This window comes from Pelobates fuscus, chromosome 11, assembly GCF_036172605.1.
Source record: "Pelobates fuscus isolate aPelFus1 chromosome 11, aPelFus1.pri, whole genome shotgun sequence".
Lineage (NCBI taxonomy): Eukaryota > Metazoa > Chordata > Amphibia > Anura > Pelobatidae > Pelobates > Pelobates fuscus.
The window spans coordinates 43,447,381-43,584,520 of record NC_086327.1 but is presented as its reverse complement, the minus strand read 5'-3'; the positions used below and the strand labels follow the sequence as shown (position 1 = coordinate 43,584,520).

Sequence of the window (137,140 nt, the reverse complement as noted above, 5' to 3'; positions counted from 1 at the left end):
AGAAACTTAGGTGCGAGCGTTTCCCGAACGATTAGGACAATTTAGGCGTAAATGTCCTCTGACTCCACAATACATACATAAACCCTCCCTTCTTCTGTACTGTCTCTCTCTCTCTGTGAGATGAGTACTGCCTATCTGCATAGGTTCAGAAATACGTAAGTCCTCGAACTCAGAATTTTGAAAGGTAGGCGCTAGTTTAAAGGAGGGTCTACGGGTCCTATCTCGAGTGTTCTGCCTCTCTCTTATGCGTTCATCAATACGAGATATAAAAGAAATTAAATCCTCCAAATTCTCAGGGAGTTCTCTAGTAGCGACCTCGTCAAGAATTACATCTGATAACCCATTCAGAAACACATCTATATAAGCCTGTTCGTTCCACTTAACTTCTGCCGCCAAGGACCTGAACTCTAGTGCATAGTCCACAAGTGTTCGATTGTCCTGTCTAAGGCGCAACAGTAATCTAGCTGCATTGACCTTTCTACCAGGAGGGTCAAAAGTTCTTCTAAACGCAGCTACAAAGGCATTATAATTATAGACTAGTGGATTATCATTCTCCCATAAAGGATTGGCCCATCTCAGAGCTTTCTCAATGAGTAAAGTAATAACAAATCCAACCTTCGCTCTATCTGTAGGATAAGAGCGGGGTTGTAATTCGAAATGGATGCTAATCTGGTTCAGAAAACCACGGCACTTCTCCGGTGACCCGCCATAACGTACTGGTGGGGTAATACGGGAAGAAGCACCTACAGTGGCTACCTCTAGACCTGAGACTGCAGGAGAAATAGAAGGAGTACGTGTCTCCTCAGGTGGGTTACTAGCACGAGACAAAAGTGCCTGTAGTGCTAAAGCCATCTGATCCATCCTATGCTCCATGGCGTCAAACCTGGGATCAGAAGAACCAAGCTGACTGTTTGTACCTGCAGGATCCATTGGCCCTGTCGTAATGTCAGGATCGGGACAGGGATCCAACACGCAGAGTACAAAGAGTGGAAAGGTACGTATACCGGGCCTTAGAATGGCCGGACTAACGTACCGAGAGTAATAGAGAATAGTCAGAGACAAGCCGAGGTCGAGGGAACGGGAAGACAGATAAGCGAGAGACAAGCCGGGTCAAGGGAGAACAGAGAAGCAGGGAAGTACAACAAGCCGAGTCAAAACCAAATAGAGCAAACTAGAATACCAGAGCACTGAGTGACTAGACAAGCTAGAACCACGACAGGGCAATGAGCTGAAGAGAGAAGTAAGCTTAAATACCCTGGCTCCGGATGGTAAGCACGCCTCTGACAAGTGCCGATTGGATATCGGACACTTGAGTGACAGGTCGCTCGTGATAGCGTCATGACGTCACGTATTGAGCGTCCTGCTAGAAAAGGACGTGGATTCCTCGCGGCCGGTGTTTAAGTGGCTGGATGAACCGCGAGGAACGGAGGAAACAGCTCGCCTGGACGGATAAACCACCAAGTCTCTACCTCCCTTAGAGGTAGAGGCCTCAGGTACCCTGACACATAGATGGTAGACCTTTACTTGAGCCTGTTATCTCTCGTGAGACCATCCCAGTTAGCTTAACTGTTGGTATCTTACACGAGGAAAACTTATCGCTTATGCTTATTTCATCCCCTTCTGTTCCCATAGTCCTGGGTTACCCATGGTTAAAAAGACATAACCCTATTATTGATTGGGAGTTAGGGGAGATACTCTCATGGGGCCAGGGTTGCCAGGAGAATTGTTTACGGAGGGTTTCCCCTTTGGGTGTAATTAACACACCAGGTAGTTCTACCCATTCTACAGAGATACAGATACCGCCCCTGTACCTAGACTTAAAAGCAGTATTCGACAAAAAGAATGCTGATACTCTACCTCCACACAGGACCTTTGATTGTAAAATTAACTTACTACCTGGTACCATGCCTCCGAGGGGCAATGTATACCCCCTATCCACTAAGGAGAATTCAGTTCTAGAGGAGTATATTCGGGAGAATCTAGACAAGGGATTCATTAGGAGATCTTCTTCTCCTGCCGGGGCTGGTTTTTTTTTTGTTAAAAAGAAGGATGGTTCACTAAGACCTTGCATTGATTACCGAGGTTTGAATAAGATAACCATCAGAAATGCCTATCCGATTCCCTTGATTACCGAGCTGTTTGATCGTCTGAAAGGCTCTAAAATTTTCACCAAGTTGGACCTCAGAGGGGCATATAACTTGGTGAGAATCCAGCAAGGACACGAGTGGATGACAGCGTTCAATACCCGTTATGGGCATTATGAATACACGGTCATGCCTTTTGGTCTTTGTAACGCACCTGAAGTATTTCAGGATTTCATTAATGAGGTTCTTAGGGAATTTCAACATGATTGTGTTATTGTATACCTGGATGACATACTGATACACTCTAGAGAGGTTGAGACCCACCACAGACAGGTCAGAAAGGTATTACACAAACTCCTGCAACATGGCTTATACTGTAAATTGGAGAAATGTAGCTTTGACCAGTCTCAGATAGACTTTCTTGGATACGTGATTTCTGGGGAAGGCTTTAAGATGGACCCTGACAAACTCCAGTCCATTTTAGAGTGGCCTTTGCCTAAGGGACGCAAGGCTATTCAGAGGTTTATTGGTTTCTCCAATTATTATAGGCGCTTCATTAAGGGATACTCTTCTATTATTGCACCTATTACCAATATGACCAGACAGGGGGCTGACACTAAGACTTGGTCTAATGAAGCTCTCGCTGCTTTCAAGACTCTCAAGGATCTTTTTGCTTCTGCTCCAATTCTAGTCCATCCTGATACGACTCTGCCGTTCCTACTCGAGGTCGATGCCTCTGAGACAGGCGTAGGGGCTGTTCTGTCGCAAAGGTTAGGGGTGGATAAACCACTACACCCTTGTGGTTTTTTTTCTAAGAAACTGTCTGGCCCTGAAAGTAGATATGACATTGGCGACAGGGAACTCTTAGCGGTCATTATGGCCTTAAAGGAGTGGAGACATTTATTGGAGGGGACCTTACATCCTGTTACTATTTTAACGGATCACAAGAACTTGTCTTATATTGGGGAAGCTAAGCGACTGTCCGCCAGACAAGCTCGTTGGTCCTTATTCCTGACCCACTTCAATTATGTGCTTACTTATAGACCTGGTTCTAAGAACTCCAAAGCCGATGCTTTGTCTCGCCAATATGAACCTTCTGAAATATATCTGAACCGGTTCTTTCCTCTATAGTTCCGAAATGCAATATTATCGCCAACACGAATCTCAGGATTCACTCTCCGTTACTTGCCGAGATCATTAAACTGCAACATCTAGCTCCTAAACAGACTCCTGAAGGTCGACGTTTCGTTCCTCCTGTTCTACAACTGGAACTGTTGCAATGTTTCCACAACAGCAAGGTGGCTGGACATCCTGGTATTCGCAAGACATGTGCTTTGATCTCTAAGGACTTCTGGTGGCCTGATTTACGGAAGGATATTAAAGATTTCATCGGTGCATGTGAGGTTTGTACTAAGACCAAGCAACCTCATACCCTTCGCTGTGGATTTCTGCACCCCTTAGAGGTTCCAGAGAAGCCATGGTCCTGTTTGGCTATGGACTTTATTGTCGATTTACCTATCTCTAAAAAACAGACTGTTATCCTCACCGTGGTTGACAGATTCACCAAGATGGCTCACTTCGTTCCTCTGCCTAAACTCCCGTCTTCTCCCGACTTGCCGGAGATATTCGCAAGGGAGATTTTTCGATTACATGGGATACCCTCCCAAATTGTATCTGACAGAGGTTCCCAATTTGTTTCCCGTTTTTGGAGGTCCTTCTGCTCTCAACTGGGTATCAAATTGAATTTCTCTTCTGCCTATCATCCTCAGTCTAACGGAGCTGCTGAACGCACCAACCAAAAGATTGAACAATATTTACGTTGTTTTGTTTCCGAACACCAGGACGATTGGGTTGGTTTGATTCCTTGGGCGGAGTTTGCACACAACAATCTCGTTTGTGATTCTACTCGTTCAAGCCCCTTCTTCATGAATTATGGCTTTCATCCATCTATTCTCCCTTCGGCTTCTTCTTCCCAGGGGGTGCCGTCGGTTGATGTTCATGTTGCCAATTTGAGGAAGTTGTGGGATCAGACTCGACAGATTCTTCTGCACAATTCTATACTGGTTAAGAAACACGCTGATAAACGTAGAAGGGCGGCTCCGGTGTTTGTTCCAGGTGATAGAGTATGGTTGAGTACTAGAAACATCCGTTTAAAAGTGCCTTCCATGAAGTTCGCTCCTCGTTATATTGGACCTTACAGGGTGTTAACTTGCATTAACCCAGTTGCGTATCGTCTAGCTCTTCCAACTGCCTTACGCATCCCTAACTCATTTCATGTTTCATTGTTGAAACCACTAGTCTGTAACAGATTTTCCTCCACATCATCCTCTCCTCGCTCTGTTCAGGTGGAGGGTCAGGAGGAGTATGAGGAACTCTATTATCGATTCTCGAATCTCCCGGGGGAGAGTACAATATCTGGTCGATTGGAAGGGATATGGTCCTGAGGAGAGGAGTTGGGTACCTCAGGAGGATGTTCATGCTCCTCGTCTCCGCAGGGCGTTTCACTCCCGCTTCCCATCTCGTCCCGGTTCCTTCCGCCCGGTGGGCGTATCTGAGAGGGGGGGTACTGTCAGGGTACCTGAAGTCTCTACCTCCGAGAGAGGTAGAGACTTAGACGTCCATCCGTCCGGACGGGCTGTTTCCTCTGTTCCTCGCGGTCCACCCGGTCACGTAAACGCCGGCCGCGAGGGACTCACTTCCTTTTCTAGCATGGCATGACGTCCGGAAACCGACGTCATGACGCCAACCCGGAACGATCTGTCACTCAATCCTTCAGAGACTAATCAGGACTCGTCGGAGGCGTGTCTACCCTTCCGAGCCAGGGTATTTGAACTTGCTTCTCCCATTTGCTCATTGCCCTGTCGTGGTTCTAGTCTGCCTAGTCACACAGTGCTCTTGTATTTCTGTTATCCCTTTGGTTCTGACCCGGCTTGTTTGACTTACTCTGTTTATCTCTGTTACCCTTGACCCGGCTTGTTCCTCGCTTACCTGTCTTCTCGTTTCCTCGACCTCGGCTTGTCTTTGACTATTCTCTATATTCTACGTACGTTAGTCCGGCCATTCTAAGGTCCGGTATACGTATCCTGTACATGTTTGTACTCTGCGTGTTGGATCCCTGTCCCGATCCTGACACACACCACGCAGGGGGGTCGCTTGCACGCTCCAGCAGAGCAGCACCTCTGGTAGTTAGGCAGCGGGGGCTAAATTCAATTCAACCCATTAGCACCTCCACACTCCATCAACACCCTATCTCGCAGAGACATACGCTCCCTTCAGCTCAAACGTACCACACCAAGACGCCCAACTCGACAGATGAGACAGGGAAGTCTACACGTAACCCCACGCACGCAATCATAAAACACCATAGGTCCATCGACACAAACCTGACGAAACCACAGAGTCACACCACTGTTGTTACTCACTGTTTATTTTGAGCTCACTTTCACAGTGGGCAAAATGTACTAGCCTGACTATACAGTCACCTTTGTATGCATGCATTTAAGCTAGAATGGTACTGAGCTTTACTGATATATCTTAATCGACTAGTCTCATAACCGGACTGCCTAAAAACATGCCACAACACGCTTGTATAGTACAGTCACACTAACTTAACTAAGCATCGTAGCATCTTGTGTACCTGACTTGATTAGATGTAGGCGGTGTCATTTTAGCTAATCTTACACTACTTAGGTTAAGCTTCTGTTCAAACGCATACTTTTTCTAGTTCTCAAAAAAAATGAGGCATTACCAACCTAGAAATGTGATACATTACTGATGTCTTAAACCCAATGCTGTAAATTATTCGTAAATTTCCCTTGTTTTCTCTTCTGTATCTCATCTCATATGCCTTAAAAAAAACCAGATTGACAAAAAAATAAATTACAAAAAAAGCAAAATAATGGGAAAAAAAATAAAACATTTTTTTCCCACTTTTTGGCAATAATAATGTGTGCATAATATGTCCAGCTTAGGAAAAGTAATTCAAAATCAATTCATTTATGTGTCTTGATTTACAGAGTACATAATATGTGTAGGATTTCAGTTTATTTTGAAAGTTACAGGTCACAAACTACAAGGTCTAAAATAAAATTTTAATGTGAAACTATTTTAGAAGTTAATATGTTTGTCTTGGAAGTTTAATACCCATCACAGAAAACAAAATTTCCACACAAGAGTATATATTTATATAAAGAAGACATCACAGACTATTTACCTAAGGTTATTTTGACCCTTTTTAAATAGCCGTTTCACCACCAATCTCTGCAAAATATTGGAGTAAAATATAACAAGGTTTTTGTAATGTGTATTTTGTAAAGCTGGTGTGTGCTATCCCTGTACATATTGTATCCCATATTGTGTTCAGCTACATCTGCTGAGTACAACGATACCCCCATTGCCACTATTCTGTGAAGCTACAATGCCATATAGGAGACCATGCTATTTCAGTTTCTATAGTTTGAATTTTCATAGATGGTCATTTGTCTGATTTTGTAGCATTATAGCCATTTGACTGTTCAAATAACCCCACAAAGACCTTCCATTTGAGAAAGCAGACACTCCAGGGTATCTTCTTAGGCATATATTATACCTTAACTTGCCACCATTTTTTCACCGATTTATTTCAACTTTTGTGGTAAGAATTTTTTTTTTTAAGTTTTTTACATACATGTTGCATTTTCTCTGGGTATTTCGTACATTTGATAAGTGCTACTATCATAAATTCCCCCTAAGTATGCTGAGTTACCGCTGCTGAGTAAAACAATAAGCCCAATGTATTACCTAGACACTATGTTGTGAAGTTGTAGTGCTGTAAAAGAGATGTGACAAGTTCAGGTTTTTAAGTGTGAATTTTCATGGAGGGTTTACACCCGAGGGTATTTCAAAAGGCAAATTTTGAACCTTTGTGTGGGATCATTTTTCCGCTAGCTTGAATGAAGTGTAGTGGTAATAAGCATTTTTTTCTGCCTTTTTGACACACAGTGAGTTTGTACTGTATATTTTGCAAACCTTGTGTTCTACGGCTTTATAATACTTCTTATGTTGCTCAGCTATGTTGTCTGAGTACAGCAATACCCCCGTATGTACCTTTGCCAGGTATATGTGGACGTTGAAGGGGCACATTTGAGACAAAGCCATTTAAGTTTTTGGGCTGTAGTGTGTATATATGGGTATAAAGTGTGTGTAGTGTGTATTTAAGGGTATAGAGTGCATGTAGTGTGTTTGTGTGTTAGTGCAGGGACTGTAGTGTGTATATATGGGTATAAAGTTTGTGTAGTGTGTATATATGGGTTTAGAGTGTGTAGAGAGTTTGTGTGTTAGTAAGGGATGTGCATGGGGAAAATATTCGGTTCGGCATTCCGATATTCGGAACTTCAGGACTTCAGCACTTCAGTTCGGTTTCGGCACTTCGGAACTTTGCAAACTTCTGAATTTCTGGACTTCAGGACTTCAGATGTTTTCTTGCAGCCGCTTAGTAGATAACTCCCTAATTCCCACGGTACTAGGGAGCTATCTACCAAAAGGCTGAAAGACCTAAATTGTTCTTTCAGCCAAATTTACTAGTACTAAGTAAAGATTACTTAGTATTAGTAAATGCTGCCCCTTACTCGCTGTACTGCCTGTGGCTGCTCACTGTAAAAACAAAACAAAACAAAAAAACCTATTGCCCCGCTCCCCCCCGGCCACCACCCCAGAGCGGCGGGTTGGGGCCCTAAAGTAAAATAAGTGGGGGGGACCTATTGTAGGTGTGTCCCCCCATTTTTATGATTTAGGGCCCTCACCCGCTGCACAGGGGTGGAGGCCGGAGGGGGCAATAGGTCCCCCCTTCAGTTTAAAAGCCCCCACTCGCGCGACACAGGTGGGGGCTCGGGAGGGGAGACACAGTTTTTTTATTTTTTTTATTTTTTTTATTAACAGTGAGCAGCCACAGACTGCTCACTGTTTACTAGACATGCCCCTACTCGCGGTATAGCAAGTAGGGGCAGAATTTACTAATACTAAGTAATCTTTACTTAGTATTAGTAAATTTGTCTGAAAGACCAATTTAGGTCTTTCAGCCTTTTAGTAGATAGCTCCCTAATACCATGGAAATTAGGGAGTTATCTACTTATTCAGTAAGTAACTTACATTTTATATGAATGTGTTACTTGATTGTTGTAAGTGTTGCAAATGCTTACAGCTGAATCCTTGCTATGTTTGTATACTTTTTGTTTAAACTGCTATACAGTGTAACATTCTTCATTCTTCCACTGGGTATATTAGTATTTCGGCAATTCTGTGCTTCGGCACTTCGACACTTTGGAACTTCGGCAACTTCGGAACTTTGGCACTTCAGCGATTTCGGAACTTCTAGAATTCGGAGCTTCGGCATTCAGCTATTCGGACATTTGGAAGTATCCGAATGTCCGAATTGCCCGAAATTTGTCCGAATTCACGTTTGCAGCTAAACAAATTGCAAATTTCTAGTGTTAGTGCATGGGCTGTAGTGTGTATATATGGGTATAAAGTTTGTGTAGTGTGTATATAAGGCTGTTTCTGTGTTAGTGCATGGGCTGTAGTGTGTATATATGGGTTTAGAGTGTGTGTAGGGTGTTTGTGTGTTAGTGCATGGGCTGTAGTGTGTATATAGGGGTATAACGTTTGTGTAGTGTGTATATAGGGGTGTTTGTGTGTTAGATCAAGGACTGTAGTGTGTATATACATATATATATGGGTTTAGGGGTTTCGCTCACGGTCTAATCTCCCCTCCACCGGCCCGTGAGGGGACAGAACTGTCTCTTAAGGCCTGCCGGCCTTGACCCATGGCCATTTGCCCGGTTTGCCCGATGGCCAGTCCGGGCCTGATGTATTCTGTCACAGTTTTGGCACAATGAGGAGGTAAGTGACTTTTATCTCATGTATTTTATCATAGTATGGGCACGTTCAGGAGGACAAGTTCCAGAAGAGCTGCTCTATAGGGAAAGCATTATTTTTGTTTACGTGTTCATGTTGACTCAGTTATTATTTTTAATACTTGCCAATAATGCTGAATTTGGTAGAACAGTCCCAAAATTTTGAACCCTATTCCCCTATTGCTTCTGGTAATAAATCAACATGGTGCTCTGTGTATGGCCATTGCTACTCAGACCACTAGTTTATTAATCGTCTTGGTAGCCTGTCACCCAATAAAACATACAATGTTTAGAACATTGATTGTTACTAGTGACACGAATTGCATCACCAGCCCCACACGCACCTGTTGTTGACAGGTAGGCATAAGCATTAACAATATTTAATTTATGTTAATTAATATTGCTAAATATCATATCTCCCAACATTACAAAAGTACAAAGAGGGTTACTAATTTTATGGGTGTGAGTCTGTGTTTTGGCCAGGGACACGGCTGTTCTGAGAAATTTTAGGTGACTTACTAGTAATAACTAAAATGTAATTTAGAACAAGAACAATGTATCTTATTTACACAGACTAAACACATTTATTTATTTCTAAACACATTTATTGTAGTCTAAAGACACATTACTGTGAGTATTATTAGTGTGGAGCTCTGTAATCGCAAACACACCAACAATATGGAGCTCCTACAAACAAGGGACATTAGGATAGGAAAGGGGGACAGAGCGATTTGGGCCCAAAATAGTAACTGTACCTAAAATAGGGACACTTGGGCTGTATGCAATATAAAGATGTTTTTCTTCATTACAATATATACTTTCATTTCAGCTAGTGTCGATTGTAAATCAAGATTCTAGCTGTTTATAAATTTGCTGGTTATTTACATAGTTTGGGTATTTTCATAATATGCATCAGACTGCGCTTTAACATTGACATAACTCGGAAATAAATTGTGTAAGTTGCAATGCACACAGCAATTTATGGCCTTATTTGTAATGCCTTCTACAGAAGAACATATATCTTCCACAGATACATCCTGGATATGTACGGCACCATTATTTACATGTTGACAGTAAGTTAGCACAGAATTAGACATGACAGTCAATAGATACCGCTCTCAAATGTTGACATTTATTTCAACAGAGATTCCAAGACAGAAATGTACATTAGAGAGAATGGGCCTGTCATCACTTGCTGATGAATTCTTCCATTATATATGTTCCTTTACAAAATATGTGCTTTTTATTGTGTGTAATATTATGTAAAAGCACAGTTCTTTCATATTTGTGATCAGGGCCAGACTGGGAATGAAAAGCAGCCCTGGAAAAACATTATATACCAGCCCCATAATGCATCGAGCCAGCATAGTGTGCAGATATGGAAGCTGGAAAAAAAACCTTAAAACTGAAAACTATCACTCAAATGTGTAAGAAAGCACTCATAGGGCTTCAAAATAAACAAAAAAGCGGATTTGTTTGTAAGCAGACTGCATTTGCATATAATCAATGTTTCAGTACAACTACCTTGACATATTAAGGAAAGTTTTGGACTGAATTTGTGAATATGTTATAGCACAGCAGTAAAAAAAATATATATATATATGACATTATCTTGCTCATTTTGAAGTAACAAGAGTGTGCTCTTCACTTTGGCTGACAACTGGATGATCTCTGTCCACGCCAATTTAATTCCCATAGGAAAGCATTGGGAGGCTATTGTGCATGTGTGGCAAAACGCTGTGCTTCACCGCACCAATCAGCATCTCCTCATAGAGATGCATTGCATCAATGCATCTCTATGTGGAGCATTCAGCGCCTCCATGCAGAGCGTGGAGATGCTCAACATAGGTGCTGCACACTGTGCAGCATTAGACTAGGAAGCAGCTCTAGTGGCTGTCTGAGTGACTGTCACTAGAGATGTTCCTAGGCAGCAATGTAAGCACTGCCTTTTCTCTGAAAAGATTTTTATTTCACACATTAATCACAAATTAATTATAAAAATATAGTTTATTGTGACAATAATAATAAAATTAATATATGTAACATGCGTGACAATAATCAGTAAATATTTAGGAATAACATAAGTATACAATATGGCAGTGGTTTAACATAATATAGACAGCTAAAACAACAGATATATGCACAGTTGTCAACAGTTTAAGATTTACAATAGGATACTCCACTTAGAAACCAAATTCACATAGAAGACAGCAGCACAGCGTAAAGCAATAAAAACTTTGACTGACAGTCAAATCACACTGAATTAACTCTTTCACTGCTAGCTACAATCCTCATAGGCAAGATATCCTATTATATTGCAATTTTACTACAATTTTCTCATATCAGGTCATTTACCGTTCCTAAATCCATCCAATAAGAATAATACTACCAGATTTTATGTTTGCAGAATTTTAACTTTCCTAATTAAGATTCACTATCTTATATGAGGGCAAGTCAATATCTCTGGATAAAAATGTGGTATGCAAACATTTGGCAAATTTACCGTTAATATATCGTTATCTTTATTCCACCTGCAGAAATGGAATTTTTATAACCATATATTCCTTAGCTAATTATGATTTCTAATAATTGAAATCTGACCAATATTTATCCAGATATATATTGCTGCTATTAGTAAAAATGTAATCAATTTAATTACCAGTTATGTTGTGGATTTTCCATCACAGTTGTAATTGTCAGTACAGTAAAACAGCTTGTGAGTAAACAGACTCTATAGGCACCCAGACCATTACATCTAAATTAAGTTGTCTGGGATTTCATATTCCCCTGGTTTAACCTTGCAGCTGCAGGGACATCAATGTTTTCATTACAGGGTTAACCTGCCTCTAGTAGATGTTATGCGGACTCTAGAGAGACCATCTGATTAGGACAGCATGGAGTATTGCCCCAATACTTTTCTATGGGAAACGCATGGAATGCTGAAAGTTCCTTATAAAGATGCATTGATTTAATGCATTTCTATGAGGAGATGCTGATTGGCACATTGCTGTGTTTGGCACACATGCGCAATAGCCTCATAATACTTTCCTATGGGAAAGCGTTGGATTGACTGAGATTATCAAGGTTGATGATCTCAGCCACATAGGTGGAGTCAGAAGGGGCCAGCTGTGGCAAGATCGGCGTGGCGTGAGTAAAATCAACGTTTCAGAATGATCAGAAGGGGGCCGGTAACCTAAACAGCCACACAGTTACTATCGTGTCCAGAATACATGTTTACGAAAAGGTTGAAAAACGTTATAGGTGGTTTTCATTGTATTATTTAATGTTTTTAATTCCCAGAGTTTGACAGTTCACCTATACTATTAATAACAGATCTGGGCAGTCTCAATAATTAGTGATTTACCAAACTCGAATTGTAAAGGGCTTATTACACATTAAACTATATCAAGTGAGCCATTTTTACCTAGTATATTTTCAATTTAGTCATATAGCTTTCTCCATAATTTGTGAGATTGTCCTTGAAACGTGCAGAAATGTATAGCTTCTCTTCATAAGAGAAGCATGCATCTGGAACATCACTGGATGTTTTATTCAGTGACTCCGCCACACAATAGGTGCAATGTAGCATTTTAATTGACGACTCTTGAAATTCCGTATTGTTTACCCCTTAAAGGACCACTCTAGGCACCCAGACCACTTCAGCTTAATGAAGTGGTCTGGGTGTCAGGTCCAGCTAGGGTTAACCCATTTTTTTTATAAACATAGCAGTTTCAGAGAAACTGCTATGTTTATAAATGGGTTAATACAGCCCTCAAAGCCTCTAGTGGCTGTCTCATTGAGAGGCGCTTGCGTGATTCTCACTGTGAAAATCACAGTGAGAGCACGCAAGCGTCCATAGGAAAGCATTGTAAATGCGCATTCAGCCGACGGGGCGGAGAGGAGGAGGAGAGCTCCCCGCCCAGCGCTGGAAAAAGGTAAGTTTTACCCCTTTTCCCCTTTCCAGATCCTGGCGGGAGGGGAACCCTGAGGGTGGGGGCACCCTCAGGGCACTCTAGTGCCAGGAAAACGAGTATGTTTTCCTGGCACTAGAGTGGTCCTTTTAGGACCAAACTTCTGGAATAAAAGGGAATCGTGACATGTCACACATGTCATGTGTCCTTAAGGGGTTAAACAGTGTGACACTGCTTTCAATATTTCACACCACTCATAGCTAAATATGGTACAGTCGAGACTCTACATTATATTCTGATATACATTTCAATGCAGCTTTTATATTGTCTATAACTTTCATTGTGGATGTGCTTTTGATAATTAACCATTTCAGTGTGACACCTCTATAAGGAGATGCTGATTGGCAAGGCTGGTGTTTGGTCCCAACCCCCCACCCCCCCCCCCCCCCCTTCCCTCGCCACATTGATGATATCAGAAAATCCAATTTATAGAAAAGCATTGGATTGGTTGAGGTCATCAGTTCTAAAGATGTCAGCCAAGGAGGCGGATCCTAATGCTATAGTGTCCCTTTCACCCTTTCACCCTAGTGTCCCTAACCCTCCATAAGAAAGCATCAAATCAATGCTTTTCTATATGGATTTTGAAGTTGCTGGACATCCTCATGCAAAGCGTGTAGTTTGTAGAACACTTGCCCTCAAGACAGGAGGTAATCTGGTAGCTTTCTGCTACCCCACACCATCATGCAATTATAAAAGACCACCAGTTATCTGTGCCTTTTCACATACAATATTACTCAGTCAACTACAATGTGCTTTTATTGGTGCATTACATAAGATTATTTTTCCAATCAGCTAGTGGTCTTTGTCAAGCAGGACTCTTTGACAGGGCTTACTGAATAGCTGTTACAATTGTTTGCTCAACCTATGAGCCATAACCAAGAAATCAACCAATTAGTGTGTTCTAACAAAGTCATATACAGTAGTTTGAGAATTTGATCAAGTTAGTTCAATTAGAGGAGAGAAAAAAAACGGTCTGCTCTTGTTCTTGGTATACTATCCATGCTCTGAGCCTTTTTCACCGTAGCTGACTTGCAAAAAAGAGTCTCATAGACAAAGATGAATGCACTTAAGAATGAAAAAATTCACTGTACGTGTTTTATGTGGTGTGTGTGTGTGACTGCCTGCCTGTAACTGTGTGTGTGTGTGTTAGACTGTCTGCCTGTCACCAGGGCCGCCATCAGGGGGTGACAACCATGACGGTTGTCACGGGCCCGGCGGCCCTGAGGGGGCCCAGACTGCTCTGGCAGTCCTGGGCCCCACTTTCCCTCTCTGCACACATAGATAGCGAATATCGCGATCTATGTGTGCAGCCGCGGGCCCCCGGCTCCCTGTTACCGCAGCGGGGGCCCAGGCAGCACACAGCCTCTTCTCCTCTCTGCTAATAACTCTCGCGAGACCCGGTTGCCATGGCAACGCTCCGCGGGTCTCGCGAGAGTTATTGGAGGAGAGAAGAGAAGAGGCTGTGTGCTGCCTGGGCCCCCTCTGCGGTAACAGGGAAGCCAGGGGACCCCCCACCGGACCACCAGGGATGGAATCTCCCCCCTCCCTAGACAAAGGTAAGCAGGGAGGGGGGAGAAACAATTTAATTAATTAAGTTAAAATGCCCCTTTCTCCCCCTCCCCCTCCCTCCAGATTGCACATTTACACACACACTACATACACTGACACAACACACACTACATACACTGACACGACACACACACACTACATATACACTGACACAACACACACACACACTACATGCATTGACACAACACACACACACACTACATACACTAACACAACACACACACTAACACAACACACACACTACATACACTGACACAACACACACACACTGCATACACTGACACAACACACACACACTATATACACTAATACAACACACACACACACACTACATACACTCACACGACACACACACTACATACACTGACACAACACACACACACTGCATACATTGACACAACAAACACACTGCATACACTAACACAACACACACTCTGCATACACTGACACAACACACAAACTGCATACACTAACACAACACACACTCTGCATACACTGACACAACATACACTGCATACACTAATACAACACACACTGCATACACTAACACACACACTGCATACACTAATACAAAACACACTGCATACACTAACACACGCACTGCATACACTAACACAACACACATACTGCATACACTAACACAACACACACACTAATACACTAATACAATACACACACTGCATTCACTAATACAACATGCACTCTGCATACACTACACACTAACACACTCACCACATCCACTATACTGACACACACTCTGCATTCGCTACACATTAACACACTCTGCATTCACTACACTAGCACACACTCTGCATCCGCTACACACTAACACACTCTCTGCATTCACTACACATTAACACTCGGCATTCACTACACTAACACACACTCTGCATCCGCTACACACTAACACACTCTCTGCATTCACTACACATTAACACACTCTCTGCATTCACTACACTAACACACTCTCTGCATTCACTACACATTAACACACACTCTGCATTCACTACAAATTTACACACACACTACATTCATTACACTGACACACTCTGCATTCATTACACCCTAACACACACTCTGCATTTATTACACACTAACACACACTCTGCATTTATTACACACTAACACACACTCTGCATTCACTAAACTATGCACACACTCTGGATTCACTATACTAACACACATTCTGCATTCACTACACTAACATACACTCTGCATCAACTGTACACACAGCATCCACTACACAAACATCCTGTATTCACAGTACACACAGTACATCCACCACAAATTGAAACACTCTGCATTCACTATACACAGACACTGTGTATAATACACACACTACATCCACTACAGACACTGCATCCACTAAACACAATTCTTCTAGTACATACAAACACTACATCCACTACACAAACACACACTACATAACTGTACACACACTACTCAAACACTCTCTGCATTCACTACACATTAACACTCTGCATTCACTACACTAACACACACTCTGCATCCGCTACACACTAACACATTCTCTGCATTCACTACACATTAACACACTGCATTCACTACACTAACACACTCTGCATCCGCTACACACTAACACACTCTCTGCATTCACTACACATTAACACACACTCTGCATTCACTACACATTTACACACACTCTGCATTCACTGCACTAACACACACACTACATTCATTACACTGAAACACTCTGCATTCATTACACACTAACACACACTCTGCATTCATTACACACCAAAACACACTCTGCATTCACTAAACTATGCACACACTCTTCATTCACTAGACTGACACACACTCTGCATTAACTGTACACACAGCATCCACTACACAAACATCCTGTATTCACAGTACACACACTACATCCACCACAAATTGAAACACTCTGCATTCACTATACACAGACACTGCGTCTAATACACACACTGCATCCACTACAGACACTGCATCCACTAAACACATTTCATCTAGTACATACAAACACTACATCCACTACACAAACACACACTACATCACTGTACACACACTACATCCACTACTCAAACACACTCTGCGTTCCCTATACACACTGTATCCGCTACACAAACACACACTCTGCATTCACTGCACAAACAGTATCTAATACACACAAACACTACATCCATTACACACATTCTAATTCACTTCCACTGTACACACCACATTCAGTCCCGCTTCATTGTCAGCGGACTAGGTAGGGCGTGGGCGGGCCCGGGAGGGAGGGGGTGGGGGGGCCCAGACCTTGTGCTTTGTCAGGGGCCCCAAAATTTCTGATGGCAGCCCTGCCTGTCACTGTGTGTGTAAATACCTGTGACTGTGTGTACCTGTCTGCCTGTAACTGTGTGTGTGTGTGTGACTGTCTGCCTGTGACTGTGTGTGTGACAGTCTGGCTACGACTGTGTGTGACTACCTCTAACTGACTGTGTGTGCAACTGTCTGCCTATAACTGTGTGTGACTGTCTGCATGTGACTATGTGTGTGTGACTGTCTGCATGTGACTGTGTGATGTTGCCTGTAACCGTGTGTGTGACTGTCTGTCTGTGACGGTCTGCCTGTGACTGTGTGATGCTGCTGATACCGGAGAAACTGACGGAAGCCAAGCACAGAGAGATGGACACAGGTTTATTCAGGAAGGAAGAGATCTTTATTCGATTCACCGACCGGGACTCAGAGGGACTAATGTCACCAAAAACAGCTACAATCTGAGCCCTGATCGTACAGTGTAGGCACCTTATATAGACATATAGCTCCTCCTATAATCAGTTCCACCTACACGTACTCTTACCCAATCAAAAGAATAGAGACTAAATTCCTGTTTGACCACATGGTTTGCCCAGCACAATGGAGGAGGGGAATACTCGTATATCCTGTATTCCTGCACATGCTCCGTACACTACTGATTGTATCGTTGCCACGTGCAACCAACTGACCGACACATCAGCATATGCACGTCCAGTGGCGTACACACAACCCATGGGGCCCCGGTGCGAAAACTGATCTGTGGGCCCCCCCCCCCGCTTACTCTGCGCGGGCTGGGGCCGCAACACATGGCGGGCGGGCACCTGGTCGCAGGGCTGCGACCCGTGCGACCGCGGTATGTACGCCAGTGCATGCATAAACACATACACTTAAAGGACCACTACAGACACCCAGATCAAATCAGCTCAATGAAGTGGTCTGGGTGCCAGGTCTCTCTAGTTTTAACCCTGCAGCTGAAAACAGCAGTTTCAGAGAAACTGCTATGTTTCACTGAGGGTTAATCCATCTCTAGTGGCTGTCTCATTGACAGCCGCTAGAGGATTTTCTGCGATTCTCACTGTGAAAATCACAGTGAGAAGACGCTGAACGTCCATAGGAAAGCATTGAGTAATGCTTTCCTATATGGGCGGTTTGAATGCGCGCGTGGCTCTTGCCACGCATGTGCATTCGGAGCTGAGAGGCGGATCGGGACGGAGAGATCCCCAGCGCCAAGGGAGCCCGGCGCTGGAGAAAGGTAAGTGCTTTAGACACACACACACACACTCTCATGAACAGACGCACACATTTACTGACAGACACACACTCAGTGACAGACGCACACAAACATACTCAGTAACAGACACACACACTAACACAATCACTCACACTAACACACTCTAAAACTAACACACTCACTAACACAATCACTCACACTAACACACTCACTAACACACTCACTAACACACACTCACTAACACACACTCACTAACTCACACTCACTCACTCACACTCACTCACTAACACACACACAAACTAACACTAACACACTCACTAACACACACTAACACACTCACTAACACTAACACACTCACTAACACACTCACTAACACACTCACTAACACAATCACTCACACACTCACTAACACAATCACTCACACTAACACACTCACTAACACACTCACACTAACACACTCACACTAACACACTCACACTAACACTAACACACTCACACTAACACACTCACACTAACACACACTCACACACACTCACTAACACACTCACTAAACACACACACACGTTTTTTCTGTTTTTTTTTTTAATTTAATCCCCCCAGCCTCCTTACCTGTGTGAGAGCTGGGGGGATTCCCTGGGGTCCAGTGGAGATTGCCACGTGGTATGTGGACGTGCACAGTGGCGTACATACCAGGGTCGCAGGGGTCGCGGCTGCGACCGGGCCCGGCCCACCAGGGGGCCCGGCCGCCCCTGCGACCCGGTATGTACCCACAGGGCCAGCCTCTTCTGCTGGGGGGCCCAGGAGCCGGCCACCTCCGGGCCCCCCGAGGCTGGCCCTGCTGGTCACCCGGCTGGCGGGCGCGCGAGGGAGCACTGTCCCCTGGGTGCTCCCTCTTCAGCTCCCTCGCGCGCCGCGTACTGATACCGGAGCCGGAAGATGACGTCATCTTCCGGCTCCGGTTTCAGGGCGGTGCGTGAGGGAGCTGAAGAGGGAGCACCCAGGGGACAGTGCTCCCTCGCGCGCCCGCCAGCCGGGTGACAGCAGGGCCAGCCTCGGGGGGCCCGGAGGTGGCCGGCTCCTGGGCCCCCCAGCAGAAGAGGCTGGCCCTGTGGGTACATACCGGGTCGCAGGGGCGGCCGGGCCCCCTGGTGGGCCGGGCCCGGTCGCAGCCGCGACCCCTGCGACCCTGGTATGTACGCCACTGTGCACGTCCACATACCACGTGGCAATCTCGGCCTACTAAATTTATTTTTACCGAGATTCCTCCACACTGCCTGTAACTGTGTGTGTGACGGTCTGTCTGTGACCATGTGTGTGTATGTGTGACTGCATATGTGACTGCCTGCCTGTAACTGTGTGTGACTGCTTGTAACTGACTGTGTGTGTAACTATCTGCCTGTGACTGAATGTGTGACTGTCTGCATGTGACTTTGTTTGTGTGACTGTATGCCTGTAACTGTGTGTGTGACTATCTGCCTGTAACTACGTGTGTGGGGTGCAGGGGCTTGTAGGATGGGGGCAGGGGTTTTGTAGAAGGAACTGACAGAGGTTTTACAAATTTGTGCAACACATTAAAAAAAAGAAAAAGAAAAGAAAACATGTAAAAAAAAATGTGTGTTTTTTTAACATTTATTTATTTATTTTGAACTTTTTTTGGAGTTAGTGGGGGTGCCAAACACAGAACCTTCCCCAGGTGCCATATGCTCTAGGTACGCCCCTGCTTATTTTTGGGGGGGCCAAAGCTCTATGAGAAGTATGACTATTACTATGGTGCCTGGAGCATATTTTAAAACTCACTCTGTGGTATACTGGTCTATAATTTGTGAGCTGATATAGAGGCACAGGGGCCGTTCAAAATAGCTATTCTTGCAGTTTGAAGAAAGCTCTTCAACTCAGATCAGGCTAAGCCTCTCTAACCTTTTCAATTTTGTGAGGGATTCTGAAAACAATCTTCTTCAGCAAACACAGGGGAGAGCATATTCTCCAGTGGAAATATTACTAGAGTTCATATCTTAATAAACTTGTGTTTCTAGTATTTTCACTAAGGGAGAGATATATCAAAGTTTGCATTAATGCAGCTTATTTCTCTTACATGCGAGAGAGGTATTAGGTTTTCACAAAATAAACAAGGATCACATGAACAGGTATAAAAAAAATACATTATAATGAATAATTTTCTTTATTGCTAGATAATATAACTATTTAGCAGTAATGAATGTAATGTTGAGGCAATCAACTATAAGGCTACAATAACAAGTTACTGGACACAAAGTCAGGATTTCACAAAAGGTGCCCGACGCATTTGCAGCTATACAGATCCACCAGCTGAAATACACTGTCATGCTTTTCTAAAAAGCTGTTAAGAGTCATTTAAATGTGTTTAGAAATGATGACTGCCTTACATTTTTTTGTTTGTTTCTAAACTTGTCCTAACCTATAAATAAGGGCATAGGGTAATTTATTGGGTACCTAGCTTAAAAGGTACACTAAAGTCGCCAGAACCACTACACCTTTATATACACCCTGTTCCAAATTATTATGCAAATTCTATTTAAGTGTCAAAGATTAAATATTTTGTTTTTCAGTTTAACTCACGGATGGCATTGTGTCTCATGGCTCTTTTGATCACTGAAAACAATCTCGGACACCTGTGATAATTAGATTGCCAGGTGAGAAAACTACTAAAGGAGGGTGTTCCACATTATTAAGCAGAGCACCATTTTCATGCAATATGGCAAAGAAAAAGGATCTCTCTGCTGCCGAAAAGAGTGAAATAGTTCAATGCCTTGGACGAGGTATGAAAACATTAGATATTTCACGAATACTTAAGCATAATCATCGCACTATTAAGAGATTTGTGGCTGATTCAGAGCACAGACGGGTTTGTGCAGATAAAGGCACATTGAGGAAGATTTCTGCCAGATCCATGCATTGGATCAAGAGAGCAGCTGCTAAAATACCATTACATAGCAGCAAACAGATATTTGAAGCTGCTGGTGCCTCTGGAGTCCCACGGACATCAAGGTGTAGAGTCCTCCAGAGTCTTGCAACTGTGCATAAACCTTCTATTCGGCCACCACTAACCAATGCTCACAAGCAGAAATGGCTGCATTGGGCAGAAAAATACATGAAGACTAATTTTCAAACAGTCCTGTTCACTGATGAGTGCCGTGCAACCCTGGATGGTCCAGATGGATGGAGTAGTGGATGGTTGGTGGAAGGCCACCCTGTTACAACAAGGCTGCAACGTCAGCAAGGTGGTGGTGGAGTCATGTTTTGGGCCGGAATTATGGGAAGAGAGCTGGTCGGCTCCTTTAGGGTCCCCGAAGGTGTAAAGATGACCTCTGCAAAGTATGTGGAGTTTCTGACTGACCACTTTCTTCCCTGGTACAGAAGGAAGAACTATGCTTTCCGTAATAAAATCATCTTCATGCTTGACAATGCACCATCTCATACCTCTGCATCAATGGCTGCTATGGGGCTAAAATGAGAGAAAGGCATGGTGTGGCCTCCATCCTCCCCTGACCTCAATCCTATTGAGAACCTTTGGAGCATCCTCAAGCAAAAGATCTATGAGTGTGGGGGGCACTTTACAGCCAAACAGCAGCTCTGGGAGGTTATTCTGACATATTGCAAACAAATTCAAGCAGAAACTGTCCAAAAACTCACAAGTTCAATGGATGCAAGACTTGTGAAGCTGCTATCAAATAAGGGGTTCTATGTTAAAATGTAACGTGACCTGTTAAAATGTTTAAAAAGTTAAAATGTTGTTATAAGTTTGATTGAAATAGCTTTTGATTTCAGTAAATATGCTGCAAACACAACAAATGACAATTTTCAATTCTTTACAACCTATAAAGTGTTTTGAAACTTACTGTGCGTAATAATTTGGAACAGTGCATTGTAAGTTTTTTATGTTTACAAAAATACTGTTATTAGGAGGTTTGTTCAATAACATTTGAATTGTACTCTTAATAATTGATAACATGAGAATTATGCTGACTGTTATTTACATCAATTATTTAAGTAAATGAGAAAAATATAATTTGCATAATAATTTGGAACAGGGTGTAGCATGTCCCTGCAGTTCTAGCACCATAAACACTGTGTTTTTAGATGGCCACTAGAGTGCTTCCTGTGTCAGTGCTGTACAGTGTCGCGCCGGCTGTGTTCCTATGTGGCTGGTCGGAGCCTGAGGGGTGCTGCAGCAGACTCCCTTGCTGTCAGTAGCGCTTGCGTACTGTGCACTTACAGACACCATCCGCAGTGTGGATGAGTCATTTAAAGGTTGCCTCCAATTATGACTTCTATGGCCATTTAAACTTATTTTGGTTCTTCTATGCCATGTCATGGTTTTCCATTGGGTTTATCTGAGAGTACGTATTTTTAAATTGATTTCCCTGTGTATTTGACCTTTGGCTTGTATTTTTGACTATTCTGATTTCTATTGTCCTTGGCCTTTGTGTGTCTCCCTGTTACCCTCTCTCTGTTCTCCTGATCTAGGCTTGTCCTGTTTATTCTCTTAATTACATTAAATCTGGCGATTCTAAGGTCCAGTAATAAGTTTAGGGTTTTCTATTAATTTGCTGGTTACTTAGATTCTGCGTGTTGGGTATCTGTCAATCCTGACACACTGTGTGCAGCACTGGCATTCAGCGTCTCTACGCTCTACATGGATACACTGAATGCTCCCTATAGAGAGGCATTAATTCAGTGCATCTTTATGAGGAGATGCAGATTGGCAAAGCATGGTGTCTTGACGCACATGCGCAATAGCCTCCCAATGCTTTCCTATGGGATTAGCTGAGATCAGCCTACCAATGCTTTCCTATGGATTAGCAGAGATCATCAATATTGATGATCTCAGACATAGAGAGGAGAGGCCAGCCGTGGCAGGACCGGCGTGGCGTGGGAGAAAAGATTAGTAAAATCACCTTTTTACAGTACAGAGAGGGGGCTGGTTACCTACACAGCCACGTCAGCGCTATAACATCAGGAATACGTGTTTTATAGTGTTCATTTAAGACAGTTTCAGACAGCATTTTTACCAGACAAGAATTCTGTACTTTTCAATTTTCATGTGATGTTTACACTATGTATATTTCTTGGTGCAAAGACAACACAAAATAAATAAGGTAATAGGCAAAGAATGTTTGCATTTAATAAGCATGTGTATCCATTCTGGTAAAATATTTTATAAATAAATAAATGCGCACAAGAAACAATAAAACAGGAAAACCATCGAGTTCTAAATCAGACACTGTAACCAAGCAAGACCAATTGAGAGTTCTAGCAAAAGTATCTTGAAATTGGTAATTGGAAAAAAACTGTTACATTTGTATATAAAGAGCTCTTATATGGGTCATTAAAGAGTCTGTATGCATTAAAGGATGCATAACTATTTATTCTGCAAATATCAAATCTGATCTCTGATATAAAGCATTCTTTCACGCTTTACCACAATTAAATGACTTCAGGGTGTTGTCAATAATTAAAATGAAGTGTAATTATTCCACTGTATACTGAATGCAAAAGGCAGTTCATTAGTGATTCTGTACCAGATGTTGAAATGCTTTCCCGTAGTAACGGTGTTGTTGATGTCATAATCAGCTTGCGAAAAGGGACAAGCTGCATGTTTGTTTGCATTATTTTTTATTTATACAGTGCCAGAGGAGTTTTCCTCTGAAATAAAATGATTTATTATGTCCACGTTTAATCAGATTTCACCATTTGCATGTAGGCATGCATCTATTGTTTGTATGGAATTAAATAAAAAGAGATTATTTCATGCAATTAGTATACTAGTCTATCATAAAACATCACTTGTTTATTTTTTTATTTTATTTTTGTGAGCTGTGCATGCATTATCATGTACTAGACTTTTTCAAATAAAATAATTCTGTGTGATCCAATCTTTTAATCCACATGGTGTGTTTACCTAATCTTCCTGTGTCTCTTTTAATAGCTCCAAGCTTTCAGCACTAATCACTTTTGTGACCTATGATGTAAACATAAAATCTCCTTACTGTTAATTTTGGGGGGAAACTAAAAGCCTACTGTAGAGAAGGCCATACATTGTTCTTTAGAACGACTGTAAAAGCCTCTTAAGAAATCAATTTTATATTAAAGTCAGCTCATCGATGCATAACAATTAAGATTCTAAAGATTATATTTGTGACAAGGCCTGAATTGTAGCAGAGAGAATTTGAGCTGGATTAAGATTGCCCCTGGTCATAGGCAGGGTGCCTGTTTCTGTGAGTGGTGTGTGTGTGTGTGTTTACTGAGTGTTGTGTATGTGAGCATGTGGTAGTGGCTGAATATTGTGTGTGTGAGAGTGTGGTAGTGACCGAGTGTTGTGTGTGGAGGAGGGTTAGAGCTGTATATGGGTCAGATGAGTGTGTTGTGTGTGTGTTGGTTGACTGTTGTGTGGGGTTGCTGAATTGTGTGTAGGTAGGTATGATGAACTGTATGTACCCAGAGTGGTACATTTGTCTGAAGATCTTCTGAACTCCCGCAAGACTCTAGTGAATATAGCACTCTCTCTATTGCATACCCAAGTATCAGTCGAGACTTGATAAAGGACTCATTTTTTATGGCCAAGTTGCCTGATATAAACACGACCCCATTCATACATAGTGAAAACCCGCCCAGAGGTCTCTGTGTCTGGGAGATAAGTTAGTTTTCTTTGGCCTTAACTAATTATCTCCCAGGCACTTGAGGTACAACATGAAAACACCCCAAAATACACATAAAATAGATAGGAACCCCCACAAGTGCTATATGCCCAAATCGCCCGGATCTGTGCGTCCAAGTTGTCCAAATAGTGCTCAGATCCATCCAGTGTACAGGAACCACCATCAGTGTAACGTTTGGATCTGCCGCCCAAGTGGATGTTGCCCAAAATAGTTCCAGGAGAAACAAGGTATTGGCCTGTCAACTTTAGGGAGTTCATATGCAAACGTAAATAAAGGCTCCCTATAGCTCTTTGGTAGCGAATGTTCAGTAGAGTCTTTTTTAAAAGGCGCTCTCCTGGCTTCTCTGTGAGAGGAGCAGGCAACGGTACAATTTCCCTTGAATCGCAAGGTAGCATGTCTGAAAATAGTTCCATGCACTCAACGACCAAGGACCGCTGCCTGCGATCGGGAGACAAAATAGACGCCATGTACTAGAGCACATGGTTTGGTTATACGAATGGCGGCTACCCAGAGAGAGCACTTGAGTTAATCACTTATTTGAGGTTAATGAGTCGAGGGGGCGGTTAGTGTTCAGTAGTATGAAAATACCAAACCTGTCACGGCAGAGGTTACCTGCTCCTGGGCACCCGCAGCGTCCTCGCGGCAGAATGGCGGCGTTCGCCGCTCTCAAAGTCCCAAGGAGGTCCGTGGCGAGCATGCCGTTGCGGCAAGATGGCGGCCACCATGTGGACCCAGCGTTCTAGGTGAGGGAAAGAGTTGCGGTTCTGACGAGAGGAGGCAGGTCAGGGACTGTGAGGTAAGCCAAGATGGCGCTGAGTCCCTGACCTCCTTTTATAGCTCCTGTGTGCCCCACCTACTGGTGGGAGGTGGCAGGTCATGTGATCCTGGCTCCCTATTGAAACGAAGCACGCCTTCCAGTCAGTTCTTGGTTATTTTTGTTGCTCTTGTATACTTGCTTATTGCCCTGATCCTTGGCTCCGTTATCGTCTACTGCCTGCTGCCTGACCTGACCCCGGATTGATAGAATAATCTTGCTTGCTACCTGATCTTATTCCGGATTGATTGACTACACCTCGTGCTTCTTCCCCTCTTGGATACCTCGCTTGGCTTCTACCCATTAAAAGCCTCCCTGCCACCACAGACCTTTCAGGACCCTGTACCTACTTCTAGGTGCTCCTGAGGGTCATGATTGTAAAGGAGCGCTGTTCCGCTGCAATTGGGTTCTGTCACCGCTACAAAACCCCAGGTGGGTCTGACATAATAACCAAGTCAACATGGAACCCGCAGGAACAGCTGAAGCTATTACTGCCTTGACCCAACAGATGACGGGTTTGGCCCAAGCAGTGCAGGACCTGCAAGCCAGTAACACTGCGCTACTACAGCATGAACAGAGAAGGGCTCAATCCACACCCCTTCAAGATTCACCTCCAGCTGCTGTCTGTCCATATGTTGCCTACAGAGCCAGCCATTCCCATGCCTGTCAAGTTCATTGCAAAAAAGACTGAACTGCGATCATTCATCACAGCCTGTGAATTGCTCTTCATCTTAAAACCACGCACATACCCCAATGATTATGTGAAGGTTTGCACTACTATTACCCTGCTGTCGGGCCAACCCCAAACCTGGGCACACCAACCGCTGCACTCTAATAGTCCAATACTGGACTCATGGGATTCATTTGTGGCAGCCATGCGCACATGATACGATGACCCACTGAGACCTTCCACTGCTGCACTGCCCTCTGTTCCCTCCGACAGGGAAAGAGACCCATGGAAAACTACACCACAGATTTCTGGGAGTTAGCTTCTGACACAGGTTATAAGGAAACCGTCTTGATAGAACAGTACCGACTGGGTCTATCTGAAGCCTTAAAAGATGAACTAGCCAGAGTTGGGGTACCCACTTCTTTGGAAGATCTGATTCTCCTGGTCACCCAATTAGATCGACGCTTCCGTGAAGGAAGAAATGAAAGACAGACTCCAACTAATCTTCGGCCCTTGGGACTATCTGGCCCTGTGGCTTCTGCCTCATCCTCCACCTCCTCTGCTGAAGAACCCATGCATATAGGCATGGTTCGTCGCCCCCTGACTGAGGAAGAACGCAAGAGACGCCGCTTTCAAGGACTCTCTCTCTACTGTGGGAAAGCCGATCCTTAACTACAGTCATGCCTAGTCTGACCCACCACCTCTCTCGGTAAGGGATCCATAGTTCCTTCTTTTGGACGTCTACTGTTCCATCCTCCTCCTCTTACCTATTTCTCTCTCTATCTCTCCAGTGGGGAAGTGGAAATCATCAAATCACAGCCATCATCAACTCGGGAGCCAGCGGGTGTTTCATAGACCAGACCTTACAAACCTGTCACCTGCCCATGCGACTAAAATCACACCCTTTATCACTGTACGTGGTGGACGGGACTCCAATCAAGACAGGACCTGTACTACATGAAAATTGGCCCCATCTGCTTTCTCCTTGTTCACCACAAAGAGACTATTAATTTAGATATTGTACTCTGACCGATGTTTCCACTCATCCTCGGTCTTCCCTGGCTCCGCACCAACAATCCGGTGATGGACTGGAGCAAAGGCACACTCACATTCTCATCTACCTTTTGCACCAATACTTGCTTAAATGAGACTCCCATGCATCTGCTCACAATGACCCCCGACCCTCCAGTCATCTTGCCAGACAAATGCAAGGAATTCCAAGACATCTTCAACAAAAAGAATGCGGATCAATTACCCCTGAGATGTCCATATGACTGTCCATTCGACCTGACCCCAAGTGCTCCTATTCCCTATGGATGCATATTCCCTCTCTCAGAAGCTGAGCTCAAACACCTCAAGGAGTATATCCCTGACAGCCAAACCAAAGGTTTCATCAGACCTTCCACATCCCCAGCATGAGCAGGTATATTTTTGTTGGTAAGAAATATGGAGGACTGCACCCATGCGTTGACTACTGTGCCCTCAATAACATCACTATCAAGAACCGATATCCTCTACCTCTGATACCCAAGCTCCTAGATAGATTACGGAAAGCAAAAATATTCTTGAAATTAGATATACGTGGTGCATATAACCTGGTCCATACCCATACATATACAGGTATGTGTACCACTCTCATTCCAATCTGAAGAAATGAGCCAGTTCCATGACTCTCTCTCAGCAGACCATGGAGGAATTACCCATCCCTGTGCCTTTCCTGAGCTTCCGTGTCCTAACACAGTGCCTGATGTAGCCTCATGCCTGAACAAACTCAGACAACAAAGACAAATGTTGCAACATACCCTGAAAGTAGCACAACAATGCTACAAAGGATATGCCGACAATAGAAAGTCCTATATGCGTTTGTTCTGCCCCTCACAGAAGTTGGGACCACGCTACATAGGGTCCTTCACTGTAACTGAGGTCTCCTGTAGCTGTCCGACTAGACCTAGCTTCCACTTATCGGTTACACCCGGATGTTCATGTATCCCTCCTAAAACCTTGGAAACCCAACTGATTCCCTTCCCGTATTGTTGCTCCACCCACACCAGTGGTTGTAGATCGCTCTGAGGAATTCAAAGTCCAAGAAATCCTTGACTCCAGATGTCATAGGGGAAACCTGGAGTATCTCATCCACTGGAAGGGGTATGGCCCAGAGGAACGATTCTGGAAGGCAGCCAGGAATGTCCACACATCTGCCAAGGTTAGAGCTTTTCATCGAAGACACCCTGGTCGGCCACCCCTGTTTCGCGCCCTGTGGTCGCATCTAGGAAAGGGGGCTCTGTCACGGCAGAGCTGGTCATTTACCTGCTCCGCTTCCTCGCGGTAGAATGGCGGTGGTCGGCATTCTTCAGGTCCCCTCTTCCGGGGCTTCAGCATCTCCTTCTCCCATTCTCACTGACAAGGTCCGTGGCGCCGCGGCTGCGGCATCTCCTTCTCCCCCTCTCACCGTTGAGGTCTGCGGTAAGCATGCCATCAGGGCAAGATGGCGGCAGTCATTCGGACCCAGCGTTCTAGGCGAGGGGAAGAGTTGTGGTGCTGACAAGAGGAGGCATGCCAGGGACTGTGAGGAAAACCAAGATGGCGCTGAGTCCCTGACCTCCTTTTATAGCTTCTGTGTGCCCCACCTACTGGGGGGAGGTGGCCGGTCATGTGATCCTGGTTCCCTATTTACAACAAGCACGCCTTCCAGTCAGTGGTTGGTTATTTTCCGCAGTTCTTGTCCTCAGTACATGACTCAAAATACTGGGTATTGTCCTCTGAGTCAGTAAGAAGCACTGAAGGACCACAACGGCGCTCTTAAATACTGCAGCGCTTCCTCAGCAGAGTGAGAACCCCTTACACCAGAACACTAGTACCAGACAAGGGCCCACCGGTTATTTGACTCTGTGACCATGTCAGTGACTGAATCAGTGTTACAGCATAACCAAGCATTCTCCGCAACCATTATAGTAAAACTACACGAATGATCAGGGACAGGTAGGTTTGTGCCATGTGACAATCTAGTGGGCGGTGGGGGGTGGACGGTGGGATGAAAGGGGTAAGTCCCCAGCCCCCAGTCATGTTTTAATGTTTAAGGAACATTAGAAAAATATATATTGTTTTAAATAAGTTGGTTATCTTTTTAATTTAGCTTTTAAAACAATTACATTTCAATTTGAAAATGCAAAATTATAAGGGGAAATACATTTATATATATATATATATATTGTGAGAAATTACATATCAGTATGTACATAATAAACAAAATGAAAGGTTGGGTGGTGTATTAAGGTCTATATCTAATTATACAAATAGCCTCCCCAATTATAATGATTAATTTGCCTATAGAAAACACTATCATTTAACGTATGCTCCCTTGGGCGTACATATTTGTTTTGAAAGGCTGTTCCTCACAGAATTTCTTTACTGCCTACACTGATGTACGAGGTGATATATTTTCAGTGGGTGGGAAACTGTAGCTAATTAAACCTTTAACTGATCACACCCTAAATCTTTAACTATATTTTATCGTAAAAAACAGTTGAAAAGTTGTATATCAGGTTTTTGTTTGTAAGGTGTGCTGAGTATAACAAACCGCCACAGCTACAAGCGGCGCTGGCGATATAGAAATTTATGATGGATCAGTCATCAAAGATAGAGATAACCAGAGGCTCCGAATTATTAGGTGTTCGAGAGCGCTCAGGTGAACTGATAATAAAACTACAGCCTTACTCAGTTTGTAGTCCAAAATCGTCTTCTCAATCTTTAATGGGAGAGCATTTTATAAATAAAATGGCAATTAATCTACTGCGCATGTGTGCAAGAAACAATGGCTTACTTGAAACTGTTATCTAAACTATGTAAGGTTAAAGCAAACGTAACATTTCATGAGAAAGAGAACCAGCTGCAGTAACTGCTGACTGAAGCAGAAGAAATTCTCTTTAACTCCTGCAGACGTGGAAGGACTACTAAAGCTAAGACTGTAACCCTTTATGTACGTTTTATCTACGACCTGGTCCAACCCACAACCTACAGGTGAGACCAAGAAATAATCAATGAGTGAGCCTAAAAACGCAAGAAAATGAAATAACCTAAAGAAGATTATGATGCTCGGAGTAACTCTTTCAGTGTTATCTCTACAAAATTAGCAGAGACTAAGTATTTAATCTAAGTATTTGGTGACTTGCAGGAAAGAGTCTAGAAAATGTTTGAAGTCACCAAACATTGTTTGTAGGATTCTAAATTCAATGGAGTACATATTCAGAAATATGGGAAGGAGATGGAAGATATCAATGAAGGGGAGTTCATGGGGCCAAACCTTTGTTGGAATCTTGTTTCAGTAAATAGGTCATTACTTTAGTAAGGATCCCAGTTGTATTCTATGTACTAGATACATATGTAGTAGAGCTAGGACACATTCTTTGACTTGAGCTTTTGAACCATTGTTCCTTTTCCTGCATTTTTTTGTAAACAATACATATATATCTTGATAGGCACACAGACGGATTTGCCGGCATTTGCGCTCACCTTACCCAACCCCCAATAAACACGGACACAGGTTATATTGTTGGAAGTATTAGTCCACAGCTTTATTAAATTATAAATAAAATAATTAAGGAATAACAAATGGGGTCATTGCCAACAGACCTTATTAAAGTTAACATCCCCCATGTACATAACATTCCCCTAGCAATGACCCCCCAATAATAACAATAGATAACAATCCAAATAACGTTAATACAGAAACTGGCCGCCCAATATGGCCACGTTTCCACCCGGTTAAATTGTAGGGGTGTACCGAGACACCGCTACCCAACATATCGATTGTAGGGGTGTACCGAGACACCGCTACCCACCATATCAATTGTAGGGGTGTACCAAGACACCGCTACCCACCATATCAATTGTAGGGGGTGTACCAAGACACTGCTACCCACCATATCAATTGTAGGGGTGTACCAAGACACCGCTACCCACCATATCAATTGTAGGGGTGTACCAAGACACCACCACACCCCCAGGTTCGGAGCCACCGACGAGCTCGAACCTACCAACCATGTGCAACACTGTCCAATCCACACTAAAACCACAGGATGCCCACTTTCTCCTCCATCTGCCCTTTGATTTAACCAGGCCATTCCCCGCCACAGCTCAGGACTTGACACCTAAAGCTCCTGAGCGACCCCCACCACCAAAAGAAGGCCTGTTGAATGCCTTCCGAAAGGCCCAATCTAAACAGATCACCCCTTACAACCGAAATGTACCCCATCCACCTTGGAGTACCCAAGGAGCTTGCTTCCCCATCCGATGTGTCTCCCCGTTACACCGCCCCCCACTTCTAATAAATACCGCCATCAATTGTTATGGATCCGTCTTCGAAAACAACGAGCCACCACGACCGGGACCCTAGTATGTCTCCAATGTAACCGAGGAACCATCTCGGGCCATACTACCACCACAGCTTCCGTAGCCGGTCCACCAGCCCCTGCCTTGACCTTACCAATTCCTTGTCGGGACCATGCCCTTATCCGTCCCACCCTCGCGGAATACCCGATTGCCATGAACCGTACCCTACATCACCTTCCAAAAAATTTTCAACTAATGTCTTGCCACCAACAAACCCCCAAGAAAAACCAACCACTCCAGCTCCACCAGTTCCAGAGGGCAGCTCCGTTGCGCCCCCTGACCTGTGTCACGGCTTTCTTCAGCTCCCTTCAGATGAGCGAATGGTACATCTACCATGCCACCAGAACTAAAGTAATTAGCTATCAAGCTTAGCACACAACCTTTTGTGTCCTAACCTTTAACCACATAGACCGGCCATAAACAGGACTTAATCGCACTGACTCCCACTTGTCTGAACGATTCCCTTGATCCTCCCTTAAAAACCCAGGCGGGACGCCTCTGTCACCGCCATCATCCGATAGGAATGGGCCCCAAAGTGCCCGGGATTCAAAACCCAACGCCAGACCCCTTCGAACAAAACCCCTGCTGGAATCGGACTCTTGACAGCGCCACTCCGTCCCCTTTTACTAGTAAGCCACCAGGGATGTCCGGATGAATCTCCACGTAGTGTGATGCGTTCGAAAAAATGGGCATACCCGTGCCCCGGCAAAGAACATAGCTGCCCCAAACCTCCTTTACCAGCACATCCGTTTCGTACAACCCACCAAATCCATACGTTAACCGACTGAAGTTCGACAACCGAGTGTAGAACCCCCCACCACCAACCCAAAGGGCCCACACCAACTCCCTGACCCTAATTGCCCCAAGCCCATGAGAAGGCTTCCGCACGCTCACCCAGCGTTATATTCCGAAGGAAAACCAGTCGCCCGGCACCGACCCATGCACAACCCTTCACATGCCCAGCTATCCCTGACGTACGTGACAACTGTCCCACACTTCTTCCTAATCGTTCCGTTCAAACCTTGACGCCAAAGCCGCCTTGTTCCTGTCCGTTGCCGATGTGGCTAACGCTGAACGTACCAGCGGCTCTGGAACCACCGCAAGGTAACCCTTCTCCCCACCTTTGACTGGGACCCACCAGTGACAACCAACCACCTCATCTCCTAGACCAAGCCTTCCCATGGCTGGTGCCATAGGATACAGTACCGACCCTCCAAGCCTGGCTTCCCGAGCTGCCACATTGCCTCCCAACTGGCCTGCCCTTCCTCCCGCGCCCCCGGGGGCCGCCATTCGCAGCTAGTCCACTTGTACACAAACCCAGGAGTCCGCCCCTACCTTCCGCCAACCAGGCATGTGGTGTGCCCGCAACCGATAGGAAAACGACCTGCACAGTGATATAAAGTGCCACAATCGTCGTACCTCCAGACCCAAGGACTCGGCTCGATGGTTCACTGCATGACCTCCCGTATTGTCTGTGCAGTACGACTTTCCACCCTTCACACTTTTATCAATAACTCAAAAGATGCCAGCTTCAAATGGTATGACTTACCTTCCCTGCATCCCGCTACCGCACCGCGCACCACCTGTCGTCCAGGTATGCCCCGGAACCCATGTTCCCCAGTGATAACCGTGACCAACTCAATGCCTCCCGTAAAGGCTCCACAAGTAGCAGACGGCGAAAAACCCACCCCTGTGACTAACCCGACATGTGGATTTGAGCCTGCCTTATGCGCCTCCGCAATTCCTCAGCGTGACCTCCTGGAACCTGTGAACCTTCGCCCTGCCTCTCGTAGCGCCTTCAACCGCCCTTAGGCAATCAACACTCCCTTACCACCAAAACAGTTACTCACCCCGCAAAGATGTGCAGTAGGATTCCCGTGACCGTAATATAAGTCCACCATGGCCAGGCCCAGCCGAGCCCCACAGTAAGCTAGCTCCCGGACACTGTACTAATGAACCCTCTCCGGAATCCTCTTTCACCCCCCCATGCCCAACGGAACCCACTTCCAACATAGGAACATGACATGGAACCTCCCCTAGGCAAGTAGAGTTCACCAATAGGCACCTGTACACATGCTACCCAAAAGATGGAAGGGTCGCCAATAACCAAACGCGTCCCGCTCCTCCGAACCAACTTGACAGCAAGGCCGAATGATGCCTGACATACAGAACCGGGCCGCGTCGATGCCTGCTTCCCCCATGCCCCTTTCGGGTGCAATAAGTTGTGTAGCAACAGAATATGCCCGCCCCTATCTAGGGAACCACCCCCGATGGAGACACCCCCGATCCACAACTGGCGGGGCGAAACGGGCTCGCCCCCATCCCCAATTGGGCTTCCAAGCATGACTGCTCGCAAATCAATCCCAGCTGTTTTCCAATCCCTCATTTTGAATAGAATAGACAAAACCCCCCCAACAATCCCATCCATCAAATTAGTGTCTATCTAATGGGCGTATTGCCTTAGCCAGCGGCATCGACGTCCGGATCGTCACCGGTGTCGCTCTGATCCGCAAACGCAGGGGCTGAAGCCCCAGTGAGTACTCTACATGCCATAGGTGTTCTTTTCTTGAAGCTCCCAATGACACCCTCACGCTCCCATATCCGGAACACTCCTCTCTTCATTAGGAATCGGGCACCATTCCAAATATTGACCCGTCCCTTGACCCGTCCGCCGTCTACGTTACTGGCGTAACTTCCTCCGTTTCACCGCCCCTTCCCTGCGTGTTGTCGCCCCCTCTGACCCGTTCTCTATCTCCCTTCCACCGATGGGAAACAATACCCTTCGGAACCGCTGTGATGAAACCCCTTCTCCTGCCATGGCTTTAAAATTGATGTTAATCAACCCGGTGAATCCCCAGTGTGTGATGCAATTCTTGACTCACCGCCGGGTCCCCCAGCCTCGGAAGGCCATGGAGTGCTGTCTTTCCGTCCGCCTTGTCAGTCTCCGGAGACTCCAGTTGACACCAACTCCTGCCCGCCTGGCCCCGCCTCGCGGCCACAGCTGAAACACGTGACCTGCCGGGAGATGATAACCTGGGTAGTCTGTCCGCTTGGTGCCTTACCCGCCCTTCATCTCTTATGCTATCCCTTTCTCTGCGCTGCCTCGTTGCCTGTTGTCCCGTCCCCAAGTATCCCTTCGCCGACCTCTTGAACTCCTGTGGGTTGGAACCGAAGCGCTGCATTGATACCACCTCTCCCTGACTCTGGAACTAGGTTGGCTCCTCTCTGCTTCTCCAGCCCACCGCAAACTTCCTTGGATGCTGCACCTTTCAGCTTTCACTGCACTGCTCACTCCTCTCTTCCCGCCACCTGTCATTGCTCCAGTCCTGCAGACCCTGGAAGCGCACCCCAGGGGGCTCCCACTCTCCTTTGTCTCCATGCCTTGCTCTCCCTCTATGGTCCCTGGTAGCTGCTCCTTGCTCATTGTCCTCATCCTCATACTATCTGCCTAGACTTCCCCTGAGACACTCTATCCCTCCTGGGGGGGGGGCTTGGATCACCTCCCCCGCCATTCTGCTAGGCCTGGAAAAACCCTGCACCTGCAGCGCCATCCGTCCCCCTCCATGCCTCTGCTCTGGGCCTATTCCCCTCCAGGGGCAGACCCCTGCATGTCCGGACCCCCCCCTGCCATTGGAGGGGGTCGCTTGCCCGAGCTGCTTCCCGGTATTCCACCCCCCTGCCCCTCAGTATCGCCACTAGGAGCGGACTCGCCGGGACGACAAGTCAGCTGCTGCTCTGCCTTCCTGCTCGCCCGCCGTCCTGCCAAGCCGCACGCAGCCGCTCGCTGTGCCTTCCCGCCCACAGCCATGTGGTGGGGCGCATTCTTTGTGTTGGGCCTCAGCGCCCGACTGGCGCCAGCCGCGCTCCCACCTCCAAGGCCCGTCCGTCTGCCTGGGCCGTCATTCGTCTGCTGCGAGACGACAGACTTGCTCGCCACCTTCCCACCGTCGCCGCTCCCGGGCTGATACGTTGGGGCGGTCGCGCCCTCCTTCTCCGCCTGCACTCTATCACCACTGGGGGAGTGGGGGGAGAGCAGACGTGCTCGAACCCCCAACTGATTCTGCATCCATGCCGTCCTCTGCTCCTTCCCAAAGCTCACCAGCCTGCCTGGATCACTTCAGCTGACGCCACCTGCAAGAAAACACAGAAACACACCAACCTGCACAATTGACAGGTAGGCTTAATTTCTTTTACAATGGCCACTTCATAAAATGTCCAGTATAAATACACCCATTATGGTTCTGCCCCACCCAGCATGCTAAGTGACGCTAACTTCCTGTGGCTGCTATGCCTACCTCCTGGCTCTGTCAAGGCCTATTCCTCTTAGCTGCGCTGATCCATGGGCTACATTCTCATCTTCTTAATCTCTATTCTGCTTTCATTTCCATTCTTGGTTTATGTATCGCAATCAGAACCTCATTTAGGACCAATGTAGGCCACAACCTCCTGCCCAGTTGAAGTGTCCTGGCATTGCACAAACTGAGAACCTTATTTACTAAAGTGATAATTCCAAGTTAAATATGAGGCCAGAAATGGTTTCCTGTACTGTCTGTTTTAACTGTTTTCCTATGCCAAATTCCTTCTAACGAAAAATCTACAGAAAGAGGGATTCTCAAAAAAATACAATTTGAATAGAAGTGTGATTATCTCTTTAGTAAAGCTTCAAGGTAATTAAATGTTTAAGGGCTGTCGATGACTGTAAAAAACAAACAATACGTGTGCTCTGGACATTTTTCTCTGTACTTTGGTCCAAACACATTTGGAACCACTGCTCTATGTGATAGTTGTAAATGTATGTAGTAAATAGAAAATAGTTGAGGCGTACATCATTGTTTGGTATTGAGTTATTACATTAATGACTGCATGTGATAAAAGAGTGTTGTGATGGGAATATGCAGCATTATTATTATTTTAGTGTAAGATTCTCCGAACTCTGGTCCTCCAGATGTTGCTGAACTACAACTCCCATGATGCTTTGAATGAAATAGACAGTCAGAGAATTATGGTAGTTGTAGTTCAACAACACCTGGAGGGACAGAATTTGGAGATTCCTGCGTGGATAGTACAAGAATTTATTGCACTGTAAAGTACAGCACCCCCTGCAGGTGACCCTTATCACACACTGATATAGCTTTCTGACACAATAATTTCCACTCTCTCTCTCTTGCTTGACAGACGACTGACCCATACATTTTAAAATAAATAACGATCAGTAGACTTACGTTGAAGTACAGAATTTCCTAACCTAAGCCAACTGTTCTTTTTGGCATCAAGCTGAAAAAGCTTCTGTCTGAAAAGAGCACGATTGGAGTGGTTTCCATTAGAAGAGAATCTGAACAGATATGAAACACAACACTTAACGGTAAGTAAAAGTAAAGGTTGGACATCAGACACCAACAACTGGTTATTTTCTGTGAAGAAAAGAGACCTCAGCTAACCTTTTCTTCTATGTTTTGTGTTTAATTCCCCTTTTTCTGCCAACAGTAGCTTATCCGTTCGGCAGTTTGCATCACCGAACCACGACCTCCCTCCTTGCTTGTTGTGATCTGAGCACCGACAATTAAGTATTCCCTGGGTGGCCGTTGTTTGTATAGCCGCACGCCACGAGGAAAAGAAAACGGCGGCCATCTTGTCCGCACGAGGCGAGTCAGCGGGACTTGGTCGTCGAGTGTCTGGAACTAAAATCGGACACTCCACCGTGCGAAGTACCGCTGAAAACTACCGGACGGCCGGTTCTCCCACTTGCCGAACACCCAGAAGAGCGGCATTCGGTAGTTATATCCGTATGGACCAGGGGAACAATCGCTCCTATGAGCCAGGAGGGTATTTTCGGGACTTTTGACAGTTTTCGCCCTTTTCCCCAATTGACCGACCCCACACACTGAATTCGTGGAACTGTTTTGGGCAGGAGCCTCGTGTGTGGTCGGTAAACTAAGACTTCCACACTTTTTAAGAACCCCTGAACCGATCTGGGTGAAATTTGGATATGTTTGCCTCCCAGATCGGGGCTATCAGGGGATATGTATTTTGTGGGGATACCTTGTGGGGAAAGGGGTGTTCCAATGTTTGGGTAAAATGTGTGCCCTCTGCCTGGAGATAATTGATTTAACCTTTAACTTATCTCACTATCTTCCAGGCAGAGGAAGGGGCGTGTAGTAAGAAAATACTGTACAGTGATTGGTAATATGTTTGTTTGTTTTGGGAGGTCCTCTTGCATGAGGACCCCCATAAAAGCCAGCCTGTTTCAATAAAGCTTTAGTTCTGTTACACCCTTCATGAAGTCTTGGCTCATGTTTGGGGAAAGGATACTCTAACTACTGGGAAGGATTGTCGTGAAGCTGTATTCATCTCTACCCCCTGCTGGAGCTATGGTCACTTATACTCAGTGTGGCGAAACCGACCTCGCCACGTGTCCTTGGAGGGGGCTGATTGCCCGCCTCTTGCCTTTGGACTATGGACCAGACTTTATGGGAATGTGATACCCCAGATAGCCATACCATGGAGCCTATTCATATAATGAAAGACTATGGGAAAGACTTTAGCTCCATGGCAATTGTACTGTGTGAGTAGGATCTGCGCGCTATTCGGTAGTTTTGTGCGTGCAGATCCCAGCTATCTGGGGATAGGTGAAATGTCTGTGTGTTATGTGTAAATGTGACTTTATGTATTTTAAAGTGTTTTATGTTGTTTTGCAACCATGTGGTTAATGGAGTCTGCCTTTAGTCCTGGGTAATTGGATTACTTCTCCAATTAACTCCAGGGCAGAAGGGAGGAAACCAGGGTGCATTGTGGGGATGTTTTTCTGCCAGCCAGAAAGGAACAAAAGATACTTTTAGTAACTTTTTAACCCCTGGTCGGATTCATGCCATTTTTTAATATGTTGTTCCCCTGAATGGATTGATTGTGGATATGTATTTTTATGTGAATGTGATGTATGGTTTTAAAGTTATGAAAGTTGTGTAAAAGTATATGTTACACTGTATGCATAATGGGATTATGTGTCACACTAAGGGGAGGGGATGTGTGGGAGGTAACATCTATGTCATTGGTTCTTTTATGCCTCCCCCTGGGTGTGGCCTGTATGTGTGAGTTGGAAATAAAAGCCAGGCTGGATGAGCCAGTCCAGAGTTCCTGTTTTACCCTCAAAGTGATGTGTCGTCTCATTATTGGGGGAAGGATTTATTGCATGCTGTTCCAGTTGACTGCTAGGAGTACAAGCCTATTCGTATGGTTCCTATTCAATGGTCTACAGCATTCATATGCTTGGGAGAATTAAAAGGTTTCTCTGATTCGGTGATTGTGGTGTCTGCCAGAGTGCTTGGAGTCCTCAGGAAGCACTAGGAGCATCCATTAACGGAGGTACTCAGTCGGGGTGCCAGGCGATCCGTTACACTCAGCAGCTGGGAAAGGAACAAGGGACCGCAGTAACATCTCCCCTGCAGGTCCTAACAACTGGTGGCAAGCGACGGGATTGAATGGAACGCAGAAAGACAACTGATGAATGGCCCAGCAGTACGAGAAACTAAAAAAGACGACGCTACAAGATCTACTGGAAGCCCGAGGCCAGGTGGCAAGCAACAAAAGAAAAGCTACCCTCATAGCCGAACTAATGGAGGGCGACCAAACCAGCAGCGTGACGGACGTCAGCCGAGAGGAAGCGGAGTTCCAGCGGAAGGTGATGTGGAGGCTAAATTTATATGGGCCGAACCCACCACCGGAGGCGATAACGCAAATCCTGGCACAAGTGAATGCAGAACGCAGTGCCCTACAGGCCAGCTTGAACCAAGCAGACAACGCATCACTAACAGGATCTATAAATGGAGGACAGCGAAAGAAAATTAACTATGCTGCATTTAAAAGCTTTGCGGACGGAGAAACAGAGATTGACGCATATCTGCAGGATTTCGAACGTCAATGCGCTTTGGAGGGTCTGGAATCAGAGCAATGGGCATCGATCTTAAGCAGCAAGCTCACGGGCCGTGCAGCCGAGGCCTACAGAGCAGTTCCTGACACAGCCATACATGACTATGCCAAGGTAAAGGAAATTCTGCTAGCTAGATATGCTGTGACCCCAGAGACTTACAGAAAGAAATTTCGGGCCTTACGGAAAGGTGGCCGAGACTCCTACACTGAGTGGGCTTTTAGGCTGTATCGAGCGGCCCAAAACTGGATACAAGGCTGCCTAGCCACCACATTGGAAGAGGTACTACAGCTCTTCTTACTTGAACACTTTTTTGAGCACACCCCGACAGACACCAGGGATTGGGTCAGAGACCGAAAGCCGGCTACCATCGAAGCCGCAGCCAAGCTGGCGGATGAGCATCATGAAGGCCGAAAGGGGGAAGCTAGTGGGAACCGTCCTCTGGTAAGGTCCAGTGCTCCACCACCAGGACCTGTGACCAACCCCAGACCACCCACACCCCAACCTGGTTTTGTCCGGAAACCTCCACCGGTATGTCACCAGTGCAATCAGCCCGGGCACTTCAAGATCCATTGTCCTCAGCGGAGCCGAACCAGCTGGGAACGGCCCCCACAAACCCCGAGGGCGGCCGCTCACCACTATCAGCACACCCAGGTGGGCGAGCCAGCACCCGACTCCGAACAGTGGGCTGTCCTACATGAGGTAGACCTAGCCCAAGCTGAAATAGACAATCGAGTCCACCACCGACAGTTGGTCACCGTAGACGGTCAAGAAGCAGAGGGGCTCCGAGACACGGGCGCCACCCTTACACTGGTACAGCCGCATACCGTAGCTGCCAAGGCTCGCACCAACAAGACTGTAGCAGTACGGGTGGCCGGGGGTGCCATCCACAAGATACCCACTGCTCGGGTACAGCTGAATTGGGGCCATGGTGACAGGCCGATGGAAGTAGGCATTATGGCGGGACTACCAGCCGACGTTTTGTTGGGGAATGATTTAGGGTGCCTAACTTCAAAGCTGATACAATCCGAACCTGCCGGAGCCTGCGCAGTGACCACTAGGGCGCAAGCCCGCCGAGCTGGATCAACACACTCCGAGGAACCACAGGTAGGAACTGAAAACCCAGTAGTCGCCCCTAACCCTATCCCCTTCTGGGGTACCCCCCAAGATTTTGGCCAAACCCAACAAACAGACCCCACCTTAGCCGGTTACAGGAAGGCAGTAGGGACACCCAGAGAAGGGAATAACCACGAGGGATTCCAATGGGATAAGGGGTTGCTGTATAGGGTTACCGGGGGAGTGGGGAGGGGGGCAGCACAAGTGATAAAAAGGCAGCTGGTAGTACCCCGGAAATACAGGGCGGAGCTTCTAAGGCTCAGCCATGATATCCCGCTAGCCGGACATCTGGGTATCAAGAAAACTAAGGACCGCCTTACCCAGACGTTCTTCTGGCCAGGAATATCCACCGATGTGCAGTCTTACTGTAGAACCTGTGATACCTGTCAACGAGTAGGGAAAAGGGGGGATCACCCTAGGGCCAAATTAAGACCCCTACCTATAATTGACGAGCCATTCTACCGGGTAGCAGTAGACCTGGTGGGGCCTCTCAACAAACCCAGCTCCTCCGGAAAGCGCTACATACTCACGGTGGTGGACTATGCCACCAGATACCCTGAGGCGGTGGCGCTCTCCAACATTGAGGCGGAGACGGTGGCAGAGGCCCTAGTTAAGATCTTTTCCCGAGTAGGGTTCCCCCGGGAAATACTTTCCGACCAAGGGACCCAGTTCACGGCAACTGTAACGCAACAGTTGTGGCAGAGCTGCGGGGTTAAACCTTTATTCAGCTCCCCCTATCACCCACAGACCAATGGTCTCTGTGAACGATTTAACGGCACGCTTAAGCAAATGCTCACGGCGTTCACAGAGTCCTACGGTCAATGGGAGAAGTTTCTACCTCACCTCCTGTTTGCCTACCGGGAAGTGCCTCAGGCGTCCACTGGGTTCTCCCCCTTCGAACTCCTCTACGGGAGAAAAGTTCGGGGACCCCTGAACCTCATACGAGAGCACTGGGAGGGCAGCACAGGAGAGGAGGGAGTCCCAGTCCTGCCATACGTGCTGGAGTTTCGGGACCGCCTGCAAGCTCTCACCGAGTCCGTTCGGGAGAACTTGAGGGCGGCCCAGAAACGCCAGAAACAATGGTATGACCACGGGGCAAGAGATAGGAACCTGGACATAGGGCAAAGGGTGTTAGCCCTCAGACCATCCAAAAAGAACAAGCTCCAGGCAGCCTGGCAGGGGCTATTTAAAATAGTCGAGAAGATTAGTGACACCACGTATATCGTGGCCAAATGTTCGGATGAAAGAGTAAGACGGGCTTTTCATGTCAACATGTTGAAGCCCTATCACGGACGCTCGGAAGATGTGGCTGCCATATGCGCCCCATCTACAGACGACAGTGAGGGACTCCCCTTACCCGACCTACTAGCGGCTAACCCCGGGACGGTAGAACAAGTGGGGTTAGGAGACAAGCTAGACCCCCCCCAACAGGCAGACGCTAAGCACCTGCTCCAGGAATACGGTGGGCTATTCTCCTCTCTACCCGGATACACGTCCGCCGCAGTACACCGGGTAGAGACCCAGGGGGAAAACCCCTTGAGACAACAGCCCTATCGTATACCAGCAGCAGTACGCACGAGCATGTGGAAGGAACTCCAGGAAATGCTCGAACTAGGGGTTATTGAGGCTTCCCAAAGTCCCTGGGCGTCTCCGGTAGTGTTAGTACCAAAGCGAGACGGCACCACTCGTTTCTGTATTGACTACCGGAAACTAAATGACAGGACAATCACAGATGCCTACCCTATGCCGCGGATCGACGAATTGCTCGATCGCATGGCTAGTGGACACTTCCTGACTACTTTAGATCTGTGTAAAGGCTATTGGCAAATTCCCCTAGACCCGGCTGCCATCCCTAAGTCAGCCTTCGTCACCCCATTCGGGCTATACCAATTTAAGGTTATGCCGTTTGGGATGAAGAATGCCCCGGCTACATTTCAGCGGATGGCGGACCGACTTCTGGAAGGAATGCAGGACTTCGCATGTGCTTACTTGGATGACATCGCCATCTACAGCGGCACATGGGAAGCTCACCTGGGGCACTTGGCTTTGGTATTCCACAAATTACAGGAAGCCGGCCTTACCCTGAAACCCGAGAAGTGCCATGTGGGCATGGCAGAAGTCCAGTATTTGGGGCATCGGGTAGGTTCGGGTAAACAGAGGCCCGAGCCCGCCAAAATAGAGGCCATAGCAAATTGGCCCCAACCCCGCACTAAGACTCAGGTCCTAGCTTTCTTAGGCACAGCAGGGTACTATCGCAAGTTTGTCCCCGAGTATAGCACTCTAGCCAAGCCCCTCACCGATCTAACCAAAAAAGCCCTACCCAAGCAGGTATTGTGGTCCCCGGAGTGTGCAGCAGCGTTTCAAAGTCTCAAAGCAGCTCTGAGCAAAGCTCCAGTATTGGCGGCCCCAGACCCTAATAAGACATTTCTCGTTCACACAGATGCCTCTATGTTTGGGCTGGGAGCCGTGCTGAGCCAGGTGGGGGAAGATGGCATGGAACACCCGGTGGCATACCTCAGTCGGAAGTTACTACCTCGGGAGGTCAGCTATGCCACCGTAGAAAAGGAATGCTTGGCGTTGGTATGGGCCTTAAAGAAGCTTCAACCCTACCTCTACGGCCGAGCTTTTACGCTACTAACTGATCACAACCCTCTCATTTGGCTCAACCGAGTCTCGGGAGACAATCCCCGGTTGTTACGCTGGAGTTTAGCGTTGCAACCATACAATTTTACACTGCAGTACCGTCCGGGCAAACAGAACGGTAATGCGGATGGACTTTCCCGTCAGACAGACTTGGACTCTTAATGCTACCACCCGGACATCCCCTAGCCAACCCGGCAGGGTCTAGGCGGGTATGCCGACCCATGGAACTAAGGGGGAGTAATGTGAAGAAAAGAGACCTCAGCTAACCTTTTCTTCTATGTTTTGTGTTTAATTCCCCTTTTTCTGCCAACAGTAGCTTATCCGTTCGGCAGTTTGCATCACCGAACCACGACCTCCCTCCTTGCTTGTTGTGATCTGAGCACCGACAATTAAGTATTCCCTGGGTGGCCGTTGTTTGTATAGCCGCACGCCACGAGGAAAAGAAAACGGCGGCCATCTTGTCCGCACGAGGCGAGTCAGCGGGACTTGGTCGTCGAGTGTCTGGAACTAAAATCGGACACTCGACCGTGCGAAGTACCGCTGAAAACTACCGGACGGCCGGTTCTCCCACTTGCCGAACACCCAGAAGAGCGGCATTCGGTAGTTATATCCGTATGGACCAGGGGAACAATCGCTCCTATGAGCCAGGAGGGTATTTTCGGGACTTTTGACAGTTTTCGCCCTTTTCCCCAATTGACCGACCCCACACACTGAATTCGTGGAACTGTTTTGGGCAGGAGCCTCGTGTGTGGTCGGTAAATTGGGGAAAAGGGCGAAAACTGTCAAAAGTCCCGAAAATACCCTCCTGGCTCATAGGAGCGATTGTTCCCCTGGTCCATACGGATATAACTACCGAATGCCGCTCTTCTGGGTGTTCGGCAAGTGGGAGAACCGGCCGTCCGGTAGTTTTCAGCGGTACTTCGCACGGTCGAGTGTCCGATTTTAGTTCCAGACACTCGACGACCAAGTCCCGCTGACTCGCCTCGTGCGGACAAGATGGCCGCCGTTTTCTTTTCCTCGTGGCGTGCGGCTATACAAACAACGGCCACCCAGGGAATACTTAATTGTCGGTGCTCAGATCACAACAAGCAAGGAGGGAGGTCGTGGTTCGGTGATGCAAACTGCCGAACGGATAAGCTACTGTTGGCAGAAAAAGGGGAATTAAACACAAAACATAGAAGAAAAGGTTAGCTGAGGTCTCTTTTCTTCACATTTTCAATTTATTTTTTCTCTGCAGATTCTGCTTGCTGGTTTACAAAAAAAAAATGTGTCTTTTTTTAAAAAAAAAGAGAAAATGCTTTTTGAAGTCAGTAAAAAAAATATGTAATGCTTACTATCACCATGCAAATGGACTTTGAAGTGTTACTCATATCTACTATCCCAGCATGAGAGCAGATTTTGCACTGGGTAGGGCCTAAGTTGGTAAAATATAGTTAGAAACATATAGCGGAAACAGCAAAATGCAGTGTTGTCAAGTAAATATATACTAATGTCACAATTTATGTTGTTTCCAGAGTTACACAAGTTTGTAAAGAGCATTTTGTGCTAAATTGGCTGTGATGTCCACAGTAAAGCATTGGTCTGTGTTAAATCGATCTGTTGATAACTGTATTTGCTGAATGCATATTTGCTTCTTAAAGCGGCACTGTCACCGTCTCGGGACTGCGACAGTGACATCGCTGCTGGGTGTTCGGTGGCTGGGGGGCAGGGGAGGGGCAGGTAAAGGTGAGTTTACTTACCTGAACCTGTCCCACGATAGTGCTGCTATCTTGACTCGGCAGGTCCTCTTTGTTAGTGACCTCTATCGTCACTGCTGTACTCTCGTACAGCATTGAGGTCTATGGAGGATCCCGCGAGATGTGTCTCTGTATATCTCTTGCCTGTGGTGGTATTTCACTGAATCAAAACAACTATTTCAGAAAGATTCTATTATTTTTGCAGGGAAAGGGGAAGGGGAGTGGGGGTGACAATGATGCTTTAAGAATTATTCTGTTATCTTAGTATAATCAGATATGAAGAATGTAGAGTGCGGATGTACAGATCTCAGTCATAGGAGAGATAGTTCACTTGGTTAATTCACCAGCTAAGGCACATGTTCATACTAGGATTGATTACAGAATCTATTCTCTGCAGTCAAATCAATCTTACTACCTAACACGGCTACTACAATGAAATCTAATTAAAAGGGTAATAGTCAAATGTATTAATCATCTGCCAATTTCTTTAAATCTGTTTTGAGCCCCCTCAGGAAAAAATATGCTATATTAAAATATGGATTATTTTGATGATGGATTTCATATCCTACACTGTATATTAATGTGGCCTGTGTTGACAAAAGGCTAACGTGTTTTTTTTTCTTGGTTTATCTATGGCCTACAAGAAATTATTAAAGGCCGTCACCTCTAAAAAGAGGGTTATATATTCCTTCTCTCAGTCCAATGTGGATCTGATGTTGTTAAACGAAAACTGTGTGAATGTGGAGTAAATTATCTAGTTTACAAGTATACTACATAATGATCTGTTTCTTTTTGGACATTGACTGATGTGATGTATTAGCTGTATCCTCTTTAGCCATAAATAATGCATTGGCTCCTACATATTGTCATTTGCAGTGATGTCAGCTCTAGAGCAACGCCGCTAGTTCTGGAGCAGATTGATTAAAACATGAGTCTCTAAAAGATTTGTATAATTTTCTTGAAGGTTTTAAGGTGAATAGAAAGAATAATAATTGCATGCACACAAATAAATGCAATTATTAATATTACCAAAACAATACACGTTATGTACAAAATTTAAGGCTGGCAAAATACAAACAAAATACACGTTTCTGAAAAATGTTGATATTTGTAATTAGTCTAAAGTTAGCCATTCGGATCATGTGTTAGCATATTTTCTATTGTGTTGTGGTTACGTATATGCCAAGCCATCTTTGCTCGGAATCTACGGTATGGAGAACAAGATTATCATCACTTCTGTAATGGTATTTATAAATAATGTATAATAGTTTGTATACCTTAAGGGAAGTGAAATATATCCAGCTGATAACTTAAACTCTTCTAGAGGAGTGAAATATATCAGTGAAATAGCATGAGCAGTTACGAGATCTGAGATATAGTCTGTCAGTTTAATAGTATGAGCATCCCCAGGGAAGACATATATATAAGTCTGATAAAATGAATTTCACATGGTGAGCTATAGCAGAAAAAAAAAGTTTGAGTATTTCCCAGATATTGAGGTACGTTCAAGAGAGTCCATACAAATAAATCCCTCCAATGATGTAACTCAAGCATCTTCTCAACTGAAGTGAGTTTTGTAAGTCAGATGGCAAGAACATTTCTAGGAAAGTGTGATATATCAGCAAGATAGTTGGACCACCGGACTGTAAGTCAACTATGTTGGTGAGGTTTCATGGACACTTAAAAGGACACTTCATGATTCTGCATTATTTTGTCGTTATGGTACTGTTAATAAACCGTCCTGATATCTTGGTAACGTGTTATACCTGTTTTGTGCTGGATGTATTTTTCAGTTTTAAAATTCTAAACATCTTGAATAAAAAAAAGATTGTTCAAAAAATGGAGCACGCTAGATAGAAATATATTATTTTTACAATTGGATGTGTTAGTTTACTGGTCTAGATTTAGGTTCATACAAAAGATATACAGTGAGTGTTCTACTCCATCCAGTAACCCAGTGTAAACATGCACTATCCGAGACAGTATGCTACCAGGTGGGAAATTAAATCCTGTTACCTTATCAAGATCACATATGACAAAATCAAAGACCCACAGCACAAAAAATACAATATATCACATTTAATCAATATACAACATAAATTGCAAAACGTATACTCGGTAAGTACACCTCATACCATATTAATAAATTGCACCAAGGTTATCTTCAAGTATATGACCAATTATATTGACCTAGGGCTGGAGACCGGAATTTTATAACATGACAGGAGGCTTCATATTTGCTTAAGTCTCTCTTTACTAGAACTCCACAGTAGCAAAAAAACTCAGAGAATAACAACCAATCAGAAAACAGTAAGGAGACCATATAACTCCCTTCTCAACATTCCATTTCCTCTTTCTTTGCTGCTCCGCATCAGTACAGGTCAGAGTACCACTGCCTCCTGCTATTATTAGTGGGTGGCTTTGGGATTTTAAATATTTTACTGTATAATCGTTTATGTCATTTTATTATCCTTTATTATTCTTTGGGGACTGTTTTGGTTTTATGGTGTAGGCTATCTGCCTTCTCTTTCCCTCTGGGATAGTGGGGAGTTGTTTCCCTTTTTCTACTCTCTCCTCTGGGGCTCGTTTTCCCCTTAACTGTGCCCTCTCCTTCTCACCCATTTTTCTTTCACACGGGTATTGTGCCGCTCGGGGGTTTCTGGAGGCTGGCCTGTTGCTGCTTCCTCCGATCCCCCCGAACTCCTGGACCGTGGAGTACGTCTCCAGCGGTCCCATGTATATCTGCTCCTCCGGTCCGGGGTACTCACGATCGAGCGCATTACCCGCCGACTGGAGCTTCCCCACGTGGCCGCCGGTCACGGCCAGCTCGATCCGCAGACTGCGTGTGTCCGCTGGGTGGAGAAGGGAGCCCCCTCCCCCGCCCATCAATTAGATTAGTGACTACTCGCACATGGTGTGCTGTCCTGAGGGGGTCTCCAGGCGGTCTGGGAACATCCCTTGCTTTCCTGCATTTAACCCGACACTCTGTGAGGCTACTAGTGTTGTACATTTATCAATTTTTACAGGGGCTGGTGGATACTGTCTGCTTATTATATATATATATATATATATATATATATATATATATATATATACTGGGGTTATTAGTGCTGATGGTTATTCATTGCTGAATCTCTTTTTCTGCTTTTTCTATGCCTTAGAGGAGTTTCACTGCGCTCCCATTATACTATCTGTGACCTACATTAGATTTTTACAGGGGTCTGCCAGGATCTCCTGCTGGTTAAATAGGAACACTCCAGTATCAGTATCCCTTTTACTGTTTTTACACCACTCGTACGTGACCTGGCCTGCCCTATCTGTGCCACATGCCTTGGCCTGCTCTGTCAGTGCCCCTATGCCTGGCCTGCTGTGTCTGTGCCCCTATGACTGGCCTGCTGTGTCTGTGCCCCTATGACTGGCCTGCTGTGTCTGTGCCCTATGACTGGCCTGCTTTGTCGGTGCCCATAAAATTGGCCTGCTCTGTCTGTGCCCTTTAACTGGCCGACTCGGTCTGTGCCCATTGGCTGACCTGCCCTGACAGTGACCTATTGATGAGCCGGCGCTTGCCCGTGCCTAAATCCTTACGGCCGCTGGCCTAGGATATTTTCTGGGGAGAATTTTATACTGGGATCCACTGTGCCCACGCTGTATTCGCTGGGAACTATGCCCCATACATTGCTTTTATATAAATTTTGACACCTGTCATTTCTACCCCCAGGGTCACGCTACGGTCAGGATATGGACGCTTCGACGCAAGAGAGCCTGCAGGCAATGATCAATGCGGCCGTTGCCGCTTCTGTGGAGAAAGCGCTCTCACGCGCTCTACCCCAGTCATCCCAAGATAGGGATATATCGGAGACTCAGCGCACGCTGATAGAGTCCGGCCCTCACTCACCGGAGAGAGACCACTCATGCACGTCTAAGCGCTACTGGAAGGGTGAAGGCCCTGAGCCAGCTACCCGGACCAATGTCCATCCTGGATGAATGGCAGGCGGATGAGTCCCCCTCGGAGTACGAAGGCGGGTGGGGTGGAGAAGAATCGGAGAAATTGGTGTACCAACAGAACACTGGTGACACTGCCTCACAACACCTACACCCCTCCTTTGGGGAGGACGTATTCTTGGACGCAACGGGCAAAGCCCTATTCGACCCGCGCAACATCCGGCACCCTCGGTCTCCTGAGTGGTCCCTACCCGAACATCTGGCCCAGTTCGTCCATTATTGGGTTCGCAGACCCCTCGATTGGGCAGTTCGGAAGAGGTTGAAGGCAGAGTGCCCCAGACCCACCTTACCAGACAAGGTCACTGTGACACCCAAATTCGACCCGATGGTCTCCACCTATTTGACCCGGACCGGGCGCGATCCCATGAAAGGGATCGAACACAGCCTCCGCCTTGCACAAGATAAGGTGCTGGACATGTTGGGGCTGCTGGCCCGGATCCTTACCATGGCGGACGAGGCTGTCTCACAGGGTGCGTCCCTGGACCCTGCAGCCATCAGAGATTGGGCATTATGCTCCATTTGCCTGCTGGGCAACTCCAACGTGGCATTATGCAAGGAGCGGAGGAAGGCGGTCCTCATGCGCATGGCCGCAAAATTGTCGGTGTTGGGGTCCAAGGAGCTGGTCCATTGGCCAAAGGACTTCTTTTCGGGGAGCCCTTCATCAAGGAGCTCCAGAGGCATGTTAACCTCTATGCTACTCTGAATAAGGCGCAATCATCAATGAAAAACACTTCTCGTGTTTTTGGCAGGGCTGGAAGGCAGCGGGTCGTGCCTCCAGCCGCTTCTGGCCTCCGAGCCACAGAGGATCCCGGACACCATCCTTTTTTCCCAGCTACTGCTCTGGGTCTTTCACCTCCTGGAGGTCGGACCGTGGCAGAGGAAACCAGGTGCGTGGAAGAGGCAGAATGCCCACAGTGGAGACATATTGTACCACATGTTTTTTTCAGGCCTTTACATGCCGGCAGGTTGCGTTTTTGTCTCGACAGCTGGCGGGACATTTCTTCGGACGCATGGTTACTCCAAACGGTCCGAGGCTACGTTATACAGGGAATGCAGAATTATTAGGCAAATGAGTATTTTGACCACATCATCCTCTTTATGCATGTTGTCTTAATCCAAGCTGTATAGGCTCGCAAGCCTACTACCAATTAAGCATATTAGGTGATGTGCATCTCTGTAATGAGAAGGGGTGTGGTCTAATGACATCAACACCCTATATCAGGTGTGCATAATTATTAGGCAACTTCCTTTCCTTTGGCAAAATGGGTCAAAAGAAGGACTTGACAGGCTCAGAAAAGTAAAAAATAGTGAGATATCTTGCAGAGGGATGCAGCACTCTTAAAATTGCAAAGCTTCTGAAGCGTGATCATCGAACAATCAAGCGTTTCATTCAAAATAGTCAACAGGGTCGCAAGAAGCGTGTGGAAAAAACAAGGCGCAAAATAACTGCCCATGAACTGAGAAAAGTCAAGCGTGCAGCTGCCAAGATGCCACTTGCCACCAGTTTGACCATATTTCAGAGCTGCAACATCACTGGAGTGCCCAAAAGCACAAGGTGTGCAATACTCAGAGACATGGCCAAGGTAAGAAAGGCTGAAAGACGACCACCACTGAACAAGACACACAAGCTGAAACGTCATGACTGGGCCAAGAAATATCTCAAGACTGATTTTTCTAAGGTTTTATGGACTGATGAAATGAGAGTGAGTCTTGATGGGCCAGATGGACGGGCCCGTGGCTGGATTGGTAAAGGGCAGAGAGCTCCAGTCCGACTCAGACGCCAGCAAGGTGGAGGTGGAGTACTGGTTTGGGCTGGTATCATCAAAGATGAGCTTGTGGGGCCTTTTCGGGTTGAGGATGGAGTCAAGCTCAACTCCCAGTCCTACTGCCAGTTTCTGGAAGACACCTTCTTCAAGCAGTGGTACAGGAAGAAGTCTGCATCCTTCAAGAAAAACATGATTTTCATGCAGGACAATGCTCCATCACACGCGTCCAAGTACTCCACAGCGTGGCTGGCAAGAAAGGGTATAAAAGAAGAAAATCTAATGACATGGCCTCCTTGTTCAGCTGATCTGAACCCCATTGAGAACCTGTGGTCATCATCAAATGTGAGATTTACAAGGAGGGAAAACAGTACACCTCTCTGAACAGTGTCCGGGAGGCTGTGGTTGCTTCTGCACGCAATGTTGATGGTGAACAGATCAAAACACTGACAGAATCCATGGATGGCAGGCTTTTGAGTGTCCTTGCAAAGAAAGGTGGCTATATTGGTCACTGATTTGTTTTTGTTTTGTTTTTGAATGTCAGAAATGTATATTTGTGAATGTTGAGATGTTATATTGGTTTCACTGGTAAAAATAAATAATTGAAATGGGTATATATTTGTTTTTTGTTAAGTTGCCTAATAATTATGCACAGTAATAGTCACCTGCACACACAGATATCCCCCTAAAATAGCTAAAACTAAAAACAAACTAAAAACTACTTCCAAAAATATTCAGCTTTGATATTAATGAGTTTTTTGGGTTCATTGAGAACATGGTTGTTGTTCAATAATAAAATTAATCCTCAAAAATACAACTTGCCTAATAATTCTGCACTCCCTGTAGACTTCAATTCTCCGCCAGTCCAAGAGATACTCCGGACTCCGGTTTCGTTGAAAGACCTACAGGCCCCAGTGGATGCCGAAATACAGGCCCTCTTCGACAAAGGGGCAGTTCAGTGGGCGCCGGACGAAGGAGGTTTCTTCAGCTCCATTTTTCTAGTCAGGAAGAAAACGGGAGATTTCCGTCCGGTTATAAACCTGAGAAACCTGAACACCTTCATTTCCTATCAACACTTCAAGATGGAGGGCATCCATCTTCTGAGAGACTTACTGCTCCCAGGAGATTGGTTCACTCGCCTGGACCTAAAGGACGCATATCTATCCGTTCCGGTGGAATACGGTTGCCGACGATTTCTACACTTCGTTTGGAAAGGGAGGCCATGCCAATTCACCTGCCTCCCATTCGGCCTCAGCTCGGCACCATGGTGTTTCACCAAACTGTTAAAGCCGGTAACGGCATGCCTGCGCTCCAGGGGCATTCGATGCCTGATATATCTGGACGATTTACTCCTTTTCTGCGAGGACGCCTCCAGACAGAAATCTCAGACGCTCTACATGGTCTCCTTGTTCAAATCCCTGGGGTTTGTGGTCAACCAAGAGAAGTTGGCTCTCATGCCGACGCAAGTAGTTCAGTTTTTGGGATTCGAAATAGATGCGTCCTACGCCTCCATCAGACCAAAATCACGGCCAGGAAATGATCCCACTCCGGGTCTTGGCACGAGTGGTGGGCCTCTTGTCCGCATCGATCCAAGCCATCTATCCAGGCCTCCTTCACTACAGGGTGTCAGGGTACCTGAAGTCTCTACCTCGGAGGAGGTTAGACTTCCCAACTGCCGTCCTCTCAGGGGGGCTGATTCACCCAATCCACACAGCTCTCTTCTTCATAATTCCACGGTGTCCAAACGACACGCTGACAAACGCAGACGGGTGGCTCCAGTGTTCTCCCCGGGTGATAGGGTATGGCTGAGTACCAGAAACATCCGCTTGAAGGTCCCTTCCATGAAATTTGCTCCTCGTTACATAGGCCCTTACAGGGTTCTGTCTCGTATAAACCCGGTTGCGTATCGTCTGGCTCTTCCGCCTGCCCTGCGCATCCCGAACTCCTTTCATGTTTCCTTATTGAAACCTTTGGTGTGTAACAGATTTTCCTCCGCTGTGTCCTCCCCTCGTTCTGTCCAGGTTGAGGGTCAGGAGGAGTATGAGATCAAGTCTATTCTCGATTCTCGAATTTCTCGGGGGAGGGTGCAATATCTTGTTGACTGGAAGGGTTATGGTCCTGAGGAAAGGTCTTGGGTGGTCCAGGAAGATGCGCATGCTCCTCGCCTTCTCAGGGCTTTTCATGCTCGTTTTCCGTCTCGCCCCGGTTCCTTCCGCCCGGTGGGCGTTTCTGAGAGGGGGGGTATTGTCAGGGTACCTGAAGTCTCTACCTCGGAGGAGGTTAGACTTCCCAACGGCCGTCCTCTCAGGGGGGCTGATTCACCCAATCCTCACAGCTCTCATAGCCGTTCACACGCCGGCCGCGATAGTCCCGCTTCCTTTTATGACGCGGCGCTCAGGAGCCGACGTCATGACGGCAATCACATCCCGACCTGTCAATCTAGTTCTGAACAACGAATCAGGGCTCGGCAAGGGCGGAGTCATCAATTAAAGAACCAAGGTATAAAAGAGGGATGTGTGTAATGGTTCATTGCCCTGTCGTGGTTCTAGCTTGTCTGGTCCCTCAGTGCTCTTATTACTATTGTCTATTTGGTTTTGACTCGGCTTGTACTTTCGTTCCTGTTTATCTCTCGTGTCCTTTGACCTCGGCTCGTCTCTTGCTTACCTGTTCTCTCGTTCCCTCGACCATTCTTTGCTTTCTCCTTACGTTAGTCCGGCCATTCTAAGGTCCGGTATACGTACCTATCTCCTGTTTGTATTCTGCGTGTTGGATCCCTGTCCCGATCCTGACATTACGACAGGGCCATGGATCCTGCAGGTACAAACGCTCAGATTGGTTCTCCTGACTCGAGGTTTGAAGCCATGGACCATAGAATGGACCAAAGGGCTCTAGCGCTGCAAGCATTGCTATCCCATCCGAGTAATCAAGCAGAGGAGATGCGTACACCACCCATCTCTCTTGCTAACACAGGCCTAGAGGTAGCCACAGTGGGAGCCTCTTCCCGTGTTACTTCCCCTTTACGGTATGGCGGTTCTCCGGATACCTGTCGAGGTTTCCTAAACCAGATAGGGATTCATTTTTAATTACAACCCCGCGCCTACCCTACAGACAGGGCGAAGGTTGGATTCATAATCTCGCTACTCATTGACAAAGCTCTTAGATGGGCTAACCCTCTGTGGGAAAATGATAATCCAGTAGTCTATAATTATAATGCATTTGTTACTACTTTTAGGAGGACTTTTGATCCTCCGGGAAGAAAGGCCAGTGAATTTCTGAATGGATTATCAGATGTGATCTTAGACGAGGTTGCCACAAGAGATCTTCCTGAAAATTTGGAAGAATTAATTTCATTTATCTCTCGAATAGATGAACGCATGAGACAGAGGCAGAACACTCGTGATAGAAGTTATAGACCTTCCCTAAGACTAGCCCCCGCATTTCAGAATTCTGAATCTACTACTCTAGCTCTCCCAGAACCTATGCAGATTGGTAACACTCGCCTCTCAGAAAATGAAAGACAATATAGGAGAAGGGAGGGTCTGTGTATGTATTGTGGAGTAGGAGGTCACCTACGCCTAAATTGCCCTAACCGTCCGGGAAACGCTCGCACCTAAGTTTCTCAAGAGGACAGGCCTTGGGTGTTTCTATTTTGTCCTCTACATATGATTACAAGGATCATAGGCTACTGTTACCTGTTTCTTTAACTTGGGAAAAGGGAGTACTTAATGCTATGGCATTAATAGATTCCGGAGCAGCCGAAAGCTTTATTGACCAAGCCTTTGTCAAGAACTACTCTATCCCATCTCAGCTAAGGGAGACACCCTTGGCCGTTGAGGCCATAGATGGTAGACCATTATCAGATCCTGTTATTTCTCGTGAGACTATACCAGTTAAGTTGACCATTGGTATTTTACACGAGGAGGATATTTCTCTCATGCTTATCTCATCTCCTTCAGTTCCTATAGTCTTGGGGTACCCCTGGCTTAAAAAGCATAACCCTATTATTGATTGGGAACAAGGTGAGATAGTCTCCTGGGGTCAGGGTTGCCAGAAAGGTTGTGTACAGAAAATCTCACCGGTTTGCATAGTGGACACACCTAGTAACTCTAACCAGCCCACAGATTTACGGATACCATCTCAGTACCTGGATTTAAAGGCAGTCTTTGATAAAAGGAGGGCTGATACTTTACCCCCACACAGGTCCTTTGACTGTAAGATTAGGCTCCTACCTGGTACTATGCCTCCGAGGGGTAATGTATATCCTCTATCCACTAAGGAGAACTTAGTCTTAGAGGAATACATACAGGAGAATCTAGACAAAGGATTTATTAGGAGATCCTCTTCTCCAGCCGGGGCCGGTTTCTTTTTTGTAGATAAGAAAGACGGCACACTACGGCCTTGCATTGATTATCGGGGCTTGAATAAGATAACAATCAGAAATGCTTATCCTATTCCCCTGATTACTGAGCTATTTGATCGCCTGAAAGGCTCCAAGATTTTTACCAAGTTAGATCTGAGGGGAGCTTATAACTTGGTGAGAATTCAGCAGGGTGATGAATGGAAAACGGCTTTCAATACCCGGTATGGCCACTATGAGTATACAGTAATGCCCTTCGGGCTTTGCAATGCTCCTGCTGTATTCCAGGACTTAATTAATGAGGTTCTTAGGGAATTTCAACATGAATGTGTTATAGTTTATTTGGATGATATACTAATACACTCTAGAGAGCCTGAGACTCACCACAAACAAGTCAGAAGGGTATTGCATAAGCTTCTACAACATGGTTTGTACTGCAAATTGGAGAAGTGTAGCTTTGACCAATCTCAGATAAACTTTCTTGGTTACGTTATTTCTGGAGAGGGGTTTAAGATGGACCCGGTTAAACTCCAATCAATCTTAGATTGGCCATTGCCCAAGGGACTCAAGGCCATTCAGAGGTTTATCGGATTCTCAAATTACTATAGGCGCTTCATTAAGGGGTACTCATCTATTATTGCTCCTATTACCAACATGACTAGACAGGGTGCTGATACCAAGACCTGGTCTCCTGAGGCGCTTGTTGCTTTCAGTACTCTCAAGGAACAGTTTGCCTCAGCACCGATATTAGTTCATCCTGACACCTCTTTGCCGTTTTTACTCGAGGTAGACGCCTCAGAGACAGGTGTAGGCGCTATCCTGTCCCAAAGGCTAGGTTTGAATAAACCGCTGCACCCATGTAGTTTTTTTTCCAAGAAGTTGTCTGGGCCTGAGAGCAGATATGATATTGGTGACAGGGAACTATTAGCGGTCATTATGGCTTTAAAGGAGTGGAGACATTTGTTGGAAGGGACTTTACACCCGGTTACTATTTTGACGTATCACAAGAATTTGTCATATATAGGGGAAGCCAAACGCTTGTCCGCCTGGCAGGCTCGTTGGTCTTTGTTCCTTACTCATTTCAACTACGTGCTCACTTATAGACCTGGTTCTAAGAACTCTAAGGCTGATGCATTGTCCCGCCAACATGAACCTTCTACTATGTCTGATATGGTTTTTTCTTCTATAGTTCCCAAGTGTAATATTATTGCCAGCACTAGCATCAAGATTCACTCTCCGTTGCTGGCTGAGATCAAGAAATTACAGCATCTGGCACCCGGACTTATTCCTGGGGATCGGTACTTCGTTCCTCCTAAACTCCAACTGGAACTGATGCAGTGTTTTCATAACAGTAAATTTGCCGGACACCCTGGCATACGCAAGTCATGTTCTCTGATTTCTAAAGATTTCTGGTGGCCTTCGTTACGTAAAGGACTTCGTCGGGGCATGTGATGTCTGTATGAGGACTAAACAACCTCATACGCTTCCATGTGGGCTTTTGCATCCCCTAGAAATTCCCGAGAAACCATGGTCTTGTTTGGCTATGGACTTCATTGTTGATTTGCCTGTTTCTAAGAAACATACTGTTATCCTCACAGTTATTGACAGGTTTACCAAAATGGCTCATTTTGTACCTCTGCCTAAATTGCCCTCTTCTCCCGAATTGGCTGAGATTTTCGCGAGGGAGATTTTTCGTTTACATGGTATTCCTTCTGAAATTGTTTCTGATAGAGGGCCCCAATTTGTTTCCCGGTTTTGGAGGTCCTTCTGTTCTCAACTTGGCATCAAATTAAATTTTTCCTCTTCCTATCATCCCCAGTCCAACGGAGCTGCCGAACGCACCAACCAAAAGGTTGAACAGTTTTTGCGTTGTTTTGTTTCTGAACACCAGGACGATTGGGTCGGTCTGATTCCTTGGGCGGAATTTGCGCACAACAATCTTGTTTGCGATTCTACTCGTTCTAGCCCCTTTTTCATGAATTATGGCTTCCATCCTTCCGTTCTTCCGTCGGTCTCCCACTCCCAAGGGATACCGTCGGTTGATGTTCATGTTGCCAATCTGAGAAAGTTGTGGGATCAGACTCGACAAATTCTTCTTCATAATTCCACGGTGTCCAAACGACACGCTGACAAACGCAGACGGGTGGCTCCAGTGTTCTCCCCGGGTGATAGGGTATGGCTGAGTACCAGAAACATCCGCTTGAAGGTCCCTTCCATGAAATTTGCTCCTCGTTACATAGGCCCTTACAGGGTTCTGTCTCGTATAAACCCGGTTGCGTATCGTCTGGCTCTTCCGCCTGCCCTGCGCATCCCGAACTCCTTTCATGTTTCCTTATTGAAACCTTTGGTGTGTAACAGATTTTCCTCCGCTGTGTCCTCCCCTCGTTCTGTCCAGGTTGAGGGTCAGGAGGAGTATGAGATCAAGTCTATTCTCGATTCTCGAATTTCTCGGGGGAGGGTGCAATATCTTGTTGACTGGAAGGGTTATGGTCCTGAGGAAAGGTCTTGGGTGGTCCAGGAAGATGTGCATGCTCCTCGCCTCCTCAGGGCTTTTCATGCTCGTTTTCCGTCTCGCCCCGGTTCCTTCCGCCCGGTGGGCGTTTCTGAGAGGGGGGGTACTGTCAGGGTACCTGAAGTCTCTACCTCGGAGGAGGTTAGACTTCCCAACGGCCGTCCTCTCAGGGGGGCTGATTCACCCAATCCTCACAGCTCTCATAGCCGTTCACACGCCGGCCGCGATAGTCCCGCTTCCTTTTATGACGCGGCGCTCAGGAGCCGACGTCATGACGGCAATCACATCCCGACCTGTCAATCTAGTTCTGAACAACGAATCAGGGCTCGGCAAGGGCGGAGTCATCAATTAAAGAACCAAGGTATAAAAGAGGGATGTGTGTAATGGTTCATTGCCCTGTCGTGGTTCTAGCTTGTCTGGTCCCTCAGTGCTCTTATTACTATTGTCTATTTGGTTTTGACTCGGCTTGTACTTTCGTTCCTGTTTATCTCTCGTGTCCTTTGACCTCGGCTCGTCTCTTGCTTACCTGTTCTCTCGTTCCCTCGACCTCGGCTTGTCTCTGACCATTCTTTGCTTTCTCCTTACGTTAATCTGGCCATTCTAAGGTCCGGTATACGTACCTATCTCCTGTTTGTATTCTGCGTGTTGGATCCCTGTCCCGATCCTGACACAGGGCTATGTAACGCCTGAAAGCACACTTCCTAAGCAGGAAGCCCTATGGGGCTGGGGTGCGACCTGCACAGTTGCCTCCATGGGAGGCCCCTGGTCAAGCACAGAAGCAGGATATCACATCAACTGCCTGTAAATTATTGCAGGCTCATTCACAATACGCAGCCTTGCAGGTCATCTATCAGATTGCTGCATGCTGCTGAGAATGGACAATATATCAGCGGTGCAGTACATCAACCGCCTGGGGTGGGCCCGCTCACGGACACTGACGGAAGTCACAAATTACATTTACAACTTTTGCCTTCAGCGCAATATCACTCTCCAGGCAGAGTATCGCCCAGGAGTGTCGAGCCTGACGGCAGACTGGTTCTCCAGACACTGGAAGGATGCCAGCGATTGGCGGCTGCTTCGACCAGTTTTTCTCAAAGTGGTGCGGCAAAGGGGCCCATTCACAGTAGATCTGTTCGCCTCCAGGACAAACTCCCAGATCCCAAATTACTTCAGCTGGCTTCCGGATCCGACGTGCGCAGCAGTGGATGCTTTCCTTCAGGACTGGCCGTCGCACAGAGCCTATGCATTTCCACCGTTCACTATGATCTCCAGGGTCCTACTCCAGTTACGGCGACAACAGGTATCGTTGGTGTCAGGCCCGGACTGGCCATCGGGCAAATGCCCAGTGGGCCGCGATGGCCGTGGCCGGCAGGGAGATCACAGGATCTCCCCTGCCGGTCTATGCAGGGCCGGCACTATCCGGGCGCCGGCCCCGCTGTTTTCAATGATGGGCCGGTGGGGAGATCAAAGATCTCCCTCACCGGCCCACATAGAGAATATTCCGGCCGCCAGCGGGGAGAGAGGGAGGGAGCCAGGAGAGGACCCAGCGGAGCTCTATCTTGCAGCTCCGCCGGGTTCCTCTCGCGAGATCCGGAGCATTGCCATGGCAACGACCGGATCTGGCGAGAGTGAACGAGAGTGAACTCTAGCCCGCAGGCAGGCTAGAGTTCACTCACCCACTGGACCACCAGGATAGTGCCTGAACCCCCCTCCCAGATACCACCATGCCGGTCCCCCCCTCCCAGGCTAAAAGGTAAGAAGGGAGGACATAATGCCTACTTTTTTATTTTTATCTACCCCCCAAAGCTCTCACACCCATCATCCATAGTACTTTCACACTCGGCAATCTCACACACACATCACACACACCACTCTCACACCCATCATCCACAGCACTCTCACACACACATCACACACACCACTCTCACACCCATCATCCACAGCACTCTCACACACAGCACTCTCACACACACATCTCACACAGCACTCTCACACACACATCACACTCAGCACTCTCACACTCAGCACCATCACACACACATCACACACAGCACTCTCACACACAGCACTCTCACACACAGCACTCTCATACACATACACATCACACTCAGCACTCTCACACTCAGCACTCTCACACAGGGCACTCTCACACACACATCACTCTCACACACACATCACACACAGCACTCTCACACACACATCACACACAGCACTCTCACACACACATCACACACAGCACATCACACGCAGCACTCTCACACACATATCACACACAGCACATCACACACAGCACTCTCACACACAGCACTCTCAGCACTCACACACAGCACTCTCACACACACATCACACACAGCACTCTCACACACACATCAAACACAGCACCCTCACACACAGCACTCTCACACACACATCACACACAGCACTCTCACACACACATCACACACAGCACTCTCACACACACATCACACACAGCACTCTCACACACATCATACACAGCACACACACAAATCACCCACAGCACCCTCACACACATCACACAGCACCCTCAAGCAAATGAATCACACACAGCACCCACCGCACCCTCACACACATCACACCTCACACACACATACTGCACCCCACACAGAACCCCCACGACACACTGCACCAGACACATACACAATATTTCCAAACATATTTATATAATATATATACATATATATGTATGTATATATATATATATATATATATAATATTCACACACACACACACACACTATAGCCTGTATGCACACTTTTGCTACATCCCCTATACACACATTCTCTACAGCCCGTAGCCACATATGCATTACATTACACCACAAACACAACACGACTAAAACCGACCTTATAACACAATACCACACCACAATCAGCTCACTCTGCACACACACAATGGCAGGCTCCAAACACATGCACAATACTCTTTCCTTGCATTTTTGTCTCCTGGTATCCATTTATAGAGACACCAGAGACAAGTTGCAAGGAAACACAGTGCAAGCATGTTATTAAATTTGCTTGCACTGTGCAGAACAAATACAGGGCTTTTTTCTCATGCTAGAGCTCTTCAGCAGAGCTCTGCGCATGGTCTGCCCTGGCCTGCACTTTGAGAGGGGGCGTGTTTGTCATTAATGATGACAAAACACACTCTCTCTGCCCCGCCCCCTTCTTAGTGGGCCGCTGTGATAAAAAAATGCCCGGGCCGAATTTTTTTCCCAGTCCGGCTCTGGTTGGTGTTGTTGACGCGTCTTTGGCAGGGCCAAGCCTGGTTCCCAGAATTGCTGGAGCTATCATGTCGGGACCCGCTTCTTCTTCTGTCTCCACAAATACTCCTGTCAGATCCACGAGGCAACAATCACCCCCTCGTACTGGAAGGCCACCTCCACTTGGTGGCTTGGACTCTTTCCGGGGTACCTGGAATGTCGATGAGCTATCGGGATCAGCTAGAAATCTCCTCTGGGACTCATGGGCCGAGGAGATGTTATCTGTCCGCCTGGAACTTCTGGTGTCGGTGCGTGGAACGGAATATCGATCCCTTTACAGCACCTATATCCAGCTTACTGAATTTCCTTTCTCACCTCTTCGATCAAGGGAAGTCGTATCGTTAAGTTAACGTTGCCAGGTCGGCCATTTCAGCGGCTCATGTCCCTCTGCAGGGGACGCCCATTGGACAAGACCCTTTGGTTTGTAGATTATTGAGAGGGATCAGACTGTCACGTCCTCCGGCTCCTAAATCTACATCGCTCTGGGACGTACACCGGGTTTTGGATTTCATTCAGTCATGGGCGGAGAATCAGGACCTTTCTCTACGACAATTGTCAGCTAAATTTACGCTTCTGTTGTGCCTGGTATCGTTTTGTTGGGTCTCCGACATTCGGGCTTTTGATGTTAACGCTTTCACCTTTTCCCGGGATGGGGTGACCTTTTCGGTGTCGAGACGTACCAAGTCAGACTCCACTGCCATTTTCTACCCATTTTTTTGAGAGGCTCCTAAGCTCTGTGTGGTTTCTACCCTGTCTCGCTATGTGACAGTTACTACCCCGCTTCGAAGTTCCCAATCGGGACAACTTGTGATATCTTACGTACGACCACATAAACTAGTTTCGACCACTACTTTGGCTCGCTGGATCAGATGGCTTTTGTCGTTGGCCGGCGTGGAGTTCTCACTTGGTGCTCATTCGGTTAGGAGCGCGGCGGCGTCAGGAGCCCTAGTAGCGGGTGCTTCCCTGTCCGACATTCTACGTTCAGCAGACTGGTCTCGGGAGGACACCTTCCGACTGTTTTACTTTAGACCGACGGAACATGCATCGTTTGCCCTACTGGCTGAGCGTTGAAACAGCAAATATGAAGCCTCCTGTCATGTTATAAAATTGTAGATTATGCTAGCTTTAGTGTACCTATAATCTTAATTTTATTAATGACAGGAGGCGAATATTTCCCACCCTTTTTGTTCCCGACCCTTGTTGTATTTTTATCTTGTATGTTGAGTATTATTAAAGGACCACTCTAGTGCCAGGAAAGCATACTCGTTTTCCTGGCACTAGAGTGCCCTGAGGGTGCCCCCACCCTCAGGGACCCCCTCCCGCCTGGCTCTGGAAAGGGGAAAGGGGTTAAATCTTACCTTTTTCCAGCGCTGGGCGGAGAGATCTCCTCCTGCTCTCCTCCTCCGATCCTCCTCTTCTCCTCCCCGTCGGCTGAATGCGCACGCGCGGCAAGAGCTGCGCGCGCATTCAGCCGGTCACATAGGAAAGCATTCATAATGCTTTCCTATGGACGCTGGCGTGCTCTCACTGTGAAAATCACAGTGAGAAGCACGCAAGCGCCTCTAGTGGCTGTCAATGAGACAGCCACTAGAGGACATAGGGGGAAGGCTTAACCCATTCATAAACATAGCAGTTTCTCTGAAACTGCTATGTTTATGAAAAAATGGGTTAACCCTAGAAGGACCTGGCACCCAGACCACCTCATTAAGCTGAAGTGGTCCGGGTGCCTAGAGTGGTCCTTTAAAGAGTTATATCTCTGGTCAGTATTCCGTGTGATTATTTACCATATTAATTTTTTCATTATTGCTTAGGGTGGGTATTGGTAGACTTGATTTTGTTCTCTATAAAATTGTGCTGGGTGGCTACATGTTTTTTAAATTCTTTATTTTTATTGTGCAGGTAGGTACATGACATTTCTAGACGCCACAACAGCGTTCATATAGATATGCATACAAGTTTGTTCGTGGCATTAGTAAGTGCACATTTTTTTTTGGTTTAGACAAATTCGAGATAACAGGCTGAACAATGGTTAACAGTTACTGCACTGTAGTCTAGCACGCAAGTGAGTTAAAATGAAGTTACTATGTACTATCACCGCATAGTATGAGCGTTAACCTACAAGTCATTGCCGAGTAGTTAATGTAGTAGTAGTAGTTAATGCTTATAATACAGGAAACATGACTGATGAATCATTCTTGGGAAACGGCAGACATGAGAGTGTTAATAGAATAGGTGAGATTAGGTAGCGCTGTGTACTATAGGAATAGATCAGTCAGTATGAAGGTGAGCGTAAGCATATAACAGGCATGTGTACAAATGCTATTGATGATTATAGATTTGAGGTGTTCTAAACAAAGGAAATAAAAATACAAATAAAAGTGAATGCAATCTAAGTTATAACATGTTAGCAAGGTAAAGCTGGCTGATACCCTGGCTACACTTAGTTTGGTATGATTTTTTTTTTTTTTTTTTTTTTTAATTCGTTATTTTATGTAGCGCATTGTCAGGTTCACAAATAGACAGGACATGTTTAAGTATAACATTGAAATTTGTCATCAGGTAGCTTACTTTACATGTTGAGAGTACTGCACTATTTTTGGTATAAGAAACTATGAAAGAAAAAAACACATTACACAGTGCCTAGATGCTTAGCTCACAAACCTCGTCTGACAAATAGGTGCGGTCTATTCTCTGGCAGAGATCATACTTGGTAAGTATGAAATCTGAGAAAACCACAATAGGGAACAAGATGTTTAACATGGAGCTCTGGTTAGCGAGGCAGGTGAGCCAGCCCCAGGTGTTCGTATAATTGGGGATACCACTGAGGTGAACCAGGTTAAACTTTTGTGTGATTTATGCTAGCTTTTGCTTTAGGCGGTACAGGTTGGGGGTTGCTTGGGTAGTCAAGTTAACCTAGCATAGGGGGCTGAGTACTCGATATTCTCCTGTAGTTCTAGCTAGGTATAATATCATTACATTGTCTCGACAACCTAGTTAAGCAATTCAGAAGCAGACATAGTAAGACATTGGTGTGGCAGTCGAAGTAATGGTGCACAATTCTTGATTGCTTATAGCAGAAGAAACCAGGCTTGACATTTAAAGAACAATATAGTTTTGAGCCTGCCGTTATATATAGACATATTAACAAATATTATAGTTTAAACTGAGAACGTAAATGCATCAAATACCACAATTAGGGTAGGTAAGGCATTAATTAAAGCATTTCTAGTTCGTCTTCGAGTTTTCACCCCTGGACCCCTCACCGCTCCACATGTCTCAGAGGTCCCTTCAGCTGTCCGGTCGGTTGGGAGTGCGGCGGTTCCTGCGGGGCTGATTGGGGGTTGCTGCATGACAGCCCAAGATTGGTGTGCGGCTTCTGGCTTGAGGAACCGGAGCTCTGGTGTATCTGGAGAGTAGGGTGTCGCTCGTGTAAGTCAGGCGGTCTGTGCCGTTTGGCTTGCGCTGGTCTCCTGTATCTCCCTTTCTCCCGCCTTTTCTGGATCTGCCTCCGAGGTAGGTATTGTGTGGTAGCTTTGTAGTGCCTGTTTAGGACTGGCTGTCGTGGGTGCGTGGTCAGCCTTTGCCTGCTCTCCGCGCTGGTTGTTATGACTGCGGGGATATATTTCCCGACCCCTCCGACTTTAGCGCTGGCACACATGGCCTGCGCCATCTTGAGTGAAGTGCCTGGGTTGCGGATCGGGATGGAGGCATGTTTGGGCCGGGTATGGATTGTTGTGGTTGGGGCCCCAGGGTGAGGACCGGGATTACCCCCACCGGTCCAGAGGGGGGGAAACAGGGCCAGTTCCTCTTGGTTCCGAGCACCGTTAGGCAGGATAGTGGAGCAGCGGCCGTTTGCTCCACTCACCGCCGGAGTAGGCCTCACCTGTAGTGGTGTAGATTTCTCCTCCAGGGGACTAAAGCTTATGGAGCCAGCCTCGCCCCGGATCCGGTGCCCTCCGCCCGTTGAGGGCCACCTTTGCTGGTTAGTGTGTACTTGGGAAAGCATTGCTTGAGGGCTGAAAAGTTTGTTTTTTGCAGGAGCAGATCTTTTGTGCTGCCGTCCAGCTCGGCGGTCCGGCCCCGCCCCCTGGCTACATGTTTTTATACGTACATTTCATTGGCTAATCACAATTTTCGATTTTCTTTATCTCGTTTCAGTGTAAAGTTCCCAGGATTCATGTTCAGGTCTTCGGTTGAAGAATCCTAAGAGAGTCGTTATCTGTTGGAGATGGACTGTTATTGTTATGTTATGTTTTTTCTGTCTGTGTTGTTATCGCAGCTTGAAAGAGGAAATGGAATGTTGAGAAGGGAGTTATATGGACTCCTTACTGTTTTCTGATTGGTTGTTACTCTCTGAGTTTTTTTGCTGCTGTGGAGTTCTAGTAAAGAGAGACTTAAGCAAATATTCGCCTCCTGTCATTAATAAAATTAAGATTATAGGTACACTAAAGCTAGCATAATCTACAATTCCACAATGTTTCAACTACTGCTTTTGTCATGGGAGTCTCACTGACTAATGGTCTCAGGTACCTTATGTACCAAACTAAAACCAGTGTGTCCACAAGTTTTCCTAAATCCAGTGCTCTGATAGGGGCTAGATTAAGAATCAGGTGTAATCCATAAGTTTAATTCATGGAGTATTGGGTGTCTATAGTGTTCTTTTAATTCTATTCTTAAACAATTTGCAAAATTTCTGTTTTTGCAACAACAACAAAAAAAAAAATCACAATATATTTATATATAAGAATAAAAAACAAGACCTTATTGGAAACAATATCTACAGAACCTGGTAATACCTCTTTGGAGAGAGAATTTCACATCTTTATTGCTCTTATTGTAACTAATCTTTTCCTCTGCTGTAAGCGAAAATGCTTTCTCACGATCTCAGTGGATGACCACTTTGTCTGTTGTATAATCCCTCTAAAGAACAGGTTAGCACACACGTACTGAACCTGTATATATTTCTATAAAGCTATCATATCACCTGTGAGATGCTTGTTACTAGTTTTTCTCTGTAACTAATAGGTTTTGTAGTACACCGATTGGTCTTTCTCTGCCCCTTTTGGTTCATCTGAAGCATTTCCCCCCCCAAAACAGGTGCATGGGTATAATTCTTACAGGTAAAAATGCCACGTGAACTAACCCTGATTTGACTGTCACAGTTATTTAATTTTTTTTACACTAATCGATTATGCAAAACCCAATGTTTTAACTGTGCACAAATCTAGGGGATATAGATAAAGTGAGATTGCTGTAGGACCCACACAGTAAGGTATATCACAAAGACATATTGATAATATCTAACCTCAAAATGTATAATTCCATAGGATCCACAAACTAACCAAACTTTCTCTTCTTCTATGCACCATGATCTGATCTTTGTGTCTGAGTGAGCTGTTTCCTTGATATATTGACTGAGAGCAGAATTAGACAGAACTCAAAGTGTAAAATATTATCAAGAACTTAATTTCATTTGAACTGACTTCATATTTGTATAATACAGAGATTTTTGCTCGTCCTAAAGGAGGCAATAATTAAGAGGCGGTTCACAAAATAAAGCCAGCTGTATAACTGTAATAAGACCTATTAAATTAATCACACAAACCCTCTGTGGATTCCCTCTACAGGTCCCTGTTTATATCTTATCACAGCCAATATTCAAGATGATGATATGGACCAAGGAGAAGGATAGGTCACATCAGGAAGGCATGCTGGCTAATCCAGATGGGGTCAGTGTTCCTGGGATATTTCTGACAAACCCCATCCTGGAGACTTTAATTGACCTCCAGTTGCACATGAAGATTAGGATTTCTTATAGTATCACCCTTAAATTACACAAGCACCTATAACTAGAAAAATCATTCTAGCCTTGGGCTGGTGAGATTCTCATTAGGATCAGTCAACAGAGCTTTTGTGTCTATATACTCTATATAGTTTTAGGCATCACTAGTAGTTCAGGATCCGAAATTTTAGAAAGGCACCTTGACAGATGTGAAAGCTTTAGTGGCCGTGTTTAAATACCTCTACTGGATGTCACACCGAGAGCCACTAGAGGCGTATCCGCAGAAATAGCGGAGTAAAACTTGGCTTTTTACATCTGAGACCATATGTTTGGTGCATCATGCACACTAGCCTCACAATGCTTTCGATCGCGAAATCTCAGTCAAGGAGGGTGGATGGCAGCATGGAAAATGGCATTGCGAGGGAGAAAAGGTAAGTAAAATTGCCTTTTTCTTTCACAAAGTGGGGGCCAGGAACCTTAACTTTCATCAGGGCCTATAGGATTAGGAATACATATTTGTATTCCTAACATTTTTTATAGTCCTTAAATTTATTTTTCATTTGTGTATATTGAAATTTTTGAAGCAATCACTTGCCTAACTTTCCCACTCCTGGATCCTGGAACTTCTGCATTAGCAATTCCAGTGAGAGAGGGCAGGAGCCTTGATGACCCCTGACTTTGTCAAATGCTTGTAAACAGTTTGACAAAGTAACCATTGCATCGGCATGTAGTGTTTAGATTTGTAACGGATCGACGGGCACCCCAACTGGGTACCTCCGTTGAAGGATGCTCCTAGCACTTCCTGAGGACTCCAAGCACTGCAGCAGATACCACAACCACCGAACCGGAGAAGCATACAAATGCTCTCAAGCATATGAATGCTGTAAACAGCTGAACAGGAAAATCATACAATCAGCTTACACTCCTGGCAATCAGCATACAATCCAATTCCCCGAATAACGAGACAACACTTCGTTTTGGGGTCAAGCAGAACTGACTGTACTGGCACATACAGCCTCTTTTATTCCCAATCCACAAACGTAGTACTGCCCACAGGCTTTTACAGAGCAACCAATAACACACGTACATTACAGAAAACACTCTCAGCAATTACACACAAAATCCTCCCCTCTGCCTGTGATCTAATTATGGTACACAATGGGTTAACATAATAATCACAAGCAGGAAAAATACAGTTTTTATATATGTACTATAACTTTACAAATATACATCCAATCTTCATAAAAATCTTCATAAAAATATTATATTTATATATTATTTATCAGCGTACTTGAAATATAAACATACTCAAAAATCAGACAAATCCTTCCATTAGTTCAAAAGTTAGCTGGGGGGCGGGGCCGGGCCGCCAAGCTGAATGGCAGCAGCACCTCATGTCTCCCAGCCTTGAGCCCAGGAAAACGGCTAAAAACAGCGCACAAAATACAATAAAGCGGGATCCCTCTGCATATTACTGAAGAGGAACAGATCAGCTACCTAACGATACCACACTGAACCCGGTACCGAGATGGGAACATCGAAACTCCTAATGCGGGCCTATGCGCCAAATTAAGCCTGGACATGCACGGCACCTGTAGTAGCACGGATAGCAGCCCAACAGGCCAGGGACGTCTAAACCCCGGCAATTCTCCGCTGAGGACAGCAAAAGCCGCAAGGGGGGCCCGGCCCCGCTCCCCCCCGGCCGGTGGGGGTAATCCCGGCCGTATGGGGACGACACACTCCAGGGCGGTAGATACCGCGTGGGGTCCACACGATCCCCTACACAGGCAAAGGCCACCAGACAGGGGCCCGCCTGCAGACCTATCCCACAGGAGAGGGAACACAGAGGACTACACGAGGGAGGCTGACTGGGGCGCCGCGTGCGGGCCCTGGAGGTTCCGGGCACCGGACGGACCCCGAGGCTAGGCCCCTGACAGCTAGTGGAGTGGGCGCCTGGGCCTCCGGGTCTGTGGGGTCCCCGGAGAACTTCTGTCCCTAATGTCGCGAGCCCGGTGGGGCAGGACAAACGCTGCCCCTCCCGACGGACCGGTGGTCGGGGGGGATAGCCACCAGCGCCAAAAATGTGGCCGGCAGCGGGTGAGACAGCAGAGTGCGCGCTCCAAGTGGACTCACGTGCAGCTGGGGAGGTGCAGGGAGCGGTCGACCCGCGGATTTTGTGGTTGGGTCCAAAGGCCGGTTTGCGCTCCTGAGTGCCCACAGTGCCGCGGGGGACCCGGCTGGCTGGCGGGGGTCGGCTCAGGGGGGACGAAAGGAGGCCTGGCGACCCAAGGACAGTACGATGGTGACACAGTGAGAGACTCCCCACAGACGGACACGCAAGCCGACATAATGTTCCAGCAATGTACAGTTACCTCATCAAGATATGCCTTCTTACCCCCATACTTGAACATTGCATCAGCTCCCAATTCCGTGGGGAACTAACGGAACATGTCGGATTCTAGTTTAATAATGTATAAGTTATGTCTAGGTCTATATCCTTTATTACTGCTAAACGATATACTGCTCCTTAGTATATACATATTTAGCTAAAATATGCTGTACAGGGCGGTAAATTAAGTAATGGCTTGGCTACCAAATTAGGAGTCGTTTTGCCTAAACTGTTAGACATTCACAAAGGGAAAGCTCCCTGGTAATTCATTTCAGAAACATTTTATACGCAAGTTAAGTTTTTACTTTTTTCCATGTTAGCTTACAATGCTATGCCATAACGTCGCTAGGGGCCAAGGATAGGTACTACTTATTGATGCACACATACTAACTGCTTGAAAAACGCATAAGCTTTGTCTAGGTTCATATCCTTTATTACTGCTAAACGATATACTGCTCCTTAATATATACATACTTAGCTAAAATGCGCAGTACAGGGCGGTAAATTAAGTAATGGCTTGGCTACCAAGTTAGGAGTCGTTTTGCCTAAACTGTTAGACATTCACAAAGGGAAAGCTCCCTGGTAATTCATTTCAGTAACAATTTTTACACATACTAACTGATTGCTGCATAATAGGATGTAAAGTCGTTTTTAACCGCATACTTAATAACCAGACAGCTGCATCGAATAGTAAGTCACCGCAGCTTGAAACTGTATATGCCCCTCATGATAAAAGTCAGTTTATTTAATTTCTTAATAGATATTATTCTTTTTGTACACATATTTCATAGCATTCATATGGCACTATTAATCAGTCATTGTTATAATACTAATTGACAAGATTTATCATAACCAAACTGGTGCAATACCTCTGCCATATATGCTTGCCGCACCGAACGATTAAAGCACCTAGTTGCGCCTGTATTTGCTCTTAACGTACGTTTTTATTTTTAAGCTTCCCATTCAATATGTAAGATAGATTACCAGTGGCTATAATTGACTCACAAGGTGACCAGCAGTGCAGCACTGTACTTAAATGCTAGGGTAGTACCGATGATTGGCATCCTGTAAAATCATACTGGACCTCTGCGTAGGCACCAGCGTATTCACAAATTACTTTTCAGCACACTGAGCCTCTACGCAGGCAATACTGCAATTAACCATATAAAGAGCCTCTGCGCAGGCAACATTACGCTTAATCGCAGGTTTGCGATGTCTTCATGTGATAACAATAAACATATTCAAAACAAAAGTTAGCTGGAAGTCCTTTGTGACCGACCGACAGGCACATTTTCCTGCCCAAAACAGTTCCATAGATTTGGGCTGTGCGGTCGGTCTATTTTACACAGAAAAATGGGGCCATTCGTGCATTTAGCTTAGTATAGCAGTGAGTTTAAACTGCCGAACGGGACTTAGTCTCTGCAGCTGAAAACGGAGTGTAGGAGAAGGTAAGGGTCAGCGGTGTTCGTTGAAATGTGTAGCCGATTTCAGTTACATGGATTTGGCTACACATACCGCTGACCTCGTTCGAATGAACAAAGATGGCCGCCGCCACGTGTTCATTTGTCGAATGGCGGCCACTTTGACTACTTCGGCACTTCGGCTGTATCCAATTAAAGCTGCAGAACTGCTCCAATACAATTTAAAGGGGCAGCAAGTCTTTTAAAATCCAATCTGCTAAAATATTCTTTAACAGGCAATATCTTCCAAGGGCCATAGTCTTAAGGGGGCATTGTTCCCAAAAGTCACAGTATGTCCCCAGATGGTTCTTAAAGGGCCAGCAGCAGCATAATAAAATACAATATGCCCAAATACTGTATTTAAAGGGTCAAATCTCCCAGGGGCCATAGTCAGCAGGCAGGAGGCGGGCAAACAGGCTTCTCCAATGCCCAGTGGCGAGGTTGGTTTCGCCACAAGATTGTTCCTTTAATAAAGGAGTAAGTGCACATCTGGTCTCCCTCCATCATCCAGGTGATCAGGACTAAATAGTGACCCCTTGTGCCCAGCAGTCCATACCCCAACCTTTAAATTTTTCAAAATTTTTACATCTTACAAGTAAAATAAAAGCATATTCTGATCTTGTCCCCTATTCCATTATTCTGTAACTTATATCAGATTTTTTTACACTGTCAGTTAAAAAAAAAGGATCAAAAGAGATTTCAGGGTTATACATCTGGATTTGCAATAACTGGTGAAAATCACCGGATTTACCCTAGCTTTACTGCTTGGATAGTTAATAAAGGTACATCTAAGGTTAATATGGTTACTTTCTACAAAAGTTCCCATTCACTTCAGAACAATTCTGTCTGTTAGAAATTCATCAATGATATATGATTCACATTTTTACTGCTACAATTTATTCAAGTAAAAGGCATGTTTGCATAACACATTCACCTGCTTTTTATAGATGTAAAAATGTCAGCTTTCTTGCCCGTATTTGTGGATGGTGTCGGCAGTTTAGTAAACGCAAACCAGACTCTCGAAATCGTGGAGAATATGCAAGAAAAGAGAAGTGCCAAATAAAGTGTAGTAACTTTAGCATACATAGATGAGAAAAATAAAATAAATGCACTTACATAGTGTATAGAGCTTGAAATAGCTCTATTTTTTTCCGTTTGGGGGGTACAATCCCCACCTTGGATATCCTTTGTGTTCTTGCGGTCCAGTAGCAAGTGCACTAAAGTTTACTGACTAAAGGTTATGAAAAATAAACACAAAGATAAATCCCATTCTAGTGTAGTATATCAGAGAATAGGGATACGGTAAAATATATAAGTGGAGAAGCACTCACAAATTATGGAGCCTCCGAGTGGTTGCCAGAAAGCAGCTGTAAGTGGTATAATCCTCACTTACATAGCTTGTTCATTTATAGGCAATCCAGTAGTAAACATATGCAAATAAAAACAAGAAATAAAAATATAGTGCTCTCTGTTGGTAATAAAACATATAATAAAATATTGGAGAGGTACTCACTGCCATGGTGCAAAATATCAGTTTTGCTTAGTCCACAGTGCCCAGGTGGTATGTTCCCCACCAAAGGAATAAGTGGTCCAGCTCCAAGGTAAGAAAACAGGGTAGCTCCAGCGAAGTTACAAAATGAAACTACTTTTTTTATTATTTAAAATAGAAAAAACTGTTAAAACATTATAATTAGCAAAAACACTAACGCGTTTCTCCTTCAAAAAGGCTTTCTCAAAGTACAGAACTCTCAAACTTTGCAGCCAGCACGCAAATAGCTCATAAATAAATCAAGTGATTAATTGAAGCAAACTGAAGTCCCAGGACCACTTATTAACTATGAAAGATACAGAGATTATGCTGTTTTAACTGCTCACACCAGGCCTGATAATTTTACGAATAAAGTCATTTTTGTTTCCATACGTGTTTGAGTCTGGACTCTTGTTTCTGTGATAGATCCAGTATTCTGTCAAGTTATGTTATTGCAGGAACAAACCCGAACACGCCACAAAAATTGGTAGATTCACATGCTGCAGAAAAAATGAATTATTAGCAGTTCCCATCTATCAACCCATCAACTTCCTGATTAATCTAGCAGCTCGTTATTATTAATGTTGCTATTATAAGCTGGACTGTCTATCGATGAAGATACAGCAGAGGGGGGCAGCCCTATATTAACTTTTTTTATGCTGTTGGGGTTATGGTGTCATGTTCTGAAAAGTGGTGCAAACATGGGAAAGAGGCAGTGTCACCAATGGAATGGCCCTGACAGTTTCCATGGTAACTGTTCTACCTTTAGAACTTTAACTCTTTTTGAAGCAGACTTTTTATACATAACTCTCATTATTACTATTTTTTTATTTTGAAGATATGTTGTTTATAAACATGCTAAACATGAAAAGAAATGGGAAGCGATGAAAGTGGCCTTAAAATGCCTTATTAACTAAGTAACATTAAATTATTGTTATAATATTAATTTGTCAAATTTAATTATCATTATCTTTTTAGTTGTAAAGTATTTACTTGTTTCAGAGTTTATTCCCTAACTTGCTTTACACAAAGAAGCCATTACAAGAAAAGGCAACCATAAAGCTAGCAAAGGGTCCAGCAGATGGCGCAGTATTTACAAAACAGCGTTAATCTAGAAACAAACGGAAGGAGGAAGAAGATTCTGGAAGTGACTGGAAATAATCAGGCACTTTATATACAGTATACAGAGCTTGCTTGCTGTCTGAGAATAAGACTGACTGACAGAGGATCGGGGTTCCCACAGCAGAAGGCAGGATCCAAGGAGTATCTGATCAAAATAATTTATCTAGAAAGCCAAAGGTATTCTAAAAAACATCCTTAACGTTCTAATCATTGAGCTAATAGCAGGGTACAGCAGAATTATGTGTTGGTTTAATTTATTACTATATATTTATATGCTTGTACATATAATATAATATTTTGGGTGGGATTCATTGGTTTGTGTTCTAAATTCCAGCATGGCAGATGTATGTCTGTACTTTGAAACCCCTTGTTTGGTAATCATTATCATCTGTTAATTATAAATACTGAGTTCGTGTTTTATTGCAGTATATCCTCATTGTCCAATTAATAATAAAAAAAAAAACATCTGCATAGATTTGTGTCAGATCTCCCCAGATTTGTCTATTTATTATAACAGTAATTCTAAAGCCACGCTGTGACCCGGAAGTAGCGCTAAAAGCAGGGCATGTCGGTATTTGTAGTAGAATGGAGCCCTAGCTATCAAAATAGAAAATCTTTATCTGTTATCTTATTGTAGTAAAACGAATTTAACTTAAGGCCAACATGAAGAATATTTATTTTCACTCTCTTCTTCACAGAGGGGTTTCTCAATGTGACAGTTTTAGAGTAATACTAAAACGTGAATAGAGAAGGAAATTGCAAAATGTTTGATAAAACTTGAGGGAATATCTCTTATTTTTTTTTATTTTTTTTTTACTTTTTAGTCACTATTTGACTGCTTTTGCTTAAATTCTGCAATTTTTAGTTTTCAAATTCGAAGAGTTTACTGTTTAGTACGTATATCCTAATATAAATGCTAAAAAGGTTTAATGGAGACATTTTTGTAGCAGAAAAGAGCAAATTAGGACTCAAAGTCACTTTTATATGTAAATGCTGGTTTACAAATGATGCTAAAAATAAATATGAAATGCCAACATATTGTAACTTGGAGTAATAATAGTACATTGTTTTCTTTATCTATTTGTTTTGAGTAGATAAGGATTTGCCATGGCTGATGGAGGGAATGAGGGAAGGCCGCATCGGCAAAATCTTCAGGGACTGCTTCATATGGCCATAGAAGCTGGCACAGAATCCGACTCCACAAACCAGATGGGACAGATGTCTGAAGAGGTATGGTAAAGATAAAAGGCCAAAACAAAAATAAATGGTACCTTCTGGAGCTCCTTAAATGTTTACTCCAAGCACCATGGGCACTTCAGTGATTTGCTGCCAAAGGTGTATCTGCCGCTGGCAGCATTTTTGGAGCTTCATAGCGAGCCCAAGCTGAGAATCTAATGTCATTTTTTTGTGTATTTTTCATGCACAGAGCTGCATTCATTGGCTGAGAGCTGCCAGTTGATTCTCTCAGCCAGTGAATGGTTGGCGAGATTGGCATCTGGCTTATGCAGTGCTGCCGGACGTACATCACCAGCCATAGAGGACCCTCTGCAACTGGCGTGGAACCAAGTAAGAGGGCAATCCTTTACAAAACGGTTTGCTACTTTACTTGGAAATATGGCCAGTATGCTCCTAACACCATAGCCAGCGCCACTACATATTTTTCCGTTTGTCTGCAATGCAATTTGTAAACAAAATTATTTAAAATATTCTTGGTAGTGAAGGGGTTCGGGGCCATTCCCCTATACCAGCATAATATTCTTTAACAGTATTTGGATGTTGGTTAACCTTCCTTCTCCCCCACATGGTGATGACCCTTACTCCAAGTTCACTTTTAATATCCCTCAGTTACTGTCACTGCTCACATCACTATCCTGGACTTCCCTATTGTAGGAATCATAATACTTATTTTGTGTTATTTATTATACACTGTGTATTAATACCATGCTCCGTTGTTCTGTTTATGTGCCTGCGCTATAAAAAATAAAAGCACCAAAACCTCTACAGCCTGCTGGGCTTACTGGATCTTCTTTATGAAAAATCTGGAAGCAGGGCTACAGGTACACAGTGGGACCCAAGTAAGTTGTCAAACTGTTCTAAAATAGTTTGGCAGATTTCAGTTGTAGGGTACCAGGATATTCCTCACACCATAATCGTTACAGCAGGATGTAGTGGTTATGGTGCTTGGAATATTTGCCTTTTAAATTTCCTAATTATACTGCTAGTGTCAGTAGCTGGTAGATTGTTCCTTGCCAGGAAGAGGCTCCACCACTCAGAATCATCTCTTTCTTTTTATCCCATAAAACTCTGTTCACTAGGACAATATGGGATCATTTTTGTTATCCTAGATAAGCAGTTCCATTCATTACACAGCATAAGTGGAACTGGTTTATAAACAGACTGCGGCTACACTAATACTGCTACCAATTTACACACAGCACATGTAGTGCTGCAGACTGCGGGGGACATTTGGCAGAGGTTTGGTCTCTGCACGTATGATATAGACAACTGACACAGCCAGCATTGTACTGAGAGTTTTGGCTGCCCATTTGACAGCTCTAGGAGGGGTGTTATAACTGCAACAATTTTCACAAATCATTGTATTTATAAGCCTCTCTCGGAACTGAGGTTGGGTGCAGTGTTCTCTCTGCACCATAAACTTTGCAATAATGCAAAGTTGATATGTTTCTTAGAGAAGTGAAAGAGGCGTGCCTCCCTGACCTATAAAAATTATAAGGACACTATAGGTATCAAAATAACGTTGGCTTAATGAAGCATTTTTGGTGTAAAAATCATGCCCCTGCAGTCTCACTGCTCAGCTCTCTGTCATTTACAAGTTAAATCACTTTTGTGAAATTCTAAATTAAACAGAATGTGCAATGAAGGAAGTTTAAATGTTAGATCTCTCTTTACAGGAAGTGTTTAAGAAGGCTGAGTAAGTCACATGCAAGGAAGGTGTTACTAGGGCTGCATCAACAAAGTCTACCTCTTAAATGGCAGGGAAATGAGCAGTGAGACTGCATGGGCATGATCTTTACACCAAAACTACTCCATTAAAGGGACACACCGGGCACCCAGACCACTTCTGCCCATTGGAGTGGTCTGGGTGCCAACTCCCACTACTCTTAACCCTGCAAGTGTAATTATTGCAGTTTTTTATAAACTGCAATAATTACCTTGCAGGGTTAACTCCACCTCTAGTGGCTGTCTACTAGACGGCCACTAGAGGGCACTTCCTGGTTCCTAGCACAGGAAACCTGTGCTAGAGCGTCGCTGGACGTCCTCACGCTGTGTGAGGACCTCCAGCATCGCTCATTTCCCCATAGGAAAGCATTGAAATGCATTTTCAATGCTTTCCTATGGGGAGCACTAATGTGCATGTGCGGCATTGCCGCGCATGCGCATTAGGTCTCCTCGGCCGGTGGGCGGGATCAGTCTCGCCCACCGGCCGACAGAGTCAGGAGGAGGAGCGGTGCGGAGGAGGAAGCAGCGACGAGAGACATCGTCGCTGCCTCAGGTAAGTGACTGAAGGGGTTTTCACCCCTTCAGCAACTGGGGATTGGGGGGTGGGAGGGAGAGGGAGCCTGCAGTGCCAGGAAAAGGGAACGGATTGTTTTCCTGGCACTGGAGTTTCCCTTTAAGGTAAAGTTGTTTTTGTACCTATAGTGTCTCTTTAATAAACCAGTTGCATAGTGAGTAAATAACACAACCATGTAATGTATAGTTTACTTGATGGCCATCTAGTTCAATATAAATTCACGTGTACTAATCTAATTTGTAAATTACATAAAATGAATGTTAAGTCTCTTCGGATTTTATTTATCTTTTTGTTTCTAGAATATACAACTATTTCCTTCATATAACTTAGTGGTTCTCAAATCAGTTCCGAAGGACCACTGGCTGTCCATGCTTTATGAATGCCCAACTGTGTTCTTAAGAGAATATTGCAGTATAATGCACACTCAGAAATTCTAATAAGTGATACTCATGACATTCTGTTTTGTGGTTTTTTTTTTTGTTTTTTTTTTTATCTTATTGATTTTTTTTTTCTTCTTTTCATTTCTATAAACCTGTGTTTAAACTTCACCCAGTTTTAAAGTGAACCTTTAATGTAAAAATCAGCCTACCTTAAATCGCAAAATACAATGAATACATCATATCACAAATACAGTATCCTATACATGATGTATTTTAAAATATCAAGATATGCTCACCTCCACTCCATTCCAGTGCCGCCATCTTCAGAGCTTTATGGGTGCTACTCTTCACGTAACACCCACTTCTTGTCCTACCTCTGCTGCTCCTGGTGTCATCTTTGATTTTCTCTGCTTTAGATTGCTCAGCCAAGAAAGGCATACCTCCTCGGTGATGCCGACATGCTGACTTCATTGCCAGCATGCCCACTTCTGAACCTAGTGTTGTCAGCCCCCCCTTCCTATATTCTCTACCCAGCACTAGCAGCGTCGGCTAGTGAGTTTCAGTAGCAACCACCGCACATACATTTTTGTAGCGCTCACATTAAAACTGGAGATGCATAGGGTTCTAGGATACCTTCATTTATAAAAATACCAAGTTTAAAGGAACACTATAACGTTTGAAATATAAAATTGGACCTAGTCCCCCCCCCCACCCGGTGATTAGTGGGTTAAAAATCCTTTTTTACACTTGCCTCTTTCCAGAACTGAGGTCCCTCGGCACTTGCTCTGTCTCCTCTGACATCAGAGCGAGGGTGGAACCTAATGCCCATGCACAGATCATGCTGCAGGCATGAGGCCTACCTCAATGATTTTCTATGGGGACTTTGAAGATGCCGGACATCTTCATGCAAATCGTGAGGATGTCCAACGTCATTTCACGGGGTTAAACTCCTTTTAAAGCCAGGAAGCCAGGCAGCCACTACAGGCAATCTTTATTTTTATTGTGCACAAGATAACATACAAGCTGACAATGCCACAACAGCATAATACAAGCCTATTAAAACAAGTTATTTCACATAAATGGCATTTAGTATTGGCACATTTTGTTTTTATATGAGAATAAACAAGATTGGTATGTACGTCTAGTTGTAAGTCACCAGTGTGGCAAACAGCAACATTAGCATGCATAACATGGTGGGTCTCATGTAGGTAACTATGTTGTAACTTAATGTGATGTGTGTTCTGACAGCATGGCTAGCCTGGGTAACTCTATACCGGGAAGTAGAGCAGTAATACAAGCTGAAAACTCGTGAAAACCTTTAAGCCTGGAGGGTCTAATAGCAGGTAAGTATCATTGCTAAGGGATGGTAGCATGCATGGAAACTGGACACCGGCATGTAGGTTTATACTGAGTAAGTGCTAGCCCCACTAAGCATATCAAGCAGTGATACGTATGTGGCAACAGGCTTATCTGGCAGATAAAACAGATTAGCTAAATCATTTGTGTCGTTGGGGATTTATCGGTTAATAATATTGCTAACACATTTTAATTCCTGCCTTTTGACCCGTGATAGTCTCTCAGGGTATAGTGATGCTGTCGGCGTAGGGAGGTTTGCTCCAGTGACTCTCTGCGTGGGTTGTAAGTCCCAGGGTAGGTCGCTTGGTTTAGAGTCTCTGGATGTGCTAGGTGGGTCAGCCGATACCCCTTCTGGAGGCTAGGTTGCCAGGTACTGCAGGTGAGTACCTCTTTCCTGTGTCTTGAAGCAGCTGCCTGTCCGGCCTCTGCGGTGATTCGGACCCGTCCTGCTCTTGTTGTGGCCCCTTTCCTGCTCAGCAGTCAGTACGAGGCGGTAGTTGGCTCCAGCGTCTCTCACCGGCATTTCTCTTTATCGGCCTCCTCTGCCGAGTGTTCGTGCGCCGCCTGGAGGGTGCTAATGGTAGTTTTCGCCACCCCAGTCAGCGCGGCCTCTTTTGCCCCCTCAGTGGGGGATGAGGAAGCTTGTGAGTGCTCTTTCGTGCGGAATCCATGCCTGTGGGCTTATGGAGTTGGTCTGCTCGGAGCCTCAGCCGCTCCCAGAAGGCTTCACATATTTTGTTGAATGTTGCCAAAAAGGTCAGAGCAGGGCTCGCATGCTTCTCGGTGCTGTGTTCCAGCGCCATTTTGGTCCACGGATTTTGGTGAGGTGCACTCAGGGGGGGGGGGGGGGGGTTAAGGGTAAGCAGGGCAGTCTGCTTTGGGTCAGGCTGGAGCGCAGGCTGAGGGATCGGCCGTCTCTCCCAGACCCGCGCAGCCAGGTCGCTGTTAGGCCGCGTTAATGTCTCTGTGAGTCGTCCTGCAGCATTTACCTCGCGGACCGTCAGATGGGTGAGCTGGGAGTCTGTTGGCTTTAGGTAGTCCAAGTTTAGGCATTAGAGGTTTTAAAGCCTTGAAAATGGTCTGTTTCGTCAGGTTTACTCCCAGAGCTCTGATATTGTGCGACCGCTCGCCCTGTTGGGCAAGCCCCGCCCCCACTACAGGCAATCTTAAAGGAACACTATAGTCACCAAAATGACTTTAGCTAAATAAAGCAGTTTTAGTGTATAGATCATTCCCCTGTAATTTCATTGCTCAATGCAGCCACACCTCCCCTGGCTATGATTGACAGAGCCTGCATGAAAACAAAACTGGTTTCACTTTCAAACAGATGTAATTTACCTTAAATAATTGTAGCTCAATCTCTAAATTGAACTTTAATCACATACAGGATGCTCTTGCAGGGTGTAGCAAGCTATTAACATTGCAGGGGATAAGAAAATCTTAATTAAACAGAACTTGAAATAAAGAAAGCCTAAATAGGGCTCTCTTTACAGGAAGTGTTTATGGAAGGCTGTGCAAGTCACATGCAGGGAGGTGTGACTAGGGTTCATAAACAAAGGAATTTAACTCCTAAATGGCAGAGGATTGAGCAGTGAGGCTGCAGGGGCATGTTCTATACACCAAAACTTCTTCATTAAGATAAAGTTGTTCAGGTGACTGTAGTGTCCCTTTAACCCTGTAATGTAAACAGCAATTTCTCTGAAACTGCAAAAGGGACATTTCATCCAGACCACTTCAATGAGATGAGGTGACCTGAATGCATATACTGTCCACCCAGACCACTTCAATGAGGCGAGGTGGCCTGGATGCCTATATTGTCCCTTTTAATTTTAAGACGCACATTTTATAAGTGAACTCAACAAACCTAGAACTTGCTGGAAGTGGTTCAGACATACAGATTTGCTATACTTGGAATTCTTTTAAACTCTGATATAAACACTACAAACACTATTATAAACTGTGTAATTTACAGGATGACATGGCATCAGTCTAAAAATGTATCACCATTATTTGATCAGGGCCGGACTGGGGATACAAAGCAGCCCTGGAAAAAAATCAATGCCAGCCCCATAAGTAACTACGACATGTATTGTTACATGTAATACGTATGGCTATGTGTTGCCACCCGAGATGATTGAGTAATATATATATTTGATTTATTTTTTTATGTGTGTATATTACTCAATCATCTGGGGTGGCAAGACATGCATACATATACATATATGCCTTACATATTATTAATGTGTGTGTGTGTGTGTGTGTCTATATATATATATATATATATATATATATATATATATGTATGTATATGTATATATGTATGTATGTATGTATGTATGTATATATGCTTGGGGTGTGTTACTTGTGGACACATGGTCCCAGGCCGGACGTTCTCACACCCTCAAACTGGTAGGCAGTATACCATCAAACACCGCCTCATGTGTACCAGCGATTTTGTCATATATAAATTGACATGTCCTTGTGGTTTGGCCTACATAGGCAAAACAGACCTACCGTTGAGGGAACGTATTCGAAACCACCGGTCAAGTATCAGGGTAGCGTACCGGGATAATATCTCTGAATTACCCGTGGCAAGACATTTCTTAGAGGCTGGACATGCTCTCCCAACTCTTAAACTGATGGCAATCGACCAGATACCACCAGCAAAAAGAGGAGGTGACAGGAAGAAAATGGTTCTGCAGAGAGAGATCTACTGGATTAGAACTTTAGAAACGATCACACCCAAAGGACTCAATGAGAAATACTCTTTAGCAGTCTTTCTCTAATCACCATACTGTGATCCAGACAATCTTACTTTGACTCCTGATAAGTCGGAATTTACCCATAAGCCCACCCGATGGGATAGGCTTGGGGTATAAAATGCTTAAATGACGGATGAGTAATATAGGTCTGTTAGGCCATTTCGGAGAGACTTACAAGGTATCGATGAAGGACCCATTGACCACACATGAAATATGAAATGGTCCTTTTTGGGTAACTGAGAATCACTTGTATTGTACCATTTTTTTGTATATACTCTTTAACATGGGCAATTTTTCTCCTTAGGTGACATTATTTTGGGGAGCCATGGGTCTCTATAAGATACAGTGTATATACTGTGAGGAGGAGTCTGGTATATGTGCCTTGTCGTACTGTTTAATCTGGACAGATAGTTGGCACCTTTCACGGTAACTAGATTATAATCCTGGGCATTGGATCCATAACGTTGTGGTGACCCTAATGGAGCTAGAATATAACCTCCGAATGACACTGCCCTTATTATTATTCCCACAATGTCACAGTCTTTTGACACTTAGTGGTCATATCTAGAGTCTAGGACTCTTATTCAGTCCCATTATGAAATCTGGCCTGGGAGCGTTAGTGCCATCCATTCTGGATATTGAGGATATTACCTTTTTGGTGACCTAATTTTGGGCTTTAATAAATTTTTAAGAGACTTAGTTATACAAAGTATCCTGATTTTGGTATGTTTTGAGATACAGAGTTGTAAATTTGTAAATATGTAGATACTATTTGTTCAGGGGGTTGGTGATAAGGACATGATAAAGGGCATAGACACCTAGGGTCTTATAATACTTTCTAATATGATGTTAGCCTATAGTATTCTATACTTATTCAATTTTTTGCACTTGCTGTCTTGCTGATATAGTTGGGCGACACTGTTGCTCCCATATACGGTAAGTATGTTAATCCAGGGGTAATTAACTCTATATTTGAATTTCCGTCCTCCAGCCAAATGTGTGTGTTGTTGTTTTTAAGTGTAAAGTGTGTTAGTAACGTTTTTATCTTTGTTCAATATATTGAATTTGGTGATATTTATTTAAAGGGACACTATAGTCACCTGAACAACTTTAGCTTAATGAAGAAGTTTTGGTGTATAGAACATGCCCCTGCATCCTCACTGCTCAATCCTCTGCCATTTAGGAGTTAAATCCCTTTGTTTATGAACCCTAGTCACACCTCCCTGCATGTGACTTGCACAGCCTTCCATAAACACTTCCTGTAAAGAGAGCCCTATTTAGGCTTTCTTTATTTCAAGTTCTGTTTAATTAAGATTTTCTTATCACCTGCTATGTTTTTAGTTTGCTAGACCCTGCAAGAGCCTCCTGTATGTGATTAAAGTTCAATTTAGAGATTGAGCTACAATTATTTAAGGTAGATTACATCTGTTTGAAAGTGAAACCAGTTTTGTTTTCATGCAGGCTCTGTCAATCATAGCCAGGGGAGGTGTGGCTAGGGCTGCATAAACAGAAACAAAGTGATTTAACTCCTAAATGACAGTGAATTGAGCAGTGAAATTGCAGGAGAATGATCTGTACCAGTGATGGCGAACCTATGGCACGTGTGCCACCGGTGGCACGCCGGGCCCTTTCTGTGGGCACGCGGCCATAGGTTTGGCATCACTGCAAAGTAGGCACCTGCCTGCCCGGAATGGCAGGCGCCTACTCTGCTTCCGGTTCGGGTGGCAGGGGAGGGATCTTTGAAGCAGCTCCCCTGTCCTCTCGCGAGCAAGCTGTGTGGAGCGTTGCCGCGCGTTACCATGGCAACGCCCCACACAGCATCGCGCGGGAGGACAGGGGAGCTGCTTCAAAGATCCCTCCCCTGCCTCCCAAACCGGAAACCATACTTTCCACCACCGGACCACCAGGGATGACTGTGTCCCCCCCCCCCCTCCTTCATTAAAGGTTAGAAGGGGGGGACAAGATAATAATTTAACATATTTTTTTTGAAAACGTTTACACCCCCCCACACCCCATCCCCACAAACACAGCACCCCTACCCTCCCACACAGCACCCCTGCCCCCCCCCACACACAGCACCCCTACCCCCCACACACACAGCACCCCTACCCCCCAGCAGTACCCCTACCCCCCACACACACACAGTACCCCTACCCCCCACACACAGCACCCCTACCCCCCACACACACAGCACCCCTACCCCCCAGCAGTACCCCTACCCCCCACACACAGTACCCCTACCCCTACCTCCTACCCCACACACAGTACCCCTACCCCCCCACACACAGTACCCCTACCCCCCCACACACAGTACCCCTACCCCCCCACACACAGTACCCCTACCCCCCCACACACAGTACCCCTACCCCCCAGCAGTACCCCTCCCCCACACACACAGTACCCCTCCCCCACACACACAGTACCCCTACCCCCCCACACACAGTACCCCTACCCCCCACACACAGTACCCCTAGCCCCCCCCCCCACACAGTACCCCTACCCCCACACACACAGTACTGTAGGGGCTGTATAGTGGGTAGGGGGGCGGTGAGGTGGGTAGAAGGGGCTGTGAGGTGAGAGGGGGGCTGTGAGGTGGGTAGGGGGGCTGTGAGGTGGGTAGGAGGCTGTGATGTGGGTAGGAGGGCTGTATAGTGAGTATGGGGGCTGTGAGGTGGGTAGGGGGGCTGTATAGTGGGTAGGGGGGCTGTATAGTGGGTAGGGGGGCTGTATAGTGGGTAGGGGGGCTGTGAGGTGGGTAGGGGGGCAGTATAGTGGGTGGGGGGGCAGCATAGTGGGTAGGGGGGCTGTATAGTGGGTAGGGGGGCTGTATAGTGGGTGGGGGGGCAGTATAGTGGGTAGGGGGGCTGTATAGTGGGTAGGGGGGCTGTATAGTGGGTAGGGGGCTGTATAGTGGGTAGGGGGGCTGTATAGTGGGTAGGGGGGCTGTATAGTGGGTAAGGGGCTGTATAGTGAATAGGGGGCTGTATAGTGGGTAGGGGGGCTGTATAGTGGGTAGGGGGGCGGTGAGGTGGGTAGGGGGGCTGTGAGGTGGGTAGGAGGCTGTGATGTGGGTAGGGGGGCAGTATAGTGGGTAGGGGGGCTGTATAGTGAGTAGGGGGCTGTATAGTGAGTAGGGGGCTGTATAGTGGGTAGGGGGGCTGTGAGGTGGATAGGGGGGCTGTGAGGTGGATAGGGGGGCTGTGTAGTGGGTAGGGGGGCTGTGTAGTGGGTAGGGGGGCTGGGGGCTGTGTAGTGGGTAGGGGGGCTGTGAGGTGGGTAGGGGGCTGTGATGTGGGTACAGGGGCAGTATAGTGGGTAGGGGGGGCTGTGATGTGGGTAGGGGGCTGTGATGTGGGTAAGGGGGCTGTGTGGTGGGTAAGGGGGCAGTATAGTGGGTAGGGGGGCTGTGAGGTGGGTAGGGGGGCTGTGAGGTGGGTAGGGGGCTGTGAGGTGGGTAGGGGGGCTGTGAGGTGGGTAGGGGGGCTGTGATGTGGGTAGGGGGGCTGTGATGTGGGTAGGGGGGCAGTATAGCGGGTAGGGGGGCTGTGAGGCGGGAAGGGGGCAGTATAGTGGGTAGGGGGGCAGTATAGTAGGTAGGGGGGCTGTGAGGTGGGTAGGGGGGCTGTGAGGTGGGTAGGGGGCTGTGATGTGGGTAGGGGGGCTGTGATGTGGGTAGGGGGGCTGTGATGTGGGTAGGGGGGCAGTATAGCGGGTAGGGGGGCTGTGAGGCGGGAAGGGGGCAGTATAGTGGGTAGGGGGGCAGTATAGTAGGTAGGGGGGCTGTGATGTGGGTAGGGGGGCTGTGATGTGGGTAGGGGGGCAGTATAGTAGGTAGGGGGGCAGTATAGTAGGTAGGGGGGCAGTGATGTGGGTAGGGGGGCTGTGATGTGGGTAGGGGGGCTGTGATGTGGGTAGGGGGGCTGTATAGTGGGTAGGGGGCTGTGTAGTGGGTAGGGACTGTATAGTGGGAGGGGGCTGTATAGTGGGTAGGGGGGCTGTGAGGTGGGTAGGGGGGCTGTATAGTGGGTAGGGGGCTGTGAGGTGGGTAGGGGGGCTGTGAGGTGAGAGGGGGGCTGTGAGGTGAGAGGGGGGCTGTGAGGTGGGTAGGGGGGCTGTGAGGTGGGTAGGAGGCTGTGATGTGGGTAGGGGGGCAGTATAGTGGCTTTCAGGGGGGGGAGACTCTTTCATGGGGCTATGCTGCTTCTTTCTAGATACAAAAAAAATCTACACTTAGATTTTTGTTGAATGCCGCCAAATCACTTGTTCCATTATATTCGAAGTCAACGGAAATGCCCACACACAAAATGTGGTCAGACAAAGTAGCTGATATTGAGACACCAGAAGCCACGAGAGCTTCCCTACGAGGCCAATCAGAAAACATTCCAGGCTGTGGTTCTCATGGCTAGACTATATTTATAATGGTACTGGACTATCAACAACTTGCATAGGAGTAAGCCAAGGATAGACTTTATGGCATGGTGTTCCAGGCACTCTACCGATTCCTTCCACCTCCCCCCCCCTCCCCCCCTTTTTTTTACCCTCTTAAATTACAGTATGAAGAAATACCTTTGACAAAGTGAGAAAAGCAGTTTAAAACATAGCAGAGATATATGATGACAAATGAGGGTTTTGTTAGAATTAATTGTTGTGTTGTTTGATCTATCGTTCAGCACTGTGGAATACGTTGGTGCTGTATAATTGTATCTCCTCTCATCAGTTTTCTAGTATGAAGTCTTAGTGGATGTCCCTGTGTTTAAGTGTGTGCTTAATGCTTCTTACTGCAAATGCTATTTTCGATGAAACCCATCCTTTTAAATGACTGATCATGCCTTTCATGTCAGTGTAAATTTGGCGGACCTAGCAGGACTGGTTTAGTGTAGGAGGGAGAGGAAACTGTGTGGGAACCTTCCTCCGACAGTGAGGTGTGTTGTGTTTTTTGTTTTTTTTTTGTTTTTTTTTCATTTTTTTTTTATTGATTTTGGTAAATTTAAGTGTAAAGCCTTTTCTCATTTTTCCTATATAGTGCTTTAAAATATAATCCTTAACATTTTTCGCTGGGGGCGGGGCCGGACCGCCGAGCTGGCTGGTCGCATGCGAGATCAGCTCCTGCAGCATAATATGAGAAACAGCGACTTTTCCACGAAATTTGGCGCAAAACTGGCCGGCAGTGGTGGCCCTGGACGGGCAGAGAGCCCTGGGATCCAGGGTGAGGCTGGCCCAACAGGCTACAGTCCCCTGGAGGAGGAATCCTGCCCGACTCTCTTAAGGCCTACTCCAGAGGCGAGTGGGGCGGACGGCCGCTGCCCTGCCGCCTACTGTTCCGGGCTTAGAGTCGGACCCGTGGGGATGCCGGCCCCGTTCCCCCCCCTCTGGACCGGGGGGGTGATCCCGGTCTACACCCACGAGACCCAAACAAGCCTGCACCCTGATATCTCCCGCCCGTACTGCAGACCGCATGTCGGGCCCAAGATGGCCGCCAAGCACCAAACCCTGCAACTTCGAGAAGATTTGAAAGCACAAGCATGGAAAAAACACCTCACGGCTCAACATACTTACCACGAATGGGAAGAAGGACGAAGCGACAGCTACTCGGCCCAAATGGCACACAGCGAGGCGACATGCTCGCCGATGGACCCCCGAGAAGGGAACTGCACTGCGGTACGACGCCACACACCACGCAAGTTACCCCATCGCATCCGCACTCCTATACAGCGCTCCCACACACCTCAGAACCAACGAGAAAGTCCTGACCCAGGGGCCAGCCGATATGGAAACCGGGTGAGCAAGCAAGGCAACCCGCAGGGGCTATTCCCTGCCGAAAACAGGGATCCCATTCTGGAACATGCCACATGGACTGTCACAGGGTCCGGGCCCAAAAGGGGAGCCCCATAATAGAGACTACCTGCGGGGAAAACTGGGTTTCTTTACCTATAGGCATCTGTTGAGTGCTAGCCAACTTCCCTGCTGCTTGCTTGATGGTGATAACGGCTTACTGCTAATCCAACGTTAAAACATACATGATTCCCACCCAGTGGTTAATCCAAGCTTATATTTACATGCTTTTCTGTTTTTATGCATAATGTGTACTTCTGCCTCTCTTATTCAAACAATCACAGGCAAGTGGCACTTATACATACTCACTGTAAACTACCTGTGCAGTTTCTGTTAATTTACAGGTCCTTATTATCTCACAGACGAGCATAGCCTAATAATCAATATGTTACACACTTTTAGACTACAGCGTGCATCTCACTCTACACTAGTAATGAGTACTACTATCCTGTTCAGCTTATTTTATTAACACTTAATAATCTGTGTACATTCTCATGCACAAACCATGTTTTCCTCATATGTCTCTTCTCTAACCAGGTCTCCATGACGTGCATTATGTTACCATATTTCAAACCAAACGTGAACCTTAACTGTTGTATTAGAGATCATTTAAATATTATAAAAAATGTGCCTGAATATTAGATGCCATAACGTGTAATACCATTGTTTGCCTATTCTACCGGATGTCGCTGTTGTGGCGCATGCCGGCTGTCTGGTCATTCCGTGCACAACCAAAATAAAGAATTAAAAAAAAAAAAAAAAAAACATTTTTCGCTGTGGATATAAAGATGCTAATAATGGAATTATGATGAACAATGCAGTGAACAGATGTTGTCAGGGTTTTTTTCTTGGCCCTTCATGTAGAAACTTGCATACTGTGCTGTTTTCTTTTTTTTTTTTCTTTTATTATGGCATATACGTCATGGGATACATAAGAGAAAGAGGAGGCATTGAGGGGTAACATGAGATAATAATATCAAGATGGTGTGCAATGCACCTCAAAGAAAGATTGCCATGGGTTTTTTGTTTTTTTGTGAAACATTCAAGTAAACAGAGTGATACAAGCTTGGATAAGAAACAAAAGTAATCAAAATAGTGTAGACAGGCTTCAAATACAAGTTGGTGTTCATAGCTAAACAGAATAAGTAAAGGTAGTCTAAGGTGTGATAATGCTTATGCCTATACTTTAAGTGGGAGCATCAGCAGAGTTAAAGTAAGGGAGACCAACGCTAGACAGAAGAAACATCGTATGACATCCATTACGCAAAAAGGCAGACTCTTAGTAGTTACAGTCTCAATTTTTACGAGAGTTAAACACGGGTGTAACCAGGCTGGGTATTAGTGCCATGCTTAATAACAAGAGTATAACTAGGGTTATCTTAGGAATAGCTGTCCCGGCCCCGATATGTTACAAAATAAGAGATATCGGATGGGCATGTTCAGTGACAGCATTGATGGGATTGCATTGCTTAGTTTCTCGGTAATGTTAAACAATCAGACTATGTGTATGGGCGGTCCATACGCTCCCATTGCCAAAGAGGGACATGCTTATTAGGCTATACATGCATACAGTCTCGTGAGTCGAGCTAGCTAAACACTATATGGACCGTCCCCCAATAGAGGTTGTATTTTAACGGCAGACCACTGAAACCATACTATCAATACAGGTATGCGCCAAAAATTGTCCAGAAAGTCACTAGATCACCCATTTTTACACTGGACCCAACTCCAGCCGGGTGTGGATTGCAGAAAATATCGGGGGAGTGGGAAAGTGAGGGTCTCGGCAAAGTACAAGGCCCCCCAGGCGTATACCTCACCGCTCTTCAGCTGCAACCTGCTCGCGGTTCGTTCGCAGGGCATGTCTGCCGTAAGGCTCAGCGTCGGGTGTTTCAACCGATGCCCTGTGTTGGAATGTCCCGGGATTCAGCTTCAGTAGCCCCGTCACTGGGCGCCTCCTGGAGCAGTGGGTGTGGGTGTTGTGGTGTGGGGGAGGTTTGCGTGCGGTGGGGGGTTGCTCCCCAGCTCCAGGTCTCGTGCGGGGTCGACACCCTGTGGCCACAGACTCGGGTCCTACTCAGGGCCGGGTCTCTCCCATACTGGGCGCAGTGATGGGTCCTGGTGGTCTTCCGCCGCCAGCGGCGGGTAACCCTCCTGCGAGGTGGCTTGTGTCTTGGAGGTTGTCTCCTGTTGACCCCTTGCCTGGAAGGGCGCTCAGCCCGCTGGTGTAAGGCTGCCTTGCCCGGGGTCTGCCCTTCTTGCCTCATGCTCTCCTCCGGTTCCACCACCCTATAATAAGTGTCTCTGCTCCAAACGTGCCCAGAAACGACGACACAGCAGGTCTAAGCGCTCGTGTAGGGGCTGGGTGCGGTCAGGCTCAGCAGCGTGGTCTGCACTGTTGGTCCTATACTTTACCTCGCCCACCGTCGCCACTTGCTTTCTTTTAGATTTTACAAGGTGAGTACGTGGCTTGGTGACAGGCACTGCTTCCTTGTTCTCCGAAAACATAAGGGCCTCCAGCTTGTCCCAGAACGCCTGGAAGGTCCTGTTCAGCCGGTGCTCTATATCTAGCTGTTCACTGTAAGCTGTAGGAGAGGTAGCTGCTGCCGCCGCCATTTTAATCGTTTTGGCACCGCGTGTTTCAGGCCCCTGCATCTCCTCAGTCTTTTCGTCGGGTCGTTCCAGGGTCTCCTGAGGGTAGACCGGGATAACCCCCACCGGTCCAGAGGGGGGGGGGGAGGCTCGGGTTGGTCGTTGCCGCTGCTGGCACGGAGCCGAGTGAGCGGCCGTCTCACCTCGGCTCGTTCAGGCGTAGGCCGCAAGCCTCGGGCTAGTCCGTTCAGATTCCGGAGCGCTCGTGTCGGGTATCGCCGGGTAGTGTAGCTTCCCCCGGTCTCGAATATGGCTATTTGTCGCTTGAAGTTTGCGGGTAGTGGGGTTTTTTGCCCCGAAATCTGCCGTCAAGCGCAGGAGCTCCAGCCAGGCACGTCTGCTCTGCTTGGCCGGCAAGCTCCGCCCCCGTGCTGTTTTCTTTTTGCAGTTCCCATACATTGAAAATATGTAGTGCTAATGCTTCTGGTATAGAATTCAGTTGTAACAACTTCACAAAGATTCGGTTGTCACAACATCAAAGATTCTGTTAGATGGTGGGAAATGTAGTCCAGCAGTTTCTGGTAGACCGCAGTTGGGACAGTTGTGGCTTGTGGGCTAAGCTCAATGGGTCATACGGAAGATATTTGCAGGAGCTTCCATCTCCAGGGAAGGTGGTGATGGGCGCCCGGCAGTGATTGTGAACCTATTTTTGGTCCTGGGTGCCTAAACTGCTACGGGAAACCTATATCCCAAGCTGTCATGTCTCCTCCTTTTTTGTCACGCTGTGCACTGTGTGTAAATTCACTTTATGTTCACTGTTTGACCTCACAAAATTGCCCACCTTGGTTTTCTATTTTTATTTACACACTGTCCTCTACTGCCATCATACTGCTGTAATCTGCTTGATCTCCATGCAGCTCCCCACATTTCTCCAAGTCTTAAAGTATTTTACTATTTTCCTACCTTATCAATACAATGCAACAAGGGTAAGTTGCTCATGGCGAGTTAGTGGAGAGAGAGAATGAGTTGAGCATTACCCTGCCCTGATCTCTGTTCACCCTGTTCTATGGCCCAGTGCCATCCATTTGAAATCATCGCAGTGTTCAACAGAGCAGGGAAATGCTCAGTTATTTTGCCCACAAAGCACTGAGGAGGCCTGGAGCAATTAATATTCCTGATCTTTCAAAGGTCTTTAGGATCTCGGCACTTCCAGATGGCACATGCACAAGCCTGGCAAACAGATAAAATGAGAGTTTGTTTTTCATTGGTTGTTTATTTGATACCTCTATTGTGGGTGTTCAGGAGTCAGGATGTAAGTAGCACTGAGGTGCAGCTATCGCTGTGTAGCTGTGCCGTTGTCCTAAACTCAGCAGGCACTTTGTTAGCTTTCCTTGCCAGTTGTGGCAGTAGGCTTGCCATCACTACCCTGGATTTTCATAATTTGACATTTTAATCTGGTCTTGTGGACTGTTTGTCGGCTTTGGTTCTCCAGCTGAGAATTATAGGAAATGTAGTCCAAAAAAACCTACAGGACTAATGCTGGACACCTTTTGTGTTGATACTATGGCCAGCACAAGTAATGATCCCATATGTCTGTAGAGAATGTGAATGACCCTGTGACTGAAAAGCTGCAGTGAATATTTAGTGTTCTTTCTGTTGGATTATGTGTTGGTTGCAACAACAGAACTTTTTATACCAAGGTTAGATCGAGCACTTTCGAAATATTAATCATGTCTGCATTAGTATGTCAGTTGAGGACTGCTGCCAAAATGGGTATTATGTTAATACCCCTTTCTGGCTAACCTCCATTTGGACGTTAAACAGGAATTATGTTTACAAAGGCTTTGCTTCTTAAGCATGTACCATAGCACATTTGATTTAAAAAAAAATAATACATATATATTTTCTTAGACCATGAACTGCTGTACCCTTATCAATAGGGATCGACCGATTTTGATTTTTTTTTAGAGGCGATACCGATAATCTGTGAACTTTCAGGCCGATAGCCATAGGGAAGTATAGCGATTGAGTAGTAAGTAAGCAGGCGATGATGCTTGTCTGATGGAAATAAATTATAATCACTAAGGCCCATCAAGAATAAAATCAGAATACATATAACAGCTGCCTCAGAAAATAAGAATAAACAAAACGAGATTTACAATTCAGCCTGTGCACAAAGTAAGACACTTTGGTCCCATATGTTTATGTAAGGCATGTATTAAAAATAGAGCTTTCCCCAGGACTGTAAACTGGCACCCTGATAAGTGCTCTCATTATGTAGTCAGCCTACCACCTGCATAGGGAATGCAAAGTCTCACATGGCACACTGAGGCCTATATTGCTATTGACCCTGATCCAGCTGGTTCTCTGACTGCTTCCAACACTGTAGCTCCGTTTGAGCCGACCCATTAGGGTAAGTCCCAGGTTGAAATGGTGTGCTGGTGATGTGACGGCTTGCACGGTTAGGCCGACGATAGGACCGGCTCCGGGGCTTCCTGGCAAACCGAGGGGAAGGGAGAGCCTTGGTGGGCGGCACAGGTCTTCGGCTCTGCCCTGGCCCTGTTCCAGACCTCGATTACAGATCCCTCCGTGGTGGTACCACTGGAGTTTGCAGGCTCACACACAAACTCTGACAGGCGCTCACACACACTCTTGACAGGCTCTCGCTCACACACACATACAGACACTGACAGGCTCTCTTACACACACACACACTCTCACACACTCTTTCTTGATAGGCTCACACACACTTATGCTGACAACAGGCTTGCACGCACACACTCTGACAGACTCGCACACACAAACTCAGACAGGCGCTCAAACACACTCTCTTGACGGGCTCTCACAAACGCAAATACAGACACTCTGACAGGCTCACACACATACACACACTGACAGGCACACACATACACACACACTCTGACAGGCTCACACACGTCATATTCCGGCTCCCAACATCATTAGATAGCGCGAGAGAGCAGCTGCAAGCAGAGAACTGCTCCCTCGCGCGCTGCCCACAATGCTCCCGTGGGCAGCCGCCTCCTCCATGCTCCTCAGGGCGGCCGCCCACCTCCATGTACCCACGGGCGGGCGGCCACCTCCATGTACCTGCGGGCGGCCACCTCCAATATTCTCCATGACGGCCGCCATCAAAGCTCCCTTCCAAACTAGAGAGCTGGCAAATCCCAGACACCAGGGCGAAATTTCTAGTCGCTGTGGCGGTCTGGCGCCTGGGATTTGTCGAGCCCTGTCTTAGAAGATTCTGTCGAACCTAGATTCAAGATCGGGTTGCGGGCCCAGTGGACATGAGGCATCTGCCATCTTAGGTGTGACTTTGTTTCTGATGGTGGTAGTGCAGGACCCAAGGTAGATGTGTAACGGTATATCCCTCACCGGCAGAGGGTCCCCGCAACCTGGGAGGCCATACATAGGCCACAGGAGCTTTCTGTATAGGTTTATTTTTATACAGAGGGGCAATGGTGCTCACACAGGCGTGGGGAATTCTGAAGTGATTTCAGGCTTGAATAAGAGGAGCTGAGAGTCCATAAGTGGTCGAAAAACACAAGATTCTTTGCAGAGCTGAAACAAAGTGTGGCCACTCAGCATGGCAGTCAAGCCCCGCCCCTCAACAGGTGTATTTTTGCTGTTCAAGCATACATTAATTTTACATTTGCTATCTGCTTTATTTAAAAATGAGGAGCAAAAATACCCTGCTTATTCCATGCTTCTTGCAACGGTCCACATGAATGTCACTTCGTACTGTTACTAGGATGCAAGCCAAGATGCATGTCTTTAACTCGAACCTAACACTTACCAAAATGCCTAGCTAAAGGGGTGTTGATGGAGCCAAATACAATTTTTAGAGGATGGGGGTGTTAAAGTGGGACTGTCCCTGATGGTGACATCGACTCTAGGGGTGTGATGGCCAGGGAGGGCAGGCAAAGGTGAGTTTAACTTACCTCAACCTGTACCTCGCAGACGTCGTCATCTTATCCGGTCGGTCACGCCAGGAGCCGATGTAACTGTGTTACATGCGCTTAAGTACAGCATTAACGTCTGTGGAGGATCCCATAAGACTGCAGGATTCTCCATAGATAGAGCCAATTCTATGCAGCTGTTACTGGAGACCGCTGGGGGATTGAAACTTCTAGACAGCAATGGCTCCATTCAATGTCTAGAAGTATCAATCATGGAAGAAAATACTGAGACAAAGTAGTCCCTAAGACATGAGAGAGAGAGAGAAAGTCATATAAGGATAGCACTCTCAGGACTTTGAAATAAAACTTAGATTTTATTACCTTGTAAACAACATCAACGTTTCAGCTTGATCCCCTCAAGCTTTCATCAGGATCAAGCTGAAACGTTGATGCTGTTGTTTACAAGGTAATAAAATCTAAGTTTTATTTCAAAGTCCTGAGAGTTCTATCCTTACATGACTTACTGCATTTTTTGTTGGAGAAGCACCAGGCAAGGAACTGTATTAGGTGGAGTGCAAGATTCTTTGTTATAATAATAATAAAATTTTATATATATATAATATATATTAATTAATTTGGTTGTGACATATTTAATGTTAATTAAGGAAAAAAATATATATATGCCATTTCTGTAGTGTGCTAAATTATCCTTATTAAATAGATATCCACATGTTAAGTAATCACTCCATAAATTCATGTTCGCATGTGTATAAAAAAATAATTATATATATTCTGACCTTGTGCTCAATTCCACATCTCCTATGTTATGACTTAGTATATCATAAAAAGCAAATAAATTAGTTTGAAGTGACCTGTTCCTTCTAAAACTATGTTGACACCATCTAATGATGAAGCACACTCTGATCCCAGTGTGTCTAAGCTAATAATGCACTCGCTAATTGTTCCTCAGATTTTTATGTTTTCCAGCTATAAATTTAGATCTGCAAAGTGACCATTAGCTCTCATGCATTTCTGACACTTCTAATCCGTCCAAGCATTTCTTCTCCAGATGTATTCACTCTAATACTCTGTGTGAGTACAGGTTTCCCATACAGCTGATGTGCTCACTGATATTAAACATATGAACACTCTCTTTTGAAATTACATTTCTGCTGCTTGGAATTTTTTTTATTATTTTTCTACTTAAGCGTGTTTAAGTATACATTTATAGTTGTGTGCTGTTTTATCAGTGCATTGCATTAGAGTGGACCTATACGATTTGCATATCGGACTGATCCCGCTTATAAGGGCAGTCCACATCCGAAATTGAGTAAAAAATATCTTGAGATCTGAGTGGGTTTCTCTAAGCTTGTGCCCATTCTCAGAGTTCCAATATTCCAATGTTTTGGGATTTTTCATTTTTTTTTTTGTGCAATGCATGTACTTAGGTTCTCCCTAAGTTAAAATGATCGCTGTGATCCTACAGGAGTATCAGCTACACCTCACTGATGAGGCCCAAAGAAGGCCAGAACGATAATCTGGGGTTTCTGTATCTCTAATGCAGCGAGAACTTGCTATTCATTGGATCTGTGTGGAATCCGCCCGATATGCAAATGATATAGGTTCACTCTTTAATGGCACAAATGAGCAAAAAATATTTAGAGACCTGAGAGGGGATTTACCGAAGGGCTAGCTATTGAGATTCTCTAAACTTTTGCCCTAAGAGCTCACACCTTTGTTTTTGCGTTAAAAGAAATAAGTGAAATTTGTGAGTATGCAGGAAGACTCAGACATACCCGCACAAAAAGAAATACACTAATATTTGCATGCTATGATACAAATTTGAGTATTTGTTCAAACTATAGAATGTAGTTTATAATGAAACAGTTTGCTAAGTTATCTTCAAATTCAGTTTTTGCCCTTTCCCCCTAATTCTCAGAGGAGACAATGGCTCCAGGAAGCAATGAGCAGCGCTTTTGCAGGCCAGGCAGATGAGGTTCAGCAAATGAAAGAATGTATTCAGGAATTGAGCAACGAGACAAGTGGAGAGGATCAGGAGGAACGGAAGGAGCAGGCTCTGGAGCTGCTAGCTGACCTCTGTGAAAACCTTGACAATGCTGCTGGTAAGCGGGTGAATTGTTTCAATACTAAAAATATATTACATTATTTTTTTTTTATGAAAATGGCTCATCTGTGAAATTAAGATGTTTGTCTGATTTGTGCTCTCTTAGTACTGGCTCTTCTCCCTGCAGTCCATCTGTGTTTTGTTGTTACCACATATTATTATTTTTTTTTTTTTTTACCATTCATGGCTTTTAAATCCATAGTCTTGTTCCCTAATCCCATTTAAGCTTTTACTAAATTATGTGAGTTGTGCTCACACAGCCTTGTTTAGTTTTCCAGTGTTTTCTTGTTGTTTTCCAACTTAATCTGGACACCTTTGTATTCACGTATCCCGTGCTAAAGCCAAACTGGGGATTTTCATATCATTAGTATCTTGGTAAACTACGCATATTGCGCGAAACACGTATATTCTGCTGTTACTACTGCTTATTGTATTTGTTCTGATGAGTATTAACAGTACCTTCAGGCTTATTACAAAAACCACTGTCTCTTCAGAGAAAAGGCATTGTTTACATTACCGCCTAGGGATTCCTCTGCAGGCCACTCTTCAGATGGCTGCTAGAGGTGCTTCCTGGGGTGGTGCTGCACAATGGAGACACTGATATTTCCCCTTAGAGATGCATTTATTCATTTGCAGGGGGTCAAAAGGGGGAAAAGATGACATGTTTGTGTTCCTGACCATATAGTGTTCCTTTAAGTAATATTTTTTTTTTGCAATTGGTGCTGAAACTTTTATTTTTATGTATCCGGACCATCCATTTCTTTTAATAGTCATTCCTGACTAATTGTCCAGTACTCTTCACTACCTACATACACACATTCCGTTAATCATTGGAAAAACATGTTTAAAATAACAAACAATAAAACAGAAAAAAATACATTTGAATAGTTCAAAATAATGTGGTTCATATTGTTTTTCAACAATAATTGTTTTAATTTCAGCAATATATTTTGAAATTGCAAATCTTTCAATATCACAATTTAAACTGAGTTGATAGACTTTTTATAAGCTTTCATTTTCATAAATTGGAACTATATTGGGATAAACTGAGCCTGTAATCTTAGTTATATGTGATGCTATTTGGCTTAATTTAAGAAAGACAATACTAATTCTGCTTTGAAAAGTTCTTCATTTGAATATAAGTAATGTTGACCACCTTATGTATAAGAGTATAGTTTTTATTCAGTGTCTGTACGCTCTTTTTGGGTTGCAAAGTTTTTGATGTGTTCTGCTTCTTTTCCATACCAATCTCCCCCCCAGATTTTTGCAAGTTGGGTGGTATGCATTTGTTGCTGAGTTGCTATTTGAATTGCCCGGAGGAAGGACTGCGCTGGAGAGCTGCTGACCTGATTGGCATTTGCAGTCAGAATGTGCAACTTGTTCAGGAGACTGCGCTGAGCCTTGGAGCTGTGAATAAACTCTTGAAATTGGTGGACCTTGACAAAAATGAAGCGGTCAGGATAAAGTCCCTTTTTGCCATTTCATGTAAGTGACAGAAAAATGGAGGTGTGATTTAATACCATGAAATTAAACCCCTTTTTAAAAAATTAATTCATTTTTATTTTTTGTGTGCCCGTGAACTGTGCACACCAGTATATGTATATTCTCTATACATAGACTGTAAGCTCATTTGAGCAGGGTCCTCTTCAACCTATTGTTCCTGTAAGTTTTATAATTGTCTCATTTATTGTTAAATCTCCCCCTCTTATAATATTGTAAAGCGCTACAGAATTTGTTGGCGCTATATAAATGCTAATAATAATGTACAACACTGCCTTTTCAGAGAAAAACACCATCCCTATGTGATCAGAGGGGGGTTGGTCACCTAAACACACATACACTGACTGGCAGACACATATCATGAGAGGCAGACATACCACACTGACAGACACACACATACACTGACTGACAGACACACACACTCACAAATTATTATTTATTTGAATTCAATTTAAGACCACTCGGCTTCCCTACCTTTGGGAGAGCTGGGGTGGATCTGATTTCCTTGGGATCTAGTGTGTAGCCAGCTGGGTGACCGTAAGGCAAGCGACAAGGGAGCAGAGCAGGGAGACCACCGCTTAGTGATGCCAACCCTGTGCACCAGAGCAGGACAGGAAGATCACAGAGGGAATGAGCTCACAAAATTTCTATTTGCCACGGCAACCTGGCGTCTGAGATTTCTCGAGCCCTGCTTTAAATGCCGTCTCTGTAATTGCTTTTAGACATAAGACTTACCCTTCACAGAAACCTCATTATTATTATTTATAAAGCGCTAACAAATTCTGTAGTGGTGTACAATGGGTGGGCTAACAGAGCTGTATTTGGAAAAAAGACGAGCTGGACGCACAGAACAGAGGGTGCTATCTGTAGCAATTCTCCTTTAAAAATTTACATACATAATCATTTCACATTTTATGCATATTTTGCACAGAATAATGGAAGCAATATGCAGGTGTACTAAGCATAAAAGGTACATCTGTAAATTGCAAATAAACAAAGCAATGGTAATGGCAATCATTATTACATACAATAAAATGCCCACACTTATTACCTGCCACATTTGTTCCTGCAATGCAAGGTACGGCGCCAAATCAAAGCGACATATCTGGCTTATCTTCTCCAACTCTAACCTCTCTGGTTACAACAGCATAATATTATGTATATACTATGTTCAGTATATTATTTTTATTATTTTCTTAATGTACATGCCAAGGCTTATACAATCACTTGTTTCATTTTATTGTTTATCTAATTATACCTGATTGGTTCTGCACCCCTGACATATATGCCTAGCATGAAGTGTCTAACATGTCTACCCTCAATATTCTTATTTTTATTTCCTTACAAAAAAAAGTGCGATACTCCTAACACGTTTTGACCCATACCTGAAACTCAGCTTGCCATATGCATCCTTACTGACATGTTACTGTTTGCCTGTCTGCTCACGTGACACAAATAATGTCCAAAAAAAATAAATAAATACATACATTACAAGATCAATCATGTAGAGTTTTAGAAGTATGTAAGATTTTAAATATAACACATATTTGCACCAGTGTTGCCATTTATATAACGTGAATTGATTTTGACGCTTTACATTTCTGGTCAATGATTTAGATTATCAGCACCATGATAACATTATGCAATCGTTCTTTTGTCCAGGCTTGGTACGGGAGCAGGAAGCTGGTCTTACGGAGTTTGTAAACTTGGATGGGTTCTCTGTGTTAATGCGTGCCATGCAAAGCAACGTGCTCAAGCTGAAAGTTAAATCTGCTTTCTTATTGCAGAACTTACTGCTTAGTCACCCAGAGCATAAAGGTAATGAAGAGTGTTTTATATACTCCCAAGTACAGTACACTATTTCACATGTATGTTGTGTTCACTCTTTGTCACTTGCTATAGATGCACCTTTACCAGTGTAGGGCAGTCTTTCCCAAAGCGGTTATTGTGTTGCTCCATAGCTTGGGGGTATAGAAATGTTCCAGTATGGCTTCATTAAAGGACCACTATAGGCACCCAGACCACTTCAGCTTAATGAAGTGGTCTGGGTGCCAGGTCTATCTAGGATTAACCCTTTCTGCTGTAAACATAGCAGTTTCAGAGAAACTGCTATGTTTACCTACGGGTTAATCCAGCCTCTAGTGGCTGTCTCATTGACAGCCGCTAGATGTGCTTCCGCGCTTCTCACTGTGATTTTCACAGTGAGAAGACGCCAGCGTCCATAGGAAAGCATTGAGAATGCTTTCCTATGAGACTGGCTGAATGCGCGTGCCGTGCATGCGCATTCAGCTGATGACAGGAAAGGAGGAGGAGAGTCCCCTGCGCCGAGGGAGCCTGGCGCTGGAAAAAAGGTAAGGGATTAACCCCTTCCTCACCCTAGAGCCCGCCGGGGAGTGGGGCCCTGAGGGTGAGGGGGACCCAAGGACCCTATAGAGCCAGGAAAACGAGTATGTTTTCCTGGCACTATAGTGGTCCTTTAAGGATATTGATATCAAGATCTTGACACTCAAAATATAACCCAGACGGAATGCAAGATCTATGTTCATAGCTTTGCCCATGACCATGTAAGTCTTATATAATTAATATAATTATGCACTCTATGTTTGAAGGTACACTCCGGGGACCAACACAACTGCATTTGATAGATTTTGGCCTTCCATTCATGCTGAAATTTCTACACATTTAAATCCCTTTAGTTTTTCTTTTAAAAAACTATTTTGTTTTGCAACTTTCTGCAGCATAACATTGCCCCGTTAATTACATCTCCTCTGTACAAAGATTTTCCTGATGTATGTAGGCATCCTGTACATATGAGATCCGTGTGAGCTGAGATTCTGACATTGCTCTGCCACACAGCCAATCCCTGCCCTCTTGTTATTTGCCTCCTTTTCCCTTAGCATTGAAAAAAATATAATGGAGAAAGCTTTTTGTGTAGACTAATACTACCCACATTGACACTGTCCCATTGAAAGCAGTGCTCCTCTTTTGTTAAGTGTCCGCTCTCGTGAGACATCATACTTTATTTATTTCCTTTTCCCTTAGCACTGCTTTTAAATGCTATAGCGATAATAAAAGTATAGTGATTGGTTGTTGTGTGTATTCATGTAAGTATTTCAACTCACACTGATCTGTTATTGGCTCAGCTGCACTGTTTACCAATCTGGAAAATGTTTTCTGAAAAGGGGGAGACGTGGCTAAGGGGTGGACATGTTTTTATTTTTTTTTATGTGCTGGTCGCTGTGCTGGCCTCCCCTCGACTGCCCTGCCTCCATAACTGAGCTGATCAAACTTGATGATCTCAGCCAATCCTAAGTTTTCCGATAGGATTGGCTACAAAACGCTGCACCAATGAGCATCTTCGCATAGATGCATTGAATCAATGCATCTCTATGGGGAGTGTCAGCGCACACAGTGCAGCACTGACACAGGAAGCATCTCTACTGACCATCTGAGTGACGGTCACTAGTAAGCATTTGAATTTGTAATAATATACAGCAAGTTATGTCGGTGTGTGTGGAGTGTTACTTTTACTTACATTTTCCCCTTGAACTTCAGATGCTGCTGCTCTCAAATCTATTAAAATGCTTTTGCTAAGACTTTTACCATTAATTCAGTCATACATTACCTGTACATATTTAGTTCTGAGTAGGGATGAGTCAAGGGTCACTGACTCCTGGATGCCTGACAGTTCATTTCCATATATGGATGTGGCTAAATTGATCTTCTCTTCCACCTCGTGCTCCCCTTCCTGTATATGTCTGATCCTATTACATGCCTCACTTCTTTCAAAATAAAAGAATCAAAGAAAATCTAGTTCTATAAAATCTAGTGAAATATAGTGACAAGTAATAATGATGAGCTATAACACTGCAGATGTCGGTGGGACCCAACATCCCTAAACCATCCTAAAGGAGCAGATTTCTTACAAATGTGTATATGTGAATGCATATGTATTTTGTGAATGTGCACACGTGTTTAAGGGCCTGTATATGATTTGTGTATGTCAGTTTGTGCGTAACGTATGAAGGTGTAGGTGGGTGAATTGCTTCATTGGTGGACAGACAAAGGTTGTTTGGTGCAGGGTGACTGTGTGACTGGGACATTTGGTAGGTGATCAGTTGGATGGGGTAAGTGAACAGGGATATAGTTGATGGGTAATATGTGATAGGAAGAGTGAGTGTGGCTATGATTAAGCATGTGGCGGGATTGGTAAATATGTGTTCAGAGGGTGGGATAATGTGACTGACTGCATATCACTTTGTTACTAGATAACAGTATGTGTGGCTAGGTGAATGTGATGGTATGTAACAGTTTGGGAGTATGTGATCGTGTTAGGACAGGTGAATGTTACTAAATTGGGGCTGCTGGGAGGGACCACATTAGTTGTGTCTGCTGTTGACAAGCTATTTGGGAGAGTAACTGAACAAAGAATATATAGAAGTTACCATATAGACATGGTAAGTATATCTCGAAAGGTGAGGCACATCAGTGAACTGCATCCTGTGCTCCCCCCTTAGTTCACCCCTTGATACTTTGTGATTTATACTGTGTGACTGTATTTGTGGTCAACCATTGATTTAATCTATAGGGATATGTTTTTAATTTTCTTAAAAAGAAGAATAAAGACAAGTTGCTGGTATCTTGCATCTTGATTGAAATCAAGAGTTCTGTCCAATCATTGATTGTTGGTGTGCAAGTTCTCTCTAGTTTTCACTGCATATTTTGTGTGGTCTGTATGATAGAACTGCTTCTTGTTTTGTTCTTTTAGAGACGCTGTGGTCCATGGGAATGATACAGCAGCTGATTTCTTTGCTTCACACAGAACACAGCCCTTTCCATGAACATGTGCTATCAGCCCTCTGCAGGTAAATAGCACTATTTCTTTCTCCGAATGTCTTTGTTATGTAACAGGATAATCGTAAAAGTTCTTAACCCCTTAAGGACACATGACATGTGTGACATGTCATGATTCCCTTTTCTTCCAGAAGTTTGGTCCTTAAGGGGTTAAATTAACAGCCTTTCATGAAACTCAACTTTTTTGTTTTGTTTTTTAATTATCAAAATTGTCTTACGAGAGGCAGAGGCAATAGCGCATTTGTTGTTGGGGGATTTTTATGCGTAAAAATAAAGCATCTTTTATCATGCCATAATAGCTGGATGATTGATTTACGACCTATCACATTGATTGTAAACCCTGGCAAAGTGATCGCTTGTTACTACATGTCCGACCTTTAACGGCCTGCTAGTTCATGAAAACCTTTTGCTCTAGGTTTAGTCATTTAGTCATCAATGTAATAAAGGACACGTTTGTTTCAGTTTGTTTTTGACTCTATTGTAGTGATAAGACAAAGTGAACCCTATTAAACTATGTTTTATTAAAGGGAAACTATAGTCCCAAAAATAGTTTTTTTGGGGGGACTTTAGGTTCCCATATGGCCACCCCCATCATCATGTCCATCACCCTTTGCAAATGAAAATTAACTGATAAGTTAATTATTCGTTTCCAGCACGGAGTCTCTTCTTCTGCAGCTGCCCGCTCCACCTTCTTCAGCGATCTCGTTCAGTCCAATTCTTCTCATGGAGAAGCATTGAATTTAAGATGCACGCTGTATTTCACTCCGTTCTAGAGGAGAAAACGTCTAGACCCAGCTTGATGTAGTACTTTATTTGTGAAGAGTGTGTCCTCTTTTTCTTCTTTTTTTAATTTTCCAATTTAAAAGTACATATTTGTTTTAAATATGTTTATTGGTTTCATGTCTTGAGTTCTCTTATCGGATAGATTGTTATGAAAGCAAACAGTTGCCTGCGCAGAGGCTAAGGTATCGGTTCAAAAAGGTCAATGCAGAATATCACCTGCGCAGAGGCGAATTAGTCATGACATATAAACTTTGCGGGAATGCATTTGTACATATTTCAGCACAGACTGCGTATAAGGGACAGATTTATTATGTTACGCTAGCTGCTCGTGTGCGTGAGGCTTCATGGTTATGTATCTTATAACCGCGCTTTGCGGGCTTAAACACATGTATGCCTTAATAATAATGTAGAGAAAACTAATAGCGCAAAAAACTGCATGCATGGTATACAAGCTCAGATTAAGGTATCGGTTCAAAAGGGGCAATGCGGAATATCACCTGCGCTTAGGCGCGTTAGGCAGTACATATAAACATATATAAACTTTGCAGGGATGCTTTGGCACGTATTTCAGCGCGGACTGCGCATAAGGAACAGATTTATTATGTTACGCTAGCTGCTCGTGAGCGTGAGGCGTCATGGTTATGCATCTTATTACCGCGCTTTGCGGGCTTAAACACATGCATGCCTTAATAATAATTTAAAGAAAACTGATAGCGCAACAAACTGTATGCATGGTATACAAGCTTAGATTAAGGTATCGGTTCAAAAGGGGCAATGCAGAATATCACCTGCGCTTAGGCGAGGTAGGCAGTACATACAAACATATATAAACTTTGCAGGAATGCATTGGTACATATTTCAGCAGGGACTGCGCATAAGGAACAGACGTATTATGTTACGCTAGCTGCTCGTGAGCGTGAGGCTTCATGGTTATGTATCTTGTAGCCGCGCTTTGTGGGCTTAAACATATATATGCCTTAATAATAATTTAACGAAATCTAATAGCGCAGAAAATCTGTACGTAATCTCTAGTCTTATACGTAGTTAACATGTATCATAGAAGTTAAACCAACACTAATGCATCATGTGTATAAAAAGTAATTGTAGTGGGCCTGCAAGATAGGTGGCAGCCATCTAGTGGAGCTTATGCAATACTGGGTATTTTGATGCAAATAACGCTCCCATACCATCCTTGCATATTTATAGCGAAAATATATAGGGCAATCAAAATGAATGGCAAAAAATTATGGCGCTGAAATGCAGTATCAATATTAATAAATGCAGAGAGGATAAGTACGAAAGCTAGCAACAATATATAAGCATGGCAGATAGTAACTTATATGGCGGGTGTGTGGCAGTCTAATGGAGGCCTCACATGTCTCTGCTGCAGTACAGTCCTCTGGTCTCCGAGCCTCCGCCCGTCCTCTCCACACCGGCCCCTGCCCACCGGCTGGGTCCTCCGCGGTGCCGTGGGCACTCAGGGGCAGAGATTGTCCACCAGACCCCACCACAAAGTCCGTGGTCCTCCCGCCCCCTGCACCTCCCCAGCATCACATTGTGCCCTATAGTGCGAGCACCCCCATGTCTCACCCCCTGCCGGCCTCACTCTTGAAGCTGGTACACAGTCCCAACGGCCACCGGTCCGCCGGTAGGTCAGCGCACTCCCGCCCCACAGGGCTCACGGCAGCGGGGACATTGGTCTCCGGGGACCCCCCACCCAGAGACCAGGGTACTCACTGCTCCGGTTGACGCGTGGGCAGTGCGGAGATTCCGCTCAGCGCTCGGTACCTTTGGGCCTGTTCGAGCTGTCCATGCCAGTCCTTCCTTGTATATTCTGCTGATGCCCACCGGATGTGTGAAGGTATGTTGAAGCGACTCTGAGTATAAGCTGGTGCGGTTCCTCAAGTCAGTGCCTGATCTGCCATTTAATTTTATGGTAATGCCTCTAAAAAGTGCTATTGCCGGTAATGAGACTCTCTCTGTGTGGGTCCAAACCTTTGTGCTCCCGGTTTGGGTGCTTCCTCGGGCAGGTGTTTCTGCCCCTCTGCATGTACCTCCAATGTTGCTGGCTGGCTGAGTTCCATGCAGCCGGTGCCAGTGCAGGCGGTCGGCATCCGAACCTTGTGGGGACTCCCGCTGCGATCCGCGCCTCCACCTGGAAGCCGGGATATCCCCCGCCGGCTAATTGGGGGGGGGGGGGGGCAGGGCCGTGCCCCGAGCCTGGTATCTCCCCCCGTGAAGGAGTCTCTAGCGGGGTGTCTCTGCTCCGCAGTGTCGTGCTGCCTGTAATGGCCGCTAGGATTCTGGCTCTCTGCCACGTGTAGGCCGGTCCCGGCCTTCTCAACTTGCCTGGCTTGCTGCGGGCATCATGCAGGCACCTGGGGTAAGCTGGTACCATTATTAAACGGGGTATTATGTATTTGGGCGGTCAGGGGTGGTTATTTTAATGCCTTTCTATCGGCATAGTGCAGGAGCCCCTGTTAATGGCGTCCGATCGGCCCGGCAGCCCGGCCCCGCCCCCCGTAAAAGTACATATTTGAATAGAAATGGACACATTTACAAATTAACCTTATTACAACCCCTGGATGTAAGTCAGAAACCGCAGTTTCCTGCTTGTTTAATTCAATGAAGCTATACTCAAGAGGCAGCAATTGCTCAGGGCACCTGCCTTGCAAAGACTTCTCATTGAGCTGCATTGGGAAGTCTGTGTGTGGACAGCCATAGAAAGCCTAGGCTGGCTTGGCAGAAGATGACTTGCAAAACCTTCAGGCAAGAGATCTGCAGGTTTTGCAGCCATTAATATAAAGTGGTCTGGGTGACTTTAGCGATCCTTTAATTTTCAATGGTAGAAATCTTAGATCTGCTATTCTTTTTTTAGTAAAAGGTGACCATGTGTCTTATTTCTCTTCCTCAGCTAGTTGCCAAAATTGCCGGTTTTAAGCATGTGTTTTATGCAATACATGTTCTAGGTTGGGTTTGTGAGTTGGTATTTATTTATTTTTTTGAATTCTTCTTAATTTCAAGGGTATTTTTTTTTTTCTATGCAATGTCTATGGAAGACCTAAAGAATATATTTAAAAAAAAAAATTTTTTATATTTCCCCACCAACACAAACAAATCAGTTCTGGCACTGCTAAGTATATATAAAGTAATTGGGATAGAAAAAAAACGATGCTTAACAAAAAAGCGCCGGTGTAATCCACTGATTAAAGGACTACTCCAAGCACGATAAACACTATAGCCCGCTGTTATGATTCCAGGAGGACCCTGACGCTGGTCCCTGGTAATGGGGCAAATCGTTTAGCAATGGTTTACACTGCCACCTGGGTCGCACTAGGCATCAACACTCCTGTCCTGCTGGCTGAGCAACATCTGGGTACTGAACAGCAAAATGCTGCACATACATACTTCAAGCACCATGACCACTTCAGAACACTAAAGGGGTCATGGTGCCTGGAGTAACACTTTAACAGTCAGTATTACTCAACACTAACTTTAACAAGAGAGAGAATGGAGAAGCATCTATACTATTGAATCTCTGTATCCCAAGCTAGAATGTATTGTTTTCTACTATTTAGAAAATTGGGCAGACTAGATGGGCCAAACAATTCTAATCTGCCGTCACTTTCTATGTTTCTATGTTAGTGACATTTGTTTTTTTCTTTTTATGTTCGACCCAGATCATTTTGTTATTTTTTTTTTTTTTTTTTAATATTTTTTACTGACTCACGCTTGTTCCAGTTAATCATTCCCTTGCAGTCATTTGAATATGTAGGTTGAAGTGCTTGTGAAAGAACACTTGGAATGAGTTATTTTTATGAAGCAATTGGGAGGCTTGTGCTACATGGCAATTCTGACACTTTCCTGGTTAGTTACTAAACTGAGACTTCTAGGTGGATTCAAAGTGAATTTCAAGAATTTCAAGTTTAAGGTCAAAATAGCTGAACTGGAAAAACATTCTAAGTTGGCTTATGCTTTCAATTACGCTGATCTGGCCTTAAATGGCCTCTGAATTCTCACTTCAGTAAATAACTCTGTTTGGTGCAGATATTCACAGATTTGCTGCAACTCTAAGTTGGCATTCTATATAAATATATTCCTAATTTTCTTGACCATCAGATTTTTTTTTTTTATGCTCATATATTGTAGCAACAAATATGCCAGTACGTTTAAGTCCAGCATCGTACAGTGCATTTGGCTTAGAGTTGCGGCGGATCACATTGCTAGAGATTTATTCATCCCCTGAGATTTATAGCAATAAGTGTTTTGCCACAAGAGTTGACTTTGTAAATTCAGAACAGAATCAGTGTTTGTGCTTTAAACAAAAAAAAATGTTCAGCTATGTAGAAAGCCATGAGACAAATCTTTCTTTTGAGTTTAAGGGACACTCTAAGCATCAGAACAAACCGTTCTCTTTGTTCATGCTGTACAAGTCCCCACTTATGTTAGCACTTCATTCACAGCTCTCTGTTAGAGAGATTAAGCCACTTCTTCTAGATCCTCGTAGGGCAATTGAATCAGGCAAAACATGTATTTTCTAAGTTGATGTTGAACAAAGTGTATTTTTTTTTTCATTGCACATATATAGCCTCCCTGTTGCACTATGTGAATTAATTCCACATTATGTCTTCCAAGCTTGGATCATTAGTAAGCATATGGTCAGCTTTTGAGTTCCATTGAATATGGTGAAAGCTTCCTAATATCAGTTTTTAACCAAGTCCCCACCAAGTTCATCTGACAATGTAGCAGTTCGTTTCATTTCCAAGCAGTTTAATCTGTATTAAGGGAAGGTAATAATGTTCCTACATATTTCAGTTTGGTAACAGATTTCCCAAGGGGAGTGACTGAATGCCGTACCCCTGATTTAGCTTTTGAAGACTTCCTTAAAGACCGATGTCAACTGATACAAAAACAAGAGGAGTTTCAGGTATGCATAAATTAAAGGAATCTCTAGAAATGGTACTAACCAGGAAATGTTCTATTTACACTTCACTGTTATTTCTCAGTCTGGAAATAAACACTGTTCTTCCTGCCCTGAATGTATTCAAACCTTTTAGATCCTTAGGCCATTGTTTCATTATATAGAATTATTCCACAAGCATGTTTTAAAAGAGACCTAATCGTTATCTGGAAATTAGACCACACTGAAAATCACATGCAACTTGTGTATTGAGAAACTGAAATGATATTTATATACGTTTAAAATAAAATAGAGCATCATCTGAAAAAGGTTAAAAGTAATTTTTAATGTTTTTGTTCAATTTCCAGAAAAAAATCCACTGAACAGGACTTGGTTGCATTGGAGCTTCAGTGAAATTCCAAAAACAGATCATGTCGTTATAAAAAAAAAAGTCTGTATATTAAAGGAATACTTAAGCACCAAAACAACTTTAGCTTAACTATGTGGTTTTGGTGTATAGATCATGTCTGTGTAGTCCCATTACCCAATTCTCTGCCATTTAGGAGTAAAATCACTTTGATTATGCAGTCCTAGCTACACCTCCCTGGTTGTGATTTCCACACTCTATATGGAAAAAAATGGTTTCAGTTTCAAACTGGTCTTGCAGTACAATGTGTTTACCTTAGAAGCTCTTATCTCCTGCGCTGTTAATTGAACTTTAATCACATACATGACTGTCAGGGTACCTGTGGTCTCTACCTCCAAAAGAGGTAGAGACTTAGCTGTTCCACCATCCAGACGGTCTGATGACTCCCTTCCCCGCGGTCTATCCGGTCATGCAAGGCCGGCCGCGAGGGAGTGACTGCCTTTTACACCATCTAGGCAGGAAGTCATCATCAGGACACTCCCCCGGATCGACCTGTCAGTCAATTGCTGCAGGACCAATCAGGACGTCTCGGAGGTGTGGTTACTGCTCTGAACAGGGTATTTAACAGAGCTTCCTTCATTAGCTCATTGCCCTGTCGTGGTTCTAGCTTGTTCTAGTCACTCAGTGCTTGTGTATTCTATTATCCCTTTTGGTTTTGACCCGGCTTGTTTACCTTACTCTGCTTATCTCTGTTACCCTTGATTCGGCTTGTCTCTCGCTTACCTGTCTTCCGTTACCCTCGACCTCGGCTTGTCTTTGGCCATTCTATACGGTACTACTTACGTTAGTCCGGCCATTCTAAGGTCCGGTATACGTATCTGGCTACTGTTTGTACTCTGCGTGTTGGATCCCTGTCCCGATCCTGACAATGACACTACTGTGGGCTGTAGCAGGCAATTAACAGGTCATGAGATAAGATATTCTAATTTAAACACACTGTGCAATAAAGGAACAGTATAGTGTTGGGAATATAAATACAGAGCCCCAAATTAAATTTAAAAAATTGGGGGGGAAATTACCTTTCCCACCCACTACCAAACACCATAACAATTGCCTTCTTCTTTGTCTTTTCATCCAATCCACCAGAAGTGTGCTCAGACCTGCAATATTTTACATTGTTGAGCTAAAATCGCAGGTACACTGCACCCAGACTACTTCATTGAGATTAAGTAGTCTAGGTGCCTATAGTGTACATTTTAAACAAAGTAATTTAACTCTTAAATAGCATAATGTTTAGTAGTGAGACTGCAAGGATATGATCTACACACCCAAACTTCTTCATTATGGTAAACTGCTTATGGATTGTCTTCTTAAGTGACGTTAACCTGGCTCTTTTCTTTTGTTACACTGCAATATGTGGTCAGTAAGGAAAATAATTAGTTCGGGCAGCAACTTGATTAATAGATGAAGTCTGTTTACCTACATGCAGTCATTTTCTTAGTACTTGCTGTCTTTGAACACTCAAAACCGTAGTTGTGAAAACCTATAGGCATCCTTTTCAACAGCTGCATTCCTATTTCATTATATCATTCACATGAAACATTTGCCTTGAAGGGAAACCAATACTCAAATACAAGCTACTCCTTGTACAGTAGAAAAAAAATGTTTTGTTAAAATGACTTTGCGTCCCCAGTCTACTGAAAAACTGGACGTGCAATTTCTAATACATTATGCCAAGAGGCCCTATATATGTGCGTGCTTTGACATGCTTATTCTTATAGCAGTGTTTTTGCTGTAGGATATAATTGAATCGGAATGTTCCTCCTTATAGGATGATTCCTTTAGAAGTACGTTCAATTAGTCTTTGTTAGAATTTCATCGCACAATGATCATTCCCCTTTTTGTGTAGCTGGAATAAGAATGCCTGCTAGAGATGTAATCTAATAAGACAGCCATGTTGAATGGGCAATTTAACATGACTAAATTATAACCTTTGCAGTGTATAGTTTTCTTAAGCACTCATTTACTTGTTAACTATGATTTGTATTTTGAGCTGAAACGGTTATTTGCAGAAGCCCAGCTAAATGTTTTCCTGCAATCTGCAATTAAATCCGAACCGTTAATTGACTGTCTCGCTAATGTGAAAACCGCTAGTTGGGGCACAATCTGCCAAAATTGGTTATCAGTCCCTCCACATTCAATCTTTGTGAGTAGTTGAAGTACGATGGAAATAATGTTATCTTCTCCTGCCGCTGAGAACTTGCCTTTGGATTTTTATGAATTCCCTAGTGTTTATTTTATAGAAGTGAAAAAGTGTTTGTCAGAATTATTCCTTTGCACTGATCTGAATTCTGAGTCGGTTTTGGGACAATAAGATAATTGTTAATATTAAGCAATTTTCATCCTGTCCTCCAGAAACCACTAAACTGCATCACTACTTAGGATACCAAACGTTTAAAGGCCCAAAGGAACTGCAGAATTTAGGCAAAAATAGTCTAGTCTAGATCTTCCACCATTTGGCTATTTTGGCTTACAATTTGCAGTCTATTGGTTAATTTCTGACTATTCACTGCTTAGTGAACACCAGTATGGCCATATAAGAAGTCTGCTAGATAAATAAGGAGTTTTCTGTTTTAATATCTTTACTCTTTACTCTCTCTCTCTCTCTCTCTCTTTCTCTTTCTCTTTCTCTTTCTCTTTCTCTCCTCTCTTTCTCTCCTCTCTTTCTCTCCTCTCTTTCTCTCCTCTCTTTCTCTCCTCTCTTTCTCTTTCTCTCCTCTCTTTCTCTCCTCTCTTTCTCTCCTCTCTTTCTCTCCTCTCTTTCTCTCTCTCTCCCCTTCCCTAAAGAATTTTCTTTTTTTCTTGTTACCCTGGCCAAACACTCTATGTCTGTCAATCAGACAACCAATCTAACAGTTTATTAAAAGATAAATTTTGTTCATGTTTTGCATTCAGCATCAGCTGCAGAACATGCGAACGCTGTCTGTAGGACTTTTAGGTACCTTGCTGAGAGGGCATCTGCAGGTCCTACTGTTCTTCTCAGAGCAACAACAAGGAACTGTCACTGCTCAATGAAGTGGCCTGGGTGCCAGGTACCCCAGGTTTTAACCCTTCAGATGTAAACATAGCAATTTCAGAGAAACTGCTATGTTTACATTGCAGGGTTAATCCAACCTCTAGTGGCTGTGTTCCTGACAGCCGCTAGAGGCGCTTCTGCGACGCTGGATGCGAAATTCGCATCCAGCGTGCAGAACGTCCATGGGAAAGCATTGAGAAATGCTTTCCTATGGACTGTTTGAATGCGCGCGTGGCTCTTGCCGTGCATGCGCATTCCGCTCCACTTGAGAGCTGACATTGGCGGGGGATAAGAGGTCACCAGCGCCGAGGGAGCCCTGCGCTGGATAAAGGTAAGTGGCTGAAGGGGTTTTAACGGGAGGGGGCCTGAGGGTGGGGGGGGGGGCGGGGGTCCCAAGGATGATATGGTTTGTTTTCCTGACACTATAGTGATCCTTTAGACAAAATGTTTCACTTTGCATACATCACAATCTTGTCTATAGAGAGGCAACTTGGAATATCTAAATTTTATCTATGGCTCCTAATGCAGCCTTACATTCTCTAATTAAATAAACTATGCCAGTTAGGATTGGATCCTTAAAGAACAAATATGACAACATAGACCTTCATTGATCCTTAAAGTTAAGTTTTGTGTGGGTTTCCCATGTGAAATGGGTAATAGTTCTTGCCTCTTGCCCTGTACAACATCATCCAATTTAGAGAATTTAATTATATGAGAATATTATTATTCTGCTTTAACCTCCATTCAACTTCCCAGCAAAAAGCTGACCGCCCGTAATGAGTGTTGTTTTATTTTATTGTTTCAGGAAGAATTGGAATTTTGTGAGCGCCTTCTAAAGATTTGTTTCCAGAACGTTTCAGATGACAATAATATGGACCGGTGATGAAATTTACCTAATTATTGGTAAATTACAAAGAAAAAAATAGAGCATGCCTGACATTTAGAAATGGCTCAATCTGGACACTCTTTGTTTCAAAAGAGTAGTCTGGGATTATTTTTTATTAATAAATATATATGTATTTAAAACAATAAATCATTTGTTCCTACGTGTCACTTGCTTGTTGTGTAACTGTGTAGTGGAACATTAAATATTGTGACGTACAATCCAACACGCAGAGTGAAAACCCACCAGAATAACTAGAGAGAGACAGAAGGTACCTAAACTGGTCCTTAGAATGGCCATATAATAGAATAAAAATTCAAGGAACGTCAGAAAAGGCCATGGGGAAGCCAGAAATACACCAATACGAGAGGCAAAAGCAGAGTCAGGGGAGTCAGAAAACATGGTAGTCGAGAACAAGCCTTTTCAAAACACATATATACCAAAATGACAAAAGAACGTGCTATAGGGACACTAGAAACCATAACAGGGCACTGAGATTTTATATGATATGATTGGGGGCGTAGTTAGCATAACCACACCCCCAAAAGGTGCGAGTGTGCTGAGCTCTATTGATTAGAGCTCCAGTGACGTCATGACGCCGGCACATGTGGTGGCGTCCATGAGGCTGTCTGGAGTCTCATACTGTGTGAGAACGCTGGTCTGCCGGATCAGATCGGCGGACCGCCAGGGAAAGTACAAGGGGGCTGACAGATGGAATATTTGAGTTTAATAATTTAAGCTTAGAAGTTAATAGAACTTTAATCACTCGATCGCATAGGATCGAGTGATTAAAGTTATATCCTAAGACGTTTACATAAAATAATTCTCCTTCAGTTTCCACATATTTACCAGAATGCTTTTCTCTTGCTGATTGTTTTGTATCTTTCCTAAATCTATTGATGCAGTCTTGCAATTGTCTTCCAGGCTATTATCGCCCTGGGAGCCAGTTACTTAGATTTTGTGCTTTAGCTGACAACTAAGGCTGTCCGTTATGGGGTCTTACAAAGATCAGTCTTCCTGAGGGCAAATCTACTAAACAGCCCACAGTGTTAGAATTGGCTATTGTTAGAGTTAATTGTAGGCCTAGCTAGGCTCTACGTTTAGATATGACTAGTTCAGGCTAGAGCTTGCTACGTATAAGGTTACTCTATGGTTAGAACTAGACTAGACTATGGTTTTTATGGTTTCTATTCACCAAATAGGGTGAAACTTAAAAACTGAAGTTATTGGTGTTTTAACCCTTTAACCTCTCAAAAATGTTGTCTGCATGTTTGGTATTGCTTTATTCATTGATCTAAGAAGCATGAAAATCTGGTTTATTTCTAGAAGAGATGCCAACGCAGTCTATGAAATTCCAAAACAAAAATGTGTTTAAAAAGTAAATATGCCAGTTGTTTTGAAAGTGGTTGGAGATAAAATGGTTCCTTCTAGTGCCCCTTGTTAAATACCCTATTATCGGTGGGTCCTGCACTACATGCCGAATATCTGTGGGTCCTACACTAATTTTGACTTGGGAGATAAACATGCTGACTACAATACTTTTTCAATAAAGTGCTTTCCTGTGGTCACTACCAAAGGGGCACCTATAGTGGAGGGGCAAAGTGCATAGCCCAAAAGGAATCTGATCTGGTTTTCAAATATACACAGCACAGGTGTTTTTACATGCCGTAAAACCTCCAAGGGATATAAAGTATTTTGTTTTTAAAGCAAATAGAGTTTATAATAAAAAATGTATGTATTTTTTGCAATAGTAGGATGCAGTCTATATATTTGAATGCCCATGTGGGCTCCAATATGTAGGAGGTAACACACTCACTTTAAATACAAGAATAGCGGAGCATTGCAGCAATAAAGAGGCTATAGGAACCACTCTGTATCTTCTATTTCTAATATTCACAAAAAATATCCCAGTGGGCTCCATTTTATAGGTATAGCTAAGTGTTTGAATCAATGTATTTGTATTTTATATTAGTCAGTTACATCTGATTAAAAATGAAACCATTTTATTTTTATTCCATCTGTGTCGGTCACAGCCATGGGGGTGTAGTTAGGGCTGCAAAAGTGATTTAACTCCTAAATGGCAGAGAATTGAGTAGTGAGACTTCAGAGGCATGATTTTTTTTTTTGTGTGTGTGTGACTAGTGTCCTTTTAAAGAGATACTATAGTCACCAGAACAACTTCAGCCCTTTTGCAGTAAACACTGTATTTTCATAGAAATGGTGTATCCTCTGTATGGAGACACTGAACTATATGTTTGTGTTCCTGACCCTATAGTGTTCCTTTAAGTTAAATTAAATTATAAGGGGGGGCGGGGCCTGACTGCAAAGCTGAGAGGATGCCAGCCTCAGCAGCTCCTGCAACAAACAACGAATAAAGCAGCTTCCAACAGCTAAAACCAAGATTAAACGTGACAAAATAGTCACTAAAGGTGGGGTGATACCGAGAGGAGCAATTTGATACCACCATAGTCAATATATGAGTATAATCCGCTTGGCAAAGGTCAAAGGCCTACCCACATGGCAGGCGCGGGAGGGACGTCCGCTTTCCCTGCGCCACACAAAGCCTACTCTGCAAACCTGGGTCTCCGTTCCCCCCCCCCTCTGGACCGGTGGGGGTTATCCCGGTCTACCTCCACACAGAGAGCATTCACCTCCGAGACACTACAAGGCACAACTTGAACCGTGCAGCACAAGGCCGAGCCAAGATGGCCGACCACACCGCAGCCCTGGCAGGCCAACAAAATGTAAGCGACTGGGCAAAGGCTTTTGAGGAAAAATTTTACGCCGTATGCAGGCGCTTCTGGGAGCGACTGGAAAACAAAAACTAGCCTCCTGCACTGACGCCAGACAAAACAAAACTCAGGTGTCTGGAACCCAGTCACGTTCAGCTGGGACACCCGGCTACCCCCTCTCCACCACGGAAGCAGGGGAACTCCGAGAAGGGGAAACTACAGAGCCCTGACTCACCGCATGGAGCACCCCGCACACTCCCTATACGAGACAACACCAGCAAGCACAGCAGGGGGGAACCCGGAGCAGCAGGGTGGAGACCTTCATCACAGGCGATAGGCCGAGCCCCTGCAGCAATTCGGAGAAAATACCCAAGCTTATCCCACCGATATGTCAAGACCCAACGGAGGCCTAGACAATCAGATGGCGTAAGAAATAAACGGCGCAAAAAGGGGCTGAAGAACTCTGCCTACCTCCGTGCGGACGGGCACAACCCTGAGGGCCCAGGGGAGCAAGGTACGCCAGCGATTGTCCCGCTCCTACACCGCCCCAGCCAGCCACACTGGCCCACGCTAGGGCCACAACATCAGAGACTCTGGCACTCCTGGGTCGCTGACCCCCCACTTATGGGCATCGGCTAAAGTGACTCACAACAACGCGGATGGAATTTTACGGATCCTGCATGTTTTAGAAAGAAGCCCGGTTTTATATGTTGTTTATTTCCACTGACATTATTGACCCTAGACAGAAGGTCTTTTACCTTTAGCCTTCTAAGCACAGTCCTAAGTCAATCACTATATTGTTAAAAGTTGAGCAGGCTCTCCCTAAATACCCCATCTCTATGTCAGCCATCAGGGGATGTTTTACAAAGAATGCCTATACCTGACCTTAGCTAGCTAGGCGGCAATCAACTGGGCATAAACCTAGATTAGTCACCAAGGGTATGCTTTTAATTCTGCATACTTCGTCTCAGCACCCTTTCCAGCGACTTTTCTGACATATTACTCACTGGGCCCGGCAGAGTCGCTGCTTAGCCTGATCTATACGCGAGTTTCCTTGTGGGTCTCTGAGTATCTATAGCCCAGATGTTGTGCCAATATCGGATCGGTGAACCTTTCATCACTTGTTTCTTTAACTAGTATTAATCATTATCATGATTATCTGGAGGGTCCTCATGGTCCTCAAACGTATACTCGGACCGATAGCTTTAACGTGCATGTTTAACCTGGTCCTTTGTTTTCCTTTACTCAACTTAAGTGCTTAAACAGTATACTTAGCGTGAGAAACCATTAAGAAATGTCTCTCTCGATATGCCAGTTTACCATGATGTTATCATTATAGTATAAAATAGTGCCTGTTTATTTTTGCCCACAATGTTCTACCACTCGAGTAACCAACTAATGGTCAATCGCTGTTGTGGCGTGACGTACTTGTATGTTTATATGTGCACTGCAAAAATAAAGAATAAAAAATAAAAATGTAATTATATTGTCACATTAAAGTAAGCCAACATACAGATTAAAGGATCCTCCATATGAACGCCGCTGACCCAATGGAACACTCCATAACTCCCCTGGCTGCAGAGTGACCACTTGTGTCTTGAGCCAACTGGAGGAGGGGAATGATATTTGTACTTTAGGGGAAGAATTACTCTTTTCTGTTAGTACTATCTAATCTAAATTGTGGTCGGGCGGGCCGATGCTCCTGTAAAAGCCACTGTTTCCTTTTTTATAAATCGCATCTTCCAACTGAAACCCCCGATATCACTTCTGGCAATGACTGCAGAAGTAATAGAATCAGAGACTAGCACAAATCAAAATCAAATGCTGAAAACAGGATATCCCGTGTCTGAGACAACCATGAGAAAATACACCTGAGGCCGCTTATTGGAAAGCCTAATTAAGGATCTAAGACTGTAAGCTGATCACACTTTTGAAAAAGCTGTATGGTGACTCTATTATGTGTCTTCATTGTGGCAAATTAATTCTCTTTCCTCATCGGAAACAAGTTGCATTGCCTCCATTGTGGTATCCTGCTCTGTATTGGTTTGTGGTGGGGATTAAACCACAAAGCTGTTAAACATTCAGAGCCAATATGTGCTCTTAATTCATAAGTAGGGTTCCTTGTATTGTTACATGGTCTAATTGTTTCTTATACTGCACCATTTGAGGTCTTTTTTTTATTTCTCTTCTGGTTTGCAAATATATTGGTGGTTTTTTTTCGACATTTTTTTTTTTTTTTTTATTGTACAAAAATATAATACAATACAGTACAATACGATACATTACAATACAATACAATACATTTTTCGCTGAGATTAACCCTGGTAATAACTTGGTCGATCTCAGGGAGTAATTTTAGTTTTAGTTTAAGCCTATGGAGTAACCTACTGTTCACTAAAACTCCTCTTACAGTTACAGCATAATACCCAGCGAACCACATATCGTTTCCCCTGCCGCCGGGATTACTGGGATAGCCAGTTCCTTAACTTTTATTTTTCGTGGGTATATTATATGCATGAAAAAACCCTCGGGAATAGGTTAGTTCATGCATACTTGTACACTCAAGTTCCGCCTAACCCTCTCCTTCTATTTTCTCCAACCAGAAGGCATTATATGCCTTCTTTGGATCTCTTCCTTGAACCCTGTCCAACTGACCTTCCATTCCAAGTTGAAACCTGATTTGGGAAATCACCCTGTCCAAGGAAATTGGAGAAGAGCTCTTCCAGTTGCGTGCTATACTTAATTTGGCCGCTATCATGAAGTGAATATAGATTGCCTTTTCTTTTTGCTTTAGTGAATCGATATTAAGGTGGAGTAAGGCGTTCTCAGGTAGCTTTGGAATGGACACGCATAAAAGGTTCTCTAAATAATTAAATAATTCCTGCCACAACTTGCCTACGATCTCACATTCCCACCAGATATGCAGGAAGGTACCCAAGTCCCTTTTGCATCTCCAACATATCGGTGAGCTTGAACTATACATGCTAGCTATTCTTGTGGGCACGAGATACCATCTGTTAATGACTTTAAACAGAGTTTCTAATAAATTCAGACAATGTATAGTTTCACAAGCGCGGGGTAATATTGCACACCACAGTTCTTTGTTTATTATTATGTTTAAATCTTTCTCCCACTTTTGTTTTGTGATGATAACCTGAGGAGCCTCTAATTTCAGTATAGCATTCATTGCCTTGGAGGAAACTTTCTCTATTTGTTTATAGTTTAAAAGTGAGCAGATCAATTTGGTTCCTTCTTGGGGGTGTCTTATAATGTTTTGGGTTAAATAGTTTTTCACTCTCAAAAATGTAAATAGTTCCTTATTTGACAGTTGAAATTCTTGCATTAATTGTGAGAAGGTTTTCATTTTTTCGTTGTTATACAAATTATCTATTTGAGTTTTCTAAATTTTGAGGAACATATCAGCATCTTTTGGCATATATCCCAGGACAGGGATTATACTGACTACGCTACTTTTCTTTAAGCTTGGAGTAAGCTCTTTATAGAGTGTTTGGATTTTTGGAACACGTCATTTAACTTAATTTTAGTTATTCTAACATATTGCCCTATGCTTTACTCCACATATGCTGAACTATCCTCTTGTGTATATTATGCAATCTGTTTGGACATTCCATATGTATGTATTTTGGTTATTTCATAGAGGTGTTTAATATTTAATTGGCACAGCTCATCACCATTTATATATATATTTTTTGTGTTTACATGATTTCCACAAGGTGTCCGGGGATTCATCGTGAGATTTGCTACTGCCTTGTTGTATTTGTTATTATAGACGGCTCCTTGGTTTCTCTTTTCTCTAGTACACTAAAGGAGGAGAGTTTGCAGTTGCAAATGACATTTAGCCTTGTAATGTTGAGCCTGCTTTGTAAAAAGCAGGCAAAGACGTACAGTTTAATACTAGATGAAGATGTGGCAGTGCATGTGAGTTAGTTGGATACAATGGTAGGTGGAGTACTTTGATGTTCTGTTTTGGGTCCACTTCTCTTTTTTCTATTTATTAATGATTTTGCAGTGGTCATCAAAAGTCATGATCAGGGTTTGCACATGACACAAAGATGGAGATCAATACAAAGTCAAGCATTGTAGGATGAAGAACACATTCAAAGTATATCGTAGCAAAGTATACCTTGAGATAGGGATAACAGTAATTGATTAGAATGTGGGAATAATTATAGACAATAGACTAGGCAACAGTGTGCAATGTCAGAAATTAAAGAAAAGGTAATTGTACCAAAAATAATATCTTGATAAAACAAATACAGGATAAAAAGCCACCTTACATAAGGGATATATAAAAAAAAAAAAAGAAAACTGCCTAAAATAGGAAATTAGTACACAATAATATACCATCTTAATAAATCACAAATAAGATGAGTAAGTACACAGTCTTTGTTGAAGAGCTTCTTCTTCCTTTGTCTTCCAATATGTCTCTTAATATGCGGTTATCCTCTATATGAGACAATAAACCCATAAAAAAAGAGGCTTCGGTCTAAACCGAAATGAGGGATGTAAAGCAAAATTGGCTGCTCACATGTAATAAAGCTACAGATGAGCTCAAACTGGACAGCGTGCAGCGTGATGATTTTTGCTTGTGGATATGAAGTAGGGCAGTCCTCAAAGCAGGAGACAGATGATGCAATAAGAAAACACAAACCTGCAAACAAAGCTTATAGTGTAATATCCAAGGATAACAATAATAAGGAAGAGACCAGAATGGCCAATCACATAGATTGAGTTTCTTGAAAACTCAATTGATACAGCTTAGAATTGTATAATCCCGGCTCCAGGATCTGTTCTTGGTGAGCATCCTCCGAGTTAAAGGATCACTATAGGGTCAGGAACACAAACATGTATTCCTGACCCTATAGTGTTACCACCATCTAGCCTCCCTGGGCACCTCATGCCTCCATAAATATAGCAAAATCTTACTATATTCAAGCATGAAGCTTTAGAACTGCATGCTGTGTGCCAAAAAAAACAAAAAACAAGTAGTCTGCTGACATCATCAGAAGTGGTAGCCTGATCCAATCACAATGCTTCCACATAGGATTGGCTGGGACTGACAAAGAGGCAGATCAGGGGCAGAGCCAGCATGATACAAACACAGCCCTGGCCAATCAGCATCTCCTCATAGAGATGAATTGAATCAATTAATCTCTATGAGGAAAGTTTAGTGTCTGCATGCAGAGGGAGGAGATACTGAATGTTTGGATGCATTTTAGGCAGCCATGACCCAGGAAGGATCTCTAACAGCCATCTGAGGAGTGGCCAGTGAAGTTATCACTAGGCTGTAATGTAAACACTGCATATTCTCTGAAAAGACAGTGTTTACAGCAAAAAGCCTAAAGGTAATGATTCTACTCACCAGAACAAATTCAATAAGCTTTAGTTGTTCTGGTGACTATAGTGTCCCTTTAATGAATGTACATAGGACAAAAATGAGTGTGCATGGTGGCCGAACCGTCGATGAACACGGACGTGTTTCATTAGTGCTCCGCACTCATCGCGCCCTAAAGCCCACTAAAGCGACCTAAATATTCGCAAATTACCCCAAAACGGGTCCCCAGACATGGAGAGGAGGCGTACAAACAAGCTGGGGAAAAAAACAGCAGAATCCGGAGCCTCCGTCCTCGACCACTTCGCCATGCAACGGCCTGGTCGAACAGGGAGCCAAGATGGCGACGGAGGATCTCCGCGCACCCCGACCCAGGCCGATACTGAGGCACCGACCGCTGATCAGGAAACTGTCCTGGCCAAACTGGCTGAAGTCAGGGCCTTCCTGGCAGGGGAAATAGCCAGGTCCACGGCTGTGCTCCAGGCAGATATCGGAGCCTTGGGGGAACGCACTGCAGCCCTGGAGGACCGCATGGATACCACCGCTCGAGCCCACAACGATGTTGTTGAACGGGTGAATCAGATGGCAGCCCGCATGGTGGATACTGACCTGGCACTGGAGGACATGGCGAATAGGTCCCGGAGGAACAACCTCCGCCTTAGGGGGCTCCCTGAGGTGCGGGACGAAAATCTGCGGGAGACACTGCTTACTCTCCTGCGGCCTCTCCTCCCTGACCTCCCTGAAGAACAGTGGCACATTGAGCGGGTGCACAGAGCCCTGCGAGCCCAGAGGGCGGATAACAACACCCCGCGGGACGTCATTGTCCGCTTCCTTTACTTCGGCACCAAAGAGGCCCTCATGAGAAGGAGCCGAGATGGGCCCATCCGGCACGAGGGGGTAGCTGTCTCCCTATACCATGATCTGGCGCCCACGACACTGCAGCGCAGGAGGGAGTGGCGGCCGATCACTGAGGCCTTGCGAGGAGCAGGCCTGAAGTATGCCTGGGGCTTCCCTTTCAAGCTGCAGGTGTTCAAGGGTGACCGGGCGCACGTTCTATCACCTGGCGGCGATCCCCAGCGTTTCCTGCGGAGCCTTGGAGTTCAGCCGCCCTCGGAGATCCCAGACGTCTCCCTGTACATCGATGACCTCCCTCAGCTGCCGAACGACTGGAGTGCCGCCGGAGCCAGGAGCCATCGCTGAAGGTCACAGGGTAGTGTATGTGCCTTCCCCACACCATACCCGGGGGACCCCTGCCCTTCTGCCCTGTCCCCGGAGGGGTACCTTTTTTTTTTTTGCCTTCCCCCTTGGGGAGGGGGGTTGCTGGGGGAGGGTGTCCACACGGGTCGGGGAGGCTGTCGTCTTCCCTTTTGGGTGGGGGTACGGGTCATGGAGCTAGGGCCCATGCTGGGCGTTTTTAAAGCCCTGGCCGGGTCCAGATCAGCGGTGCCTGTCTCGCCCCCCCCCTGATGCCTCAGTTTTATTGCTTTCCCTGCGGGACTCCTCTGCAGAACCTCTTGCTACCCCCGGTTTGCCAGTTTCCCCTTATTTACTGTATGCCACTTCTGCCACGGAAGGAAGCTTTATTTTTGGGGGAGCCCGGATGCCCCCCGCTTGGTTTAGGGGGGCTCGAGGCTGGGTGTCAGTATGTGGGGGCTTTTTCCGTGGGCTTGGGACTCCGACCCGAAGTCATCGGCCTCCTGGGCATCAATTACGGAACTGTAATTATCACGTTTATTGCAATCAGCCTGTATTTGTAATGCTATGCCTCTTGTGTTGTTTGGATCGATGTACCCCCTCCCTCATCCCCTCATCCCCTCCCTTGGTTGAACACTTCCTTGCTACAGGATCCCGTTTTGAGGGAACAGATCCGTCGAGACATCCATGAATACTTTGACATGAACGATACCCCAGACGTCTCCGCGAGCACGATCTGGGCAGCCCACAAAGCTGTCATCAGGGGCTCCCTCATAAAGCTGGCTACTAGATGTAAGAAACTGAAACATCTTCAATTGGAAACTCTACTGGAACGACTGAGGACCCTTGAACTGAAACACCAAACGGCCCCAGATACGGTGACACTCGAACGATTGGAGGGCGTCAGGAGGGACATCCGGACCTTGTTGCTAGACGATGCAGCGCGCTCCATGGTATGGTCGCGGCGGTCCTTTTACGAGAAATCCAACAAAATGGACTCGCTCCTTGCCAGCACTCTGCGACCCAGACAGGAACATTCTCATATAACAGCCATAAGACACCCAGACGGATCGACCAAAACGAGACCCGATGAGATCGCTAAGGTGTTTGAAAACTTCTATAAACAATTATACAACCATACGCCGGACCAGCAGACGAGTGAGGTAGGTGAGGAAGAGATCATACTTGAATACCTTAATAAACTTGGGATGACCAAACTTAAGGGGGAAGCCGCGGTTGCCCTTGCGGCGGATATCTCCGAGGAGGAGGTAAGTAAAGCCATTTCTAACTTAAAAAGCAATAAGGCACCGGGACCTGATGGTTTCGAGGGCTCTTATTATAAAATATTTAGGGAAGAATTAGTGCCTCCACTGACCAGGCTCTTTACCGACCTCCGGCAGGGGGGTCGGCTGGATCCAACAATGGCCCTAGCTACAATGGTACTGATACCCAAACCCGATAAGGACCCGCTCGCACCTGAAAACTACCGGCCTATCTCGCTGATCAACCATGATCTTAAGATCTTGGCGAAAATACAAGCAGATAGACTAAACCCGTTACTGACCTCTCTGGTGCATGCCGATCAGGTTGGCTTTATTCAGGATAGACAGCTGTTTGAGAACACTCGGAGGAATATAGGCTTGATCTGGCAACAAGTGACATCGAAAGTACCGACGCTGGTGGTAGCTATCGACGCAGAAAAGGCTTTCGACAGGGTGCGGTGGCAATTTCTATTTACGGTACTGAAACACCTGGGGTTCCCGGATGAATTCATAACAACCACAAAGGCCATGTACCACAACGTTCAGGCACAAGTGCGGATCACGGGAGCCCCTATGACGCCGTTTCGGCTGTTTAACGGTACTAGACAGGGCTGCCCACTCTCCCCCCTCTTATTTGTACTGACCCTGGAACCTTTGCTCCAAGCCATAAGGCATCACCCAAACATACGTGGAGCACGGGTGGGGGATAGTGAGTTCACCGTATCGGCATACGCCGATGATATCCTCCTTACCGTTACTAACCCCCTGGACTCCATGGCCGCTCTACAAGGAGTTATAAGAGAGTATGGCGCGATGTCGGGTTATAAGGCCAACATGAGCAAGACCAGCGCAATGCCGATCCATTTGTCCGATGCCACCGTTCACCGCGTTCAAGAGACCTATGGCCTCAAAATAGAAAGAGATGCCCTGAAATACTTGGGTATACAACTTACGGCCGACCCTCTGCGCCTATACTCTGCTAATTATGACCCCGTGATTCGCACTCTGACCGGAGACCTGGAGAAGTGGACGGACAAGCCCATCTCCTGGATCGGACGGATTAACTCGGTTAAAATGAACGTCCTCCCGCGCATCCTGTTCTTATTCCAAGCCTTGCCGATCCGAGTTACGAAAACCCAACTGATACCGTTACAAAGATCAATCAGCGCATTTATATGGCAGAATAGGAGACATAGGATATCCTGCCAAGTCCTCTACAGACGTAGGGATAGAGGGGGCCTGGGCCTACCAAACGTCTACTTCTACTACCTGGCAGCCCAGTTGACTCAGGTTGCGATGTGGCACTCGCCGACAGGGGAGAGGAGATGGGTGGAGATGGAGTCCAGGATGATGGGGAGCGACGTCCCCCACTTTACTATGTGGGTCCCGAAGGAATACAGGCCTCTGACACGGGCATTCTGCCCGTCCATCCAGAACTCGCTCCGCATTTGGGACGAGACTAATTGCAAATACGGTCTGTCCTCTTCCCCCTCCCCCTTGACCCCGATCCTCCGTAACAGGGAATTTCCACCGGGAATGGCTCCTGGAGATTTTAGGAATCTGGAGGGACTAGGGTTAAGGCGGATTCACCAACTTTACCGCCACGGACAGATAATCCTGTTTGACGACCTTAGACGGGACTCCCACTTAACACCATCAGACTTCTTTCGCTACCTTCAGATTCGAGACTTCGCCAAAAAACCCCATATAAAGGGAGCTGCGCAAACAGGGATGACATTCTATGAAAAGCTGTGCCGAGAAGGATCCGTCCCTAAGGGTATGATCACACTCTTGTACGCCCACCTTAGCTCGGAGAACAAAGAATGGGGACGTCTGACCTACGCCGACCAGTGGGAGGCAGATCTGGGAGAGGTTCTGGAGGGGGTGGAATGGCAGGACATATGGGAGGCTAATAAGAACTCCTCCGTCTGCGTCACTCTCCAAGAACAATCATGGAAGACTATGTTCCGTTGGTATACCACCCCTGTCAAACTATATAAGATGCACAAACTGGATACCGATGATTGCTGGAGGGGATGTGGTAACCAAGGTACATACCTCCACATGTGGTGGGATTGTCCAAAACTACATAGCTTCTGGAAGGCAGTAGAGGACTTACTGACTCAGACCTTCCACAAACCCCTACTACTGGATCCATGGGTGTACTTACTGAATAGACCCATTGACGGGTGGACCAAACGGGAGCAGACATTGGTACATAAACTAACCCTCGGGGCTAGACGTACTATCGCGACAGCATGGCTCTCCCCGGAAGGTCCAGAGATCTCAGGCGTGATCTCACGGATCCGAGACTGCCGACTGATGGACGACCTGACGGCACGGGTGAAGGGTACGACAGAGAAGTTCATAAAACTCTGGGAGCCCTGGGATAATAGCGTAGCAGGATCTGCGTAAACGGATTATGATCACCAGGAGGATGGGGCATGGGGGCTCTCGGGCTCTCCCACTGCCGGTCGCGTGGCGCCCCTGGTTGGTTGCCCCGCACTCGCTGCGTCCCGGTTCCAGCACCTCACCTCTTTTTCTCTTCTCTTCTTCTGATCTTTTACTTCTCTCTCTCCTATAACCACCCCGGATTTCTCATCATCGGGTTTCGGGGGTAGGCTTTCTCTTTTTATTGAAGGTCTCATCCTTCTTGGTTCCTCACTTTGCCTGTATACCCAACATCTCCTCAGATACGATCGGTGCGATAGGGGAATGCGGAGATACCATATTCTCTGGATGCCTTTTTCCTGCCAGACACCTTGTGGGATAATGGGTAATTCCCCGAGTCATATACACTTCCTCCAACTAGAGGCAGCTGACTGTGACGACCTGTACGGGGAAGCTCGGGATGGTTTGGCTATGGCTATTAGGTGACCTCTTGTATCACTAATGTGGTTTCACGCTAACCGGACACGTTACATTACATTCCTGGCCCTTTATCCGAATAGATGATGGAAGACAACAGCCAAAAAGTACGGCATAAATCCAAATCCCCGATGGGGATCCGGCGCCACGGAAACTAGGGATAAGCGTGTCTGGGGGACAGCTGTCGTTAAGACTGTTTTCCACAGACCGATCTCTTCCACTGAGGCTTATAAGCAGGACACACAATAGTACCGTTCTTGTTATGACACCCTCGGGCAAAAGTGAGGAATTTTGATACTTATGCTATATACACAATTAAAAACCCCCGATGGGGGGCAGGTTGAATAGAATTATCAAGGTGGCTTGTGCTACATGCTGTTGTTGCATTGTCGCATTTACGAAACTGTTTGTGTATATTTTGGCTTCTGCGCAAGCCTCCAAGCTGTATGAATCTTGCCTTACCCATCGTGTGCAAAAATAAAGAATTTAAAAAAAAAAAAAAATAAATGAGTGTGCATATAGTGTTCTCCATTAGGCTGCAAATAGTGATATTAAAACTTTCCTACTCAATATATTTAGAGCAGTGTACTGCTAAAAAAAACTACAAGCAAAGGTGGTTTTATCCTGTTTAATAATGTGCATGGTCAGTTTGCAGTTGCAAACGTCTGTGACATACTGCCATGTGTGTCATGGATAGGTAGTGATCCTTTGTACCAATAAGGTCAAAATATAATTAAAAAAAGGAAGATAAAGAAATGGCATATTACTGATCCTTAGAATGGCTGGAGTTCACATGCAGAGAATAGTCAATACTACAAATCCAAGGATACTAGTAATGCTCGAATATGATATAACTAGCCTGGTCAAGGGTCACAAAAAGTAGGAAAAATTTGAAACAGGCAGGGCTGAATACACGAGTCAAAAACACATCAAGTTTTTGCTAAAGGGCCACAAAAACCACAAAAGGGCATCTGATAAAAGGCAGCATGGCATACTAGTTTTAGATAAACTTTTTTTTTTTTTAACATATTAAAATATCAAAACTAGATCATGGGTTCCTATAGTGTCCCTTTAAGTGTGCTTCGTGGTCTGTGCATTGTGTTGGGTGCACACTGATACATTCCTACAATGCTTAGCACTTTCTTTTCAAATAATTTTTATTAAAGTTTTACATATTTGAATAATAACAAGAATATAAACATTGTATTGGGGGTAGGAAGGGAAGGGGAACTTGGAAATGGAAGAGAATAACCATCCAGTATTAAAATAGGCATAACAGTGTATATGGCAAAAAAATAAATAAAAAATAATAATAATATGTTTTTACATCAATGCACTTTAATAACAAATATGTCAAAGACCATATGCTGTTTTGATTTTTTCTTCCCACTTATCCCAATTATATTTTAATATTGGGAAACCACGCATATGAGCTCTATGGGATAATTCGTGTGCCTTGTTTTCTAGAATCAAATTAAAAACTTCCCTGAGAGATGGCACATCTTGGGACTTCCAATGTCTAGGTAAACAGGATGTAGCAGCGATCAAAATGTGACCTGTGATTATTTTGTCTGATCTATTAATGGAAAAAGGGAGTTTTTTTAAATAAGGCTAGTTCCGAGGTTAAAATGCTAATGGTCCTGTCCACTTTAATAATTAGGTTGTGAATCAATTTCCAATATTTAGTTAATTTAGGACAGAACCACCAAATATGGGCCATATTGCCCACACCCCCACAATCCCTCCAACACCGGTCAAAATACATATTGTTCATGTTGTGCAATCTAGACGGGGCCAGGTACCAACGATATAAAATTTTATAATGATTTTCAAAGTGGTCGGTGCAATACGAAATACCTTTTAAAGCTTTAAAAAAAACGAACCATTCTTCTAGATCGTACTGGGCACCCAACTCCGTCTCCCATGACAACATGTGTTTTAATTTAACTAGGGGCTTGGCGTTATAAAACGAGTAGCATAAGGATATCATGCCTTTACTAGTGGGGCTGCATAAAAAAGCTTTCTCTAATGGAGACATCTCAAGCGTTTTATAGTTTTTATCCGTTTCAGGTACCTTATATAGTTCTTTCAATTTATCAATGATTACCTTACAATCCAACTCACATACATTCGTTAATCCATACTTAAGTTTCAATTTTTCCAAAGAAAGAATAGCATTGCCGTGAAAAAAATTGTCAAGATTAGTTATAGAGCATTCCTTCAACAGTTCTATTTTTAAGGATGGAATATAATCTTTCAATAACACAATAGGCATTGCTCTATATAAGCTGGGAGAATGATCATTTTTAAAAACAATATCCCAGGCCTTAAGTGTAGTCTTGGTAGATAAAAATAACTTTGTAATTCCAGGTCTTTTCTTAGAATTTAACCAGGGTAATTCTGACAATGTAACCGGTAAAATTTTTGATTCTTCTATTCCCATCCATCTGGGTTTATCAACCTGATTATTAACGCTCACAGCCACTGCAGCGTTAGTGGCGAAATAATATTTGCGGATATCGGGAACACCGATACCGCCATTCGATTTGTGGTGCTGCAAGGAAGTGAGCTTCACTCGAGCAGGCCTATTCCCCCAGATGAACTTCATCATTGTCGAATGAACTTTATTAAAAAATTATAATGGGATGGACAAAGGGATGGTCCTAAAAAAATATAGAATTTTTGGTAGTATCGTCATTTTAACAGATGCGACCCTCCCCAGCCAGGAAAGTTCCATTCCGCCCCATCTCTCCATCTCCTTTTGTAGGTCCGACCATGCTTTCCTCAAGTTGTGATTATGCATATTTACCAAATTTTTGCATAAATTAATGCCAAGGTATTCCATGTAGTCAGCTCTCCAATCAAATAAATATAATTTCTTAAGGGCAATGGTTTCTGAATTTTTTAAATGAAATGGGAGGGCCTGAGACTTAGACTCGTTTAATTTGTAGTACGATATCTCGCCAAATTGAGTTAAAATGTCTTTGAGGTGGCTCAAAGATTCTTTTGGGTTTTTGACAGCTAGAATTATATCATCTGCAAACAGGCCAATTTTGTGAGCGGATTCTTTAACAACAATTCCTGCAATGCTTAGCACTTTCTGACCAACCTCAAGACACTATATATTAGGACCATAATACATGGCACAGATTTAGTACACATCTCTTTCAACAGTATGGTAATAATTCAATGTAAATCTCAAAAAAAGAAAAATCAAGCCAATTAATAAAAGACAAATAGATGCATTTAAGGAAATTCAAATAGAAAAGAAAAACGAAAAAAATATGATAAACCAAAAAGTGTATCTATTAATGTGAGAAGAAAAAATAGAAAAATCAAAGAAGACTTAAAGGACCACTATAGTGCCAGGAAAACATACTTGTTTTCCTGGCACTATAGTGCCCTGAGGGTGCCCCCACCCTCAGGGACCCCCTCCCGCCGGGCTCTGGAGAGAGGAAGGGGTTAAACACTTACCTTTCCCCAGCGCCGGGCGGGGAGCTTTCCTCCTCCTCTCCTCCTCCTCTCCTCCTTCCTCGCGACGTCATCGGCTGAATGCGCATGTGCGGCAGGAGCCGGGCGCGCATTCAGCCAGTCGCATAGGAAAGCATTTACAATGCTTTCCTATGGACGCTGGCGTCTTCTCACTGTGATTTTCACAGTGAGAAGCACGCAAGCGCCTCTAGCAGCTGTCAATGAGACAGCCACTAGAGGCTCTGGAGGCTGGATTAACCCTCAGTATAAACATAGCAGTTTCTCTGAAAAGTGTTAATCCTAGAGGAACCAGGCACCCAGACCACTTCATTAAGCTGAAGTGGTCTGGGTGCCTAGAGTGGTCCTTTAACTTTTATTTATAGTTAAATTTAAAAATTAGACTTATATAAAATGTAATATTCTGATTTAGAATTTAGAGGTGGAGAGGAAAAAAATAGAGAGTAACCTGGTACTCCTGATAATTGAGGCTAATGTGCCTTCGAGGGCAACCCTTAAAGGAACACTGTAGAGTCAGGAACACAAACATGTATTCCTGACCCTATAGTGTTTAACCACCATTTACGTGGCTTGCTCCATTTAGGTGGCTTAGCCCCCCTATAAAAGTTTAAAACTCACGTTATTTCAAGGGCCACGCTGGCTCTGCCGGCGCTGGCTCCGCCCCCTTAGCAGTAGTATCAGGTTACTTTCTATTTATTTCCTCTCCACTTCTAAACTGCTCTATATCGGCATTATAAATATAGTAACAATAATACATTGTTTCTATTGGTTACATTGATATTATCCCGATTTATTTGCCCTATTACTAGTACCTATAAATACTGAGAGGATCTAAATCGGAATATTACATTTTATATAAGTCTAATTTTTAAATTTAACTATAAATAAAAGTTGTCTTATTTAATTTTTCTATTTTTTCTTGCCACATTAATAGATACACTTTTTGGTTTATCATATTTTTTTGTTTTTATTTTCTAAGAATTCAATGTGTTCTAAAGATAGTGCATTCAATTAGGCAAAAAAAAATAAAAAAAATTAAAGGAACACTATAGTCACCAGAACAACTACAGTTTATTGTATTTGGTCTGGTGAGTAGAATTATTCCCTTCATGCTTTTTGCAGTAAACACTGTCTTTTCAGAGAAAACACAGTGTTTTTATCACAGCCTAGGAATAGCTCCACTGGCCACCCCTCAGATGGCTACTAGAGGTCCTTCCTGGGGCAGTGCTGCACAGTGTTCAGCACTGCCATTCAATGTCTCCACTCGCTGCATGGAGACACTGAAGGTTCCTCATAGATATGCACTGATTCAAAGTATCTCTATAAGAAGATGCTGATTGGTTAGGGCTGTGTTTGACTTGTGCTGGCTCTGCCCCTGATCTGCCCTCTTGGCAGTATCCACCAATCCTAATGGAAAGCATTGTGATTTGGTCAGAGAATCCCTTCTGATGATATCAGCCAAGCAGGCAGATCAGAGGCAGCAGCTGCAGACTTGAAAACAACTAATATTTTACTGTATTTAAGGAGGCAGTGGGTAAATGGTGGTTTTAACACTATAGGGTCAGCAAAACATGTTTGTGTTCCTGACCCTATAGTGTTCCTTTAAATAATACTTTTCAAATTTATAAAATTACATCATTGCAACAGGACTGGGGTTGGGAGAGAAGTTTCTATATAAATAGTGTAGAGTCATTGTACAAAGTTTGGATGGCAAACGAGGAAGCCAATTTCTTGGTATCATTGCTCCAGGGGGCAGATTTCTACCTGCAGCAGTTTTTTACGTCTGCAGCTATAAACTCAGGGCAGTGAGTAACGGAGCTGGGTGCTCTGTGTGCCATTACCTTTTCAGTGATTCAAAGTTGTTATGGTGCTTTTAGAGACTCTTTAAATGGAAACCATTTATCATGTTGGGTAGGAATACTTGCTACGCAAATGGAAGTGGAAACAACATCTGTTGAACCAGTGAGCTGTAAGTGATTCAGGTTTATGGCCATCATCCCCGTAGTGCACACACACCATTGTTTACTGGAAACCGTTTTACTGCTCTGGAGACTATCAAGAAAAATAATGTAATAGGTTTGTTTAGCTCCCGGGACATTAAATTGCATGGAGATGGTAACATTGTGTTTGAGGAACGCTGCTGAACTGTACACTGCTACTTCTCGTCTAAAAGGAAATCTGTCACTGATATATTTTTTTCCTTCTAAATATGACAAGTTTATATTAAATAAACTCTGTAGGATACAATAAAACATTCTCTTTTTTATGCATATGATGATAATGCATTGAATAAATGAATACATAAAATAAATCAGTGTTTCAAACTTTTTTCACTCTCTGGATTAGTTGTATTCCTGCAGTTAGCCAGAAAGTTCTTGTGAAAACTACAGTCAGCTGTCATTTTATGAAGCTTCTTCGTGAGAATCGTGTACCGTAGCTACTAGAGGTCATCTCTGACCTTTCTCTTTGTGAGCCAGAAAGAGATAATGGCTGATCTGGGGGAGTACCCAAATCTGCTCATTTTCAGCTCAGCATGCTCTTTTGAAATGCATTAAAAGTTAAGGGCACCATAACTTCTATGTTGAAATTGAGTTTTTTATGGTGCCAGGCAGGGCTGCCATCAGAAATTTCGGGGCCCCTGACACAGTTCAAAGTGTGGGCCCCCTGGGCCCGCCCCCGAGGGCCCATTCTGAGTCCACCCACAAGGATGGCCTGTGTGGTTGTAAAATGGATACAGATTGCACATTTGTATAATTAATGTAGTTTTGTGTGTTTTAGATAAATTGTGTGTTTGTGTGGTGAATGCAGAGTGTTTGTGTTGTGGTTTTAGTGTGTGTGTGGTGAATGCTGTGTGTGTTGTGGTTTAAGTGTTTGTATGGTGAATGCAGTGCATGTTTGTGTTGTGGTTTTAGTGTGTGTATGGTGAATGCAGTGCATGTTTGTGTTGTGGTTTTAGTGTGTGTATGGTGAATACAGTGTGTGTGTGTGTGTTGTAGTTTTAGTGTGTGTATGGTGAATGCAGTGTGTGTTTATGTTGTAGTTTTAGTGTGTGTATGGTGAAAGCAGTGTGTGTTTGTGTTGTGGTTTTACTGTGTTTATGGTGAATGCAGTGTGTGTTTGTGTTGTGGTTTTAGTGTGTGTATGGTGAATGCAGTGTGTGTTTGTGTTGTGGTTTTAGTGTGTGTATGGTGAACGCAGTGCGTGTTTGTGTTGTGGTTTAAGTGTGTGCATGGTGAATGCAGTGTGTTGTGGTTTTAGTGTGTGTATGGTGAATGCAGTGTTTGTGTTGTGGTTTTAGTGTGTGTATGGTGAATGCAGTGTGTGTTTGTGTTGTGGTTTTACTGTGTTTATGGTGAATGCAGTGTGTGTTTGTGTTGTGGTTTTAGTGTGTGTATGGTGAACGCAGTGTGTGTTTGTGTTGTGGTTTTAGTGTGTGTATGGTGAACGCAGTGCGTGTATGGTGAATGCAGTGTGTTGTGGTTTTAGTGTGTGTATGGTGAATGCAGTGTTTGTGTTGTGGTTTTAGTGTGTGTATGGTGAATGCAGTGCGTGTTTGTGTTGTGGTTTTAGTGTGTGTATGCAGTGTGTGTGTGTGTTGTGGTTTTAGTGTGTGTATGCAGTGTGTGTGTTGTGGTTTTAGTGTGTGTATGCAGTGTGTGTGCTGTGGTTTTAGTGTGTGTATGCAGTGTGTGTATGCTGTGGTTTTAGTGTGTGTATGCAGTGTGTGTGTTGTGGTTTTAGTGTGTGTATGCAGTGTGTGTGTTGTGGTTTTAGTGTGTGTATGCAGTGTGTGTGTTGTGGTTTTAGTGTGTGTATGCAGTGTGTGTGTTGTGGTTTTAGTGTGTGTATGCAGTGTGTGTGTTGTGGTTTTAGTGTGTGTATGCAGTGTGTGTGTTGTGGTTTTAGTGTGTGTATGCAGTGTGTGTGTTGTGGTTTTAGTGTGTGTATGCAGTGTGTGTGTGTTGTGGTTTTAGTGTGTGTATGCAGTGTGTGTGTTGTGGTTTTAGTGTGTGTATGCAGTGTGTGTGTTGTGGTTTTAGTGTGTGTATGCAGTGTGTGTGTTGTGGTTTTAGTGTGTGTATGCAGTGTGTGTGTTGTGGTTTTAGTGTGTGTATGCAGTGTGTGTGTGTTGTGGTTTTAGTGTGTGTATGCAGTGTGTGTGCTGTGGTTTTAGTGTGTGTAAATGTGGGGGCTTTATGTAAAATAGGGGGCTGCATAAGGGGGTGTGGGGTGAGAGGGGAGCTTTTTTGGTGGCATTTTATTCCCCCCTCCCTGCTTCTTACCTGGCCAGGGAGGGGGGAGATCGCATCCCTGGTGGTCCGGTGGTCTGGTAGAGGGAGCCAGCCGCTGTAGAATGCAGACGGGGACCAGCCAGCACATCCTTACTCTCCAGCAGCTCCTGCTTGTAAGTCTCGCGAGCTGTGCTTTTTGCCGCGCGGAGCGTTGCCATGGTAACCCGTGACGCTCTGCCGGCCGCGGAGCTCGCGAGAGTTACGGGCAGGAGCAGCTGGAGAGTTAAGATGTGCTGGCTGGTCCCTGTCTGCATTCTACAGGTAGCCGGGGCCCGAGGTGAACATATAGATAGCGATAATCGCTATCTATATGTGCACAAATAGAATGTGGGGCCCGGGACTCCCAGAGCAGTCCGGGCCCCCCAGGACCGCCGGGCCCATGACAACCGTTATGGTTGTCATGCCCTGATGGCGGCCCTGGTGCCAGGAGGTGTCTGGCGCTTCTTTACATTTAGGGGTTAAACCATATATGAACGGTTTAACCCCTAAAGTCTGCTCTTCAGTGCTGTATCTCTCAGTGTCCGTCCAAGTCTATTTTATGAAATTGTTCTAAAGGAAGTCAAGGACTGCCGCCGGGCAGGGGCACCTCCGATTGGCTTAGAGCGGTAAGCTGATGCTCTATGACAATTCGTAACTCCCCATTCATAAAAACAGCTTGAGAAATATACGTAATCCATAGGGAAAGCGAGCACCAGGGACTTCCTGGCGCCATAACTTCTTAATTTGTATTAAGTTGTTATGGTGCCCGGAGTATTACTTTAAAGTTATTTTTGTGTCCATATTGTTCCTTTTTACTTGTCCCAAATTACTTTTCTGCAGGTCTGTTTGCCTTTAATATTGTATATGTGGATATTGCCTCTAACACCTTGACCCACTTGCTTAGTGCAGGGGTGCCCAAATGGTTGATCCCCAGATGTTATAAAACTGCAACTTCCATGATGCTTTGCCATTCTAAATAATTCTAAAGACTTGCATGGGAGTTGTAGTTCTACAACATCTGAGGATGTACCCCTGGGCACCTAGTGTATTTAGCCATTTTGATTTTAAGTCAGCTAACTGACCCAATATCACTCTCACTTGCTCAAGTGTTGTACTTTCACAAGAGTGATGACAGTGACTACAATCACTAAGCACAGTAACGCCATAATATATTAGTCAAGAGAATATTACTATCAATGAATCAGCATCTAAAACCATTTGACACAGTGAGCGAAGTATACTTATTCACCGTCATATCTCTCTGTTTAATTAAGGTTAGCGGATTTGATGTTCTGCCGGCAGACATTTACTACCGCGTTCGGGATGTGAAAGAGTAGATTTTCCCAAACCTTATTAATTATTATTACATACAGAGGAAGGAAACTTTTTGGTGCTACATTTATATACTAATTACAAAGAAGTTCCATTCTCCATTTTCAAACAGCCATGTTAGACGGGTGGGACATGAAAAAAGTATAGAACAGTCAGGAAACCTGGAATAGGTTTCAGGTTTTGAACAAGTGTTCTTTGACGGACTCGAGCCAGATACTAGGGATGTGCATGAGCAAACAATTGGGTTCGGTACTGCACTTCCGAAATCCGGGACTTCAGCAATTTGGCACTTTGGTTCGGTTCGGCTCGGCACTGCCGAAATTCAGGCCTTCGGCACTTCCATAACCCTAACTCTACCCCTAACACTAAACCTACCCCTAACCTAAAAACCCAACCCTAACCCTACCCCTAACCTTATCCCCAACCTTACCTCTAACCCTACCCCTAACCCCAACCCTACCACCCCTAACCCTAGGGATAGGGTTAGAGTAGGGGTTAGGTTAGGGGTACTAGTGTTAGGGGTAGGGTTAGGGTTGGGGTTAAATTCCTGTCATCATTCCCTTAATTTCTCCCCTCCCTCCCCCCCCCCCCCCCCCCCCCATCTCCTGTTTTGCCACTTTTCAGAAATCCGAAGCACATTGACACTTCCAAAATACGGCACTTCGGTTCGGCACTTTCGAAATTCAGCAATTCGGTTTGGCACTTCGGCAATTCCGAAATTCGGAAGCATCAAAATTTAAATTCAGACCGAAACGAATTGCACATGTCTACCACATACCTTTTTTTTCACCACCTTCCGATACATAATACTCTTAGGTGTTTCAATGGCAGACTCAAAAAGAGACTCAGAGATGAGACACCATTTGTAATACTAAAGGCATTCACCAGTTATGCAAGCATACCTGGTGGAAGCTTTCATCTTACCAACTAACATTTTCAGGGTATACAATTCCTGTAGACTGGCATTCAGGTGGGTAGGACTAAGCTCCCTTTTTAATTTCATATGACAACATTCCCTGAACATTCTTTGTATCTTTGAAGACGGGAAGAGCAACATAGGGGCTGAATTTTTTATGAAAGTTTAATATTTCCTTAACCCCTTAAGGACACATGACATGTGTGACACGTCATGATTCCCTTTTATTCCAGAAGTTTGGTCCTTAAGGGGTTAAATAATGGACTAATTTTTGGATGGATTCATTGCTGATGTGGTTATCATTCTATATTTTTTTTTTATAATCCATGTCATTTCTTTCTGAATGTTTTTTTTCCCTCTTCCTTTCTTTTCCTATTTTAACTTGCATGCATGCCAGGATGCGACACCTCATTTTCCAACAGGCCTTGTCCCTAACCATACAACCACTGTCCATTTTTTGGCTTTCCATCTCCTATCTCAGATCCATAGCTCCCAATGTTGGGAAGTATTAATAGATATTTAATTTAATTCTGCAAAGCATCTTCACTAGAATCTTATCTGTGTTCAATTGGCTTTCCCTGCACTGGGAATGCTGTTACACAAGTATTTTAAGACAACTGCATAGTACCTGAACAAGTCTTGTGACTGTTTCAATATATGGGGAGCAATTGAAATAATAGGGGGATACAATATTGTTTCCCATCCAAAGGCTCAAAATCAACTACATTTTATGATTAGATAATTAAATAATTTATCAGTAAACAAGCATTTAGAAGTCCATAAGCCTTTCATTATTCCTACACCCACTCTTGTGCTGTATAGAGATGTCCCGAATAGTTCGCTGGCGAATAGTTCCTGGCGAACATAGCTTGTACGCGTTCGCCACGGCGGGCGAACATATGCGATGTTCGGTCCGCCCCCTATTTGTCATCATTGAGTAAACTTTGACCCTGTACCTCACAGTCAGCAGACACATTCCAGCCAATCAGCAGCAGACCCTCCCTCCCAGACCCACCTCCTGGACAGCATCCATTTTAGATTCATTCGGAATCTGCATTCTTAGTGAGAGGAGGGACAGTGTAGCTGCTGCTGATTTAATATGGAAATCGATAGCTAGGCTAGTGTATTCAGTATCCACTACAGTCCTGAAGGACTCGTCTGATCTCTGCTGTAAGGGCAGCACCCCAAAAAGCCCTTTTTAGGGCTAGAACATCAGTCTGCTTTTTTTTTCCTGTGTAATCTAATTGCAGTTGCCTGCCTGCCAGCGTGTGTGTCAGGCTCACAGCGTATACTGTGCCACTTGCCCAGTGCCACCACTCATATCTGGTGTCACAATAGCTTGCATTTAAAAAAAAATAAAAAAAAATTTGACTGTAATATAATAGCAGTCAGTTTCCTTCACACGAGTGCGTTTCAGGGCCTGCCAGGGCACAGTGTCACACCAGTGCAACTCATATCTGGTGTAACAGTAGTGTACATTAAAAAAAAAAATATATAGAAATTTGACTGTGAAATAATAGCAGTCAGTTTCCTTAACACGTGTGCGTTTCAGGGCCTGCCAGGGCACAGTGTCACACCAGTGCAACTCATATCTGGTGTAACAGTAGTGTACATTTAAAAAAACAACACTTTTTTGACTGTGAAATAATAGCAGTCAG

At 44.7% G+C, this 137,140-nt stretch overlaps 1 protein-coding gene across 1 annotated transcript; it reads left to right on the top strand.

Moving 5' to 3' along the window:
- Positions 1–36,882: 36,882 nt before the first annotated feature.
- Positions 36,883–112,174, top strand: HSPBP1 (HSPA (Hsp70) binding protein 1). Its single transcript, XM_063437210.1, has 9 exons — positions 36,883–36,957; positions 73,087–73,383; positions 74,301–74,436; positions 95,517–95,700; positions 96,963–97,187; positions 98,865–99,020; positions 101,971–102,067; positions 107,655–107,766; positions 111,988–112,174. The coding sequence occupies exons 3-9, from the start codon at positions 74,314–74,316 to the stop codon at positions 112,063–112,065; spliced, it is 975 nt and encodes a 324-aa protein (XP_063293280.1). The 5' UTR covers positions 36,883–36,957; positions 73,087–73,383; positions 74,301–74,313; the 3' UTR covers positions 112,066–112,174.
- The last annotated feature ends 24,966 nt before the right edge of the window (positions 112,175–137,140 follow it).

Coding starts and splice junctions, on each gene's coding strand:
- HSPBP1 (XM_063437210.1), top strand. CDS start 74,314: ATGGCTGATGGAGGGAATGAGGGAAGGCCGCATCGGCAAAATCTTCAG. Junction 95,701..96,962: donor AAACCTTGACAATGCTGCTG/GTAAGCGGGTGA, acceptor TCTCCCCCCCAG/ATTTTTGCAAGTTGGGTGGT. Junction 97,188..98,864: donor GTCCCTTTTTGCCATTTCAT/GTAAGTGACAGA, acceptor TCTTTTGTCCAG/GCTTGGTACGGGAGCAGGAA.